Genomic DNA, 144,179 nt, shown 5'->3' on the forward strand with positions numbered 1-144,179 from the left:
GTGGTTGCCGCATCTCAAAGAAGATATATTGGAATTGGGAAAGGTACAGAGAAGGGCAACAAAAAATGATGAGGAGCATGGAACAGCTTCCATATGAGGTGAGATTAATAAGACTGGGACTTTTCAACTTGGAAAAGAGACGACTATACATATACAACTATATATACAATATAACTATACATATGTACTATACAACTTGGAAAAGAGACGACTATACATATACAACTATATATACAATATAACTATACATATGTACTATACAACTTGGAAAAGAGACGACTATACATATACAACTATATATACAATATAACTATACATATGTACTATACAACTTGGAAAAGAGATGACTATACAATATAACTATATATATACACACAATGATGGGGTCTAAATTAGTTGTTACCACTCAAGAAAGAGATCTTGGAGTCACTGTGGATAGTTCTCTGAAAACATCCACTCAATGTGCAGCGGCAGTCAAGAAAGTGAACAGAATGTTGGGAATCATCAAGAAAGGGATAGATAAGAAGACAGAAAATATCATATTGCCTCTATATAAATCCATGGTAAGCCCACACCTTGAATACTGCATGCAGATGTGGTCACCCCAGCTCAAAAAAAGATATATTGGAATTGGAAAAGGTTCAGAAAAGGGCAACAAAAATGATTAGGGGTATAGAACGGCTTCCGCATGAGGAGAGATTAATAAGACTGGGACTTTTCAGCTTGGAAAAAAGGCAACTAAGGGGGGATATGATAGAGGTCTATAAAATCATAACTGGTGTGGAGAAAGTAAATAAGGAAGTGTTATTTACTCCTTCTCATAATTCAAGAACAAGGGGCCACCAAATGAAATTAACAGGTAGCAGGTTTAAAATAAAAACAAGAAAGTATTTTTTCACGCAATGCACTCTCAACCTCTGGAACTCCTTGCCAGAGGGTGTTGTGAAGGCCAATACTATAACGGGGTTCAAAAGGGAGCTAGATAGATTCATGGAAGATAGGTCCATCAGCAGCTATTAGCCAGGATAGGCAGGAATCGTGTCCCTAGCCTCTGTTTGCCAGAAGTTGGGATTGGGTGACAGGGCATGGATCACTTGATGATAACCTGTCTGTTCATTCCCTTTGGAGGGGTTCAAAAAAGAACTAGAGAAATTCATGGAGGATATTAGCCAGGATGGGCATGGATGCAAAACCATGCTCTGAAGTGTCCCTAGCCTCTGTTTGCCAGAAGCTGGGAATGGGCGACAGGGGATGAATCACTTCCCTCTGGGGCACCTGGCATTGGCCACTGTCGGCAGACAGGATACTGGGCTAGATGGACCTTTGGTCTGACCCAGTATGGCCGTTCTTCTGTTCTTAGAAAGTGTGTGAGGGGCATTGAAGATCCAGATGGGGAATGTAGGAGAGGGAGCTGGGGGGGAAAGTCTGGGGGGATTTGAGCTGCATCAGGAATCACACAGGGGTGCACAGGATGGGGTGGAGCAGGATGGGGAGTGAGTCTGGGGTCCCAGCTCACAGTAATGTCCCGAGCTCCCCAAGTCCCACTGACAGCTGAGCTCTTCCTGCCCATTGAAGCCTGGAGAGACAGTGGGTGGTGGGTGAATTTGTTCCTCAAATAACTGACAGAGCCAAGCAAGGAGCAAAGAAATGTTTGCTTCAGTCAACAGGTCTCTGTTTCTGTTGCTCATTCTCTCTCTCCCCTTTGATAATGAGCAACAGGAAGAGAAGAAGAGGTTGAAACATGTGCTAAGTGGTGGCTAGGTTTGGATGACAAATTTAAAACCATCACAGCGCCCTCTAGTGTGACACTGACACTATCAGATTCTGACCTTTCACTGACACTTAACCGATACGTTTCCCTGAAGTACGTTGCTATGATTATTTCAATGGCCCCTACACCGATACCTGCTGCCCCTTCTGGCTGGTTCATTGCACTATTTGGAATCTGCATCTAAAATTACACCCTTCCTGGGAGCAAGATTCAGAACTGCCCAAGGAAACCCCATTGGGTTTCAAGTGCAGCACAGGCAGGGAGGTGAGGGGACAGCACAGGGGTCTCTGAGCTCCTCCTTTGTCACAGGGAGTGGGGTCTAGTGGGCTAGAGCAGGGGGGGGGGCTGAGAGTCAAAACTCCTAGGTTCTAAACCTGCTAATGTGAGGACAGTGGGGACCAGTGGTTAGAGCTCAGGGGTGGAGGCTGCGAGTCAGAATTCCTGGGCTTTATTCCTGGTTGGGGGGTAGGGGTGGGGACTAGTGGGTTAGAGCAGGAGGGGCTGGGAGCCAGGACTCCTGGGTTCTATTCCTCATTGTGTGGGGGGGGAGTGGGGCCTAGGCTAATGTGTTAGAGCGAGGGGGGCTGGGAGTCAAAGAGAAAACACCTCCCTTTTCAGCACAATGCACACTGAAGAAGCACAGGGCTTCTCATTCCTTAGGTTCTGGCACCATCATGTGGTCGTTTCATTTCACTTCTTATTGTTAAAAGTTTTGGGTACTTCGCGCAGAAACGTTATTTCCTGGGGAGAGACAGAGGAGTGGAAGCTGCATTGATTTAATCCTCCGAAAAATAGATAAGGATTAAAATATTCCCCAGACAGCTCAGTCCCAACCGTTCCCCCTCGCTGCTGCCAGTCAGTGCAGCTCAGTTCTGCCCACAGCCCCAAGAACTGCGGGGTGCAAGTCCTGGGCCTGATGTGAAGTGAATTTAGGGATGGTGTTTGATTGTTTTTCTCATTTTAAATGTACTTGATCATTTCCATGGCAAAAATATTTGTACGACACCGTGAGAAAAGGAAGAAACCGTGAAAATACCCATGGGAGAGAGGGGGGTTTCTGAGAGCTGGGGTAGAGACGGAGATTTTCATGAAAGGGGGAGAGGCCAAAGTAGGGCCTTTAGCTGGAGCAAAGGGGGAGATTTTTTGTGCAGTTCCATTTTATCCAGCCTCAGATCCTGTAGTCCCTAGTGACCCCCCAACATGGGACCTAGAACCGACCCACTGGCAAAGTCACCTGTGACTCCTGAGACAGCCTCACTGGTCTGGCCCCACTGTAAAACTGCAGAGCCCCCCCAGCACTCACTCTCCTCCTGGCAGCCAGAGTTCTCTGCAGAACTGCTGTGGTTGCTCTCCTGGGTGTCTGGTCAAGGACAGCTACCGGCTTCTCCTGAGAATGCAGCTGAGAAATGACTCGCCTTTCTCTAGACTGTCTCCTGTGGGCTCTGAGAGGCAGGCTGGGGCCTGTATGATAAAGTTTTCAGGGTCTTTCCCCACTCTGAACTCTAGGGTACAGATGTGGGGACCCGCAAGAAAGCCCCCTAAGCTTATTTCTACCAGCTTAGGTTAAAACCTGGTACGCTGCCACCACCAAGTGATTTAACAAGAAACAGGGAAAGGACCACTTGGAGTTCCTCTTTCCCCAAAATATCCCTCCAAGCCCTTACACCCCCTTTCCTGGGGAGGCTTGAGAATAATCTCCTAACCAATTGGTTACAAAGTGATCAAAGACCCAAACCCCTGGGTCTTTGGACAATGGAAAAATCAGTCAGGTTCTTAACAGAAGGATTTTATTAAAAAGGAAGGGTAAAAATCATCTCTGTAAAATCAGGATGGAAAATAACTTTTACAGGGTAATCAGATTCAAAGAGCCCAGAGGAACCCCCTCTAGCCTTGGTTTCAAAGTTACAACAAAACAGGGATAAACCTCCCTATAGCAAAGGGAACATTCACAAGTTGAGAAAACAAAGATAAACTAATACACGTTGCCTGGCTGTTACTTACAAGTTTGAAACGTGAGAGGCTTGTTCAGAAAGATTTGGAGAACATGGATTGATGTCTGGTCCCTCTTAGTCCCACGAGTGAACACCACCAAAAACAAAGAGCACAAACAAAAGCCTTTCTTCCCCCCCCCCCCCCAGATTTGAAAGTATCTTGTCCCCTTATTGGTCCTTTGGGTCAGGTTTCAGCCAGGTTACCTGAGCTTCTTAACCCTTTACAGGTAAAAGGATTTTGGTGCCTCTGGCCAGGAGGGATTTTATAGTATTGTATACAGGAGGGTTGTTACCCTTCCCTTTACAGTTATGACAAAAGTCCATGCAACATTCCCCTTTCATCCCAGCCCTGGGATGTCTCCAGTTTCCCACTGTCCCCTGGCTCCCACTGGCAACAGCAAATGAGGCAATTTCAGGCTTCTCCTCTCTCCCTTCCTGGAATCAAGTTCATGTTTTTACCACGTGTTAAAGGAGTGCGACCCCCCCGAGTCTGGATTAAGGTCACAAGTTCCCAATGTCTCCATGGAAGAGAATTTTTAAATTCCAGCTGTGTAGAGGGGCCATTTCCCACCTCTCTTTCACACACAAGCACATTTGCTTTGCACAGACACAGGAACAGCAAAGCAAAGTGTTAAATTCCATGGAACCTTTCTCTTCTGCAACAGAAACAAAGGACGAACCGAGAGGGCCTGGGCACATCCAGTCACTCCCCGGCTGCTTTATGCTGCTACTGTCATTTCATGGAATGCCTCTGGGATGGGGAAAGAGCTGAGTTCACTCCATGTTGAGGGGAAAAAAGGACCTTGAACCGCTGTGCCCAATATCATAAATTGTCTTCCATGGAGACACTGGGAACTTGTGACATTGATCCAGACTCGGGGGGTTCGGGCTGCTTTAACTCTTGTTATTTCTCCTTCTGCCGTGTGGCTGGAGCTCCCCCAGGGGAAAAATGGTGGTTGGCAGTCTCCCTATCAGCACCTCCCCCTCCCTCTACAACTAGATCCACCTCATTAACCACCGACACAGGCTAATCATGCTACAGATAGAAGGGAAACCGGGAGCGATTCTTTGCTGTCAGCCATGGAAACAGTGACCCAACTGCATTGCAGTGAATGTGCTGGGGAAAGCTGGACTTTACAGGCAGGTGGAACTACTAGATCCTAGAAACACCTGGAGCTCCCCACACCACTTCTACCACCAGGGTCAGGTGTTGAGCTGCTCACAGCGCCCTCCACCACCATGACCTTCCAGCAGGGGATTGCAGCACCCCCCACCCAATGCAGGGGAGAGGGCTGAGTGTATCTCTGCACCCTGAGTCCAGGGCATGCATTCTCTCTGCCCCACACACAGAATCTGGCCCTGCTGCAAAGTGACCCCTATGAACCAGCAACCTCCAGGAGCACACAACTGGCCCTCAGAGCAGGGAATGTGTCCCCCATGCTGCTGTTAGGCCTTTACAACATCCTCTGGCAAGGAGTTCCACAGGTTGTGTGAAGAAATACTTCCTTTGGTTTGTTTTAAACCTGCTGCCTATTCATTTCATTTGGTGACCCCTAATTCTTGTGTCATCAGGAGTAAATAACACTTCCTTATCTACTTTCTCCACACCAGTCATGCTTTTATAGACCTCTAGTGGTCTCTTTTCCAAGCTGCAAAGTCCCAGTCTAATTAATCTCTCCTCATATGGAAGCCGTTCCATACCCCTCATCTTTTTTGTTGCCCTTTTCTGAACCTTTTCCAATTCCAATACATCTTTTTTGAGATGGAGCAACCACATCTGCATGCAGTATTCAAGATGTGGGTGTCCCATGGATTTATATAGAGGCTTGTCCTAGATAGAGAGAAAAGACCAAAAAAAAAAAAAAAAAAAAAAGACAGTGGTCCCATGGAGGAGAACCTGGTTGGGAGTGGGGTGAAGGTTTCCTCTGGACAAAGGGAAGCTGAAATCCCTCAGTCATAGAATTTAAGCAATGCAAGCTTCAAACACTGTAGGGCTGAGGTGCATCAGCAGAAGGTTGGGCTGGAGGAACCTGGAGAGTACATTGGTCCGAAGCTACATTTCTGCTTGTTTGTTTTTTGGTAGGTTAAATGAATGCAGCCTCTGCTCTGGTCTCTCCCAGCTTAAGGGCCTAACGTTGCTTTGCACAATGATAAATATTGGAGCAGGATTGAAATGGAATGGAAGCAGCATAAGGCGGCAGAACCTAAGGAATAAAAAGCCTCCAGAGATTCTTCTGTGTGCCCTGACTCCGAACTTGAACTGTAATTCGACTCGTTTTGTGGCTGCAGCCGGTACAATATCAGGACAAAATCATTCCAGTGATTGTGACCCTAGGTTTCAGGAGGGTTTGATCTTTTTAAAATATAATTTTATCATGTTACACTTGTGTTTTTAAAGGTGGCTTCCCCAGCAATTCTAAATTGTTCTTCCCACAGCTGGGTGATGGTGGGCAGCAGGAGATCTCTCCAATCTGTGGGGGACTCTCTCTGAGCCCCACTGTTAGTTCTCCAGCCTTTCTCCCCTTAAACACACAGATGCCTTCCCCCCACACCTACCCATTAGCAATGTTACATAAGAACGGCCATCAAACCCAGTGTCCTGTCAGGACCAAGTATCCCTAGGCCATCCCGGACAGGTGTTTGTATAACCTCTTCTTAAAATCCTCCAATGAAGGAGATTCTGCAACTTCCCATTGAAGCCTCTGCCATGCAATTGACAATACTTGGCTTGTGGTTAAGGGCCTAGCTCTGACTCAGAAAATTTGGATTCAGTTCCCAGTTTGGCCCTATTATTCTCTGTGCAAACATGGACAAATTACATCACATCTTTGGTCCTCAGTTTCCCCATCTGTAAAAAGGACAGTTACCTGTTCCGTAGCTGGCATTCTTTGAGATGTGTTGCTCCTGTCTATTCCACAGTAGGTGTGCGTGCTCGCCATGTGCACCGGTGCTGGAAGTTTTTCCCTTAGCAGTACCCGTACTGGGGGAGCACCGCGGCGGCCCCTGGAGTGGTGCCTGTATATTGCGCTATAAGGGGAGCCATGGGCTCCCCCCACCCTTGGTTCCTTCTTGCCGAACAACTCGGACAGAGGGGAAGGAGGGTGGGGTGTGGAATAGACAGGAGCAACACATCTCGAAGAACGCCAGTTACGGAACAGGTAACGGTCCTTTCTTCTTCGAGTGCTTGCTCATGGGTATTCCACAGTAGGTGATTCCAAGCAATATCTGCTGGAGGTGGGTAGGAGTTCACGAAGGTTCAGGACGAAGTACCGCCCTGCCGAACCCGGCGTCATCCCTAGACTGGGAGACGATCGCGTAATGCGAAGTAAATGTGTGAACTGAGGCCCACGTGGCCGCCCTACAAATGTCCTGGATGGGGACATGGATGATGTAGGCAGCTGATGAGGCCTGAGCCCTCGTAGAGTGTGCCTTGACAATCGGTGGCGGGGGAATCCCTGCCAGATCATAGCACGTGCGTATGCACGAGGTGATCCAGCGGGAAAGCCGCTGGGTGGAGATAGGCTGCCCCTTAGCCCGCTTGGCCGAGGCAATAAAGAGTTGAGAGGATTTCCGGAACGGCTTAGTCTGATCCAGATAAAAAGCCAACGCCCTACGCACATCGAGCGTGTGGAGGCGGCATTCCTCGTTAGAGGAGTGGGGCTTGGGACAGAGCAAGGGGAGGAAGATGCTCTGCTCCATATGGAAGGTGGAGACCACCTTCAGGAGGGACGCCGGGTGTGGGCAGAGCTGGACTTTTTCTCTATGGAAAACTGTACAGGGGGGTTCTGAGGTCAAGGCCCTGAGCTCCGAGACACGTCGGGCCGACGTGATCGCCACGAGGAAGGCCACCTTCCACGAGAGGTGCGACCAGGAACACGTGGCCAGGGGTTCAAAGAGGGGGCCCGTGAGATGGGACAAGACCAGGTTGAGGTCCCATTGCGGCACGGGGGCCTAGCGTACGGGAACGAACAGTCAAGGCCCTTCAGGAAACGGGAGGTCATTGAGTGGGAGAAGACCGAGAGGCCTTGCACCGGCGGGTGAAAGGCCGATATGGCCACCAGGTGCACCCTGACCGAGGCAGGTGCCAGTCCCTGGGCCCTAAGGGATAAGAGGTAGTCCAGGATAAACTGGAGATGTGCCGGAGGGGGATACTCCCCGCTCCCTCGCCCACCTGGCAAACCTGGACCACTTCGCCACGTACGTCTGATGCATGGACGGTTTCCTGCTTTCCATCTGGAGCAAGGGAGGGGTCAGGGGTAAACTGCAAGCGCAGCAGGACTGGGGGGGGTAAACTGGATCCCCCCTGCCCCTGCCAACATAGAGCAGGCACCTACCTGGTTCTAGCCCATTCTCTTTGTCTCTCTCTGCACTGAGCTGCCCCTCCTCCCACAGCAGCAGGACAGGTTCTCTTCCAGCCCTCTGGGGTGGGTGTTGGGAGTGGGAGGAGCGGAGGCTAATGTGGTCCTATAACCAGACATTTAGTTTCCAGTCAGCACTGCTAACCGGACACTCAGGTCCCATTTTCTACTGGCGTTTCCAGTCTAAAACTGGATCCCTGGCAACAGGGCTGCCAGAAAAGCCTGAGTGGTGGAGAGGGGCAAGCAATCATTTTTAAAAGTAAGAGGGCTAAGCTTTAAGGGGAGGCAAGTGGTGGGGGGCTAGGGAGTGGAGAGGAGCTAGTGGGCAGGGCCATGTCTGCTGTACTGCCCAGGTAGGTTGGAGACTGTGGGGATCAGCTGACACAGTATCCAGGGCTGGTGCAAGGATGTTTTGCACCCTAGGCAAAACTTCCACCTTGAGCGCCCCCCCCTCCCGGGAGCATTGCTTATTATAAATTTTCAAAATGAACACAGTGGAGTCACATCTTACGCGGGGGTTAGGTTCTGAGGTCAGCGCGTAAGAGGAAAATCACGTATAGTGAAAATTACCATAAATTACAGTACACACAGCATACATAGTATACACTGTCTACACTAGAACAGGGGTCCTCAACCTACGGCACGTGTGCCAAAGGTGGCACGTGAGCTGATTTTTTTTTTTTTAATGGCAGGCTGCGGGTCCCGGCTGCTGCTGATCCTGCTGCTGGCCTGGGGTTCCCTTCATTCAGCTGCCAGCCGGGGTCCCAGCTGGCGACTCCGCTCCGCCTCCTGACATTCACCCAGGCCGGCAGGAGGCTGAGCAGGGCTGGCGGCCGGGACCCCGGCTGGCAGGAGCCGGCCCACTGACGGGCCTGCTCAGCCCGCTGCCGGCTGTGTGAACAGAACCCCAGGTCGGCAGCAGGCTCAGCGGCAGCCAGGACCCACAGCCTGTCATTAAAAAAAATTGGCTCGTGTGCCATCTTTGGCACGTGTGCCGTAGGTTGAGGACCCCTGTTCTAGTGTATACTGTGTATACTGTACTTTATGGTACTTTTCACTATGCGCAATTTTCCTCTTACATGGTGACTTTAGAACCTAACCCCCATGTAAAATGTGACTCCACTGTAGTGTAAAAAAAAATTGGGGGGCACCCCCCAAATCTTCTCTGACCCCACAGGAGAGAGCGGGGGTGGAGAAGAGTGGTCCAGGACCCCTTTCAACTGTGGGTCCGGCACCAGTGGCACCATTGTAAATCCGGTATTGGACCTGACTGAGGGGTTCCTGTTGTCTGTACCTGCAAGACCTGTCTTGGACTGTGTTCCTATCATCTAAATAAACCTTCTGCTTTACTGGCTGGCTGAGAGTCACGGTGAATCGCAGGAAGCCGGGGGTGCAGGGCCTTGTCTCCCCCAAACTCTGTGACAACTGGTGGTAGCGGTGGGATGTACTGCACCCCGTGGATAGCACTTCCTGCAGTAAGTGACTGGAGAGCAGTAAAACGAAGGGGGGATAACGAGGACCAGGTGTGCTGAAGGCTCAGAGAGAGATGGTTTCAGGGGGCGATTAACCCCTGGGAGTGTGTGACCAGCAAGAAGGACTTTTGCAGTAACAGGGTCCCCTGGGGATTGCAGCAAGTGGTCCCGGGGCGGAGGAGTCTGCAGCTTGACCCTGGCAGAGAGGGGGTGACCTTGACAAGGGTTGGCACACTAGGGGTTCTCCCTGGAAACCGTGGGGAGCTGAGAACACACAGGCCTGTGAGGCCACAACAACTTGGGAACAGTGAAGTGATGGCCTATCACATCTCCTTAAGGACATTGTAACCCTGTGCAAAAAGAGAGAGTTGCACATTGGAAAGTTCACCAAAGCACAGTTAATCGTGCAACTGGAGGATGATGACTGCTCTAAGGAGCAGATTCCTGACCCAGATGGAGGAGGATCTGGGAGCAGCTGGACCAGTAGCCAGGCATCCCCAAAACGCCTGTCCCCGACTAGATGGGGGTCTTCATGATTGGGTTCCCCATCAGGGGATCAGAGACAGATGGGATTGGAGCTGAGTCCGAGAGAGCAAGAGGACTGTGAGAGACAATGAGAGCCTGAGAAAAAGCTGCAGGAGACGCAGCAGCAGCATGGACTGGTGGTGGTGGAGCGGAGAGGCATAGGGGACTTCTCAGGGGTGAGTGGAGATAGACCCCGGGGTGCCAGTTCCGCAGGGAACCTCGATACTAAATTGCTGCCCCTGGTTAAGGGTGGGGGGATGTGGTTGCCCACCACACTGCCTTCGAGCAGGCTGGTGATTTGAACCAGGGAGATGCTGCAGAAAAGCCCAGTGTCTAGCTCCCTTGCTGGGTCCCAAGGCCATAGACGCCGTCAGCCAGATGGGTGGGGTAGTGGACAGGCTCCCACTCCTGACCCCAACCTATATGTCTGTGTGGAGTCTCCTGGGCTCAGGCCCCTCGGATTCCCAGTGGGAGCAGAAGGTGGTGGTCAATGGGGAGACATTCCTGGGATGGCGAAACCCTGGGACAGAGGGAACTGTTGTCAGGCCCCGGGTGGTGCAGCCGCAGATGCTGAGGGGCTGTGTGACCTGCGTGAAGGCCCCATGAAGCCCATTGCCCTGCCTATGGCCCAGATTCCTGTGCAGACACAGGAGGTGTTTGGCTGGCTGGTCGTTGGGGTTCTCCAGGATATCAGCTGTGAGACCCTGTTGGGGAGGGTGTCTCTTTGGGACAGGATCCAGGCCCTGCTCCTGTAACGGCCGAGGGTTTGAATTTGAATCCCGGGAACCAATCGGCTGAGACGGAAATGGTCAGTGAAAATGCAAATGACCTGGCTGGCAGGGGGGAGGAACTGCTAGGCTTAGGATACCTGCCTGTCTCTAACCAGACCCCTGGGACTGTGGGGGCTCACGCTGGCTCTGACCAGAGCAGAGAGCTCGCTGCCTGCCCCCACTGGGACAGCAAGGACAGCGCTGAACCAGGGGGGAGAAGAGACCCCAGCTGAGTGCGGGGGGGACACAGGCAGGGCAGGATGGCTGCCAGCCATGGAAGTGATTCTATGGCAGGGATGGGGGGCTCTGGATATAGCAAGGCGATCCGGTTGGGGAAGAAATGCATCCCGCTACCCAGGGGTGGGGGATCTGCCCTCCGCTGAGACAGACATGCTGCTGACCATCTTCAGCAAAGAAGGGGTCCCCAGTGAGGTCCTTACAGACCAGGGGTCAAATTTCGTGTCAGCCCGGCTTGTGGGAGAAATGTGGGGGTCTGTCCCTGGACCTCTGCATATCACCCTCAGTTCAACGGGCTGGTGAAGAGGATCAGAGATTGGCCCGTTCTCCAGACCAAGAAACAGGTCCAGGCCTTTATCGGGATGGCAGGGTGCTACGCGGGTTCATACCCCACTTTAGCTCCCTAGCTACTCCCATCACTGAGCTATGTAAGAAGGGGAAGCCAGACGTGGTGGTCTGGACTGAGCAGTGCCAGAGGGCTCTCTGTGCGCTGAAGGAGGCTCTAATCCAGGGCCTGGTAAATCTGATAAACCCAGACAGTGCCAAGCCCTTTATAAGGTTCACCGATGCCTCAGATGCAGGGCTGAGCCGTGGTGCTGATGCAGGTCGATGCTAAGGGGGAGAGACACCCCATTGGGTGCCCAAGCAAGAAGCTGCTGCCCTGGGAGCAGAACTACATGGCCATAAAGAAGAAATGCCTGGCCATGGGGCAGGCCCGTAAAAAGCTGCAGCCGTACCTATTTCGGCTGTGCTTTGCAGTGTATACTAACCCCTCTGCCCTGACGTGGCTGCATCCAATGAAAGGGGCTGATGCCGAGCGGGGGGTGACAGAGACACATGGTCAGAGGGTGGCCAAGGTCAAGATGGGGGTTCTTAACCAAGAGAGCTCAAATCACAGCCCTCCAAACTGGAGCGCTGGGAGAAGACCCGATCTCAGTTTGAACCCCAAGGGTTTTGGAAAAAGGGCACGGGCCGCTTAAACCTTCCCACATGCCACCAGCAAGTGCCATCAAGCACACCCGACCCAAGGAAGGGTATAAAACTGGAAGGGCCTGGTGTAACTCCCACCAAAGAATGGGAGAGATGATGGGACATCCATGGGAACGTTGGTGGGATCAAACTTCCCCAGGTCACTGGCTAAAGTGACCTCGCTCAGTTCAGTCTTGAAGGGGGGACAGATGTGACAAAGTGGGACTGTTCTTAATGTTTCCTCTGAATACTGTAGGGGTGCCTCAGTTTCCCCTATGCATTTCTTAAGTCTCTAGGTGGTGGGATAAGGGGGTGTGATTGTTGCAGAGCGGAGGGCCAGTGTACATAAATGGCCGACACTCTGTCTCCTGGCAACTGATGGCCTGGGCCCTTCCCCCCCTGCAAGGTGATAGCTAAAGGTGTTGGAGAACAAAGGAATCAGGTGACCTCCCGGCCCGGGAAAGGGACAAAGCCCAGAGGAGGAGGAGTGGAGAGTCTCAGTTTGGAGCTGGCTGGGAAAATGGAGGGGAGCCCAGACAGGGCTCTGGCCTCCCTGGGGTCCCCCAAGATGGACCTGACTGAGGGGTTCCTGTTGTCTGTACCTGCAAGACCTGTCTTGGATTGCGTTCCTGTAGTCTAATGATAGCTTTTGATACCATCTCACATGACCTGCTCAAACAAACTAGGGAACTATCGCTTAGAAGAACCTACTGTAAGGTGGGTGCATAACTGGTTGGAAAAGCATACTCAAAGAGCCATTATCAACGCTTCACAGTCAAACTGGAAGGGGAGATTAAGTGGGGTCCCACAGGAATCTGTCCAGGTCTACTCAATATCTTACTAAATGATTTGTATAATGTCATGGAGAATACACTTATAAATCTGCAGATGATACCACGCTGGGAGGGGTTGCAAGCACTTTAGAAGACAGGATTAGAATTCAAAATGATCTTGACAAACTGGTAAAATGGTCTGCAATAAATGCAATGAAATTCAGTAAGGACAAATGCAGAATACTACACTTAGGAAGGAATAATCAGTTGCACAAATACATAGTGGGAAATAACCGCCTAGGCAGGAGTACTGTAGAAATGGATCTGGCTGTTAGCATGAATCACAAACTAGACATGAATCACACGGCCCTTCCGGTTTTAATTTCAAACTTACTTCTCCGGGGAAGCTCAGCTCAGACACAGCATCTAGTTTGTCAATGAAATTCCTGGGCTTTATCCCCATTTATGCTATGACCCCTTCACACTGCTCTGGCAGTATATTGGGGACTTTAAGTGGGAGTAAATTACACCTGCACCCACTTCAAAGCATTGTACCACCACCAAAATGGTGTAAAGGGGGTTTAGTGTAAAGGAAAATTAAACCCCTTTTGGTTTTTTTGTCCTGTTTTGTATGTCATTTGATCATTAAGACAAAGAGATCGAGGTGGCCAAGATCAGTGTCAGAATGCAATGTATACTTAAAGACACATTTCAGAGTGGTAGCCATGTTAGTCTGTATCAGCAAAAACAATGAGGAGTCCTTGTGGCACCTTAGAGACTACATTTATTTGGGCATAAGCTTTCGTGGTCTAAAACCCACTTCATCAGATGCATGTGGTGGAAAATACATTAGGCAAGTATATATACACATGAAAAGACGGGAGTTGCCTTACCAAGTGGGGGGTCAGTGCTAACGAGACAATTCAATTAAAGTGGTGTGCCAACATTTTTATGGCTGACTTAGAACAATGCTTCCTCAGCTCTCGTCCCCTAACGCCCCTACTCTACTTGCACTACATGGATGACATCATCATCATCTGGACCCATGGAAAAGAAGCCCTTGAGGAATTCCACCAGGATTTCAACAATTTCCGCCACACCATCATCCTCAGCCTGGACCAGTCCACACAAGAGATCCACTTCCTGGACACTACAGTGCAAATAAGCGATGGTCACAAACACCACCCAATACCGGAAACCTACTGACCGCTATACTTACCTACATGCCTCCAGCTTTCATCCAGAGCACATCACACGATCCAAGCTCTAAGATACAACCGCATTTGCGCCAATCCCTCAGACCGAGACAAACACCTACAGAAACTGTATCAAGCATTCTTAAAACTACAATACCTACCTGCTGAAGTGAAGAAAGAGATTGACAGAACCAGAAGGGTACCCAGAAGTCACCTACTACAGGACAGGCCCAACAAAGAAAGTAACAGAACGCCACTAGCCGTCACCTTCAGCCCCCAACTAAAACCTCTCCAGCGCATCAACAAGGATCTACAACCTATCCTGAAGGATGATCCCTCACTCTCACAGACCTTGGGAGACAATCCAATCCTCGCTTACAGACAGCCCCCCAACCTGAAGCAAATACTCACCAGCAACTACACACCACACAACAAAAAACACGAACCCAGGAACCTATCCCTGCAACAAACCCTGTTGCCAACTTTGTCCACATAGCTATTCAAGGGACACCATCATAGGACCTAACCACATCAGCCACACCATCAAGGGCTCGTTCACCTGCACATCAACCGAGGTGATATATGCCATCATGTGTCAGCAATGCCCCTCTGCCATGTACATTGGCCAAACCGTAGAGTCTCTACACAAAAGAATAAATGGACACAAATCAGATGTCAAGAATTATAACATTCAAAACCCAGTCGGAGAGCACTTCAATCTCCCTGGACACTCAATAACAGACGTAAAAGTAGCAATTCTTCAACAAAAAAACTTCAAAAACAGACTCCAATGAAAAACTGCAGAACTGGAATTAATTTGCAAACTGCACACCATCAAATTAGGCCTGAATAAAGACTGGGAGTGGATGGGTCACTACAAAAACTAATTTCCCCCTACTGTTACTCACACCTTCTTGTCAACTGTTTGAAAAGGGCCACCCTGATTACCACTACAAAAGTGATTTTTCCTCCCTTGGTATCCTACTGTTGAGAATAGCCCACTTCCACTTTAATTGAATTGTCTTGTTAGAACTGACCCCCCACTTGGTAAGGCAACTCCCATCCTTTCATGTTCTGTGTATATATTCTGCCTACTGTATTTTCCACTCCATGCATCTGATGAAGTGGGTTTTAGCCCATGAAAGCTCATGCCCAAATAAATTTGTTAGTCTCTAAGGTGCCACAAGTACTCCTCGTTGTTTTTAAAGACCCATGTATACTTAAAGACACAGCAGCTCATTTTTACAAAAGCAAGAAATATGTTTCAAATGCGAGAAGTACAGTTTGTTACACGTATTTAATTGCTGATAGGAAGATGGAACAAGCAAGCTGGATTTCTAGTAACACCATGAAAGCACCAAAGAAATATTCACATTTCCACAGGTAAGTGAGGCACTCGGAGCCCTTTATCCGATAGATTCCTCATGGGAAGTTAGGGAGCACTGAAACACTTCTTCAAAAGCGTCCAGAAAAGGCTCAGTGATTTCATCAACTGACATGTCTCTGGAGTTCTTCGCTCAGCGAGGTGACACCCGTCCCTTCGAGTCCACAAGGAACAATGTGATCAAACCACGTAAGATCTGTGCAGCAGTTCAGCGCCAGCCCATGAGAGGTTATATGCCTTCCACAATGGACACCTGAAAAGCAAAACATACATGTCACCTCGTTCAGTGCTATGTACCACACACCACCCCTCCCCCAAAGCCATCTTAAATGTCAGATCCCAAGGCCAGAAGGGACCATCGTGATCATCTAGCCTGATCTGTATAACACAAGCTACAGAACTTCCCCCAAATAACCCCTAGAGCAGATCTTTCAGAAAAACATCCAATCCTGATTTAAAAATTACCAGTGATGGACAATCCGCTACAGCCCTTGGCAAGTTGTTCCAATGGTTAAATATCCCCTTCACACTAAGACTCCTATCCACCTTACCACATAAGTTGCCCAGCTGATGAGGCACCAATGCTGTAGTGCTCATCAGCAGCGAGGGCGCTGAGACCATAGCTGATCACGTTCACCAATACGGTCTCAATGTTTCCTTGTACTCCCCCACCATCTGTTATCTCATCTTACACTTCAACTGTAAGTTCTTTGGCGGCAGAGACCTGCCTGTCTGCACTGTATTTGTGACTGGGGTTCCCAGACTCTATTATAATACAAATCTAGCCCAGGGCACTGGGTTCATTGTTATTGCAGAGATATGCAGGCATGGTGTGCAGTCCCTCATGAGGAAGTGAAATTCTTGTAAATATCTGCTTGTTAACCGGGCAAATCCTGCCTATTAGCCGGATTGGCTCTGGTAGCGAATGTGGACAAAGGACAGCATGATGATGTGCATGTTCGCAGTCATACATAGTAGATCCCTGATTTTCCTGCTTTGCACTGCACAACAGGAGAGTGGGATTCTACACTACTGTACTGGGACCATTGTTTTTAGAGAATCATAGAGCTTTTCAGTAGCAGAAAATTTCCAGGAATTAAGGCCCACGTCCTGAAAGATTTACACATGTGCACAATTTTAGTCAGAGGAGTAATCCAATGAGATTACACACACGAGTAATGGTACACACGTGCAGAAATCTTTCCAGGACTGAGCCATAAAAATGTAGTTCCTAGTGATTTACAAGTAACCTCTAAGATTATTAGAATTGAGATTAGCGTGCGGGGGGGGGGATCTCTATTATTTCAGTATGTGGACTGCCTGTAGCCACACTCCATGTATAATCAGGTCACTCTACCTGCTATTTTCCATGGATCTTTCACACAGCAGCACATGAAAGGAGAAGCAGTTTAATAAAGGCTACGCTACGGCCTTGTCTCTGCTAGAAAAGGATCTGCCAGTGTAACTATACCAGCAAACCATCTTAGTGGAGGTGCCGTTTATACCAGGAAGAGTGCATTTGCTGGTATAATTTATATCAGCTCCCTAAATGAAATAAACAATATCAGCAAAAGCATGGTTTTCCTTGTATAACTGCATCTACATTTGTGCTTTTGCCACCACCATCAGGTCAGTTATGGGATGTGATTTTTTCCACGCTTGATAACGTAGCTACACTGGCAAAAATTTTAAGGGTAGATCAGGTCTATACTGTCAAAAACCTCTAGTGTGGACATATTTATATTGGTATAAAAGTGCTTATTGGATTTCCCTGACCAGGATAAACGATACCAGTATAAACACCGTTATAACTGTGTCTACACTACCGCTTTACTGGCATATCTACATTAGTAAAAATCACACCCCAAACCAACACAGCAATGCCAGTAAGACTCATTAGAGCAGGGGTCTCAAACACGAGGCCCGGGGGCCGCATGCGGCCCGTGGGGTTATTTTCTGCGGCCCGCGAGCTCCTCGCGGCCCCCCCCCCCCGCCCTCCCCCAGTGTTTACCTAGAGCAGCTCCGGCCCAACGTGCACTGGGGGCAGGGCAGGCTCCCTGCCTGCCCGCCCTGCCCCCACGCCGCTCCGGGAAGTGGATGGAACCTGGGGAAGGGGGGGCGCAGGGGTGTGTGTGGCTGTTGCTTCGGGCACCCCATTGGCCATGAATGGGGAACCGCGGCCAATGGGAGCTGCTGGGGGAAGTGCCCGAAGCAACAGCCACACACCCTTGCGCCCCTCCTTCCCCAAGTTCCATCTGCTTCCCGGAGTGATGCGGGGGCAGGGCAGGAAGGCAGGCACCCTGCCCTGCCCCCGGTGCGCGTCAAGCCGGAGCCCACCCCCCCTCACCCCTCCTGCAGCCGAACCCCCTGCCCTGAGCCCTCTGCCTCACCCTTCACCCTGATCCCCTGCCGCACCCCTCACCCCTCCTGCACCCCACACCCCAACTCCCTGCCCTGAGCCCCCGCCACACCCCTCGGGGCAGGGAGGGGGCAGAGATGGGGTGGGGTGGGGATTTCAGGGAAGGGGTTGGAATGGGTGCAGGAAAGAGGTGGGAAGAGGCGGGGCCTCGTGGAAGGGGTGGAGTGGGGGCGGGGCCGAGGGCGAGGTGTCAGTAAATGCGGCCCTCGGGCCAATGTACTAGTCCTCATGTGGCCCTCGTGGTCATTTGAGTTTGAGACCCTTGCATTAGAACAGACCAGGCAAAGCAGAAAAGCATGGCCTTGATCCTGCACTGAAAACCCCATGGGTGGATCCCTGCATCCGTGCTGAGCCCCACTGGAGTCTGTGCGGTTCATTGCAGCATCAGGGCTTGTGATCATAAAACCACGAACACTGGTGGGGCACTTGGGCAGGTGCAAAACCTGAAACTACTCTTAACTCACTCAAGGCCGCTCAGCCCCATCTCCTGCCAACTTCCCAGGAGCTCCCCAAGTCTCCACTTGTCCCCTGATCCTCTACCTCTCTGCTGCCCCCCATGACCTCCTCACCCCTCCTGCCTTCTCCTCAGGGACCCCCTGAGCCCCCACATCGCCCAACTGCTACCCCCATTTTCCCTGCACCCCTCTTCTTGCCTCCTCCCCAGGGACCCTGAGCCCCCTGTACCCCCCCCATGTTCCCCTCACGCCCTTCCTGCCGCGAGACCCGCCGAACCCCACACTTCTCCCAGCCCCCCGCCTTCCCCCGGATCCCAGCCCGGCCCGGCGCTCACCCACGGCGCAGAGCTTGCGGCCCCGCAGCCACACGCCGGTCTCCTATGATTACACAGTTCCTATTAGTATTTACTTCCCTAAAAACATTAAAGAGTTCTCTGTTCATATCCAGGCTAGATCCCGGTCTATAGCACACCCCAAGCACTATCCCAGGGGAGGCTCTAGTAGTTCTTTTACCCAATGTGAGTAATGCCCAGACAGACTCCGTCTTATCCATTCCATCACTTATTTCTTTACAGTTTACCTCATTATTGACATACAATGCTACTCCCCCACCTTTACCTTTGTTCTGGTCTTTCCTAAACAGCACATACCCTCCCATACCTGTACTCCAGTCATGACTACCATTCCACCACGTTTCAGTTATTCCCATGATATCCGGTTTAGTTTCTCAGACCAGGAGCTCCAATTCCTCCATTTTGTTACCTAGGCTTCTTGCATTCGTGTATAAACATCTTAATTTATGCCGTTTGGCCTCTCTCACATTCGTTATCCCATTTGGTATGGACACTGTACTGCTAGTATGACCTATTAGTCTAGTATCCATCTCCCCCCCCCCCCTTATGTCCAATCTCTTCCCCCCGGCTATATCCGTTCTTATCTCCTCATCCTCCCTCTCAATGTTATAATCTGGTGTGGAGATTAACTGGACATCTCCCAACCATCTCCCCCAAATTCCTAGTTTAAAGCTCTTTTGATGAGATGAGCCAGCCTCCCTCCCAGAAGTCTATGTCTGTTGAATGTAAAATGATTGTAAGTGAGGATGAAATGGATAAGTTTGGCAATGTGTTTGAGGTGGATATCTGAGAGTTGTTCATTGGTCTTGCAGATATTTGAGGCAGGCAGCAATGCAATCAGGGTTATAGATGTTGATGGATAGGAGGTGACATCCATGGTGACACGGACAGTGTTGTGAAGGAGGCTGTTAATGTTATGGAGCTTCTGGTGGAAGCTGGCGTGTCCTGGATAAAACCGGCCCTTTGTGTGGTGAACTGTTTGAGGATGTTTTTTTGTGAGTCCTGATATTCCTTCAGTACGAGTGTTGCAGCCAGATAAGATGGATCTGCCTGGTTTTCGTAATTTGCGTATCTTGGGAAGCATGTAATAGGTCCCTGGAGGGGAAAGGGTTCACGAACGGTGGGGCTGTAGAGATTCTCTTGGAGTGGTTTGGGGAAGGAAGGATTTGATGACATCCTTAAACTCCTGGGTGAATAGTAGTGTGCAATCTTCTTTGGTTTCTTTATCGTAGGTGATGTCAGAGTTGTCAGTTGGCCTTGTTGATGTAGGTCATTGAGGTTGAGAATTACAATAGCACCTCTTATCTACTGGCTTGATCACTATCTTGTGGTTGGATTTCATGGATTGTATAGCTATCCTCTCAGCAGTGGAGAGATTGTGGTGGATGCGATTTTAACTATTGCAGTCAATTTTTTTCCTGAAGCAATCAACGTAATGATCAAGTGTGTGGTTTCGTGCTCTGTGAGGAGTCCAGTCAGATGTTTCTTTTTTCTTATGACTATCAGTGGGGACGTGGTAGTTGTGGGTGATGTAGTCTTTGTTGTGAAAGAATTCTTCTAGTTCTCCACGTGAGTAGGATATCAGGTTCTGTGATGGAGCAGATGATCAGTCCCTTGGCGAGTACACAGAATGTGGTTCTAGTTAGGGGTTTTCTTGATAAGTTGATGATGATAGGGTGTCGCTTAACATCCATGTGGTGAGTCCTGGTTTCTCTCGGAGATGGTGTTCTGTGGGTTGTGGAGTTGTTGTAGTTGGTTTCCACCTTTTTGTTTGTGTTGGATGGCTGTCATCAGGTTTTTTGATATTTTGGGTTTCTTGCATGATCTCCAGGCAGGTTTCCTTGGTCATCCTTCCAGTGTGTGGGAAGCATGTAATGATTTCTTGTTTGAGGTAGTTCCTTCGGGAGATGTGAGGTACAGGAGATGGTTCCTCAGTTTTTTCTGAAGTCCTTCTGCAGAGCTGTTCCGCATATTTGAAGTTGTATGTAAGGATCAGAGGGTTATAGATGGTGACTCCTCTGGGGATGATGATTTGTTTCTTGCATTTACACAAGAATTCAAAGTCACTGGGAAGTTTGGTTTCATTTTTCTTCATGTTGTGGAAGAATTGTGATAAAGAGCATACATAATTTACATAATCTTGGAATGGATAAAGTGTTTTCCATGCATGTTGATTTCTAATTCCCTCTTTAATCTCATTCATGTGAGTATTATAACATATGTACAACATTCAATAAATCAGCCCTATTCATATATTCAGCTTTGAATCCAACATGTAACATGAATATAACACATAATGAAACCATCAATAAGTCCACATAACAAACCAAAATAAATAGTCATATGACATTATTGTAACCCTCACTTCACTGGTCTCCCACTTCCGTCCACTGTTTGATCTTTTCACTAACTGCGACATGCCTATAATTAGGCATCTGAAGAAGTGAGGTTCTTACCCACGAACGCTTATGCTCCCAATACTTCTGTTAGTCTTAAAGGTGCCACAGGACCCTTTGTTGCTTTTTACAGATTCAGACTAACACGGCTACCCCTCTGATACTTGACTAAATTCCTGATAAATTCCCCATATGAAGAGAAACATTCTAAGCCACACTTAAAATTCTAGTCTTTCAAATGGAATCAATCCTCATACCTCTTACTGCTGCAGCTGCTGGTCACCTGACCTCGCGTGTCATATCCAACAACGAAGCCTCTCTGCCTGAAGTCTGAAAACACCTCTCAAGGTATCTGCACATTCCCTGCAGCAAAACAGAAGCATGAAGAGTTAGGTCCATGATAGTGCACACAGCTCAAAGATTACTCGGTTTAGAATTCATTATGCCACAATAATGGGAATAAGACTTGCTTCACTAGAGCTGGGTTAATGATAAAAAATGAGCATGAATAAGCATTGGTTCAAATAGACAGAAAATCTGCTTTAATGGCGTTTGCAGGAAAAGTACATTTTTGTTCCTAGAGTGTTCACAGGAAGAGAAAGGTTGCAAATACCCATGAGAATCTAGTCAGGGAGCAGAAACAGATGACCAGACAGAACGGACAGAAAGTTAGGTAACAAATCCTCGAAGCAGCAAATACTTGAGATTAATCCACAGGATGAAACATGCTCAAACCATCTGTCAGATAACTGTAAATAATGAACCAATTCATAAAAGAAAAATCTGAATAATTCACACACACAAAAGGGCTACCTTTGTTATATAAGTAGTTCACTTAAGTCTTCGTGCTTGTGTTTAGAGCACAATCTACGGAACAGAATATGTACTAGCTCTCACTTCTTATCTAAAGTAAATTATCCTTTCAACACTGCACATTACTTTAGAAAATGTGACTCCGTATACAACAGTCTTTCATTACAAGTGAATTTACACACCTACCCCAATGGTGAAGCAGTTGTGTATTTAAACATAAGTATATTTAGTTCACCCTGTTTATCTTTAATAGGATATTTACTACTGATAATGCTAACATTAAAAATATGTCTAGCATGGCCTGAATATTCAGTTATTTACTATTTAGATATTAGAAGTTGTTTATGGCAATTGTTGCTATCTAGCAAATGTATCTAGGAGCACTGATGCATGCAGTAAGCACCATTTTGATCCCCAGTGGTGAGAGGCCCTCTCTTAAAATGAAAATGAAAAGCTGCCAATTCCAAAGTGTTTTCGATAATGTCACCATCTTATTGGATCTAGCTTGAACCAACTGCTTTTCTCAAAAAACTTCCAGTTCCCTTCAGACAGTGGAGGATATGGGAGATGGCACTGCCTGCACTAGAAGACAGAATGGTTACTTACCTTATAGTAACTGTGGTTCAAGAGGTCAGCTAAGATGCATCTCCAATTCTAAATGACTGATGAGCAGAGGCCCATTTGGAAGATGGGAGTGAGGAGTCCTGCTTGCCACTAACTGCCTTACAAAATTCAGGTATGTGGATGTTTCTAAAGCACACTTTAGTGGAATAAGCTTTGATACCAGCCATGTGATAGCAGCCTGAAATGCACTGTAATCCACTTAGGTTCAGATATTATCTCGGAAACTACTTGTCTCTTAGAAGTACAAGAAATGGCAACAACAAACAACAACAACAGACACGAAGTGTCTGAAGGGCTCTGTCCTATCACAGGCCTAAAAACAAACATTTAAAGTGGGGGAATTTCTTCTCCACTGGGGAGGAATGGGGTTTTGGAATGAAGACAGGTAGATTGGTTCAAATAAGTGTGACAAGTTCAAAAATAAATTTGGGATGAGGTCTCAACAACCACCTTATCTTTACGGAATATTGTGTGAAGGGTCAGCCATGACAGCTTGTAATTCGGTGGCGGCGGGTTAATTTGAAGGAACAGCAGTTGACTCCTGGAGAGAGGGAGAGAAGATTCTTTGGGTGGCTTCTGTGAGGAGAGGAAGCTCCACTAGGTTCTCTAAAGCGTAGAATGTCCCTTTCAGTGCAAGAACTAGCAAGGTTATTGACCATTGTTATGTCTAGTCAGGTTAAATAAATTTACTGTTTATCAAACCAAGCAGTTGGAAGTGTAGCCAGTTGGTGGGTTTTGGAAGGGAGTTGCAAGGGGGGTAGGGGCCCGGGCAGAGACAGATGCATCATGGAGGTGAATGCCTGGCTGCGAAGATGGTGTCGCCAGGAGGGCTTTGGCTTCCTAGACCACGGGATGCTATTCGAGGAAGGACTGCTAGGCAGAGATGGCGTTCACCTTTCGAGGAGAGGAAAGACCCTATTCGGACACAGACTGGCTAACCTAGTGAGGAGGGCTTTAAACTAGGTTTGACGGGGACAGGTGAGCAAAGCCCACAGGTAAGTGGGGAACATGGAGACTGGGGAGATGGGTCGGAAACGAGAGGGAGTGTGGGCTATATTGTCAGAGAGAGAGGAGGGTCAGGACAAAACTGTGAGGAAAGCTCAAACCAGTATCTTAGATGCCTATATACAAATGCGAGAAGTATGGGCAATAAGCAGGAAGAACTGGAAGTGCTAATAAATAAATACAACTATGACATTGTTGGCATCACTGAAACTTGGTGGGATAATACACATGATTGGAATGTTGGTGTGGATGGGTACAGCTTGCTCAGGAAGGATAGACAGGGGAAAAAGGGAGGAGGTGTTGCCTTATATATTAAAAATGTACACACTTGGACTGAGGTAGAGATGGACATAGGAGACGGAAGTGTTGAGAGTCTCTGGGTTAGGCTAAAAGGGGTAAAAAACAAGGGAGATGTCATGCTAGGAGTCTACTACAGGCCACCTAACCAGGTGGAAGAGGTGGATGAGGCTTTTTTTAAGCAACTAACAAAATCATCCAAAGCCCAAGATTTGGTGGTGATGGGGGACTTCAACTATCCGGATATATGTTGGGAAAATAACAGCGGGGCACAGACTATCCAACAAATTCTTGGACTGCATTGGAGACAACTTTTTATTTCAGAAGGTTGAAAAAGCTACTGGGAGGGAAGCTGTTCTAGACTTGATTTTAACAAATAGGGAGGAACTCGTTGAGAATTTGAAAGTAGAAGGCAGCCTGGGTGAAAGTGATCATGAAATCATAGAGTTTGCAATTCTAAGGAAGGGTAGAAGGGAGAACAGCAAAATAGAGACAATGGATTTCAGGAAGGCAGATTTTGGTAAGCTCAGAGAGCTGATAGGTAAGGTCCCATGGGAATCAAGACTGAGGAGAGTTGGCAGTTTTTCAAAGGGACACTATTAAGAGCCCAAAAGCAAGCTATTCCGCTGGTTAGGAAAGATAGAAAATGTGGCAAAAGACCACCTTGGCTTAACCACGAGATCTTGCATGATCTAAAAAATAAAAAGGAGTCATATAAAAAATGGAAACTGGGACAGATTACAAAGGATGAATATAGGCAAACAACACAGGAATGCAGGGGCAAGATGAGAAAGGCAAAGGCACAAAATGAGCTCAAACTAGCTATGGGAATAAAGGGAAACAAGAAGACTTTTTATCAATACATTAGAAGCAAGAGGAAGACCAAAGACAGGGTAGGCCCACTGCTTAGTGAAGAGGGAGAAACAGTAACAGGAAACTTGGAAATGGCGGAGATGCTTAATGACTTCTTTGTTTCGGTCTTCACCGAGAAGTCTGAAGGAATGCCTAACATAGTGAATGCTAATGGGAAGGGGGTAGGTTTAGCAGATAAAATAAAAAAAGAACAAGTTAAAAATCACTTAGAAAAGTTAGATGCCTGCAAGTCACCAGGACCTGATGAAATGCATCCTAGAATACTCAAGGAGCTAATAGAGGAGGAATCTGAGCCTCTAGCTATTATCTTTGGAAAATCATGGGAGACAGGAGAGATTCCAGAAGACTGGAAAAGGGCAAATATAGTGCCCATCTATAAAAAGGGAAATAAAAACAACCCAGGAAACTACAGACCAGTTAGTTTAACTTCTGTGCCAGGGAAGATAATGGAGCAAGTAATTAAGGAAATCATCTGCAAACACTTGGAAGGTGGTAAGGTGATAGGGAACAGCCAGCATGGATTTGTGAAGAACAAATCATGTCAAACCAATCTGATAGCTTTCTTTGATAGGATAACGAGCCTTGTGGATAAGGGTGAAGCTGTGGATGTGGTATACCTAGACTTTAGTAAGGCATTTGATACAGTCTCGCATGATATTCTTATCGATAAACTAGGCAAATACAATTTAGATGGGGCTACTATAGGGTGGGTGCATAACTGGCTGGATAACCGTACTCAGAGAGTTGTTATTAATGGTTCCCAATCCTGCTGGAAAGGCATAACAAGTGGGGTACCGCAGGGGTCTGTTTTGGGACCGGCGCTGTTCAATATCTTCATCAACGACTTAGATATTGGCATAGAAAGTACGCTTATTAAGTTTGCGGATGATACCAAACTAGGAGGGATTGCAACTGCTTTGGAGGACAGGGTCATAATTCAAAATGATCTGGACAAATTGGAGAAATGGGCTGAGGTAAACAGGATGAAGTTTAACAAAGACAAATGCAAAGTGCTCCACTTAGGAAGGAAAAATCAGTTTCACACATACAGAATGGGAAGAGACTGTCTAGGAAGGAGTATGGCAGAAAGGGATCTAGGGGTTATAGTGGACCACAAGCTAAACATGAGTCAACCGTGTGATGCTGTTGCAAAAAAGCAAACATGATTCTGGGATGTATTAACAGGTGTGTTGTGAGCAAGACACGAGAAGTCATTCTTCCGCTCTACTCTGCTCTGGTTAGGCCTCAGCTGGAGTATTGTGTCCAGTTCTGGGCACCGCATTTTAAAAAAGATGTGGAGAAATTGGAAAGGGTCCAGAGAAGAGCAACAAGAATGATTAAAGGTCTTTAGAACATGACCTATGAAGGAAGGCTGAAAGAATTGTGTTTGTTTAGTTTGGAAAAGAGAAGACTGAGAGGGGACATGATAGCAGTTTTCAGGTATTTAAAAGGGTGTCATAAGGAGAAGGGAGAAAACTTGTTCACCTTAGCCTCTAAGGATAGAACCAGAAGCAATGGGTTTAAACTGCAGCAAGGGAGGTCTAGGTTGGACATTAGGAAAAAGTTCCTAACTGTCAGGGTAGTTAAACACTGGAATAAATTGCCTAGGGAGGTTGTGGAATCTCCATCTCTGGAGATATTTAAGAGTAGGTTAGATAAATGTCTATCAGGGATGGTCTAGATGGTATTTGGTCCTGCCATGCGGGCAGGGGACTGGACTCGATGACCTCTCGAGGTCCCTTCCAGTCCTAGAATCTATGAAAACAGAATCGGGATAAGCAGCCAAGATAGGTACATATCCCGAGAAGACTAGAGAGGTTAAATGGCTGCATTAGTGATCCACAGACCCTGATAAATATGGTGAGCGCCCAGGAAGGGGCAGGTCACGACAAGAAGGTTTTATGTGTAGCCTCATGCCCTTTTGGGATGCAGGTCCTTGTATATGGATGTGGTCCAGGTATGCACTGCACCCTGTTCCTGATGCAGCTGTGACCAATGTCTTTGTAGGCAGTAGTGTGGAGAAGGGTACCAGCTGGTTTGACCGCCTGTTCGGTACTGACAAGCTGGGAGCCCAGAGTAGAACTGGCATGCTTATTTGATGTTTTGCAGTGTGATACATTGACTTTAGCCAGCCTTTAATGCACATAAATGAAGTCTGCTTAGTAATGTCACATTACTAACATGTGGCTCAGAAGTTTGTGGCAGGTTTTTTCTGTGGTGTCAATCATCTGGATAGAGCAAAATCTATACTTGGGAAAATATATTTTTGCTGATTTTGAATAGATTGATGTTTCTAAAAACTGATACGCAGAGAGATTTTTCATAGTTTACCATGTGGCTCAGCTGTCTGAATTCAGCCAATCATCCAGATATGGAAAACATGAATGTCATCTCTCCTTACATGTGCTGCCACAACAATTAGGCATTTTTTAAAAAAATTTACTGTGGAGAGACCAAATGGCAGCACTTCGTATTGGTAATGACTGGGCCCTGCTGTGAATTGTAGATGATCTACAATGGGTTGGATGGATTGAGATATGAAAGTGAGCGTCATGGAGGCAGAGAGCCACAAACCAGTCTTGAGTATGAAGAGAGCATATGGTGGAAAACATTACCATTCTGAATCACAAAACTGGATCAGACAAGGCTCCCCTTTCTTCTTTGGAATAAGGAGATCTCAAGAACATAAAACGTCCACTGAATTCCAAATAAGTTACCTCTCCTAGGGCTCCTAGAGGAATCAGAGAAGCCACTTTTAGTTTATTTTCATCAGAAGGGTCCATGAAGAGGGATAGGTAGGAGGCAACGATCAAACTGGATGGAATAGTCCTACGAGACAACTTTCAGCACTTTTACTGCAGACCAAGCCTGATGGAAGAAAGCAAGCCAATATCCAAAAGCTAGGATTTGGGGATTGCTTGTCTAATAGGTATCAAACCTGCAGTCTGAAAAGCAGATGAAAGTTAACCAGAAACTCAGAAAGATGGTTTCCTCCAAGAGAAGCTCTACTTCTTTCCAGGTGGGTATGCAGAAAACCATTGCTAAGGGTATGCAGGTGTCTTCTGTATAGATTGCCCTTGGTATTTAAAAGCTTGCAATTTGGGGTAGAGATGTAGATACCCAATGAGCAAAGTGTAGCCCTGGTGCCTTTTAAGAAATGTAACTTCATCCGTAGGTGCACACAAGGGTCCGTGCTCTTAAAGGGTTAGTCCTCAACTGTATTTTGCAGCTCCCAAGGGATTCCAGAGGTCTGTAACCATGATTCTCTGCACATAAGTCTCCACCATGATCAGGGATCTATGGCTGCCTGTACAGATGCTTTTGCCACAAGCTGGCCTTCAGCAAGGATGGCTTTTAACTTTGGATTCCTGAAGTTCAGCCAAGAAGGGGATACAGTTATCTGATTTAGGATAGGGTATTTTGTAAATAAGGCTTGATAACTGATGACCAAGTTGAGTGTTGCTGACAAATAAGCCTCTCTTTCAATGACAGCTGATTTCTTTGGGTGCTTGCACACTGGTCTTGTCCTGGACTGCAGAGACCTCTAGAGAATCCAGTGTTGGACAGATGCTCCAACCATTTTGTGGTATTTGATACTTCATTTCTGCTCTTAGTTGGTGGTGGTAAAGTTGCTGGTATCTGCCACAGGGGTCTAGGTTGGTTCTAAGATGCCCTCATTAATTCACAGTGTTATTCTTGAAGGAGTGGAAGAATACAGTATTTCAAAAAGCTCACAAGTTTTTGCTTCAATTACTGGGTCTCTATTTTGAGTGTCTCTGCAACATGAGGGTAGCAGCTTCATGGAATGCTCTAAAGTCATCAGAAGTCAGTGCAGGAGTTGAAGAAACTGGTCAGGAGAGGACAGCGATGGGTCTCTGGGAGAAGATTAAGGGTGTTGCTCAGGATGCTTTAGACTTGTCTGTTCCTCCAGCAGAAGGGGAGTGTGACCTCTATTTGCTGACATGGTAGGAGGGAGATTGCCTCCTGGCTGCTCTAGACTGAGATCCCCAGTATATGCCTATGGCTAAGGTGGAGCATTGTAGGGATAAAGCTGGTTCTGGTAAGGCTGACCAGGCCATTACCATGGCTAAGGCAGATGAGTCGAAGCTCTGGAGTGTCCCTGTATTTAGGCAGAGACCTTCCCTTGTGCTTTAGGATTGAAGAGAAGACTCCCTGCTAGACAGCAGAGAGAAGCTGTGTCCCTGGTGATGGAGATGAGCAATAAGCTTCCTCCAGAGGTGGTGCCAATCTTTGAGGTGACTTCTGTATCATAGTGCTGGAGAGGCAAGTGTAGTGTCATCGGTGCTAAGGGCGATGTCAGATACATGACAAACATCCTCTAACACTGAATTAGCCGGCACCATTAATGCTTCCATTGTCTGTACTGGTGACAGTACAATGTCTATGCAGGTGCCAATGGCTAACTGCCACTAGTATTGTCAAGTGTAGGCACCAAGTAACTTGTGCCTCTTCAATGGTGAGCTGGAGATAGAGCCAGCATCCTCTGCCCCTATTGAACAAGCGGGATTAGTGCTCTGTATCTCGGAGGAGAGCAAGGGTTTGAACTTCTTGTGGGAAGAATGGGAGGGGGATCAGTGCAAGGAGCCATATCTATCCGATGTTCAGATTTCCCTTGCCTCGGTGAGGTGGTGGTACTGGTCCTCTATGCTCGAGTGGCTGTTGGTACCAAGGTGGTCTTCAGAGGTCCCATATCAGGGCACAGAAGAGATCAGATCCATTTGGAGGTTGATCCTTGCTAGTGTCTCAATTCCCTTATTGATTGTTTGAGAAAGCATAGCTTAAGCTGAGTGTCCCAAGACTCTGCTGCTCGGTGTAACACGGTTCCTTTTTAACCAGGACAATCTGGCACATGGCTCTCACCAAGATAAAGACAGTTGCTGTGGCAGTCTGTAATAGGAATGAGTCCTTGGCAGAACAGACACTGTTTGAAACCAAAGGATTTTGAATGTACCATTTTAGGCCCAGACAGGGCCTGAGCTGAGGAAAAGTTTTAAATTTAAATCTTTTGTGGGGTTTTTTGGTAACTCAAATCAAAGAGGGAGCTATTTGAAGGGAATTAATCCCAATTTATGAGAGTAATTCTGCTAAGGGGTTTTGGGCGGACACAGCTTGTTCCATCTTACTACCACAGGTGATAAGAGAAGAGAGGGATAATTGCAGCTGCTCTGCCCTTAAAGTAACATTCATGGCCAGGCATGGCCCAATTGACACTGCTATTCACAGATCCCAATCTCGTGCACATAACGTGCAGGTGCACCTAGACTGGGATTCACACAAACACATATGCTAAGAAGAAAGTTATGGTCTTTCTGCATACTGATGGAATTGTAAGCCACCACATCTCAGAGTCACGCTCTGAAGCTTCACAAATGCTGAATAGAAGCAATGTCAAGATTGAGCCCCATTCAACTTCCGTAAAGGATTTTCACTTACCTGTGAAGGGGGTGATCATGACCCACTGGAAATTGTCAAAGAGAAATGAGCAAAGTTAATTTAAACCTGACTCCATCCACCCAAACGAGATCACATAAGCAGGTCAGCAGCACCACGTATTATTGCTTGCATTATATGAAAGTAGCTCCTACAGAACCCAACAGATGGGAAGATTAATGCAGAGACAATGTCTAACATTTATTTTAGTCAAACTCAGAGGTAAAATGCCCATCTTTGCATAACCGACACAATGATACATAATTTCCATTTCACACTTATAAATCCTGAGATCCTTGCCTATGCAGTCTTTGGACTGAAATTTTCCTTGAACTCTTCAAAAACCCTGATATGTTCAGGGTTCTGTATATCAGCTGCCCTCCCTCCCCCATGCAGAAACTGGCACAGCACAGATGCTGACAAGCTCAGGATAGTTCAGCCAGCACAAATTTCAGTCATGGGATTTCTGACAGGCTAGTTAACATGCTTATCTGATGCTCAGTATGTTCTGTTCACACAGCTTTTATCTTTCTCATGCTCTTGACTGCACTGTGAATTTATGTTCTCTCACAAAGGGGTTTCGTTTTTTAAATTGCTTTGGTTAAGAGACAATTGCATTCATCTATTTGAGTGCTGCCAACTCTTGTGATTATGATGACCCTCCACGTTCTGAGTTTTCTTAAAGCCCCAGCTCCTGGAGTCATGGGATTGTGAGAATCTCAGCTTCCATGCAAGTAACAATTTTAAAAAGTGAACCCTACATTTGCAAAAGCCCAGAAGGCAATTTTTTTCTTATTATTTTGGGGAATGGATTCATTTTTGAATGCTTGGGATTGACAGTGCTGCTACTCTATAGCAGTGGGAGAATATGTAATAGGCGATTTCTTGGCCACTAGGAGAAGTGGTGCAATTGCTCACTTCCATTTAGGTAATCTCTAAATTAACTGTTGCACTTAAGCCACGTCTACACTAGCAAGCTTACAGCGGCACAGCTGTACCAATGCAGCTGCGCCACTGTAAAATCGTTCGTGTAGCTGTTCTTTGCCGACGAGAAAGAGCTTTCCCATCACCATAATAAAACCACTTCCAAGAGTTTCAGTAACTATGTTGGCTGGAGAAGCTCTCCTGCCGACACAGCGCGATGCATGCTACCATTTAGACTGGTGAAACTTGTCGTTCAGGGCGGTGGTTTTTTCCTACACTCCTGAGTGATGTAAGTTTTGCTGACATAAGCGGTAGCCTCGACAAGGCCTAAATTCCCCTCCCTATCTTGCATGCCACCATTTATCCCTTTTGCTTCCTTCCACCCAGCAATGTCCAGCTCCAGCATCCTTAGGCCACGGCCAGCTTTCAAATCCTTCTTTGCACATACGGCAGAATGATGTGGGCCTATCACTAGCCTGGTATCTTGCATCCCCTCTCCTCTCTCCCACATCTGCCTCAGGCTATGTCTACACTGCCAAGTTTTTTCGCCAAAAGTTAGACCACTTTTATTAAACCGCTTTAATTAAACTGCTGTTGCATGCCCACACTGTGCTCCTTGTGTCGCTGGAGCCAGAGCTGTCCCTTGAGTAGGGCAAATCGGGGCAACCGCCCCGGGCCCTGCGTTTTGGGGGCCCCCGTGCTCTGATAAAATAGGAACTGTCCCAATATTTAGCCCTTTGTCCCACGTCCTGACCGATGTACAATCGGGACGCCATTTGTCCCAATATTCAGGTGAAGTGGGAGGGTTAGCGGGGTGAGGAGGTGAGTGGCAGGCAGGCAGGCGGAAGGGGAGTAAGGAGGGGGAGGGGTGGGCGGCCGGACGGCGAGGAGGAGAATGGCGGACTAGTGGAGTGCTGGACAGGTGGCGAGGAAACTAATGGGGAGGCGAGAGTCAGCCAGGCGGGTGAGGAGACGAGCGGCAGGCAGGTGTGCGGACAGCGAGGAGGAGAGCAGCAGGTGAGGAGGCAAGGAATGGCCCGGCAGCCGGCAAGGAGGCTGATTTGTCCGAGGCCCCACACCCCCCTAGGGACAGCCCTGGCTGGAGCGCATCCACACTAGCAGCTCTTGCAACGACAAAAAGCAGTGCACTGTGATCGCTATCCCACTGTGCAACTGGCTGCAGGGTGCTTTGGGAACGGTTGCAATGCCTCATGGGGCAGGTACAGCATCTCATGATGTAGGTTTCTCAATCCCATTGTTCCATGGGCATCCTACTAGATTGCCAGCCACTTTTTAACTGAAGTGCGGGAGGGGGGGGAGGAGGAAGAGAGTGTGTGATGGAGTGTGTGTGCATGAAGGGGAGAGACAGACAGTGTGTGCTGGGGGAGAGGGAGTGTGTTGGAATGTTGTGTCCACAGGCGCCGACTCTGTGGGTGCTCCGGGGCTGTCCTGCCCCGCCCCAGCTCACCTCCGCTCCACTTCCTCTCCTGAGCGTGCCGTGGCTCTGCTTCTCCCCCCCTCCCAGCGCGTCCCGCCTGGGAAACAGCTGATTCGCAGCAGCAAGCACTGGGAGGGGAGGGGGAACGCGGCATGCTTGGGGAAGAGACGGGCCCGGGATTTGGGGAAGGGGTTGTGATGGGGGCGGGACAGAGTGGGGCTAGGGGTGAGCACCCACCGGTGCCTGGAAAAGTTGGCGCCTATGGTTGTGTCCTAAGTTCAGACAACTGTCAAAAGCAAACTGTCCTGAGGCAGGGGGAAACCCCTGACACCAGCCCCTGGCTCCCTCTCTGGCTCTGCACAGCATGTCACACACACACACACACACACACACACACGCCTGCCTGCCTCTGTGTACGTACTGTGGCAGACAAGCAGGAACATTCCATGTTAAAGATTTGCTCTATGATTCCAGGAGCAGCACAGCACGCCAGCTGTCAGAAGGGAAGAGACACATGCCTGCAAGACTGCAGAGTTCAAAACAATGAGCAGCGCGGTCACTGCAGGCATTGTGGGACATCTCCAGAGGACAATGACAGTGATAAAAACAAACAAGGTGTTTACACCGGCACTTTGGAAATAAAACCTTTGCGCAAAAAGCCTGATCACTCTCATGGAGATGGTCTGATTACAGCGCTGCAACGCAGGAGTTTCGTCGCAAAAGGTGGCTTTGCAGCGCGTACACTTCTGCTGTTTCATTGCCAAAAGCTGCCTTCTAGCAAAAAAACTTGGCCGTGTAAACCAGGCCTTAGTCTTTGCAGAGTATGAGCTCTCTAGGGCAGAGAGCTCATCTCCGTCTGTGTTTGGAAAGTCCCTGGCACGGTTGGGTACTACCACAATCTAAATGATAACACTCTCCTCCAAAATGTGGCAGGTTTTTCATACTGCACCTACTTCTACAGACTAGAGATTCAACCTACAAGAACTGTTTACCTACTAAAACTTTTCATATGGAGCATATTCACTGTGTGGTAAAACAACAGTTGTTTTATATATTTCCAAGTCAGGTGGGAGTTTTACCTGCCACTTATGACATGTTACAATATCCACTATAAGGGAAGTCTTTTCACAACCTCATTTAAATATCATTTAGCCAGTAAGAGAGACCCCAAGTCTGAGATTTGAGTTGACTGAATCGCTCCCACCCTGTCAACATCTGTACTTTGTGCCAGTGCTACAGGAGAAAGCTGACAGGGAGAGCCCAGAGTATCACCGATATTTAAACTACAAGAATCATTTGAAATCCCATTCCCTTTTGGAACTTCTCTCTGCTTTCCATTCCCAGCATCCCCACTGACCGCTTTCAAACACTTCCATACTAATTACCATATATGGACCATTAACCATTTAGTTATGATACTACAGTTCTCAGTGTACCACAAAGTGGTGTGAGAGCAGAGACCACTGAGGCCCTTAGAGCACCAAAGCCATTTGATCATACATGAGGGCAGGTAGCTTTGGAAAATATCGATTTGCTGAATATCTAATGTTTATCCAGACATACACAGGCTAGACTTTCCTCCTACTCTGACGCAACCCCGATGTGACTCAGCATTTTGTGTTTCTGATATTAGTTTTAAAAGAGCAATAGTGTTTCTAGCACTGTTGGAAGAGTCTTTGGATGTAGATTTCAGTAACATACTAAATGTAATCATAATGCCTAGAAACTAATACTTGTTGCAGATTTATACTGCATTCCTGGGCCTAATTCAGAAAAGTGCTAAACATTCACAATCCCCCAAGAGCGAATAGTAGTGGATGCCGGGCACCTCTCTGGATCAGGCCTTTGTGTGATTGTATGACCTCCAGTTCAATCACAAAACCTCAGTGCCAAGGAGTACAGGGTATACTTAGAACAAAGACTTCAATGGAACCCTTAAAAGGAAACAAATTTAATTACACTAAAGGCCATTTAAAAGTACTGCTATGGGAATGAAGAAGTTAAAAAGTTTTAGTAAATCAGGATTACCCATTTAACATACTCCCATTATACCTTATCTCTAATGTACTGTAGTTAAAATCCCAAAGCAAAGAAGATTGAAAGTACTCCGCAAACAGAGATTAAATCAAAAGCCTTTCTGCTTCAGAAGTAAGTTTTAGCTGGCTCCTCGAGATCACAGTAGCATACCTAACCACAGAAAGTAAACAACCAAAAACAGTCTTTACAGAGTAAATACCAACCAGTTTGACTTTTAATAACCCACACACAAAACGTAATTCACACGATACAGCACTAGAAAGAGACTGATTCCCTAGTGCATAAAATGAAACTTTACACTTCCTGCCAAGACCGTTTATTCTGTCAGCCAATCCAAGCTCACTCACACTTTCAGCAGACCAAAACCCAAAGGCAGCTTGGGTGGAACTCTGCATGAACTCTGCGTGGACTCCTCCTGACGGTCGAAATGACAGACTGGACCTCTACATAGAGTGTTTCCGCAGACGTGCACAGGCTGAAATTGTGGACAAACAACATCACTTGTCCCATAACCTCAGCCGTACAGAACGCAATGCCATCCACAGCCTCAGAAACAACTCTGACATTATCATCAAAGGGGCTGACAAAGGAGGTGCTGTAGTCATAATGAACAGGTCAGATTATGAACAGGAGGCTGCCAGGCAACTCTCCAAGACCACATTCTACAGGCCACTATCCTCTGATCCCACTGAGGAATACCATAAGAAACTACACCATCTGCTCAAGAAACTCCCAGCTACAGTACGGGAACAAATCTACATGGACACACCTGCAGAACCCCGACCAGGGGTATTCTATCTGCTACCCAAGATCCATAAACCCAGAAACCCTGGACGCCCCATCATCTCAGGCATTGGCACTCTGACAGCAGGATTATCTGGCTATTTGGACTCTCTCCTCAGACCCTATGCTACCAGCACTCCCAGCTATCTTCGAGACACCACCGACTTCCTGAGGAAACTACAATGCATTGATGTTCTTCCTGAAAACACCATCCTAGCCACCATGGATGTAGAAGCACTTTACACCAATATTCCACATGAGGATGGACTACAAGCTGTCAGGAACAGTATCCCTGATGAGGCCACAGCAAGCCTGGTGGCTGAGCTTTGTGACTTTGTCCTCACCCACAACCACTTCAGATTTGGGGACAACTTATACCTTCAAGTCAGCGGCACTGCTATGGGTACTCGCATGGCCCCACAGTATGCCAACATTTTTATGGCTGACTTAGAACAACGCTTCCTCAGCTCTCGTCCCCTAATGCCCCTCCTCTACTTGCGCTATATTGATGACATCTTCATCATATGGACCCACGGAAAGGAGGCTCTTGAAGAATTCCACCTGGACTTCAACAATTTCCACCCCACCATCAACCTCAGCCTGGACCAGTCCACACAAGAGATCCACTTCCTGGACACTACAGTACAAATAATTGATGGTCACATAAACACCACCCTATACCGGAAACCTACTGACCGCTATACGTACCTACATGCCTCCAGCTTCCATCCAAGACACATCACACGATCCATTGTCTACAGCCAAGCCCTAAGATACAACCGAATTTGCTCCAACCCCTCAGACAGAGACAAACACCTACAAGATCTTTATCAAGCATTCGTAAAACTACAATACCCACCTGGGGAAGTGAGGAAACAGATTGACAGAGCAAGACGGGTACCCAGAAATCACCTACTGCAGGACAGGCCCAACAAGGACAATAACAGAACACCACTGGCCATCACATACAGCCCCCAGCTAAAACCTCTCCAGCGCATTATCCACGATCTACAACCTATCCTGGAAAATGATCCCTCACTCTCACAGACCTTGGGAGGCAGGCCAGTCCTCGCTTACAGACAACCCCCCAACCTGAAGCAAATACTCACCAGCAACTACACACCACACCACAGAAACACCAACCCAGGAACCTATCCCTGTAGCAAACCTCGTTGCCTACTCTGTCCCCATATCTACTCTGGCAACAGCATCAGAGGACCCAACCACATCAGCCACACCATCAGGGGCTCATTCACCTGCACATCCACTAATGTCATATATGCCATCATGTGCCAGCAATGCCCCTCTGCCATGTATATTGGCCAAACTGGACAGTCCCTCCGTAAAAGAATAAATGGACACAAATCGGACATCAGGAATGGTAACATACATAAGCCAGTAAGTGAACACTTCAATCTCCCTGGTCATTCTATTACAGATTTAAAAGTCACTATCATTGAACAAAAAAACTTCAGAAACAGACTTCAAAGAGAAACAGCAGAACTAAAATTCATTTGCAAATTCAACACCATTAATCTGGGCTTGAATAGGGACTGGGAGTGGCTGGCTCACTACAGAAGTAGCTTTTCCTCTCCTGGAATTGACACCTCCTCATCTATTATTGGGAGTGGACTACATCCACCCTGATTGAATTGGCCCTGTCAACACTGGTTCTCCACTTGTGAAGTAACTCCCTGCTCTCCATGTGTCAGTATATAATGCCTGCATCTGTAACTTTCACTCTATGCATCCGAAGAAGTGAGGTTTTTACTCACGAAAGCTTATGCCCAAATAAATCTGTTAGTCTTTAAGGTGCCACCAGACTCCTTGTTGTTTTTGTAGATACAGACTAACACGGCTACCCCCTGATAAAAGGCAGCATGCAGTTTTCAGGCCTTTGGAGCGTGAACAGCTCCAAACTCACCACCACACAGGTCAAAAAGTGAAGTGAGTAATTAACTTCCTTTGCATCAACAAGACATTCATTTAGCAAACAAGGCCACTAGACTTTTTTCCTTCAGAAGTTTCATCATCCCTATCACTACTGTAGCTAAACCAAGTGCCAACACGGATTCTGCTCTACAGAAGCTTTTATACTGCGCTCATTGCCATAGGATCTGAGCATCTTCCAATAAGTGTGTTAAGCAACATGACTATACATCTGTCATGTGGTTGTTCGCTCTTCCTCTCCCCAGAAGAAAGTGTGTGCAGTGGAGTGTTGTTTTGGTAGGAGTTTTTTTTTTTTTAATTAACCAAATATACCTTTTGCTATAGATTTACATTAGAGAAGGCAAGGTCAAGAAATGCACCTGGCACTTCACACAAAACGCTGTGCAGTTTGTGACTGTTCTTAGTTCCTGGGGGAGCTCATTTCCCAGTCTTGGGCCACTCCTGGAGACGATTCCGTCTCCCGCACAGATAATCTTTATACTCTTACGGTTGAGAATTCCGGTGTGCCAGAGGAAAGCAGTTGTCAACCATGGCCTTTGGCCTAGAGCTTTAGACAATCTTTTCAATGCCCTGGGCCCAGGCTGTGTAACACTTTCAAGGTTCAATGTCAAACAAATGTTAATGCAGAGTTAAGATTGCTTGGCAGTATATCGTCCTCTTGCAGAATACTGAAATGAGCAAAACTCAAACTTCTGAGAACCAAGAAATGCACAGTTAAGATTCAAAGGGAGCCCCGTTAATTTTGATAGGCCCAGGTTAGGATCCAATGGGGAAACAAATACTTGCACCTGAAGCTATAATCTGTCCAACCCTTTTAGAAATCTGATAGTTATGAGGTTGGAAAAAAAGTGCGCACTCACCCACTGGAGGGTGGAATGCTGCAATGGCTGCCAAATGTACTTTAATGGAACTAACTGTCAGGCCTTGATGTTTTAGGTGCAACAAGTAATCCAAAATGTGGTTAATGGAAGCATGCACTGGAGACACATTTCTCTGCTGAGATCCAATAGAGAAATGTTTCCATTTGGCCAGGTAAGCATGCCTAATTGAAGCTTTCTGCTGTTCAGAAGCACCTCCTCCATATCTTTCAAGCAAGTCATTTCTACTGGTGTTAGCCACAAAGCATTGCCGCTGTTAAGTGGAGGGTCTGCAGATCTCTTCCCTTGAATGTGTAAAACTGCTGCCATCCTTTTAAGCAGTTCTTAGTGAGCCTTGTCATCTTCTTGTGGTCAAGAAAAGTTCACCACCTCATCTGGTGATGAGGAACACAAACACACCAGGACACTGAGGCAATGGCTAGTCTGCCTCTTGTAGCGGAGGAGCTGTCTGAACATCTTCCAGTTGCTCAGTCCTGGTCAGAGAATGTTGTCTGCAGTGTAGATGATCTTTGATGAAGCCAGCTCAGACAAGTGAGGAGAAGTCCTAGCAGCAGGAGAGACACCCCACCGTGTCCAGAACAGCCACTGACATGGTGATGGAAAGTCCCATGGTTACACAGGCCATTGCCCCTTGAGATGTGCCCACTGCTGGGACATCCACAGACCCCACAGGGCTCTGATGCAGGGAAAGCTTCCCACCTGGTGTGGGACACAAGAGGACCCATTTCCAGATCCAACGAAGATGGCTCAATCATGCGATAATGGTGGAGCAGAACCCTGTGGACAGGAGACCAGTAAGCCAAACCCAGAAATGGTGGCAACAGGGATATTAACGGTGGCAAGCCCCTAGAATGTACAGGCCTCCTAGGCACCAGAAGTAGCATCAGTACTGTATGCTTTTGCAGAGGTGGTGTAGGGACCAGTTTCCAGTGAGGGCTGAAACCCTTCCTGAATCACAAGGGACACTGGTACCAAGAGGTTCCGTAATTCTCTAGCGGCGGTGTACCCTTCTGCTGTAGTCAATATCGAAATTGGATCTTGGGTCCGACACAGACACTTCAGGAATCGGCCTCAACAGATCTGGCACAGGTTCTGGGCTTGACAAACCCCCTTTTGCAGCAGAGGAGCATGCTGGAGAATGCTTCCCTTCAGGGTCCCTCTCAGAATTCTTGCTTTTAGATGGCCTGGGTACCGAAGGTCTTTCTGGACAACATACCATGTCCTTGGCAGATCTGGGTCTCTTCATCAGTTCTAGAGATACAGAACACAGTGCCAAGGCCTCTCAGGAGGTACACTCTGTTCAGATGGAGCTGCACTTGGAGCGCACTCTGAACCCAACAGCTCCAATGGAGGGCCAAGTGCTGCCTCCATAAGGAAATATTTAAGTCTCACAGCTCTATTTTTTTTTGAGTGAGGTTTAAAATGTCTGTAAAAGGTGATATTTCTCACTGATGTGAAACTCCCCCAACATTTTAGGAAGCTGGGGTGTGGGTCAGTGACCGGCACTGGCCTGGCACACAGCTAGCAGGATTTAAAACAGGAGGTTTAAAAACAAACAAAAGGAACTATTTCTTCACACAACACACAGTCAATCTGTGAAACTCTTTGCCAGAGGATGTTGTGAAGGCCAAGACTATAACAGGTGTGACAAAGTTCCTCCTCTATCTTGGTGGGTCCTGCGCTTATTGGTGGATTTTCTTGCCTCAGAGATTCACCATGTGGGTTGGGGAACAGCCCAGAGACCTTCCCCTCTGGAAGAACCCACAGTCCAGGTCAATTGGGAAGTTTGGGGGGAACCCGGGCCCGCCCTCTACTATGGGTTCCAGCCCAGGGTCCTGTGGACTGCAGCTGTCTATAGTGCCTCCTGTAACAGCTGCATGACAGCTACAACTCCCTGGGCTACTTCCCCATGGCCTCCTCCAAACACCTTCCTTATTCTCACCACAGGACCTTCCTCCTGGTGTCTGGTAACACTGGTGCTCCTCAGTCCTCCAGCAGCACACCCTCTCACTCTCAGCTCCTTGCTCCCAGCTCCTCACACTCTCGCCACAAACTGAAGTGAGCTCCTTTTTAAAGCCCAGGTGCCCTGATTAGCCTGCCTTAATTGATTCTAGAAGCTTCTTCTTAATTGGCTCCAGGTGTCCTAATTAGCCTGCCTGCCTTAACTGGTTCTAGCAGGTTCCTGATTACTCTAGTGCAGCCCCTGCTCTGGTCACTCAGGGAACAGAAAACTACTCATCCAGTGACCAGTATATTTGCCCTCTATCAGACTCCTGTACCCCACTGGTCTGGGTCTGTCACACCGGGTTCAAAAAAAGAACTAGATACATTCATGGAGGCTAGGTCCATCAATAGCTATTAGCCAAGATGAGCAGGGACGGTATAACTGGCCTCTGTTTGCCAGAATCTGGGAATGGGCAACAGGGGATGGATCACTTGAAGGTTACCTGTTCTGTCATTCCATCTGAAGAACCTGGCATTGGCCACTGTGGGAAGACAGGAACCTGTGTTAGATGGACCTATGGTCTGAAGTATGGCCATTTTTATGTTTTTATGACTTAAACCCCAGAGAGAGAGAGGTAGGTATGACTCTCTCTACCAGTTCCGGACCAGAAAATCAAATTTGGTCCAAAAGAGACCAAAAACTAAAACCTATCATTAACTATACACTGAACAAGAAACAGACTTTATTTTCCTCACTCTTTGCATAAACTGACAATAGCAAGACTTCCAATACCATCACTGATGGTAAGAAGAAACTGGGAGGGGTCAGGGGCAGCTCTGCCCTCTTATACCAGCATGCAGTGGCGTGCAGCAACAGAACACTCAAACCGCTTCAACCGGTATTAGGGAGGGGAAAAGTTCTCCAACAGCCATGCACGAATCTAAAGTGGAATGGACATGTGCAATCACTCAAAGAAGAATGTTTTTGTGTCATACAATATACCAGGGGTAGACAACCTATGGCAAGCGTGCCAAAGGCAGCACGCAAGCTCATTTTCAGTGGCACTCACACTGCCTGGGTCCTGGCCACCGGTCCCGGGGGCTCTGCATTTTAATTTAATTTTAAATTAAGCTTCTTAAACATTTTTAAAACCTTATTTACTTTACTTACAACATTAGTTTAGTTATATATTATAGACGTATAGAAAGAGACCTTCTAAAAAGGTTAAAGTGTATTACTGGCAGGCAAAACCTTAAATCAGAGTGAATAAATGAAGACTCTGCACACCACTTCTGAAAGGTTGCCGACCCCTGCAATACACATTTACTGGGTAGCCACACACCTGCCCATTTCCTGATTAATATTGTTCTGACTCTTAACAGCTTTCATATTGTCACTGTATTGATTATTCAAATGTTCAGCCAAATCAGAGAAAACTATTACACAGTTCCTGGACACACATTTCTGATGCTGTCCAAATCTGCTATCAGACATGGTTTGAGGTGTATACCAGGAATAAAAAAAAAAAAAAAAACAGATTATTTCCACCTGAGTGAATCACCATGAGGTCCAATAGATCACAACCTCTGAAGTCACCAGTTAGATGCTGCAGGGTGGGTAAAACATGATGCTAATGCAAGCCAACTCTCTTCACCCAGATCAGCCTGTAGCCAGCAATCCCCGTGCCATGGCGTACTTCTTGCTCTCCTGCAAACTTCTGCAACCTCATGATCCAGGAATCACCAAGAATCCACATGCTGCCAACCCAGGCAGCGCACATCCTTCTTTTCCCTCAGCGATCAACTTCCATGCTGTGTGTCTTTGGAAACACCACATTCATCTGTCCAGAGATCAGGAAGTAGCCAGGACACTACTACACCCAGAAGAGGCAAAAAGAAGGCAGGGGGAATTAAGGCAGAAGTTGACGCAGAGCCAAATACAGCAAAGGAGTGGGTCTGTTGGGGCAGCAATTTTTCCAGAGTCCCCCAGAGAATTAGCAGGTGCCATGCAAAACCTGAGATCAAAACTGACTGAGACCATTTTGACCTGCATCACAGCAACAGTTTGATCTCTACCTCGGCACAAAACCCCCCAAAACACACCAATTTTTTTTTGAAAAATGGCTATTTTCCCCTCCCAGGTTATATCTCTGGAAACCCTAGTTCAAGTGACCCCAAGTTTGAATCACCAACCCTACTCCGCACTCCCACGAGTCACAGGTAATTTCAAGTTTCAGAGTAGCTGCCGTGTTAGTCTGTATCCGCAAAAAGAACAGGAGTACTTGTGGCACCTTAGAGACTAACAAATTTATTAGAGCATAAGCTTTCGTGGACTACAGCCCACTTCTTCGGATGCATATAGAGTGAAACATATATTGAGGATATTATATATATATATATATATATATATATATATATATATATATATATATATATTATATACATACACACACACACACACACAGCATGAACAGGTGGGAGTTGTCTTACTAACTCTGAGAGGCCAATTAAGTAAGAGAAAAAAAACTTTTGAAGCGATAATCAAGCTAGCCCAGTACAGACAGTGTGATAAGAAGTGTGAGAATACTTACAAGGGGAGATAGATTCAATGTTTGTAATGGCTCAGCCATTCCCAGTCCTTATTCAATCCTGAGTTGATTGTATCTAGTTTGCATATCAATTCCAGCTCAGCAGTCTCTCGTTGGAGTCTGTTTCTGAAGTTTTTCTGTTGTAAAATAGCCACCCGCAGGTCTGTCATAGAATGACTAGACAGGTTAAAGTGTTCTCCCACTGGTTTTTGAGTTTTATGATTCCTGTCCATTAATTCTTTTGCGGAGAGACTGTCCGGTTTGGCCAATGTACATGGCAGAGGGGCATTGCTGGCACATGATGGCATATATCACATTGGTAGATGTGCAGGTGAACAAGCCCCTGATGGTATGGCTGATGTGATTAGGTCCTATGATGAGGTCACTTGAATAGATATGTGGACAGAGTTGGCATCGGGCTTTGTTACAAGGATAGGTTCCTGGGTCAGTGTTTTTGTTCAGTGATGTGTGGTTGCTGGTGAGTATTTGCTTTAGGTTGGGGGGTTGTCTCTAAGCGAGGACAGGTCTGTCTCCCAAGATCTGTGAGAGTAAAGGATCATCTTTGAGGATAGGATGTAGATCTCTGATGATGCGCTGGAGAGGTTTTAGTTGGGGGCTGAAGGTGACAGCTAGTGATGTTCTGTTATTTTCTTTGTTGGGCCTGTCTTGTAGGAGGTGACTTCTCGGTACTTGTCTGGCTCTGTCAATCTGTTTTTTCACTTCGGCAGGTGGGTATTGTAGTTTTAAGAATGCTTGATAGAGACAAGCATCTACAAGATCTCTATCTGAGGGATTGGAGCAAATGCGGTTATATCTTCGAACTTGGCTGTAGACAATGGATCGTGTGGTGTGTCCTGGATGGAAGCTGGAGGCATGTAGGTAAGTGTAGCGGTCGGTAGGTTTCCGGTATAGGGTGGTATTTATGTGACCATAAATATCTTGTAATTTCAAGAAACCCAATGCAAGCATGCAGATTTTAGAGCAGTCAGAAGTGTCCTTTAAAGAGGAAGTGAGGATGGGAAGGGCTCCTTTACACATCCACTGACAGTATAGGAGGGTCTGAAAGGTGTGAAGTGGCACATTCGTTTCAATGTGATGTTTTCAGCATGCAAACACCCCACAGAGATGAATATAATCTAAAACAATAGATCTGAGACATGTGAACTACTCCATGCATTTCAATGTGTGTTCCCATCCACCTCCTGCTTTACAGTTTGTGATATGCATGAAGTATGCATGTTCTCAGCTCCCCATCCAAAGGGGCAGGACTTTTCCAGATGCTGGCTCAAATGAGGGGCAGGGAGAGAACCTCAATGTTAAGGCTCCACAGGTCTGGTGCCTTGCACAGCTCTGGAACAGTCCCTGGGAGAAACCCTTTAGTGTGTTAACCCCTTAGCCTCACTGCCTCCTGGGTCCGAACTTCAGAGCCTTCAGCACCCATTTCACTCAGTGAGTCCACTCGAATTGGCCACCTCGGGGGAGACTTGCACATCCAAAGGAAGCAATGCACCCTCCAACCTCAGTGACTCAGATAGCATTGTAAAAATAGAAGGGTTTATTACATGTCTGGAACACAGCATAGAAAGTCCCACGAAGAGAGGGAAGAGCATCTTCGCCAGCAGGCTGGCTAACCTAGTGAGGAGGGCTTTAAACTAGGTTCACCGGGGGAAGGAGACCAAAGCCCTGAGGTAAGTGGGGAAATGGGATCCTGGGAGGAAGCACAAGCAGGAGAGCGCAACAGGGGAGGACTCCTGTCTCATGCTGAGAAAGAGGGACGATCGTTGAGTTATCTTAAGTGCCTATACACAAATGCAAGAAGCCTGGGAAACAAGCAGGGAGAACTGGAAGTCCTGACACAGTCAGGGAACTATGATGCAATTGGAATAACAGAGACTTGGTGGGATAACTCACATGACTGGAGTACTGTCATGGATGGATATAAACTGTTCAGGAAGGACAGGCAGGGCAGAAAAGGTGGGGGAGTTGCGTTGTATGTAAGAGAGGAGTATGACTGCTCAGAGCTCCGGTATGATACTGCAGAAAAACCTGAGAGTCTCTGGATAAAGTTGAGAAGTGTGATCAACAAGGGTGATGTCGTGGTTGGAGTCTGCTATAGACCACCAGACCAGGGGGACGAGGTGGACGAGGCTTTCTTCTGGCAACTAGCAGAAGTTGCTAGATCACAGGCCCTGGTTCTCATGGGAGACTTTAATCACCCTGATATCTGCTGGGAGAGCAATACAGCGGTGCACAGGCAATCCAGGAAATTTTTGGAAAGTGTAGGGGACAATTTCCTGGTGCAAGTGCTGGAGGAACCAACTAGGGGCAAAGCTTTTCTTGACCTGCTGCTCACAAACAGGGAAGAACTAGTAGGGGAAGCAAAAGTGGATGGGAACCTGGGAGGCAGTGACCATGAGATGGTCGAGTTCAGGATCCTGACACAAGGAAGAAAGGAGAGCAGCAGAATACGGACCCTGGACTTCAGAAAAGCAGACTTTGACTCCCTCAGGGAACAGATGGGCAGGATCCCCTGGGAGAATAACATGAAGGGCAAAGGGGTCCAGGAGAGCTGGCTGTATTTTAAAGAATCCTTATTGAGGTTGCAGGAACAAACCATCCCGATGTGTAGAAAGAATAGTAAATATGGCAGGCGACCAGCTTGGCTAAACAGTGTAATCCTTGCTGATCTTAAACGCAAAAAAGAGGCTTTTAAGGAGTGGAAGATTGGACAAATGACCAGGGAGGAGTATAAAAATATTGCTCAGGCGTGCAGGAGTGAAATCAGGAAGGCCAAATCACACTTGGAGTTGCAGTTAGCAAGAGATGTTAAGAGTAACAAGAAGGGTTTCTTCAGGTATGTTAGCAACAAGAAGAAAATCAAGGAAAGTGTGGGCCCCTTACTGAATGAGGGAGGCAACCTAGTGACCGAGGATGTGGAAAAAGCTAATGTACTCAATGATTTTTTTGCCTCTGTCTTCACGCACAAGGTCAGCTCCCAGATTGCTGCACTGGGCAGTACAGCATGGGGAGAAGGTGGCCAACCCTCTGTGGAGAAAGAAGTGGTTCGGGACTATTTAGAAAAACTGGACGTGCACAAGTCCATGGGGCCGGATGCGCTGCATCCGAGGGTGCTAAAGGAGTTGGCGGGTGAGATTGCAGAGCCATTAGCCATTATTTTTGAAAACTCATGGCGATCGGGGGAGGTCCCAGATGACTGGAAAAAGGCTAATGTAGTGCCCATCTTTAAAAAAGGGAAGGAGGAGGATCCGGGGAACTACAGGCCAGTCAGCCTCACCTCAGTCCCTGGAAAAATCATGGAGCAGGTCCTCAAGGAATCAATTATGAAACATTTAGAGGAGAGGAAAGTGATCAGGAACAGTCAGCATGGATTCACGAAGGGGAAGTCGTGCCTGACTAACCTAATTGCCTTCTATGATGAGATAACTGGCTCTGTGGATGAGGGGAAAGCAGTGGATGTGTTATTTCTTGACTTTAGCAAAGCTTTTGATACTGTCTCCCACAGTATTCTTGCCACCAAGTTAAAGAAGTATGGGCTGGATGAATGGACTGTAAGGTGGATAGAAAGCTGGCTAGATCGTCGGGCTCAACGGGTAGTGATCAATGGCTCCATGTCTAGTTGGCAGCCGGTTTCAAGTGGAGTGCCCCAAGGGTCGGTCCTGGGGCCGGTTTTGTTTAATATCTTTATTAATGATCTGGAGGATGGTGTGGACTGCACTCTCAGCAAGTTTGCAGATGACACTAAACTAGGAGGCGTGGTAGATACACTAGAGGGTAGGGATCGGATACAGAGGGACCTAGACAAATTAGAGGATTGGGCAGAAAAAAACCTGATGAGGTTCAACAAGGACAAGTGCAGAGTCCTGCACTTAGGACGGAAGAATCCCATGCACTGCTACAGACTAGGGACCGAATGGCTAGGTAGCAGTTCTGCTGAAAAGGACCTAGGGGTCACAGTGGACGAGAAGCTGGATATGAGTCAACAGTGTGCTCTTGTTGCCAAGAAAGCTAATGGCATTTTGGGCTGTATAAGTAGGGGTATTGCCAGCAGATCGAGGAACGTGATCATTCCCCTTTATTCGACATTGGTGAGGCCTCATATGGAATACTGTGTCCAGTTTTGGTCCCCACACTACAAGAAGGATGTGGAAAAATTGGAAAGAGTCCAGCGGAGGGCAACAAAAATGATTAGGGGTCTGGAGCACATGACTTATGAGGAGAGGCTGAGAGAACTGGGATTGTTTAGTCTCCAGAAGAGAAGAATGAGGGGGGATTTGATAGCAGCCTTCAACTACCTGAAGGGGGGTTCCAAAGAGGATGGAGCTCGGCTGTTCTCAGTGGTGGCAGATGACAGAACAAGGAGCAATGGTCTCAAGCTGCAGTGGGGGAGGTCCAGGTTGGATATCAGGAAAAACTATTTCACTAGGAGGGTGGTGAAACACTGGAATGCGTTACCTAGGGAGGTGGTGGAGTCTCCTTCCTTGGAGGTTTTTAAGGCCCGGCTTGACAAAGCCCTGGCTGGGATGATTTAGCTGGGAATTGGTCCTGCTTTGAGCAGGGGGTTGGACTAGATGACCTCTTGAGGTCCCTTCCAACTCTGATATTCTATGATTCTATGATTCTAAGTCCTTACTTAGCATCGAGAAAAGTAAAAGTTACAGCATAGTCCACCTGGGTCAGTCCTGCCCCTCCTCCTTTGTCCCCAGTCCAGAAGCTTCCAGCAGCCCACACTATATAACACCAAGGGTCTCTCCTCCATCCTTTGTTCCTCTTCCTGGTCTGAACAAGGTCACCTGGTTATCTACTTTAGCTCTCTGTCCCGCACCTGGATAAAACCAGCTGGCTTCCTGTGGGGGTTGGGGACAGTCCAGGGTCATTAGTTGCCAGGCACTACATGTCCAGCCATTGGAGTGGCCATATTCTGCTGAGACTCTGCCAGAGTAGAATCATAGAATATCAGGGTTGGAAGGGACCTCAAGAGGTCATCTAGTCCAACCCCCTGCTCAAAGCAGGACCAATTCCCAACTAAATCATCCCAGCCAGGGCTTTGTCAAGACGGGCCTTAAAAACCTCCAAGGAAGGAGACTCCACCACCTCCCTAGGTAACACATTCCAGTGCTTCACCACCCTCCTAGTGAAATAGTGTTTCCTAATATCCAACCTGGACCTCCCCCACTGCAACTTGAGACCATTGCTCCTTGTTCTGTCATTTGCCACCACTGAGAACAGCCGAGCTCCATCCTCTTTAGAACCCCCCTTCAGGTAGTTGAAGGCTGCTATCAAGTAAACAACTCTTCCCAGCACCTAGTTCAACATGCCGCACATAGGGGAAACTGAGGTATGCACAGTAATCATACAAAATATTAAGAAACATTCCCACTTCATCACACTCAGACCCTCTCAAAAGGGCAAGCGCCCCCCCCCCCCCCGCCCTCACCAGATTGCTGCTCACATGATGGGGGAGGAGGGGTATAGAAACCCTGAAAATAGAGAATATAGAAAATTCCTTCTCATTATTTACATCTTTCAAAGACTTGCAAACAAGAGCATTTTGGTTGCTCATGTAATGTCAGATGAGTCCCCTGAAGTTCACACAAAAAGCTTTAGCTCACTGGCAAAACTTCACTTTAGGTAATTACATCTGGCCTACCTAAGATGCCTTGGGCAGGTTTAGCTGGATGAGATTTTTACACTTCCTGTCCTTTTGCTGTTGCTGCGTACTGTTGAACAGTTGCCACATTCCACCCATGAGGCTGGATTTCAGCGATGGGTGACGCAATTCATATATATAGCGTCAAGTAAGCTTAAATGCATTGTGAATTTTGAAGATGAAAGGCATAATTTGAAGTGATCAAGATGATTACTATGAAAGTATAAACAAAAAGTCTGACTGTATAGTGGTACCCAAGTTACCTGTGTTGACTGGATCACTAAGGTCATTAATGTAGCAAAAGCTGCCCCCATGGCAGAACAAAGTCCAGCAGTCCCAAAGGTCAGCCTGCAACAGAGGCGATCCCGCAGCTCCTTGTTCATCCCATTCCGTACCAGGTTTTCAATCTGCGCTTTCGTTTTAGGGTTCTGCAAAAGAAAAACGAAGGTTCTGTTCCCACTGCTCAAGGAGGATCTGATGGAACAATTACTGCTGCAGTGCAGTTTGTGTTAAAATAATTCTCACTAAGTCACAGGATAGGAAGAAGTGGTCTCCGTATCCACAACCCAAGCTCTTTTAGAATAGAAGTTCTATGTTGGTGTAAGAAAGGATCACTCTTTGCTCTAACCTTTGTCACTTCTAACATGTTCTCTATTCAAACATATTTAATTATGCATAGGCTTGGAAGTACTAGATTTTTATTGGTAAATGTCAATTTCACCATATACACACAAATATTCCCATCTATAATAATCAAAATGTACATATAGGCAAAGAAAAACAAATGCTGCTTGAGAACTTGCTAGAATTTGAGTCAAGGCTCAAATTTACTTTGTATATTTTGACAAGTGATGTTGACTAGTTGTGTTTTAGCAGTTACAAAGCTTTAACTTTCTGAATCTCAACATCTACAGTGATTAATAATTATTCGCTGACATTCCTATTGTCTGAAATACCCCATAATTTCCTACCGCTGTGAAAAGTTATAGATTAAAGTCAGAAAAATGCTTAAAAAACAAACATTTTTATATTATCCATCAAACTGACAAAGTCAAATTCTGCCAAGTCTAATTATGCATGACTTATTAAGGAAGTGAATTGTACTCCAGAAGATGTTCCTTTCCAAAGTTAAGACCCAGAACCAGACAGCTTAGAGTAGTTTATATTTCAAAGAGTTGCAACAAAATTGCTTGTCAGCTGCACCAGGAATTGGGAATTTAAAAAGACTTATGAGTAAATTTTCAAAGCACCGTTAGTCAGTGGGAGTTGGGCTCCAAGGGTGCCTTTCAAAACACTACCCCCTACAGTATTAGGTAATCTTATTAGTTTCTAGTGGCTAACACTGAACCATTCCCTAGTGCTTTGTCCAGTTTAGCTTTAAGTTACTCAAGCAGAGGATATGCCGTGTTGTTGTAGCTGTGTTGGTCCCAGGATATTAGAGAGACAAAGTGGGTGAAATGATATTGTTCATTGGACCAACTTCTGATGGTGAGAGAGACAAGCAGAGGAGTCAAGCAACAATTGAGTCGGTGTCACAGTCAGGACATGTGTGGGATATTCAAGTTACATTCAGCCTCAGAAATGTGTTTGGATCTGTGAGTACCCACAGTAGTCAAAAAAAGGATAGGACAAGATTTGTTTTTATGTAGGGGGAACGTAAATATGAATGCACAAGCAGCTTCAGTGTCTCTAAGTAGTGACAAAATCACTACTGTCGTGTACCAATAATTTAATAAAATTTTAAAAAATATTTTAAAATATAAAACCCAGCATTCATGCAATGTGAAGACTGCACAGTTCATTATAAACTCTGGCAATGCAAAGCAGAAACTGCAGTTCCAACAGCAACTTTTATTGCTTGATTTGAAGCAAGGCTGAATTATATAAATTAGAGATTTATCCAGAAGAAAAGAGTGTGGTTCTCAAACTATTGTAGTGGTGACCCCTTTCACATAGCTAGCCTCTGAGTGTGACCCCCCCTTATAAATTAAGAACACTTGTTTACATATTTAACACCATTATAAATGCTGGAGGCAAAGCAGTGTTTGGGGTGGAGGCTGACAGCTCACGACCCCCCATGTAATAACCTCACGACCCCCAGTTTGAGAACCCCTGGTGTACACTGTATTTGCACTACATGGTACATATGAACCATTTACTATTCCTCTTTGGGGTAAAGTATTACTGCTCATTACAAAAGGCACATCTTTTTATGTCTTATGCTGCACAACAGCTGATTAACATTGAAGTTGGACCCTTTTTATTTCTAACTGTGCAACCTCAGCATGTTTTCTGCATTGATTTTCCTAGTGTTTTCTGGGGGAAGCTGGAAGTGTGGAAGCTGGTTTTAGAAGACATGTCTCCAACTTACAGGCTCACTACTCCATAGCTATTCCATTTGCAACCCTTACAAGTTCTGCTTTCTACTGCTGAATTCCACAAACCAATATGTGTGCACTTCCATATTTGTATTGCACTAGCATACATAGTATAGTCAAACGTGCGTGTGTAAACTTTATTTTTCTACTGCACAGATCCAACATTCAATTTTGAATGATTAAATCAAAACAGATTTTGTTCAACCTAAGCAATGGAAGTCATCCTCAATAAGCACAAAGTCCTTATCAACTTTTACGCTTCAGAGCTCAGCTGTTTCTTTTTACAACTGGGGAATGGGGGGTTAGAGTGAAGCATTCCTCAACAGTCAGACTGTCAAATGCAATTTGACTTTGGGTAGAGACCAGTATGGGAAGTTTACAAGAATGCTGCCAATTTAAATTCTCTAAAATAGACTTAAACAGCATGCTCCGATTTTGTCTCCAATTCCTTTTATAGCATATTTCTTCTCCCCTGTTTACATTTATGCAAATCTTTTCTGCAAGGGAGAAGTTTTGCAGAAGAACGATGAAACTGACTAGACAAAAAAAAATTGAGAATTTTTTTGCTAGCTTTTAAATTACAGTACTTTTAGGTGTGACCTGTCACTATAGTACGTACAACATTCAGACAAATGATCTTTCAAATCATGTCCCTTTAAGCCTACAATTAGAAAATTCTATATATAAAAAAAAGATGCAATTGAAACTAGTATGTAACTTTAGAGTCTAGCCACACACTTCTGCACGTGATTAACTTTACCAATGAGTAGTCCCACCAGACGTGAAGTGTTTGCAGAATTGGGCCCATAGCCATTATTTATATTCTAGTAGCATCCAGGGGCCCCAATAAGAATCAGGGTGCTATCTGAACATATAGGAAGAGGTGGTTCATACAATGAGGAGCTTACAAACTAGCTTAAAACAAGATGCAACAAGTGGGCATAAAAGAAAGGAATGAACTAGATAATCATAGGGGTATATGGTCACAGACTAACCATATGCACAATTTAATAGCTCCAAATCATTGTGCTGAGATATTTTGTGGGTTTTTTTTTAAATTCAGAGACCGAAAAAAATAAATAAGATTAGCATTCCTCACTGGCCATGTACCAAGTGAACTATAATAGACACAAACAGTACCCAGACAATTTAATATTTTTAAATAGGTCAGAAAATCCAGGTCAAAATTAGAGACTGTATGCAAATATTTGCCATTTATAATGTAAGACGGACAAGATGGGAGATCTCTGTGTAAGCTTGAAACTTCTCTCACAGAAGTTGGTCCAATTACCTCTCTCACCTTGTCTTTCTAGTGTGGGCACTGACGCTTAACCAGAAAAATGACTCGGAGGTCCTTGTATGTAACCATCATACAACTGAAGACAGCGTCAAACTCTCTCTCATGGTCAAAAGCCTCCAATCCATTGTCCAACCTGTTATTTGGAAAAATCCCATTTGATTGACAGTGAACTGACTCATCATTATGCTTGCCAACAAGTGGTCCATTATTGCAAAGATTCATGCTGATGATCAATAGGGCTATTGAACAATAATTGACATGCTCCTCATTGGAGTATACATTCTGAGAGGATATTTCCTTCAAAATACTTTCCTTCCATGACAGAAAAATCCAGTTAGATCTAAATAATTTAACTGGGCTTAGATATATTCCCTATCGGATTCCTCAAAACCAGTACAAATCTACCCCAGGAAAGCTAAAACTGCTTTTATTTGGTCAAGCTGTTTTTAAACTGCTGGCAGTACCTTTTTCTGCCTTTGCTAGGATTATTTGTATGGCAACTAACAATGTCTAGTTTGTTGCTTCTTTATTATGGAATTAGATTAGACCCAACTGCTGAAATGACTGGGGATATGAGTGAAATTAAATGCAGCGCATTTAACCAAGGACTCTATGGTATGTCTACACAGCTGCCGGGAGCCAGTCTCCACAGACTCACACTTGCAGGGCTTGGGCTAGTGTGCTAAAAATAGCTGTGTAGGCACTGCTTTGACATTTGGGCTCCCTAGGCTCCACAGGCCGAACCCGGACAGCCACACTGCTATTTGTAAGCATGCTAGTGGAAGCCCCACTAAAACAAGTCTATCCACGCAGGCTACAAGAATTGCTCCCAGAAGCTGTGTAGACACACCCTCCGAGGTCTATGTCAACTAGAATGATTTGCTTTTAATTTTATTGCAAGCCTGATTAAAAGTTGATTTTTTTTTTTAAAATGGCCTAGTCTCTAAGAGGCCAAGTATCCATGAGTTTTATCTGGATGCAGAGTCAATACGTGAATATCTATGGTAGCACACTTCTACAGAAACCACAAGAATACAGAAACAACTTCCTTTTAAATAAACAGTAGTTGGATGAAGTCAGCTGCCCAGCATGTTTTGCAACTAACTATTTTAAATTTAAGTTTGATTCAGTTGGGGTTGGTCCTGCTTTGAGCAGCAGGTTGGACTAACTGACCTCCTGAGGTCTCTTCCAACCCTAATCTTCTATGATTACAAGTGAATTTGATGACACAGAAGTAGGTTTGTTGTCTTGTTACTATGGAAGTCAGCAACAAAAACCTCTTTCTTAAAGAGGCATTAATTTGGAGTTATCAAGAGCATAATTTAAATACTGTACCTAATCTGCAGTTGTATCCTCACAGGCAGGCCCTTTTACCCACCTGGAGCCCTACTAGTTCAATGGACTCTAAAAGTGATCTGATGGCAGATCTGTTAGCTTTAGCCAATATAATTGTTACTCAAGAAGCTTTCTAGTTTGTGCACATTAGAGCAGGGTAACAGTAATGGAAGACTTACGTTACAGGATGATAGACCTTGATGGCAGGGGGAAGTTTGAAGAAATCTGCTACATCCTCTACATTCTCAAGTAGGCCACGCAACGTGCCTAAATAGCTTCATAGCAACATTGCGATTTGTGGTTCAGCACACCCAGTTAAAGAGCAACCTCTTGTTTCATTCTCCAGAATGAGGAAGCTCATGATTTTCACTGAGATAATCCACATAGTCTCAGAGACCAACTGTCACTTACTACACAAATTAGGTTTGACTCAATTTTATTTGTTTTTAAGCCAAGGTTTAAAGACAAACAAGTTATGCTTGCGCAATATTATCGCGGTGGTAGAACTGAAGTGAGGAAAGTCAAAGTTATGGTTCCAACTTCAACAATAACTCAGCTGCACTAAACACAAGTCATATGAATGGGTAAACTATACAAATGCAGGGCTACCAAGATTACCCAAAATGCTGCTTTCTGAAATAGGTCTCATAGGACATGACCTATAACATTGACCATTCCCTCTATTATCCAAAAATTAGATTCACTGTCCCCCACTGTATCAAACAATGGATGTTATATACATGTATGCAAGGGGACTAAATGATTGATGCTGTGGGAAGATATAAGATCCCAACCATAGCACTGAACACGAAAAAAACCCTTCAAGTAATTATATTGAGCTTAGCTGCCTTTAAGCATTTGATACACAGCATGTTTACTACAGAGCACCCATTCACCATGACTCTCACAGACAGCAACATCTTTCTCCAAAATTGATGTTCTGCCTGGAGCAGCTCTTCAGACAAAGCACTCTGACAACAAGAAGTAGTGTGGTATTAATTAACTGGAGACTTCCATTTTTATTAGTTGTCAACCAAGAGTACACTTTGTTAACGCTTGGTACAATTTTTAATAGGTATTTAGCAAAGTGACTTTTCCAGTTAAGACTGGATTTTTCCCCCTACCTACCTGAATTTAGAACAATTCAGAAAGATGTTCAAGGTCAGAAACATTAAATTCAAATTCAAGTGGATGCAGTGACCCAGGTACATTATACTTCAAACAAACTACAGGGAGGAGCCAGCCAGAGACTCCAGCTAGTAAAAGTGACCAAAGAAGGGACCCACAGACGCTGATATCATCAGAATTTTCTAGTTTTGACTGGACCTTCTCCACTCCGCGCTAACTGTCTATTTGTTCCAATGCTTCCCCTCCCCCCGTTTTCATCTCAGCCTTATACCGGCCTTTCCTGGCCTTCACTTCTCCCCTGCAACGCACATACACCATTTGTCCTTTAAAGTTATTCTATGCCCAAGGTAAATATGGATGGCCCCATTTTCAGAGCTGCTACAACTGACTTCAATGGGAGCTGCAGGTGCTTGGAACACCTTTAAAAACTTACGCCAAGAAGTTACTTCCTCGGTGAACCTTGATGTAAAATTTGGGCCCCTTTAACAGACTTTTAAAGAACGTCAATAAGGCATTCTGAATACACTTCAGCTGAAAAACTAGCTGCCCTATTTCCTTGACATTTCCCAAGACTTTCTTAAAGATTTCTCCCCACCTCCTGAGGTTTGGCATCAAAGACACTGAAGAAATACCATGGTTGGTGAATAGGGAAAATTCTTTGGGGTTGCCCCTTTCTCTCTCTCTCCCCCCCCCCCAGAGAAGAGTTTCAGTCACCTCTCCCCACAAGGTCATATGCTCTACAAGATCATCAGGATCTTGTCAGTGGTAGATTTCCTCTAGGTCACTAGGATATAGCAGGTTTCAGAGTAGCAGCCGTGTTAGTCTGTATCTGCAAAAAGAACAGGAGTACTTGTGGCACCTTAGAGACTAACAAATTTATTAGAGCATAAGCTTTCGTGGGCTACAGCCCACTTCATGGGATATAGCAGTATCTGAATTGGCATCTGTCCACTTCAGGGATAGTCCTTCAGTACACATTCTCTGGAATTCTTAATCACGATCAGTGTGCTTACAGTACATTTGGTACAGTCAAAATACATGTATGGATGAGGATTGGACAGTTTCAGCTTTGTTATCTATGTCAGACAAACTAAGAGAAGACAGAGTCACATTCATCCCCATCGTGGTATCTTGGACAGACTGCAGATAAAGTATTACATACACAGTGAAGGAAACAGGTGAATAAAATGGGTTAAAAGGAAAAAATAGGAAGGAGCCATGGTCAAAACAAAAAGAGCTCAATGAACACTACTAGAAGGGCAGTTCCAGTGCTGTGAAAGGGTGGAAGTCAGACTGGAAGTGATCCAAGTACAGTAGGTTATTTTGGGAGAAGTGGCTGGATAAAAATAACGGATGTGCTTCAGAGCCACCTATACTGAAGGTTCTACAAAGACGGTGTGAGTATCAGGAAATGCAGTACCGTACATCTATTTCTGATTTTTGGACAACAGGGTTAAATCCATCTCAGTTGTAAGTACACTGAAATCAGTAGGGCTGGTCCAAGGATGAATTCACACTAAGGAGCTTCTGGGCTTACCCCTGAATTCCATGAATAATGTTACATCAGTATTGGATTTCACCTGCCAACACTAGTCTCACCCTCTTTACCACCACCTTTCAGGATACCAGATAAATCACCAGAGACCAGAGAGTACTGAACTGTCAGGGCTCAGCCCTGCTGGGTGTAACATATACAAAGACCAGCTTCCAGTGGAGACAAGTTTAATACAGAGCCCATGGCTAGAAGGAGGTTCCATTTTGTCTAACTTAGGATGGCTGCGGTCAACACACCACGGTGAATCTCAGTATAAAATTTCAGCTAAACAGTTAGTGAGTCTAGCCACCATGTGTGATGCCTTAATAATTGCTGTTTAACTCTAGACACCAGTTGGCAGACAAGACCTGGCATAACTCTAACACTGGTTTTAACTGACCTCTGGTTAGTGCTCACTCAAGCTGTAGTATTGCAAAGCCTCCTTACGTGTGACGTTCCCCTGGTGTTATCCGGATTGGTGATCTGCTAGGTCACTCCAAACCTTGACTCTGGGGGCCAGCCTGACCCTGCTCTGCTGTGAGAACCCCACTCCTGGGCTGTTCACATACAGCCTCTGGCATGTAAACTGCTCCTTGGATTGTGCAACCAAATGACACTAGCCAATATCTCTGGTCCCAGACACAATCCTAGAAACCTTCGTCTTGCAGTGTCCAGTTATGCCCACTGGATGCTGCAAGCTTAGGAGAGTTTGTCAATTTAACAAAGAAATTGATATGTACCAGGCTTTTATCCCAAGGGGACTCTCTGACATGCTACAAACCAAACGCACTGCTTCAGGTAGAACAAACAGATTTATTAACTACAAAGATAAATTTTAAGTGATTACAAGTCAAAGCATAAGTTGGATTTGGTCAAATGAAATAAAGGCAAAACACATTCTAAGCTGATCTCAACACTTTCAGTGTTTCAGTGTTGAAAACTTAGATGCTTCTGACCACAGGCTGGCTGGTTGCCCTTCAGCCAGGCTTTCCCCTTTGATCAGCGCTTCAGTCGCTTGGTGGTGATGTCTGTAGATGGAGGTGGAAGAGAAGAAGAGCATGGCATACGTCTCTCCCTTTTATCATGTTCTTTCTTCCCTCTTGGCTCTGCCCCCCCACCCCCGAGAGTCAGGTGACCATTACCTCATCGCAGTCCCAAACTGACCAAGGAAAGGGCGGTGACTCACTTGAGAGTGCAACAGATCCTTTCTTGATACCTAGGCCAGTGTCCTTTGTTCCTATGAGGCTGGGCTGGGTTTGTCCCATACGTGCCCTGATAAGGTATGAACTGCCCCTCTGCTCTTGGAGAGTTTTTGTCTGGGCTTGTTTTAAGCTACGAGGACACATTTTCAGTCTCATAACTACATACATAACCTATAACATTACTATAACAATAATTACTATAACATTACAACAATGCTCAGTGCATCATGAGCTTTCCAAAGACACCCGACATGACAAACTTTGCATACCACAGTATCATATTATAAGGATGAACATGGGGGTGCAGGGTGTTCCCTCGAGGTACAGAATGTCAATGTATTCAAGAATTTGAGATATCTGGGTGTGCATGCAGTGCAGAGTACATTTTTAAATGTAAAAAAGAATTTTAATTTGCTGCAATTACATTGGCTCGTTTAAATGAACTATAGTGGCCCTCCCCTATCCTCCCCTGATGACATTAAGCTAGGCAATCTAAGCTCTCATTATTTCACTGATCACTGGTAAGAATTCTTTGCCTCCTCTGGCTGTCCATCCACTGTGGCCCCCACACTGGGATCAGTGGACAAGTCCCTTGAAAGGAGAGTTGAACGTTCTTGAAGGCTGAATCTTAATTTGATACGTGGAGGAGTCTCTGCAAGTGTTTTGGGTATAGAAAGGTATGTGATGGGGGGGTGGGGCGCAGATGCTATGGAAACCCTCAACTTGCTCGAATCCCTACAGTAGAACCTCGGCGTTACCGACACCGTGGGAATGGAGGTTGTCCGGAACTTTGAAATGTTTGTAACTCGGAATGAAGCTCCGGATCCAGCAGCTGACACTCCAGGCCATGCTTCAGCAGCAGCTGAGCTGCTCCCTACACAGCCCCTGCAGGAGTTTGCAAGCTTGTCCCCCTATCTACAGAGGTGTGTCTGAAAACAGCCCATCCCCCTCCCGGCAGGAGGTGGGGTGAAAGCAATGCAGACCCAGCGCTGCACCTGCTGCCTTGGACTGGCAACCCCAGTGTCTTGCTGTAAGTGGCTGCCCCGTGCGTGGGGGTGGGAGTGGGGTGGAGACAGATGGCCCAGATGTGCCTACCTTTAAGATGTAATACAGGTACAGTACAGTATTTGCTTTTTTTTTTGAAGCGGGGGAGGAGGGGTCCTCTGCTGCTGCCTGATTGGTTACTTACGGCTTCACTTGGTGTCCGGTTGCCCGGTCAGTCCGTAACTCTGGTGTTCGTATCTTTGAGGTTCTACTGTATTTAAAAGTCCAGTGACACGTTCTCTTCTATGAAATGAGATACTGTATAGAGTATGTTGGCAGGATGGCCAGAAGTCTACTTCAGGGGGGCCTTTTGCTTGAAGTATGGAAGTGTGCTTGCTTGTAGTTTATTATTTTAGTTATTTCAGAAAGTAGGTTGGGAGGGGGAATATTTTTTAAATCTTGCTTCTCCAGCCCTCTGCAAACAACACTGCAGGTAACAAGGGACAGTCAGGGCTGTTTGAGGTGCCCCATCCATTCAGAAACTCAGCATAAGGACAGCGTTGAGGCAGATGATCAAAGAGGCAAAGGATATGATGCTCAAGCACTCCTCCTCCCCCACATCTTTTGCTGGAGGAGGAGGACGGGGGCCCCCCCAACATGTTCATGTGTATGTATTAAGAGCCCTGTCCCACAAAACTCATTCAGCGGCAGCAAGCGGCAAAATCTGCTGCCATATCCCTTGGTACTACTCCCTCTTTTACATCAGCAGGGGACAAAGCTATCTGAAAAAAGTAAAGTATTTAGAGAAATATGCTGAAGGGAAAGTTGAAGTACAAAATGATCACAGAGCATTCTCACCCAGAGTGTCCTTGGATTAACAGGATATGGAGAGTCAGGGCAGAAAGAAGGTTGAAAACATTATTTAAATTAACTGTTCAAAATTCTGTTTCCTACTGTTGTAAACGTGGCTATAGTGACAACACAGGAAGCAGCTCTGTGGAGGAAGAAGATGAGACTCTGAAAAGGACACCTGCCCATTTACTTAGGGCAGAATTGCCCCATACATGAGAATAACCTCCATAAGCTATAGGAAACTGAGTTTGTACTTCCAGTTTTCACCTACTCATATGCCAGGGCAAGGAGAGGGCAGGACTGTCTTCCCTGAGAGTCTGGAATGGGGCTCAGTCCTTTAATCGACACATTTTATGAATGGCAGCAAGGAGGCTCAGTACCTGTGCACTGCCTCCTAGAGCTCACTACAGGAGCCATGCCACCACAGTGGCCCTTACTATTGCTAAACATCCACTCAGAAGTTGTGCCTCACATCGCACTGGGGAACGCCTAGTTTGCGATTACTAATTATATACGGTTTAATAGTTTATAAAGTTATATTGACTATAGCACCACCAATTTGTATGGTACTACCTAGAAAAGGTTCTACCCCCTGGAGTCTAGCATTTGCCCAAACAAAACTACAGATCATCAGACCCTTAGATTATAAAATACTTAAAGTAGAAAACTGGTCGCCTTACTTTTATAGCACTGTTCAGACTTCTTAGTTTATACAGTGTTGTAAGGATCCTTCTATTTTATGAGGCACCTTGCAAAGCTTTTTAGCCCTCAAATACAGAGGAGAGCCAGTTCAAGAGACAGAAATGAAAGTTCCTTCCAGGCATCTTGTAAAGAGAGCATGGAGTAATGAAGTCCTTTCAACACAGTTGAGCAGTGAACACCCTGAACTCGATGTGCTGGTGTAATTTTTGATAGTTATTTCTCTCAAGCTGGAAGAAAACAATAGTCACTGAAAATGTGCAGATGGTAAACAATGAAGAGGACAGGTCACTGATACAGAGTGATCTGGATTGCTTGGTAAACTGGGTGCAAGCAAACAGTGTTTTTAATATGGCTAAATATAAATGTGTACATCTAGAAACAGGGAGGGGGGGGGGAAGTGAGCCAAAAACTTACAGAATGGGGAATTCTATCCTGGGAAGCAGTGATTGTCCACCACAACCTCCAAATCATTTTTCAGTCAGCTGAACATGAGTTCCCACTGTGATGCTGTGGCCAAAAGAGCTAATACAATCCTGGGATGCACAAACAGGGGAATCTCAAGTAGGAGTAGAGAGGTTATTTTATCTCTATAGCTGGCAACAGTGCAACCACTCCTGGAATACGGTGTCCAGTTCTGATGCCCGCGATTCAAGAAGGATGTTGATACACTGGAGAGGGTTCAGAGACTTGATTAGAGACTATAAGAATCTACATGGGGAATAAATATTTAATAGAGGGCTCCTCAATCTATCAGAGAAAGGTATAACATGATCCAATGGCTAGAACAGGGGTCGGCAACCTTTCAGAAGTGGTGTGCCAAGTCTTCATTTATTCACTCTAATTTAAGGTTTCACGTGCCAGTAATACATTTAAACGATTTTAGAAGGTCTCTTTCTAGAAGTCTTTAATATATAACTAAACTACTGTTGTATGTAAAGTAAATAAGGTTTTTAAAATGTTTAAGAAGCTTCATTTAAAATTAAATTAAGAAGCAGAGCCCCCCGGACCGGTGGCAAGGACCAGGGCAGTGTGAGTGCCACTGAAAATCAGCTCGCGTTCCGCCTTTGGCACACTTGCCATAGGTTGCCTAGCCCTGGGCTAGAAGTTGAAGATCGATAAATACAGACTGGAAATAAGGCATACCTTTTAACGGCTGGAGCAGTTAACCACTGGAACAACTTACTAAGGATTGTGGTGGATTCTCCATCACTGATTATTTTAAAATCACAATTGGATGTTTTTCTAAAAGATCTGCACTAGAAATTATTTTGGGGAAGTTCTATGGTCTGTATTATACAGGAGGTCAGATTAGATGATTACAGTGGTCCATTCTGGCCTTGGAAATATATCAATCTATGAAAGCTGTAACCAAGGTCTGGTTTACCTAAAACTTCAGTCAGTCAATCTAGCTATATTGCTTAGGGGGGGTGAAAAATTCACACCCAAGAGACATAGTTAAGCCAACCTTAGTCATGGTGCAGACACTGCTAGGTTGATGGAAAAAATTCTTCCATCAACCTAACTACCACTTCTCAAGAGGTACTGGAGGGTACTCATTACTACCGCAATGGAAGGCGTTTTCCCATCGCTGTAGTAAATGTCTACACTACAGTAATACAGCAGCACAGCTGCGCCACTGCAGCATTTGTAGTGTAGACACAACCCAAGACTCAAAACTGACTCACCAACAATGCAGATTGATCTGCAATACAATTAATACACAGCTAGAAACACAATTAAGTCTTGTGATAATCAGACAGCCCAACTGTACATATACACTGGGTACAATATGGCTTAGACTAGAGAAGCGGTTCTTCAGAGTAGCTTAAGGCAGTGTCCTAAGCACAGGTTAAAAAAAGGCAACTGGAATCTGAAAGATTGAGTGAGCACCGCTGACATTTACCACACAAAGGTCAGCCAGTTGCTAGAGCTAGCACTGCCTGGCACGGCTCGGCTTCTGCTACACTTAAGAGAAACGCTGTAGAGAGGATTAAAATAATAGCCTAACATTTTTCTCCAATCAAAACAAATGATCCTTCATTAGACTGTTCAACCAATGGGAAATAAGCCCTGAACGGTAGAGAATAATGTAACGTTTAGTTTAAATGCACAAAAAGACGAATGCCACAGTGCGCGAGTTCTCTCAGCTGACTGTGCAGCAACAGCTAGTTCCCCTCGAAAGTGTGCCAACACCAATAATGCTGGTGCACCAAAAAGGAATTTCATCTAGTTTAGATTCATTTTTCCTATTTGAACTGGTTGCCGGGACAGAGCCAATTCTGGCCAAACGGCAGGTGTACCAAAGAAGAGGGTTTTACTTTTGAGCCAAAAGAGAATTTCATTTCATGCTAATTGAAAGACTCATTGCATATTACCATATTTTTGCTTGCTTAAGGTTCTGCAAGCCAGTCAACCCTAAGAAGCTGAAAGACGCTACATCATATAATACTATTTAGTTTTATCATAAAACTTTACAGCACACTAGGAAATGTACTATAGTACTGAGAGACTTTGGGAGTTCACCCTGACCAGTAAGAGGTTTTGTCCCACCTGCCCTCTAACTCTGGATGCCTCTGGGCTGCACAGCTTTGGCACAGAATCCTGACACAAGCAGCACGCTCACAGTACAATGGTTTCACCCCTGCTTCCACCAGACCAGCTACTCCTTGCAGGGTGACCCCAACACCTCCTCTGGTCCCAATTCTCCCCAAAACTGTCTCCCATGCAGCGTCCAGTCCCTCTGAGCTCTGAGTGCTCAGTAACACCAATTTCACTACCTCCAAAAAGCCAGTACACACACCAACCTGTTAACTCAGCTGGAGTTCTACACTCCACCCCAATACACAGCACTGAGATGATTTGCAGTAAAACTAAGAATAGGGTTATTAAAAAAAAATCTCTCTTAAATTTGTTTGTTAAAGTGCAAGTGATATGAAAGGATTATAAAGAAAATAATAGTATTTCTAGTGTCTAAAACTTAACTCTAGCAAGATACATCTTTGCCTAACCTAGTTTCTTATTCACATCAAGGGGTCAGCGTTCTCCAGCTGGATTAGCAGAACCCATCTTTCATAGGTCAAAGAAGGTAGCATTTTGCTTCTCTCACTTGGTAGATCCCCCAAAAGTCTTTCAAGCAGATCTTTATATCCCCAAAGTTTTTGTCTTCAAAGTCAGAAAGCCCTCCTGGAGGCTCAGCTTCCCATATCCACTAGGGAGCAGACACCACATTACTTTTGTAGTCTCCTGTGGCTTACAATGCAAATGATCTTCCTGCAATCTCCCAAGCAAGTGAACAGCCCATTGTTCCACTCCCTGGTCACACCTGGCTCGGTTTGCAATTGAGACAGAGGTTTTTGCCCTTCTCCTTTGTCTGTTTACAGTCTCCAAAACAGTATTAGAGCATCCAGAATTTCACACACAATGTTATTACATACATTTCCCAGTGATATCAACAACCAATGTGTTATTAGTTTTCAAATGATATATTACAAGACAACTTTTAAATGAATATCATGGCAACAGTGTGAGGTGCATTGAGCTGGTCAGACCAGCTGAGATTTACTGTTAAATACCAGAGAGCCCTTTGCTATCTGGCACTGGGATGCTCTTACAGTCACAAGTACATTCTGTAAAATTAATTAGGTTTTAGTATTGCAACTTAAACCATAGCCTGAATGCATATTTTACCAATACAAGTGTGCCATTCCCACAAAAGCGTGCTAAAACCAATAATGCTGGTGCACCAAAAAGGAATTATCCGATGTGTATTACATAGAAAGAAAAGCAGCCAAGAATTTCCAAAATGAATTCTAAATTTGTTAGGGTCTTGTTCAATAGCTAGGCGATTACTAGAATATTTTTTAATTTACCAGTTATGAGCCAAAAATTAGTAAATCCCAAAGCTTTCAATAGATGTTTATCATAGCCCTAGGGGGGTATGGGGCCCAGGACATAGAAACTCTGGGCCTATCTGCCAGGGGGTACTCCCACCCGGATCCACCCAAGGCCCCACCCCACCTCTTCCCCACCAGTTCTGCCCCCTCCCTCTAACACATTGCATCCTCGCTCCTCCACCCAGCACCTCCAGACACTGCAAAACAATTGATTAGCAGTAGGTGCTGGGAGTCAGGGAGGGGGAGGCGCTGATCGGTGGGGCGGACAGGAAGCACTGGGGAGAGGAGGAGGTTGGGGGGGACTCCTCCTCACCCCCACCCCTGCTCTCCTACCCCCCACCTCCTCCTCACAAAGCATGGGGCCCCTCAAAGCGCAGAGCCCGGGGCGGTCGCCCCAATTTGCCATCTCTAGGGACGGCTCTGGCTGGAAGGGACCTCAAGAGTTTATCTAATCCAGCCCCTTGCGCTGAGGCAGGGCCAAGTAAACCGTTCTACACCATCCCTGACAGGTGTTTGTCCAAGCTGTTCTTTAAAACCTCCAATGATGAGAATTCCACAGCCTCCCTTCATAACCTATTCCAGTGCTTAACTACCCTTATAATTACACAATTTTTCCTAATAGCTAATCTAAACCTCCCTTATCGCAGATTAAGCCTTCGTTCTTGTTCTGCCTTCAGTGGACATGAACAATCAATCACTGTCTTCTTTATAACATATTTGAAAACTTATCAAGTCCCCCCCTCAGCCTTCTTTTCTTGAGACTAAACATGCCCAGGTGGGTTTTTTTGTTTGTTTGTTTTTCAAACTTTCCTCATATGTCAGGTTTTCTAAACCTTTTACCATCTCTTCTGGGCTCTCTCTACTTTGTCCACATCTTTCTTGATGTCTGGCGCCCCAAACTGGACACACTACGCCAGCTGAGACCTCACCAATGCCTAACAGAGGGGGACCATTACCTCCCATAGCTTACATACAACACTCCTGTTACTACACTCCTGAATTCTATTAACCTTTTTTGCAACTGCATCATCATTGTTGGCTCATGTTCAGTTTCTGATCCACTATAGGTCCCAGATCCTTTTCTGCAGAACTACTACCTTGACAGTTATTCCCCATTTTGTAGTTGTGCATTTGATTTTTCCTTCCTATGTATAGTGCTTTGCGCTTGTCTTTAAGAGAATTGGTCTGAAATCAACAAGATGAAATTCAATAATTTGTCAAGGTCATTTTGAAGTCTGATCCTGTCCTTCAAAGTGCAGCTCCTCAGAGCTTAGTGTCATTTGCAACTGTTATAACCATAATCTCCGCTCCATTATTCAAGTCATTAATGAAAATACTGACCAGTACCAGACCCAGGACAGACCACCAGGGGAGCCCACTAGGTAAGTCCTATTAATAGACTACTCTGAATAGGATTCTTCAAAGAGTTATGTGCCCACCTTACAGTAATTTCATCTAGATCACATTTCCCCAGATTGCTTATGAGAACGTCATGTAGGAATATATCAAAAGCCTATTAAAAGCAAGATATATCACATCTATTGCTTTCTCTCATCCACTAGACCAGCATACTGTGGTTTAAAAATGGAAAGATTTGTTATATTAATGAGTCATCTACATCAATTTATCCAAAGGCAATTAAAGCTACGATTTTATGGTCAACATTACACATACCTTGAAGGTAAAAACCATTACACCATTGTACGCACAGCTGGCAACATTTTAACTCTAAGGACTTGTCTACACTTCAACTGCTACAGTGGCCCAGCTGCAGCTGTGCCGCTGTGGTGTGTCGGCATAGACACTATGCCAATGGGAGAGGTTCTCCAGTTGGGGGAGGTGGATTACTTATGCCAAGAGGTAGTAGCTAGGTCAACAGAAGAATTCTTCCATCGAATTAACTCTGTCTACATCAAGGGATAGGCCAGTGTAGCTATGTCTCTTAAGGATGTGGATTTGTCACACCCCTGAGAGATGTAGCTATGCCCATGTAAGTTCCCATTGTTGACTAGCCCTAAATCTTTTTCAGGGATCTCTGACTGCTATAAAATTCTGGCCTGGGATTGGAACTTTTCAAAATCTGGTTAGCCATGTTTAATTCCTTGTGCTCAATGTTGGCACCAGGGGGCACTACTACCCCTGAAATGGATCTTTAATGGCTCCCATTGGAGCAGATTACTGTCATAGCAATGAAAAAGGTCCACAATAATTATCTTGCATGCGCAGCAGTTTATTGAGAAGGAATTACACAAGTGGTAAAGGGTTACATTATGCACATAACTCCTCTGTTAAACATTAAGAGCTATACATTCCTCTTAGCGAGCCTCTCTTTCACAAACATACGCAAACAGGCCCTGCGCTAGCTTCACGCAATCCCTGCTTCGCAAACAGAGAAGGTGGTCACCCATTCTATGGACGGCTTCTTCTCTCCAGGTCTGGTCTCCTCAGCCCTCTGGTCTGTCTCGGATTCCCTGGAGGCAAGGCCTTGGCTGCCTGGAAAACCCTCTGGTCACAATCCTACTCAAGCCCATGGAGCAGAGTTTTGACTACTCTGTCTAGCAGTTTCTTCAAGCGTCAATTAAGGAATCCCCAACAGTAATTTAATTGGCTTGATTTTTATACTTTTTCCTCAAAGGATTCACATGTCTTAAAAGCATGCTCAATGGGAATGTGGTTATTAATTTTTACCTAATACTTTAGGAGAAGACTGCAGAGTGGTGTCAACTGAACATTACCCCACATTCACTCCCTGATGAATCATTCACTTTAGCCCCCTGCGTGAGGTCTTTCTACAGGGTCAAGATGCCCCAGTCAGCCCGTGCTCCACTCAAGATGTTCTACACGTGTTGTTTGTTTTCAAGCGGACATATCTGCTGACGCAAAGATCAGTATTCATCATACACACAGCATGGAGCCAGTCAGTTTCACTTCTGGCATCTGCCAGATGCTAAGGAAAGGATTATTCTCCCAGAATCCTCTTTCACAGTTCAGTCATGTCAAGCCATGTTCTCACCGTTCATTCAGTACCGTCACACCAGAATGGCACCATCTCAACACTCAATACTGTACTGTACACGATATTCAAAAAATATACATACAAATGTATTTTGTAAGAACAGAGTCTTACATTATTAATCCCTCACTACAGCTTGTGTTATTATAGCTTCACTGAGAAGTGGAGTGAGACCACCAGGTTTTTGTTGTTTTTTTAAAGAGATGTGTATTAAATAAATTCTACTGTGCTCAGTTTTTCAGGTGTGCAGTGGCTCACTTATAAAGGTTCAGTTCTTAGATCCATAAGACAAACAGGAACCAGCAATCAGCATACTCATTGAAAATTAAGATTTGTGTGGCATGGATTTAACACCGCAGACCACGAGTGCATGAAGTAAAGGAAAAAACTGACACACCCTATTTCAAAGACACTGTATTGTGCAGGAAAGCTTTCAGCATCACTGCACCATTATGCTTCCCACTGAGAGTAACTTTAGCACTGGCTGATAATGAATATAGGGCTCAGGAAAGATGTAGGGGATTAGTAAAACTATGTAGCATTCCATTATATTTCTGGGGTACAAATAAACCTTAACTCAGACTAGACACACAGCTGAGAGATGCTTGGATGAGAACCAAACCCTTTGTACAACAGACCTTTTTCTAGAACCACCTTTGTTAATTTATTTATTTTAAGTTAGAGAATAGCTTTTACTGAACTAACCAAAAGCATAGAGGATGTTGCTACTTAGAATCATGCTCTTCAGGCTACAGAAAACAAAGTATTATAGAAACAGACACAGGCATGAATTCAGACCAAATTCAATTAAAATAAAATAGAAGGGTCAGAAGAGAATAGTTAAAATAAATCAAAAACAGCTGTAGACTGACATGCCTCTTCTTGACAGCTGCCAGAATTACTATGACAGGAGGCTTTACTGAAACCCTTTAAGGTGAAAAAACCTAGGTTGTTTTGATATAAAATAGCAGTTGCTCCTCAATGATTTTTAAGTTTTCCTTGTTTTATAAAACAGATGCTCCAGGACGCTCTAGCATCCTTAAAGGCCCCAACAGAGCAACCTTCCTTCTGCTAAGGACTTGGATTCAGCTATTTGAAGAGTTTGTGCTGTTCAGTCGGTTGTCTAAACATTGTTGGGGATAAGGGGTCTTGTTCAAAGGCAGTGCAAATATGACACCCCCACAAGGCAAATAAGCATGCTGCCCTCAGCACTCCCACACCCTGCCTGGTCAGCAGAGATCAAATCCCTGCACAGGATCAAGTGTTCCCTTCCCAATGGGTTTTGTGCTCCATTCCCTCTGATAAGTAATTCTTTCTGTCCAGGTCTGCAGTTAGACTAAAGGTTTGGACTAATGGAGAAGCCACCTAGCATTCTATTACATAGTTATTTTAACCCTACTGTTAAGATTTGTTTCAAAACCTACTATGAGGTATATCAATCCAACAATATTTATCTATAAAAGCACAAACTAGTCATAAAAATTCCTACCATTTTCACCTTGTAGGTAGGTATTCTCAGTAAGCCCTCCAAACAAGATCTCAGAAAGATAAATAAAAAAATATTTTAAGAATATTCTTTGGAAACTGAAGGGAAATCCCATTTGGAAGAGAAGAGGAATAAGACTGAATTGTTGTTAGGTAGATATAATCAATAATAACATAAAAGCTACTGGGAACTGTTAGTCTTGAACCAACAAAACTACAGCAAAATGTAATACATTTATCTAACACCACACAGCACCACAGGAGCCAACAAAGATGATTTCCTCTCTAAGCAACACCAAGTTTGAATATTGTTCCTGCCAACATATTTACATTGACTTATATGCCAATGCCTCTGTCCTATAATCGTCTGCTTTCACTGCTGAACTGAACTAGCTGAACTTTTTTTCCCTCCCCCCTCTCCCCCCAAGAAGGCTCTCATCTCAAATTGTTTTCTAAACCAGATTTGAGCGTTTAATTGGACAAACCAGATAAGGTGTCTTAAACCCATTTTAACTAAACCTAATTTTAATTGAATTTAACATTCAATTCAGTTTGCATGGCACTTTCTAGTTCAAATGACGTTACTGGTCTTATCAGACACTGACAAAGATTTCATATTAAAGACAAAATAGTCGTTACAAGAGCAGGGATTCTGAGAGTAAAAGCAAAGCCAATAATTCAACCATTGTTAGACTCTACAAAGTTTTACCACTTCCAAAACAATTTTCAGGTCTACTGACATCAGGATCCTTTGCAAATTTCATCAGATTCTCTCCCCGAGGTCGGCAAATTGAGGATTCTGGCCTTTTACTCCACCTCACTGACTAAGCAATAGTGTTTTTAATAGCTCATTTCACGTGGACTCTGCTAAGGATGCTCAGAAAAATCTTCCAGCGTCAACTCTGGAAAAAGAAGCATTTTGCATCTGCACCAAATTTGCTACTTGACAGTGTGAAGAAGGCGGCAGAAGTTTCTTCTCAACAGACCATGATTAATTTCAGGTCTGATGTAAACAGAAGAGCGCAGGGGAATGAATTAGCACATGAAATGGAAAAAAAAAAGAAATCAAACATGGGGCAGGAGGATCAGTGACAGGATACAACCTTGTCCCTGGATTTGAAGAAGGTATTACAAAAAGAAATATGTGCATTACCTGAAAGTGTTCTCTATGTAGGAAGATATTAAATCCTCTGTACCCTCTACACATCCAGATTTTGTCCAGGGAAGTTAGAACATTTGCAGAAAGTATACTGCTCTCGACTGACATTCTGAAGCCCTATTCCAAGACTAATGATCAGGAGGAGCAGACTTACTGTTTTCATTCTTCAATACAAAATTACTTTTGCTTACGTTGTAGGTATTGTGGAACTAATTTTGAAGTGTGACTCTACAATTGACAGTAGACGTATAGATCCCTTCTCCCTCCTCACACACGTATCAGGTTTAAATGCCCACTTATGAACCCCCCCCACACACAAGCAGTCACATATTCCATGGCAAAACCACAGAACCCTGAGACATTCCACGGTTGGAAATTCTGTGACATCTTCAACTAGAGTAACAAATTAAGATTTTACTGAATATCAAATTGAATAGTACAATCAGAATATACCCTCAGTTGAATTCAGTTTTCTGTTACTCCATTTTTTAATTTTCAATGTGCTGCACAATTTGTACTGAAGACCAGGGCCAGCTCCAGGGTTTTGGCTGCCCCAAGCAGCCAAAACACCCCAAAAAAAAAAAAAAGCCGCGATCATGATCTGCGGCAGCAATTCGGCGGGAGGTCCTTTGCTCCCAGCGGGAGTGAGGGACCGTCCGCCGAATACCTGGACGTGCCGCCCCTCTCAGGAGCGGCTGCCCCAAGCACCTGCTTGAGAAGCTGGTGCCTGGAGCCGGCCCTGCTGAAGACAAATCGATGAAGTATAAAAATCAGGGGAAATCTGAAGGTTTTGGAAGCAGAGGAGACAGTTGGGACTTTTGGCACCTGAGAAGATGATCAGCAACATGATCAGCAGTGAAAGTTGCATTTTTAACTGCCATAATTAGGTTTCAAAACAAACACTAATTGAGATAATAGGACAGTTCACACCTCAGAACTATTGTTCCTATCTTTCTGCAAACACTGCATTAGATACACTGTTCGCATTTATCTTTTCTTCCCATCCATAAACGACTAGAAGCTTTTTGTTTTTTAAATAAATAAAAAAAGACTCATTCTAGAACACAATTCTACAATAAATTGCACAGCCACAGAATTTCAGAGTACGTAAATCCATGGCCACAGCCTATACAAAACTTACAATTCCTGCTATGAGGGTAGAGCCAATTCCTGCAATTATTGCAGGTCAATGGATGTTTTATTAATGTTTTCAAATGGAAGCAGGATCAGCCCCTAAAAATCCAATATGACTGGTATGGAAAGTATTTTATAAATGTTCCTGCGCGACAGGGAATTTAGAATTTTCTGTGACACAACTAATTAATCTCTAACATATAGTTTAAAGCATTATCACCCTGATAGTACCACTTACACCACACTCTGGATTTTTAAATTCTATTGTAGAAAAAAATCCAAAGACCTGTTTATTCTTTATTAATCATCTCAACTTACTAGCATTTGCACCTGCACAATAATACAAGACTTAAAGTTAGGTTTTTAGCCTATTGAAGTTTTGTTTAAAACTGCTTATCTCATGAATGCAAAATGCACTGTTCTTTTTGCTTCCTCAGCGAATGAAAACAAAATGACTTTGTGCATTTCCCAAAACTCATTGTTTTTGTCCCCATGGTCAGGATGACCCCCAGTGATTCCGTTCCTGGTGTGCTGACTTTAAGTTGTTTTCACATCCTCCTGTTGACACCATATACAAAACAGAGCTTCCAATGCTTAGTCTACATATGAATCAAGGCCGATAGCTGAATCTACATCCATTTGTCTGGCAAAACCTGTTTGCTCGCAGATTTTAAAGCTTTTTTTGAGTACATATACACAACTCAAATATCAGGCAGTTGCAGGTACATTAAAAACCTAAAATGATAACAGTCCAAAAGGCTGAGGGTTGTGTATTAATTAGGCTCCAAAAACTGGTTTTAAAATGGAGACAGCAAGTATCTGTTTACAATGACAATGCTATGGGATGAAAGCTTCGCAGAAGTAAATTAATCATGTATGTGCAAGGCATGTTTTGCTTTGGCATTTGGCCAAAGGAAAGCTATCATAATTAAGGAGTTTAAAAGCAAAAACAAGAAAACCATATATATAAAGATTCTAATTTAAAAAAATCTAATTCACTATATTGGTTTTTGATACTACATAGCTGCAATAGCAAAAAATCTTATCAAAATATTTTCCCATTAAAATTTAGTATTTAAAAAACCTGTTTCTAATGTTCTTCTATCTAGCATCATTTCAGGAGACAAGAACCAAAAATCCTGCACATTTTCCCTTCATGCTTTGTTCAAATACATTCATTCAATGAGATGTTTGTTGAATAAGGTCTGGTGTTTGGATTTTAAGATGTTGCACTTTGGGCTGCAGTTGCATGAGAATTCTGGAAATCAGGCACTAGCACAAAGTGAAACTGACCTAAAAGCAAGTGTAAACCAAGCGATTTTGACACTTTATTCCCACTGTCTACAATTAAAAGTGTAAACTTCATAAATTAGATGTTTTAAAAATTCATTATTAATCTTAGGTATTTAGTAACACCGGTCAGGAAGCTTTTTAAAAAGCAAACAATTTTCAACCTGACAATGTACCTAGGAATTACTTTGTGGAATTTCTATGCCCTGTGTAATACAGGAGGTCAGATTAGATGATCACAATGGTCCCATTTGGTTTAGCATTGATGAATCTCTACAAGAAAAATTATTAGCCAGATAATCCACAATATTGGATCCTGACTACATTCTAGAATTAAATTTTAGTGTTTTCTGAAAACTGGAATAGTTGTGCAGCCCTTTTGGTGCCTCATTCGATTTTTCAAATAGCATGCTACAACTCCAATCTCCATGTTTAATGTTGAAAGAATGTCGTAAGTCTATGTTTACATGTTCGTTTTCTAGATTCAGAAAGTCAAGACAAATAAAAAAAGTTACAATGGCCTCACATAATTCAGTGTAAATATACTTTAGGAACATGGATAATTACCAGTATATTGTTTTTAAACTCCTTTAATGTCAATACAAGGTATTCTTCACTTCTTGTCCCAAGCAGCTGTGCATGTGCTATTAAGCAGGTGCTAGGTTTCAGGTGACTACATTCAGTACTAGCCAAAATATTCTCTTTACAAAGAGTTCTTACAATCAATGACATTTATAAGAGCTTCGATATCCTAAAACGAGCCAAATCCTACAAAAGCTTATCACATGTATGCAATTTTGGCTTCAGCAGGAGACAGGTCTTTGCAGAATCAAGCCTAACAATGGAACTCTCATATCAAAACAAATTAATAAGCCATCTAGTCTGTTAGCAGGGACAACAGCCAATACTCAATGCTTCAGATGAAAGCATTCCAACGCCATAATGCATCTAATTACGTAATACCATTGGATACTCTGGCTCATTGACTCCAGCTGGTGGTGAGCTTGTGCCATGAAGTATTATAGCCTTTATTTTTTTTAGGCTAGACAGTAAGTGTAAATGCTATCCCTATTTATATAGATGCCTAATCCTTGTTAGTATTTACAACACTATATTCTACGGCAGCGTATTACTTTAGGTTAGTTACACATTGCATTAAAAATATGTTTGCCCATTTAAATTTTTTGCCTTTTTCATCAGTGGTTTGAGCATTGGCCTGCTAAACCCAGGGTTGTGAGTTCAATCCTTGAGGGGGCCACTTAGGGATCTGGGGCAAAATCAATACTTGGTCCTGCTAGTGAAGGCAGGGGGCTGGAGTCAATGACCTTCAAGGTCCCTTCCAGTTCTAGGAGACAGGATATCTCCATATTGAATGCCCCCCTCAGAACCTGTCAAATCACCACAAAGAGTTTCTTATGTTGTCCTTCTACACTAGGACCAGATTAATTCTCTCTGGGATTTATCTGAAAAGAGAAACCATTGAAGTGTTCGCTTCGCCACATAAAGCAATGCATTCAGTAATTTATCTGCCAATCAATGCATTTATTGCCAATCATCAACATCCCCCTTAATATCTTCTTATAGGCCGCCTTATGTGCTAAACAGATTACAACAGAACATAGTGTTTACTCCCATCTGTGATTCCAGGATCTTCATAGGCCACATTCCTCCCCCCATATATTTTTCAAATGACTGCTCTCACCCTTCTCCCTTGTTGCATGAGAGCTCAGCTCATCACCACCTGAGCAGTCGGACAACCTCATAAAAGGAGCATCAGTTACTGGGCCAGGGAGAAGGAGAACTGGAATGAGATGTCACCAGACCAGATCCGAAGAAGTTATGCATCCGAAGAAGTGGGCTGTAGTCCATGAAAGCTTATGCTCTAATAAATTTGTTAGTCTCTAAGGTGCCACAAGTACTCCTGTTCTTCTTTTTGCAGACCAGATCTGACACTTATTGGCAAAAAACAAGAGATGAGGAGGATAAACACATAACCAAGGGCAAAGCCAACTAATGCCAAATTAATGTGTCCTCAGAGGGAACAAAGACACCCACACCCATACCGAGTGGTCATGTTTGTTTGTTTTGTAAATGTCTCAAGACAGCAGTATCCAGTGGTGACTAAAATACACTTTTTTAAGGAACAGCAAAGTGCACCTTAGTGGGATAAAATCTGCAAAGGGTGGGGGAATGGATCCTTCCATCGGAGAGCTATCGGCCAATGCTGGGATAACCAGTGATCTGAGAACACGGCATGATGCCCTTTTGCGCAATCCAGTCACGCCAAAAGGCAGACACGCTGTGTCTAGCGCATAATAACTCTACCCCCTGCGGGCGGTCATACTCGGGTCTAATTCCGGGTGGCTGGGTTTAGTGCATGGCTAAGGGGGGGGGGTGGCGGGAATCTGTGGCTTTTGATTTACAGGGGGTCAGACGAGAAGATCTGGTGCTGCCTTCTGGCATGAAGCCCCCCCCCCCCCCCCAGCTCCCAGCCCCGCGCACCCGGCAGCCCGAGACACGCACACACACCCGGCAGCCCCCCCCCCAGACACGCACGCACACACACCCGGCAGCCCCCCCCCCAGACACGCACACACACACACCCGGCAGCCCCCCCCCCAGACACGCACACACACACACCCGGCAGCCCCCCCCCCAGACACGCACACACACACACCCGGCAGCCCCCCCCCCAGACACGCACACACACACACCCGGCAGCCCCCCCCCCCAGACACGCACACACACACACCCGGCAGCCCCCCCCCCCAGACACGCACACACACACACCCGGCAGCCCCCCCCCCCCAGACACGCACACACACACACCCGGCAGCCCCCCCCCCCAGACACGCACACACACACACCCGGCAGCCCCCCCCCCAGACACGCACACACACACACCCGGCAGCCCCCCCCCCAGACACGCACACACACACACCCGGCAGCCCCCCCCCCAGACACGCACACACACACACCCGGCAGCCCCCCCCCAGACACGCACACACACACACCCGGCAGCCCCCTCCCCAGACACGCACACACACACACCCGGCAGCCCCCTCCCCAGACACGCACACACACACACACACACCCGGCAGCCCCCCCCCAGACACGCACACACACACACACACACCCGGCAGCCCCCCCCCCAGACACGCACACACACACACACACACCCGGCAGCCCCCCCCCAGACACGCACACACACACACACACACCCGGCAGCCCCCCCCAGACACGCACACACACACACCCGGCAGCCCCCCCCAGACACACACACACCCGGCAGCCCCCTCCCCAGACACGCACACACACACACACACACCCGGCAGCCCCCCCCCAGACACGCACACACACACACACACACCCGGCAGCCCCCCCCCCAGACACGCACACACACACACACACACCCGGCAGCCCCCCCCCAGACACGCACACACACACACACACACCCGGCAGCCCCCCCCAGACACGCACACACACACACCCGGCAGCCCCCCCCAGACACACACACACCCGGCAGCCCCCCCCCAGACACGCACACACCCGGCAGCCCCCCCCCAGACACGCACACACCCGGCAGCCCCCCCCCAGACACGCACACACCCGGCAGCCCCCCCCCAGACACGCACACACCCGGCAGCCCCCCCCCAGACACGCACACACCCGGCAGCCCCCCCCCAGACACGCACACACCCGGCAGCCCCCCCCCAGACACGCACACACACACACCCGGCAGCCCCCCCCCCAGACACGCACACACACACACCCGGCAGCCCCCCCCCCAGACACGCACACACACACACCCGGCAGCCCCCCCCCAGACACGCACACACACACACCCGGCAGCCCCCTCCCCAGACACGCACACACACACACACACACCCGGCAGCCCCCCCCCAGACACGCACACACACACACACACACCCGGCAGCCCCCCCCCCAGACACGCACACACACACACACACACCCGGCAGCCCCCCCCCAGACACGCACACGCACACACACACACCCGGCAGCCCCCCCCAGACACGCACACACACACACCCGGCAGCCCCCCCCAGACACACACACACCCGGCAGCCCCCTCCCCAGACACGCACACACACACACACACACCCGGCAGCCCCCCCCCAGACACGCACACACACACACACACACCCGGCAGCCCCCCCCCCAGACACGCACACACACACACACACACCCGGCAGCCCCCCCCCAGACACGCACACACACACACACACACCCGGCAGCCCCCCCCAGACACGCACACACACACACCCGGCAGCCCCCCCCAGACACGCACACACCCGGCAGCCCCCCCCCAGACACGCACACACCCGGCAGCCCCCCCCCAGACACGCACACACCCGGCAGCCCCCCCCCAGACACGCACACACCCGGCAGCCCCCCCCCAGACACGCACACACCCGGCAGCCCCCCCCCAGACACGCACACACCCGGCAGCCCCCCCCCAGACACGCACACACCCGGCAGCCCCCCCCCAGACACGCACACACCCGGCAGCCCCCCCCCAGACACGCACACACCCGGCAGCCCCCCCCCAGACACGCACACACACGGCAGCCCCCCCCCAGACACGCACACACCCGGCAGCCCCCCCCCAGACACGCACACACCATGGCTCAGCCCCGGCCGCTCCCGGGCAGGGCACACGCACACAGACGCCCCCGCCCATCGGGTACCCACCTTGTCCCAGCTGAGCCATTGCCCGACCGCCCTGTCCAGCTGCGCGTCCCCGGGGCTGCGGGCGAAGAGCAGGTTGGAGTTGACATCCCCGTCCCCCATGGCGGCGGCGGCGGCGGATCGCACGAGCGGCGGACGCTGGGGAATCACCTGCCGGCGCCCAGCCCGGCCAAGGGCATCGCCGGGAAGGGGGGGCGCTGCTCGGGGCCTCAGCCGGGGACGAGGCGGCGGTGGCGCAGGGACAGGGACCCGGACCCCGGCGCGAGCCGGGCTCACGCGGCGGGCACTGCGGAGCGGGGGGTTGTGCGGGCGCGAGGACAGACCCCACCCAGTGCAGTCACCGGGCCTCACGCGCCCTCCCGCCGCCAGGCTGCGTCGCCTCAGGGTAACGGTCCCTCCTCTGCGCGCTCCGCGAGCCGAGCACTATCAACACCAGCCGGAGCCCCGCCCCTTCTCCGGCCCCGTCCCCAACAGTCGCCGCAGCCGCGTTCCAGGCCACGCCCACCCAGAGCCAGTGGCACCATCCCGGCACGCGCGCTCCTGGCCCCGCGCCCCGCCCGCCTCCGACTCCGGCCGGCGCTGCTGCGTGCCCGTCCCTGTACTGCCCCTCCCGCGGTGCCCCACGGGAAACGTAGTTCTCCCTCCCTTTGTGGGTCGAGATGTGGGAGGAGAATCGGGAGAGTAACGGACTCCAGTTCCCGGCAGTCCCTGCTCTCTCTCTCGGAGTTGGACGCCGCTAGTGTTTAGGCGGCTAGGGCTGACCCACTGTGGGTGTCCACCAAGTGTTCCCCTCTTGGTCAGAGACCATCTCACGCAGCCATGGCCCTCTCCGGCGCCCAGTGACGCCAATGGGAAACCCCACCTTGATGGCAGCAGGATGGAGCCTAGTGAATCCTAGACTATCAGGGTTGGAAGGGACCTCAGGAGGTCCAACCCCCTGCTCAGAGTACGACCAATCCCAACTAAATCAAGTGCACACACCAGCAGTGATGTGCAGCCACCTCTGGGGCAGGGAGCAGCTGCTGAGCACTAGCCAAGAGTTTAGGACAGGAAGTGCAGGTCACAGAGCAGCTGAGTGGGCTCAGCGCTTGGCAGGCAGGATTCCAAGAGCCCATCCCACTTAAGAAGGAAAGCAGAAGGGTTTGCCATAAGTAAAGCATAGCTGTTCTTCTCACAAGCATGCCCGCCCAGCAGGTGCCCTGAGCCTGGGTATCGAGGTGTGTGTCTGGGGGGGATATAATAGAGGTCTAGGAAATCACAAATGATGTTGAGAAAGTGAATAGGAAAGTTATTTACCCCTTGGCATAACACAAGAACCAGGGGTCACCCAATGAAGTTAATAGGCAGCAGGTTTAAAACTAACGTAAGGAAGTACTTCATACAATGCACAGTCCAAATGTGGAACTCATCGGGGGATGTTGTGAAAGCCGAAAGAATAGTGAATAGTGAATCAGGTTCAAAAAAGAATTTGATAAATTTCTGGAGAATAGAGCCTTCAATGGCTATTAGCCAAAATAGTCAGGGATGTAACCCCACGCTGTGGGTGTTCCTAAACCTTCAACTGTCAGAAGCTGGGACTGGACAATGGGTTGGATCACTTGATAAATTGCCCTGTTCTGTTCATTACTTTTGGACCATCCGGCACCAGCAACTGTTGGAAGACAGGATACAGGACCATGGGTGTGACCCAGTAGATCATTCTTATGTCCGGAAAAGCCACATCTATGAACAAAGAAAATCCTCTCCAGTTGCTTCATCATTCCTTCCTTTTATGTTGGCTCAGAACACTTAGGAGCCAGTTGCTAGTTAAGGAAAATGAGCATTTATTGCCAGTTACACTGTCATCTGTTCTACTTGCAAATCCCTAGAACAGCTCTGTGATCCAAATAGACTGTTCTCATCCGCCTCCCAGCAAGTGAGGAAAAAACCCTTCATCTAAGGAATAAACCCTTTGTTCAGCAGCATTGCCAGCTGTGCCTCAGCTGGAGTTAAACCACCACAAAAAGAAAAGTATAACTGATGTACCCTCCACCACCACCCCCCGCCCCCGCTCAGGTTGAATTATTTTTGTAAATTTGATGATTTTTAACCTAATCTTACAATTTTTGGAGTCAGACACATGGTTCTGAATGTTGGAGATTGGCAATACGATAAACTTGTAGAGCTGAATCAAGCTATGAGGGGAAAATGTAACAGTAAAGTCCATTGTCCAATGGGACAATTAACTGAGAAAGGCCAAGGAAGCAACATCCCTAGAGACAAACATGAACAGACTAATTGGTGTGAAAAGGTATGTACAGCCTGCCTGGGTAGTTGGGAAAGTAAAGGTTAATTGACTGTCTGTCCCAGAGCAGAATATACAGCTGCCAACACTCATTCACCAGGAATTGCCAAGGAGCAAAGCCACTGTAAAAAGAGTGTGTGTGACGTCTTGCTTTCTGTGGGTTTGGATCACTCTGGTACCAGGCACCCTATTGCTAGCTACTCTGATGAAAAGAGAGACTGGCCGGCTGAAAGGAGCCTTGTATGGATGTTCAGCACCTCTAAAGCTTCTCCTTCCACTTGGTGGCAAGTGGCTTGCATTTTCGCAATAGGAGGATGTGAGGTCTGGCCTTGTTGTCATGAAGCTAGGAGTGGCCATGGTGTGTAGTGTAATGACAGCTGCAAAGAGGTAGGTGACCATCGTTTAGGCCAAAAAAAGTTTTGTTTTAAAATGCAGAGAAAATAATATCTTTGAAACATGAAAGCTAACATATCATTTAAAATAATAAACTTCAGGATTTGCAAGTATATGATCTAGTGAAGAAGCGCTTACTGCTGTTCCTCAGTCAATGGGAATTTTATCATGACTTCAGTGGGACTACAATTAGGCCAAAAGGTAGCAGTATCATATAACTAACCATTCTGAATAGTGATGCATCATTTTTTAAGTTTTTAAAATGTATTTTACTTTTTGATAAGTGTAATACATATTAACAACACAGTGATACGGTCGTTAGTCAAAATTCAGTTGTACATGCAAAATCAGTTAGTGTAATCCAGGAAATCGTTATTATGGGCTGGATCCCTACATGATCTGGGGTAAATTGGGATAGCACCGTTGACTTTAATTAAGCTGCTCTGATTTACATTTACAGCTGAAAATCTGGTCCTGAATTTACTAGGTACTTTTTTTTTTTTATTCTGGCCAGTGTTTTCATTATAATCCCTCTGTATATTGTTTATTCCAGATTCTTTAAATCCTATTCAGTATTGGTCTCCCATAATGTTTCCATTTACTTCCCTTCCCATCTTCAGGTTTTCTTAGCAGTCAAGATCATGCAAGATAAGCACAGTGGGTCTCTTGAGAGATTACATGCCAGCAGAGTCAGCAGTACTGTACATACCCATGCCCTTGTTCTGCAGTGCTCCTTTTGTCTCATCATTATTTATTTAACCTGCGTGCCCCGTGCTCATTCTGTGCCTCTCAGTTTACACGGTAATGATACTGTGGTAACACAGTTCCTTTCTTTGTCTCTCTAACAGTAATGCGTTTCCAGAAACCCAGTGCAACCTTAAACCCAGACTGTAACAGCATCTCAGCCAAATGACTAGCATGCTGCAGAGAGGACTGATGTCACTTGGTTTCTGAATGAAGCTTCCAATCTGATCTGGGGAGGGTGCATCACAAACAAAAGGAAGAGGCAGGGCTAGATGGACCATTGGTCTGACCCAGTGGCCATTCTTATGCTCTCTGGAGTGGGGACGGTGGGGGTGGGGAACAGTTCCCGCCCCCTGAGGCTGTGGTAATTTGGTGGTCGTGTGGAACATGGGCATGGCCGAGGAGCTGGGGGACGGGGGGAGCTGTCTCTGGGGATCAGGGTTTGATGGACCAGTCCCCCCAGGCTTTGATAACGTGGTGATCGTGTGGAACTTGGGCACGGCTGAGGAGCTGGGGGGGAGGAGGGATGAGGGAAGCTGTCTCTGGGGGTCGGGGTGTAATGGACCTGTCCCCCTCCCCAGGCTGTGATAACGTGGTTGGTGATTGTGTGGAACGTGGGCACGGCTGAGGAACTGGGGGGGAGAGGAGGGGCTGTCTCTGGGGATCGGGGTGTGATGGACCAGTCCCCCCAGGCTGTGATAACGTGGTGATCGTGTGGAACGTGGGCACGGCCGAGGAGCTGTACCGCCTGGACAGCATGCACCCCGACCTCATCTACAACGTCAGCTGGAGCCACAACGGGAGCCTCTTCTGCTCCGCCTGCAAGGACAAGAGCGTGCGCATCATGGATCCCCGCCAAGGGGTGGTCGTGGCGGTACGGACCCCTCTGGGGCCCCCCGGTGTGGGCTGCAGATGGTGGGACACATCCACCCTGGACCCCGGATCCCCAGCTCCTACATGATGGCCCCGGGTTCTCCCCCGCCCTGGCAGCATTGCCTGGTGGTTCCCCTCCCCTCCTGTGCTCTGCAGACCCATTCTGTCCCCTGACTGAGTGTGGGGCCCAGAGGTGTTAGAAGCCTGATCTGGGGAGCGGGGAGTATTTAAAGGCACCAGCTGCTCCCATCAATGGGGCGTAAGTTTGTCACTGCCCCCTGGTGGTGGGGGTGAACCTGACTCCTTTACCCCAGTGGAGCTGAAGTTCCGGGGGGGGGTGGCCCCAGGTCCCTTCTTGCCATGCAACAGTTGGTTTGGGGGGGGGAGTGTGTCAGTCCATCCCTCACCCTGCTGTCCCCCTCCCTCCAGGAGAAGGAGCGTGCGCACGAGGGAGCGCGGCCCATGCGTGCCATCTTCCTGGCTGATGGCAAGATCTTCACCACAGGCTTCAGCCGCATGAGCGAGCGGCAGCTGGCGCTCTGGGACCCGGTGAGCTGGGGGCTTAATAGATACAGGGGACAGCGGTGCCCAGGAGGGGAAAGCAGTGGATGTGGTGTTCCTTGACTTTAGCAAAGCTTTTGATACGGTCTCCCACAGTATTCTTGCCGGCAAGTTAAAGAAGTATGGGCTGGATGAATGGACTATAAGGTGGATAGAAAGCTGGCTAGATAGTTGGACTCAACGGATAGTGATCAATAGCTCCATGTCTAGTTGGCAGCCAGTATCAAGCGGAGTGCCCCAAGGGTCGGTCCTGGGGCCGGTTTTGTTCAATATCTTCATTAATGATCTGGAGGATGGTATGGATTGCACTCTCAGTAAGTTTGCAGACGACACTAAACTGGGAGGAGTGATAGATAAGCTGGAGGGTAGGGATAGGATACAGAGGGACCTAGACAAATTAGAGGATTGGGCCAAAAGAAACCTGATTAGGTTCAACAAGGACAAGTGCAGAGTCCTGCACTTAGGACAGAAGAATCCCATGCACTGCTACAGACTAGGCACTAGGGACTGAATGACTAGGCAGCAGTTCTGCAGAAAAGGACCTAGGGGTCACAGTGGACAAGAAGCTAGATATGAGTCGACAGTGTGCCCTTGTTCCCAAGAAGGCTAACGGCATTTTGGGCTGTATAAGTAGGGGCATTGCCAGAAGATCGAGGGATGTAATCATTCCCCTCTATTTGACATTGGTGAGGCCTCATCTGTAGTACTGTGTCCAATTTTGGGCCCCACATTACAAGAAGGATGTGGAAAAATTGGAAAGAGTCCAGTGGAGAGCAACAAAAATGATTAGGGAGCTGGAGCACATGACTTAGGAGGAGCGGCTGAGGGAACTGGGATTGTTTAGTCTACGGAAGAGAAGAATGAGGGGGGATTTGATAGCTGCTTTCAACTACCTGAAAGGGGGTTCCAAAGAGGATGGATCTAGACTGTTCTCGTGGTAGCAGATGACAGAACAAGGAGTAATGGTCTCAAGTTGCAGTGGGGGAGGTTTAGGTTGGATATTAAGAGAAACTTTTTCACTAGGAGGGTGGTGAAGCACTGGAATGGGTTACTTAGGGAGGTGGTGGAATTCTCCTTCCTTAGAGGTTTTTAAGGTCAGGCTTGACAAAGCCCTGGCTGGGATAATTTAGTTGGGGATTGGTCCTGCTTTGAGCAGGGAGTTGGAATAGATGATCTCCTGAGGTCCCTTCCAACCCTGATATTCTAAGAAATGTGAAGGACTCTATAATAATGGGCAGAGGGATTAGGAAACAGCTTTAGAATTCTGCAGCTTAATTCTGATGGGCTATTGATGTCAGCCTAGCAAAGAACTAATCCTGCCCCCATACTGCAGCTAATGACAAAATACCCACTGACTTTGCTGAAAGCAGGATTGGGACCTAAATACACAGATCCACAGAATATATGAGGTCCTGTTTGAATCCACCAGTTAATATTCTGCCACCAGATTGCAAGGAAGGTTGGGATGATTTCCCGGCCTGTGAGTCAGTCGCATCTGCTTTCTAGATACTGGTAATCACCCTGCCAGAGAGGATGTCTCCTGACAGCTCATACCAATACGTCTCAGGAGAACTGGGGTTTTTTGCTTTTTGCTTAACACCGTGAGTTACATTCTGCTCTCGCGTAGAGACCTGCAACCCTGCCAGCAACAGAATGTGACCCTGACTCCTCAGGTTAAAGGAAGTTAGGATTCAGGATCTCCCTGCCTCCTAATCCTGTGCTCTAACCATTAGAGTAAATTGCATTTGATAGGTTAGTGTGACTGAGTATTTAATCTAGGCTTTAATCAGTGGCCGCATACGTGGACTAGAAGTATTTACAGGGAGCTAAATAGTGCAGTAGGCTAGTGTGCTAGCCTTTCACCTCTGGAGAGCTGAAAGAAGACTTGGTTTAGGTCACAAATGAGTCACACTCTTACTAGCAACGTAGTTCTTAATGGCCATTTTGTCCACATCACAAATACCACACAGTTCAGCATGAGGCCCAGTCTCTGCTGAAGAGGCCAAGGAGTGGAATGGCAGGGGGAGGGGTAATGTAGGTTATATGACTGAGGTGCATAGACAGAGCAAGGTGGGGATTCAGAGTTGGTTGTTACAGATCATGGCACAGTGATGTGGAAAGGTGACACAATACCTTTTTCCTTCCTGCTCCGTTTATCTTCTTCCCCTCACTCTTTGCACTGTGCCTTTTGTCAGACTGCCCCTGTGCACAGAGCAGTCTCCTTGGATTCATCTGACTAGAAATCTCTTTCCTTCTGCAAATTCCTCCTTAAAACCCAGCTCGCCACGTAATCCCTCCCATTTCCTTGTCATCACCAATAACCCTCACACCCTCCCTCACCTGAATTGTTGCCCAATGTCTTCCCCTCTCCCAGGGCAATCAGATGGGGTAGAGAGGCAGAAGCCACTCCCTCCTGGGATTCCCCGCAATCCCCCACTTATGGGAAGTGTTCTGGGTTCCATAGCGAGGCTCCTCTTTTTGTCGCTGGAGGAGATGAGGTAAAGGAGAAAAGAAACCACCCAGGTGGTAAGAGATTCACATAGAGGAGTGTATGAGGGGGCAGAGCTGCACCGCTGGAATAGTGGCAATGCATAATGTCTTGGAACCAAATACTTTCCCTCACTGCCCAAGTCAAGAGGGGCAAGAAAGGCCGCTGAGAAAGCACACTCAGCTTCAGCATAGCCACTCCATGCATCGACTCCCTGGGGAAGCCTGCTCCACTAAGTATCTTTGACAGCTTTAGATGCCAGAAGGAATGCTCTGTCAGGCATTTCCAGCGTCACTGGTTTCCCAGTGCAGGCTATTGCATGGACAAGCTTCTGGCAATATTACGCACCGCAGGGCGGGGGAGACACCACTTACATACAGGCATAGAAAGCTTAGTTTTCATCGTTATAATTTCCATCATGCATTTAGAAACACTTTGACAGCCCTGGTTGTGATGTGGCTTGACCAGATTAGTGCAAGATTGTGCCCTAGATTAGAGGGGGGTCAGAGGAAGGTGAGGAGAAGGACCAAGGGCCTGGAAAAACTCTCCTATGAAGACAGATTGAAAACACTGGGCTTGGTACCTTAAAAAGGAGACTACTATGAGTGGGCATGATAAAAGTCTATTAAACAATGAATGGCCTAGTGAAGGTAGATCAGGAACTCCTTTCCCCTATCTCCATAACACAAGGACAAGGGGACATTCAACGAAATTAAAAGATGGGAAATCTAAAGCTGATAAAAGGAAACACTTTTGCACACACTGTGTAATTAGACTCTGGAACTCCTTGGCACAGGAAGTCATTGAGGCCAAGAACTTAACAGGATTCAAAAAAGGATTGGACATTTATATGGATAACAAGAATAGCCAGAGTTATCTTGATTAATAATAATTTTTGGAGGGGATAGCAAACTTCACGATTCAGGGTTTAAAGCAATCTCTATTAGAGACCAAGACAAGGCCTAATATGGGTAGGGCCCTACCAAATTCACAGGCCATTATTGTCAATTTCATGGTCATAGGATTTTAAAAATCATAAATTTCATTATTTCAGCTATTTACATCTGAAATTTCATGGGATTATAATTGTACAGGTCCTGACCCCAAAAGGATTTGTTCGGGGGGGGGGAGGGGGCTTGCAAGGTTATTGTAGTGGGACTGTGGGACTGCTACTCTTATTTCTACACTGCTACTGGCAGCGGCGTTGCCTTCAGAGCTGGGCAGCTGGAGAGCAGCGGCTGCTGGCCACGAGCCTAGCTCTGAAGGCAGAGCTGCTGCCAGCAGCAGCACAGAAGAAAGTGTGGCAGGGTATGGTATTGCCAGCCTTACTTCTGTGCTGCTGCTGTCAGAGGCACGACCTTCAGAGCTGGGCACCTGGCCAACAGCTGCCGCTCTCCATCCATCCAGCTCTAGAGGCCACGCAGAAGCAAGGGTGGCAATACCACGACCCCTCTAAAATAACCTTGTGACCCCTCTGCAACTCCCTTTTTGGCAGGATCCCCAATTTGAGAAACGCTGGTCTTCCCCCATGGAAACTGTAGACAAGCTGCAGGAGTAGAAAGAGAATTCAGGCAGAAGTCCAGCAACAGAGTGGGGGCTATCCAGTTTATTGCACTCAATGCAGCATGTATGATTACCTGCCCTATGGCCGGTGGCATATGTGTGCATTTGGTGCAAGGAGCTCCTGGCCCTCAGAGACCGTGTACGGGCCTTGGAGACCAGAGTGGCTGAACTGGAGGAACTAAGGGAGACAGAGAAGTACATAGATGAGACTCTCCGGGACACAGTAGAACAGTCCCGTCCCTCCCCACCCCGGTCTGACAGCCTCTGTGCTGTTGAGGAAGATGAAAGTCTCAGGGAAGGAGAACGTTCAACTGGAGCAGAGGGAAACGATCCCTCCTTCCAGATGATGTCGTGATATCCTCTCGCACTGAGGATACCTCTCCAGGGAAGGGAACTTCAGTTATTAGGAAGAGACCGGTAATAGTAACGCAGGATTCGATCATTAGAAACATAGATAGCTGGGTTTGCGATGACCGGGAGAACCGCATGGTGACTTGCCTGCCTGATGCGAAGGTTGCGGATCTCTCGAGACATCTAGATAGACTTATGTGTAGTGCTGGGGAGGAGATGGTGGTCGTGGTACATGTAGGTACCAATGACATAGAGAAGAATAGGAGAGAGGTCCTGGAGGGCAAATTTAGGCTGCTAGTGTAAGAGACTGAAGTCCAGGACCTCCATGGTAGCATTCTCTGAAATGCTTTCAGTTCCATGTGCAGGGCCAGTTAGACAGGCAGAACTGCAGGGTCTCAATGCGTGGATGAGATGATGGTATAGGGAGGAGAGGTTTAGATTTATTAGGAACTGGGGAAACTTTTGGGAAAGGGGGAGCCAATATAGGAAGGATGGGTTCCACCTAAACCAAAATGAAACCAGATTGCTGGCACTTAGTTTAAAAACTGCTCTATGACCTTTTTAATTTTAAGGGCTGGGGAAAAGCTGACAGGTGTGGAGGAGCACCTGGTTCAGACAGAGACATTCCTTAGGGTAGGATCTATTAATGGAGATTCTCTATGTCTTAGTAAGGAGGAGAGGATGGAAGATGATAAAATACAGGTAGGATCTGATGAGAAACAGTCAATTGAAAAAGAGTCCCATTCAATGACATCATGTAATGGCAGACAGCTAAAAAATGACAGTTTTTTTAAAGTCCTTATATACAAATGCTAGAAGTCTAAATAATGGGGGGAGGGATAGCTCAGTGGTTTGAGCATTGGCCTGCTAAACCCAGCGTTGTGAGTTCATTCCTTGAGGGGGCCACTTAGGGATCTGCAGCAAAATCAGTACTTTGTTCTGCTAGTGAAGGCAGGGGGCTGGACTCGATGACCTTTCAAGGTCCCTTCCAGTTCTAGGAGATGGGATATCTCTATTAATTATTATTATAAGATGGGTGAACTAGAGTGCCTCGTGCATGAGGTTAGTGATATAACAGGCATCACAGAAACTTGGTGGAATAAGGATAATCAATGGGACACAGTAATGCCAGGATACAAAATATATCAGAAGGACAGAACAGGTCGTGCTGGTTAGGGTGTGGCACTATATATGAAAGGAAGCATAGTCAAATGAAGTAAAAAAAAAAATGAACCAAACTGTACCATAGAATCTCTTTTGGATAGAAATTCCATGCTCTAACAATAAGAATATAGCAGTAGGGATATATTACTGACCACCTGACCAGGATGGTGATCGTGACTGAAATGCTCAGGGAGATTAGAGAGGCTATAAAAATAAAAAAACTCAATAATAATGGGGAATTTCAACTATCCCATATTGACTGGGTACATGTCACCTCAGGACTGGATGCAGAGAGAAAGTTTCTTGACACTTTAAATGACTGCTTCTTGGAGCAGCTAGTCCTGGCACCCAGAAGAGGAGAGGCAATTCTTGATTTAGTCCTAAGTGGAGCACAGGACCTGGTCCAAGAGGTGAATATAGCTGGGACCTCTTGGTAATAGTGACCATAATATAATTAAATGTAACATCCCTTTGGTGGGGAAAATACCACAGCATCCCAACACGGTAGCATTTAATTTCAGAAAAGGGCACTACACAAAAATGAAGAAGTTAATTAAACAGAAATTAAAAGGTGCAGGGCCAAAAGTGAAATCACTGCAAGCTGCATGGAAACATTTTAAAGACACCATAATAGAGGCTCAATTTAAATGTATGCCCCAAATTAAAAAACATACTAAGAGAACCAAAGAAGTTCCACCGTGGCTAAACAACAAAGTAAAAGAAGCAGTGAGAGGCAACAAGACATCCTTTAAAAAGTGGAAGTTAAATCCTAGTGAGAAAAATAGAAAGACGCATAAACTCTGTCAAGTGAAGTGTCCAAATATAATTAGGAAGCCAAAAAAGAATTTGAAGAACAGCTAGACAAAGACTCAAAAAGTAATAGCAAAAAAAAAAATTTTTTTTAAGTACATCAGAAGCAGGAAGCCTGCTAAACAATCAGTGGGGCCACTGGACGATCGAGGTGCTAAAGGAGCACTCAAGGACGATAAGGCCATTGCGGAGAAACTAAATGAATTCTTTGCATCGGTCTTCACGGCTGAGGATGTGAGGGAGATTCCCAATCCTGAGCCATTCTTTTTAGGTGACAAATCTGAGGAACTGTCCCAGATTGAGGTGTCATTAGAGGAGGTTTTGGAACAAATTGATAAATTAAACAGTAATAAGTCACCAGGACCAGATGGTATTCACCCAAGAGTTCTGAAGGAACTCAAATGTGAATTTTCAGAACTACTAACTGTAGTCTGTAACCTAGCATTTAAATCAGCTTCTGTACCAGATGACTGGAGGATAGCTAATGGACGCCAATTTTTAAAAAGGGCTTCAGAGGTGATCCCGGCAATTAGAGGCCAGGAAGCCTGACTTCAGTACTTGGCAAACTGGTTGAAACTCTAGTAAAGAACAGAATTGTCAGACACACAGATGAACATAATTTGTTGGGGAAGAGTCAACATGATTTTGGAGTCTTTCCAGTTACTTCAATGGGCTTTGAATCAGGCCCTCCAGGGCTCTTACAGAGTAATTTACTACTTAATGTAGTAAATGAATGTGACAGATGTAGTAGAAGGTGGCATAATTGGGCTCTTTGTGAGGATAGGAGATGATGAAAGCCCTGATATGAGCAGAAAATGATACACAAGGAAAATACACATGAAACAGAAATAAAATAATAATAATGGGCCACATCTTCAGTTTCAATGGAGCAGAACTGATCTGAAGGTATGAGTCATAATCTCCTAGGCAAGAGCATGCCTTTTTTGCAGGTGTTTGTACATTGTCTGGTACATTGAGGGGGCTACTAGACATGTAATGTCAGACATACCCATATACCTGAGTGTTCTGCCTTTCCAGCCACACACAGCAGCTGTAAACTGGTTTAACCAGCCACTTGAGGGTTCTCCATGTGTAGGGGAACACTTGGGTCATGCAGATGGACCATGGTGGCTCCTAGTCCTATGGTTGGTGTACTGGAATAGGCTGCCTCACTAAGAACCACCCCCCCGCTGGGTGAACAGGCTGATCCTCCCACAGCGGGTTTGACAGACCCCAAGTTTGTTGACCTTCCAGGCACACTGCAAGCCCCATCTGTTTTCAATTGCAGACTTATTTGCTGGAAGTGATGGTGATCAGAGGAAAGGATCTTTATGGTGAGTGCAGATTTTATTGAGACATTTACTGGATTTTTAGATCAGTCCTTTAACGAACATTGGATCAATTTGTTATTTGCTACTTTAGCTAATGTGTTTCAGTTTTGTACTCTCAGAAGTCTGAGTGCCTTTGATCAACCTATATAAATAAACAAAAGGACAGGACGTTGGGATGAATTCATCGCAACAAAGGAAAAATGGATATTATTAATATTGTTCCACCATCTGTGTATCTGGCACTTTCTAGAGTTGGAGTGCTGATTTAAAGGGCCATCCAGACAAGCTGGCATCATAACCAGTTCATCCAAGACAAAGTATCAGCCAACATGAAGAAACATGAGGGCAGGCACCTCATGGATAATGGACATCGGCCTGGCAGACTTCAAAAAAACAGCAAGAATGCGTGGCAGGGAAAAGGATGAGAAGCAAGGGCCATGACTGATGAGAAATATTAATCTTGACCATTAACATGACTCCACCTGAGATCTGGAAGGATGGGTCTGAGCAAGGAGTTAAAAATATGAAACAATTGCACTAGCTAAGATCTGCACTCTCAGCCAAAGACAAATAAAACTGCGATGAGGAGACCAGTTGTGCCGCCCTTACTCACAGAGATAGTGTCGTACTAAACAAGTATCAGAGGGTAGCCGTTTTAGTCTGTATCCACAAAAACAATGAGGAGTCCGGTGGCACCTTAAAGACTAACAGATTTATTTTATTTTTAACCACAAAAGCTTATGCCCAAATAAATCTGTTAGTCTTTAAGGTGCCATCAGACTCCTCATTGTTTTTCTACTAAACAAGTTGTCTTGTTGAAACAAGTGGGACTCTGCATAGTGAGGTACAATCCAGAGACTCCATGATGTCTTCTAGGGACTCTGCAGTTGCTATTGATTTTACATGAAAGCTACTCAGATACTATGGTGATGGGCAGTAGTGTAAAACCAATAGTTAGCTAGATAATCAGCGTGAGTGAGGGTTACACAATTAGACCATAGTTAAGGCCAAACTTTCCTTACAGCGGATGCTGGAAACTTCTGGTGGAAAATGAAAGATCAGATTTAAAACCAAACAATTGGCCTGAAGACCAGCTAGGATTTTCACTACTAAGCTCCCTCCTGAATCGCCCCTCTGATATACGGCCTGTATTGCCATATATCTCCAGAGATGTGTGGAGGGTCTTCTATATTTTCAAGGAAAACCCAGCTATATAGAAATGCTTAACACTGAGTCCATTAACTTATCAGTTATATCAAAGATGAATAGAGCTGTTTATGTTTGTATGCGGCACTCATACAGCACACATGCATCTGTTATATAATAAATATTATACAAAGATACAATCTAGTATTGCAATAACTTTGCTTGATGTCCTGTGTTGTTTTCTCTCTGTCTTTTGTAATAATGATCTTATTTAGTTCTATGTGATATCTGTTTTTATAGAAGCTGTGATGGGATGTGTAACGTTCCCATGGTGTTATCTGGACCGGTGATTTGCTAGATCACTCCAATCCTCAACTCTGGGAACCAGCTTTACCCTGCTTTGCTGTGAGAACCCCCACTCCTGGACTGTTCACGCACAACATCTAGCATGTAACCTGCTCCCAACTACATGAGTGAGCACTTTTAGCAAGCTGCTGCTTGGATCGTGCAACCGAATGACACTAGCCAATATCTCCAGCCCCAGACCCAACCCTAGGAACCTCTGTCTTGCAATTTCCAGTTATGCCCACTGGACGCTGCAAGCTTATATGAGTCATCAATTTAACAAAGAAATTGATATGTACCAGGTGTGACAAAGTTCCTCCTCTATCTTGGTGGGTCCTGCGCTTATTGGTGGATTTTCTTGTCTCAGAGATTCACCATTGAGTTGGGGAACAGCCCAGAGACCTTCCCCTCTGGAAGAACCCACAGTCCAGATCAATTGGGAGGTTTGGGGGGAACCCAGGCCCGCCCTCTACTCTGGGTTCTAGCCCAGGGCCCTGTGGACTGCAGCTATCTATAGTGCCTCCTGTAACAGCTGCATGACCGCTACAACTCCCTGGGCTACTTCCCCATGGCCTCTTCCAAACACCTTCCTTATTCTCACCACAGGACCTTCCTCCTGGTGTCTGATAACACTTGTGCTCCTCAGTCCTCCAGCAGCACACCCTCTCACTCTCAGCTCCTTGCGCCTCTTGCTCCCAGCTCCTCACACTCACACCACAAACTGGATTTGCCCAGTGGATATTGCCAGGTTCTCTTACGGAAGTTCTGCATAAAGATAACCTTCACTATTGGGCTGCGTCATTATAGTTCAGTTCAGCTTTTTGGGATGACCCAGGGACCTGCTGCCTCTCAGAGATTAATGACTTAAGCAGATGTTTCTTCTACTTGGATGGTATCATTGTGTACACCATCCAGCTGGATGGAGCATCCGCAATGTCTATGAGCAGCATAGGAATGTCGACAGTTAGAACCAATGAGGCCACCATCATCAGGGGAAGTTCTGAGTGGCAGTTGGGCCCAGGGTTTTGCAGGTATTTATGTGCCTAACTCTTTGACTGAGTAAAGGTCAGAGTAAAGGTTAATCCATACTGGTTAACCACCTGCTCATAGGGAAAAGCAGGAATTTATGCCCCATTTTAGACAAAACCTTAACCTTAACTGGAGTCACCACCAGGCACCTCCATAATACTTTATGTCGCTTATATGGTTAACAACCCTTGGTCCTTCCTTTATTACCTGCCCGTGTTCATGGCAACAATGACATAAGTGCTGCAGTGTGACCTCACTATGCTGTGATTTGAACACTGGCTCAGTTGGCCCTCAGTGTCAGTTGCTTTTACTTGGACAGAAGGAGAGGCTGGGTATTGTGCTGGCTAAAGTCGATTTCAGATCCAAGATCTAATCTATTACTGAGGGGAAAAAAGTAAGTGGGCTTTCTTACTCCCCATGGCTGTCCTACCTCTGACCAACAGAGACCCACTTTGCTTAAATTCTGTTTGAAAAGGGTCACCAAATTAAATTTGTTTTTTTGGCCCAGAACCTCAAAGGTATTTAGGCACTTAACTCCCACTGAAATCCATGGGAGTTAGGAGCCTAACTCCCTGACTGAGTAAAGGTCAGAGTAAAGGTTAATCCATACTGGTTAACCACCTGCTCATAGGGAAAAGCAGGAATTTATGCCCCATTTTAGACAAAACCTTAACCTTAACTGGAGTCGCCACCAGGCACCTCCATAATACTTTATGTCGCTTATATGGTTAACAACCCTTGGTCCTTCCTTTATTACCCGCCCGTGTTCATGGCAACAGTGACATAAGTGCTGCAGTGTGACCTCACTATGCTGTGATTTGAACACTGGCTCAGTTGGCCCTCAGTGTCAGTTGCTTTTACTTGGACAGAAGGAGAGGCTGGGTATTGTGCTGGCTAAAGTCGATTTCAGATCCAAGATCTAATCTATTACTGAGGGGAAAAAAGTAAGTGGGCTTTCTTACTCCCCATGGCTGTCCTACCTCTGACCAACAGAGACCCACTTTGCTTAAATTCTGTTTGAAAAGGGTCACCAAATTAAATTCGTTCTTTTGGCCCAGAACCTCAAAGGCATTTAGGCACTTAACTCCCACTGAAATCCATGGGAGTTAGGAGCCTAAATACCTTTGAGAATCTCTCATTTTATGTCTCTCTCGCTCTGGCATGAAAAGGGCCATCCTAACAGAATCCAGGAGGGAATCCAGCTGTCTGATCAGGGGCTACTTGTGCCCTACCTCTCTCTTACACTCAATTCTTTAGTTCAGCTGTAAAAATTGTGGCAGATAGGGAATAACTCCAGAGTTGATAAGGCTGCATGTTAAGGTTATATTTCATTAACCCAGCAGGGACTTCCGGAGATCACTGAGATCCCTAGAAAGACTTGCCCCCTCTGGGAGTCTTTTCCGCTGATCCCTCTCTGGGACCCTGTTCTGGGATCTCACACAGGGTCCTTGTCCCTGAAGTGGAGAATGAAAGGAAATGGGTTTTGTTCCAGGCCTCCATTCATCTGTAGACGAGCTCCATACGCACAGACCCCAGAGGACACAATCAGGGGAGTCGCCCACTAACTTCAATGGGCTTGGATCAGGCCCAGATATAGGCCCAATAAAAAGATGGCTCCTGCTGTCCCTGCAGCAGAGTGTGGAAAGGAGAGGCTCTTTGCTGTGGCATTATTTCCTCCAGGTGCAGAATGGACAGTAGGGGATTTCCACTTCAGTTCCTGGAGATTTACGGAAGCTGCTCCCCATTCTGTGGCCTCACCCTCACAGCTGGCATGAGAGGCAGCAATTGGGCTCGAGACATGGCCCTTAAAATCTGCCTTCAAGTTGATTCTCCATAATTCTCCATCTTGGATGAAGAATAACATTTCCTTTCCCCACTATGGCAGATCATTTTGGTTTTGCGCTGCCCATTTCAATGTTTAAAATTTTCCAGGATTAGGAAGGAATGAGGAGATACATATACATGCTCTTTAATGCTTTTGGGGGTGCAATTCTCCCCCGGGCTGAGGGTCAGCAAAAAGTCATGTACCTCTTACATCCCACTAAAATCCAGAGCCTTGGAGAGTGCAATGAAATTTTGCAATGAATGTGAAGAGCTGTAATTTTTCCTGCTGTCTCCAGTGGAGCACAAGCAGCGGCGGCTCCAGGCACCAGCGCTCCAAGTGCGTACCTGGGGCGGCAAGCCGTGGGGAGTGCCCTGCCGGTCGCTGCAAGGGCGGTAGTCAGGCTGCCTTCGGCGATGAGCCTGTGGGAGGTCTGCCGGTCCCGTGGATTCAGCGGTAATTCGGCGGCGGGTACGCCGAATCTGCGGGACCGACGGACCTCCCGCAGGTGCACCGCCGAAGGCAGCCTGCCTGCCGTGCTTGGGGCGGCAAGAAAGCTAGAGCCTCCCCTGAGCGCAAGCATGTAGATTAAAATTTAAATCTTTGACAGAGGATTTAAGTAATATTGGAGCACAATGTGATATTTTGAATACAGCTAAACTTTGTGTTGCCCACTAGACTAAGAAGTATATTGTGATATTGATTGATGACCATCAAGCCTGTAATCTTAGCTTTGTGAACTTCTTTCTCCATCTTTGTTCATAGCTCAAGTATTGGAGGAAACCAATGATTGTGAAATTAGTTAAGAGTCCCAACTTCTAAAGCAAGTAAACTTTGGGCTTAAAATGTGTTGGGTTTTATGGGCCAGATCTTCAGCTGCTATAAATCGACAGCTCCATTGACTTGAATGAAGTATTCTTATTTCTGATTGTGATACATATATATTTGTTTGGATTTTTAGGTGCTTTATAATTCCACTCTTGGTGCCGTCATTGTGTCAGATTAGTTTTGTCACCTCTTTTCTCTTTACAAACATTAACTAAGTAACCTTCCTCATCCCTTGGAGGTACAGAAGGGTCAGTATCATCCCTTTTTGGTACATGGGGAAACTGAGGCACGGGGTGGGGACGTGAGTTGCCCAGCATCACACAGTGAGTGAGTGGCAAAGCCAGGATGAAAAATCTATTTCTGGTTTCCAGTCCCATACTCAAACCATTAAACCACACTGCTTATCCTTTGCATAGTTTTGAGTATATTTATTGACTTTATTAAAACAACAAAGTTCCAAAAGGAACCCCCAAACCTTTGCTAATATACAATTGAGTCGAGGATTTATTTCTGTATTTAAAAGAACTAGATTCATTACAGCTGAGCATTTACATGCTAAAAAGGAAGGCAATTCTCAACTGAGGTTCTGGCACCAACCTTTAATCTGGCCCCAGCTACTTCTCATTTTGTAGAATCACAGAACTGTGGGGCTGGACGGCTCCTCAAGAAATCATCAAGTCCAGCCCCCTACGCTGAGGCAGGACCAAGCAGGGTGCGATTCCCTGCTTGAGGAGACATCCCTGCGCTAGCTGTCATCAAGCTAGCGTGTTAAATAGCAGCGTGGCTGCGACAGTTCAGGCAGTGGCTTGGGCTAGCCGCCGGAGTACGTACTCATAGGGTCCGGGTGGGGTTGTACTCGGTGTGGCTAGCCCCTCTCACCGCTGCCCATGCTATCCTTGCTACAGTGCTATTTTAGCAAGCCAGTGCGAATATGTGTATGCGAGCTGGGTATCACACCCCCAGCTGCAAGTGTAGAGATACACTTGGTGGGGCGATTGGCAGGGGTTGCAGGGTCCCAGGCCCTGATTCTCAGAGGTATTTAAGCTCCTAACTGCCATTGATTTCCATGGACGTTAGGAAACTCCAAACCTTTGAGGATCTGGGCCCCAGTTCTCGGGCTCTGCTGTCTGTGGCTCACATTTTTAGCCGGAGGACGACGCACACATTCTCACTAGCTTCAGGCTGGAAATTGTCCCGCAGACAATAAGATCGACTGAAACAAAACTGGCCACCCTTCCTGACTTGTTGCAGAATGGACGTGCACAGCTTGCCAAGGGAGGAGAAGGAGGAGGACGCGGCTGCTGAGGGCACGTCCACCTTGGGAAGAGAGGAACATTCCAGTGGGAGTCAGCGTGAGCCGGAGCTGGCTCGAGAAGATACTCAAGATGGCCCAACCAAGGTCGTTCCTAAGCAGAGTGGGCCCATCCTAAGGTGTCTAAAGCGAATCTGCCAAAAAGCGAAGAGAGGCAAGACGCGATATCCCCGAACTGTCACTACAGGTAAAAGGAAAGGCTAAGGATGCGCTAAGGGGTGGGAATGAAGGGAGGTAAACTCAGTCTCAACCCCCATGTGTTCAAAGATTTGCAGTGATCCCAAAGGCTCTTGGGTTTGTGTTCCACTTAGGGGAAACTGAAGACAAGGCACAAAGAGTGGGGGGGAAAAACATGGAAAAAGTGGAGGAGGGGAGAACAAATAGATGTGGCCGCATGGCTTTGCTAGTGGGTGGACGGCGCTCTTCCATGGCTGAGTCTGCATGCAGCTCGAGGGCAGCCCTCTGTTCTGCACGGGGGGCAGAGATCACTGCTGGAGCTTGGCAAATAAATAATGAGCTAGCAGTAATCAGTCCCAGTACTAAGCATCCCGGAATCTCCCAGAGACTGGAATGACAGGAGACAGTGTTCCTGAATCAGGACCAGTTTGGTAAATGCTGGATCTCCGTGAGGTCCTTCCATCCCCAGTGTGAACACAATACTTACAAGCCCTGATACAAACACTAGACCCGGGTGACGGTCAGACCCCTGTATTTCTAAGGCTCTCCAGCACTGGTGGAAGTGATGATGCCCCCAGAGCCTGTATTTCTCTGGGAACCTCTGGCTGCTGGAAGAGGAAGGGCAGTTTCTATTTCTCTCCACCACACACTGCTCTCCCTTCTCTTTCTTACCCTTGTAGTGAAGTCATTGCTTGGAGCAGGCAGAACAATACAACCCTAGGGATGACTGACTAGCCCAATACCTAGGTTGGAATGAGAGCCCTATTTCTGGATCCTAGAGCCTGGTTCTCATTACACTAAGGCCTCTTTCCACTGCTCTGGCAGGTACATCTCTCTCAGGAACCATAAGGAGGAATGGGGAGGGAGTAAAATGGGGCCTAGGTGTGGCCACGCCTCTGCACCCAGAAGTGTGCAAAGGAGACACCCCCACACACACTCTGGGCCCAGCTGGTGCCTCTCCACAATAGGACCCTGCTCATGGAGAGCACGTAGGCATTACTGTAATAAAAATCTTAAATAACAGCTAGAGACTTACATTGTTTCTAAATGAAAGCTTAGATGCTGCAGAACAAAAAGGCATTAGAAAAAAGAAGCCAATATGCCAGGCCACCGCGGCCCATCCCACGCTGAGCCCTGGTTTAGTCCAGTCTAGTTTTAAATGTCTTTAGCCAACGTTTCTCAAACAGTGGGTCTTGACCCCAGATGATTCCACAGAGCAATCAAAGGAGTCAGGAGCCATTGAAAATTGTATTATAACCTAAAGCAAAAATAATCTTGCTCCCCCACTCCCTGCACACCTTTACCCTTCAAGGTCAAATATTCTTGGCCAACCTCTCACAACACACGTGCAGGTGAATTCTGTAGGGCTAACGTTGTTAGCAATGACACATTTCTAACTCTTATAGTGAGTGTAAAGGTGAAATTCTTTGACTTTGAATAAGTGGCCAACCTGAAAACCACAGACTTAAGCAATGGGGCTTCCACCACTTCCCTTGGGAGGATGTTATCCTGGCTGTTCCATCCATCACGAGCTCCTAGCTGCTTTCCCATGCTGCTGACGGCGGCAAAGCAGGATATGTGAACTGAATCCTAATTGCAAGAGCATCAGCCAGTCCTATTCAGCCATATTTGGCTGGCTAATGTTCATGCTATCAGACAAATCTATTATTTGGTTGGCCCTATACAGTACAGCGAGTCCTGGTATTTCTTTGGGTCTGTGTTCATTCAAGTCCAATCGGAGAGCACAAGATATTTATTGTGTAATGAATCAATAACATTTATCCAAGAAATAAAGGGGGTAGAGGATGTGACTGGAGTCAGGAGAACTATCTTCTATTCCCAGCATTGCCAGTGACCTGCTGTTTGACTGAGCCAGTCACTTCACCTCCCTGTGCCATGGTTTCTCCAGCCATAAAAATGGTGGTAATAATACCGGCCCACCTTTAAAAGCCATTTGGAGATCCTCCACTGAAAAACTCCATAGAAGTGCAAAGGAGCCTCATTCTGGGTCTCTCTTATTTTGTTTTTGTTTTTTAAGGAATCCCCAATTTGATTCTGATTTTGATCACACCAATCTCTCTTGCTTTGAGAGTCAGTGGCTTATTTCACCAGCATCACAGTTTCCTTCACTTCTCCCCTGCTCAAGCAGGATATAGATGTCTAGCCCTATTCAAAACAAGCGGTGGGAATCAAACCAATCAAGCCAACAAACAAAAGATAACCCTACCCAGAGCAGAGATATCTTACCCCAAAAAGGGAGATGTGCCAGTGACGCCAAGCTTTCCACTAGGAACTTCGCTATTGCTCATTGATTTTAGCTGGAAGGAGCCCAGATACCACGGTGATGGGCAGCAGTATACAACCCCAAGACAGACAGACCGGGTCCTTTCTTTGGTTTAAATGAACTGTCTTTTGGGCACCAATCAGTCCATGAATGACACCTCAGAGCGCGTTCGTTCCCCTTTAACCAGCAATGGTAGTAATTTCTTTCTTTCTGTCATTCCTTCTTTCTTATTAGTCCCAGATATCTCGTGCATGGAGACTATATGGGAGGCGGATGAAAGTGGACGTGAGCAGCATGGCTGTGCTATGGAGGGAGCCATGCTCTTGCTGGAATCATGGAGAAACACTGTTGACTACTTCAATAGTAACAAAGAGGTATAAACCTTCTCCATCTAATCTGTAAACTAGTGTCCCCTCACGCTGTCCGTCCCACCTGACCCAGCCTGGGACATCCCAGAAGGTTTATCACATAGGGTCTGACTTCTCTTCAAACCCTTTGCCTACAGCACTCAACCTTTCTTCTTTCACTTACTCCAGACAATCCAGCCTCTGGATGCTTTTCTCCTATTTTACAGATTAGGTGCCTTCTCCAGATACATCCCACAAACTCTTTGGTGATCTCATGCCCCGTTTGTTGGTGGTATCCTTGATTTGCAGGGATTTCCCACCACTCTGTGCTAGTTTCAGTAGATTCTTGCCCGGCTACTCCCCTGCCTCACACTATCCGTTGGACTCAAGGACGAGACATTTGCACCCAAGGTCTCCCCTGGCGACTGCTCCTCTCTCGGGGCTGGTCTACACTGGGGGGGATTGATCTAAGATACGCAACTTCAGCTACGAGAATAGCATAGCTGAAGTCGACATATCTTAGATCGATTTACCTCGGGTCCTCACAGCGCGGGATCGACGGCCGCGGCTCCCCTGTCGACTCCGCTTCCGCCTCTCACTCTGGTGGAATTCCGGAGTCGACAGGGAGCGCGTTCGGGGATCGATTTATCGCGTCTAGACGAGACACGATAAATCGATCCTCGATAGATCGATTACTACCCGCCGATCCGGCAGGTAGTGAAGACGTACCCTTAGACCTTCACTGACAAAACAAATGGGTCCAGCTTTGTCGCTTATACACATGGTGTCAAGGCTGAATCCCTACTCTGGCACTTCGAGTGCAGAAGGTGGAGGCTGGCAAGGATTTAAAAAATCAATACTTGCCACTCCAGGCTTGTATTACACTCCCAAGGTTACAGCTTTTCTCTGACCTTGTCTTGGTAAACGCTGCCACCACCCAAATGCAAAAAAACCCCTTGGACCCAGGAAGGAGCACTTGGGAATTCTTCCCTGTGGGGTATCCTCAAGCCTTTTCAAATCCCCCCCTACCCCCCCCCCGGGAAGAGCTGAGAAAGAAAACAAAGGAAATCTGCTGTTGCCACCAGCTAATTAAACAACATGCACAAACCTCTTAGGACACCAAAAATCCAATTCTGTTCTTAAAAAAGGTAAATTTTGTTAAAAACAAAAAGGAAAAAGTACATCTGGAACTTAGGCTTTTTGCTAGATCTTAAAAGAAAACAATTACAAAAATTAAGCATCAAGATAGCTTTCTTGAGGTTCAGCTTCAAGGTTACAAGCAAAACAAAAGTATCTGGGGTTAGCACAGAGGAGATCCACAAGCCAAAATAAAGAAATAAACCTGATCGCGTCTAGTTAAACATTCCCTGTCCAATGATTTTTCTCGGTATGGAAGATGAATTTTCATACCTGGTTCCAGCCTTACACAGAATTGCTGCTCCGTGTCCCGTCTCCAGAGAACAGACACAGACAAAGAGAAGTTTGTTCCCCATTTTAAAAAGTTTTAGCCCTCCCATTGGATCTTTTGGTCAGGTGCCCACTCCTTTTCCTTTAGCTGGGGAACTTTGTTAACCCTTTACAGGTAAAGCAAGCAGAGAACAGCCACCAAGAGGGACTTTATAGCTAACTGGCTGGCTGGGTGTTCATAAAAGGGAGCCCCCCCCTTCATTTATTACACATGGTCACGCTACATGGCTACTTGTCCTACAGAAAACAGGCCCTGTGTGGAGTCCTCCACATGGAGTCCCTTTGCTGTTCTGCTTGTTCTCCTTGATCCAACCCTTCTCTGAACAAGTAGCTCACACAGTCAGGTCCTACACAAGCCAACATTCTGCTGGAAGCCATCAGAACCCTTCTTAGACTGTCAATTCTTGGGAGCTGGGCCTGTGTCTTCCTTTGTTTGCAGACAGAGCCCAGTATATTGTAGGTGCTGCCCGGATACATCATCATCCTCAACTCACCACGATTTCTGGTCCTGACTATTCATTGCTCTGCAACATTGTTAATTTATCTACCAGGTGTTCTGTGTGGAGGGGTTTTGAATGAAGGTAGAATATTCTACCCGATGATGTTCTCTATCTAAATCCCTTTCACCCTGATATATATTTTTTCTCATTTTGGTTTAGGATTTCATTATGAAAAAATGTTTCTTAAGACTCTTGTTTGTTCTCAGCAAGAGCATCGACTGGCATAACATGCCTGACTTTTTTATTCACAACTTTGCATCAGACACTGCCGGAGCCATAGTGGTGAGTAAATAATATACACAGGGTCCGTGTTGTTGGTTGGAAAAGATGGATGAACTGTGGAGAATACTTAGCTGCTAAACCCACGCTAGGGTCCTTGGAATCTGGAGAGTTGTAAAGAACTTTGTTGTATACACTGAAGCAATTATTTCAGTGTGTAAAATTGAGGTCAGTGCTGATTGACTGGAAATATTAGTGTGAATGGACAGAGAGAGGATGCTAGTTGGTGGGAAGTAGGAGATGAGTGGACAGAGATGGATGAGGAAATGAGTGAGTGAATTTGTGGCTGGGTAGAAATGGATGAGATCCCTTTGGACAACACCACTGGCTGAGTAGCTTCATGATCTGGGAGCTCTTCAATCAGAAAGGAAGATCCTGGGTTTTGGCTGGGCTCCTTGTTACTTTTGGAATATCTGATGTTCTTTTAGCTGGGGATTTATTGGAGACTCCGGAGAAGCCTGTGGCTAATTTAGCCTTTTTTGAGGCCTCCAGAGTTAGCTGTGATGCCAGGGCTTTGTATAACCTTCTCAATGAATGTGTGAGGGAGTAGGACTGATGCTGGGAGCACTTGTGTCTCATTTACTATGTTTGCCCCTTTGTGACTTACAGGAGATGATTAAGAAAGAACTCTGGGACTCTCTCTCCAGTACCATACGGCTCCAGGCCATGGCCATCATTATCGAACTGAGGTAACGTGACTTCTCATTTAACTGCCCAGCCTTCACACCTGGCTTCTCACTCCATGCTCGGTGGGACCAGAGTTGCCAATAGCAGTCCCTCACTTGGTGCCTTTTTCTCCTTAGATGCTGAGGACTCTTTGGGGAGGAGCTGGGGGACTATTGCATGGCTGACTGATGATTTTCTACCCAGTAACATTGTAATCCTCTTTACTCCACATGTGATTCAAAGCCAAGAGTCTCTGCAGACATTTTGAGATGATTTTCTTTCTGGAGGTGTCAGCTGAGTCATTTCCTTCACTCACTTCTGTAGCATTTCTGAGTCAGATTTACTATTCGGGTCACCAATCCCTGCCCTCCCGTGCTTTTCCTGTATTCTGTTAATCTTTGCCAGTGTCTTACTCTTCTACATTGTTACTGTTCACATGATCTTGTTCTCTTGTATAGTCCAGATGTCTCTTAGTCTCATGCTCCTTCAGCATAACCCTCAGGTCATGTCCTCACCATCTGATGCCTCCGTTACGCTTCAGCACCTCAAAGTCCAATCCAAGGCTTCTTCCTTTTACCAGCAAAAAGCATGTGGTGAAGGCCATGGGCTCCCACCAGAGAAGGGTCCTGCTGAGAACATTCCTCAAGAGCGTGTTTTCCCTGCCACTTCTAACGACATTGCAGGCGCAAGGAGTAATCAGGGGTACAAGCGCCCAGGACACAAAGGTAACTCAAGAATGGCTTCCTGTTACTTACTTTGGGCCCATATTGGTGATATGTGACTACACTGTCAGCGAAATTTCTCATGGAACGCCATTGTGGAGTATCAGTTGGGGACTTTAGCCCCGGTGACGTGGCCCTGATCATTCGTCCCATGCATACAGCAAGTAGCTGCCACATTCCCAATTATGAAAATGATCCATCCCTTTTCAATTTACTAGGGAACTACTGGGGATCCCAATCTGGGTGGTGAAGCTAAAATGAGGCATGTGGAATGAGGAAAATGTACTTAGTGCTTGCCCCAGAAATGGGGCTGGCTATTGTTCGATCACTGACCAGGTATTTCTGGTGTGTGGCACCTCCCACAGCTAGGTCCTCTTGCATGAAGGGGCTGAATAAAGTTGGGGTCCTGCGGCACTTGATACAGCCAAATTTTCAGCCTGAACTTTACTTTAGTCCCTACTTTTGACCTGCAATTACTTGCAGTTACACCTTAGCTCACGTGGGCACCTGAAATACCTGATTTCACACCTAAATCCAGTACTTTGGCATCGAAGTGATCAACTTGACAGGTGAAAAGACCAGTAGGAGCAAAGCTGCTCCTGCAAATTGTGGGTGTAAATATGGTGGCAAATCTTTAAACATCTGACCCGTACTGTCAGAGTTACTAAGGCTTTCAGTGCCTGTGCTTTTTAATTCTGAAAAGCCATTTATGGCCCTAAAGTTGAGGGGAGAGAAATTACAGACACTGGACCAAATTCACTACCAAAGTCAATAGAATTTAGAACACTTAATTTGCCTCACATCCCGCATGCTAACGTATGCTCTCTCTAACCAAATCATTGGAGTGAATAGTATCTAAGACCCAGAGGAGTAAAGGGCAAAGACACAGGGCCGGCGCAACCCATTAGGTGGTCGCCTAGGGCGCTACAATTTGGAGGGTGGGGACCACAGCGGTATTTCGGTGGCGGGACCTTCCACCACCTCTGTGGGGGTGGCATTTCGGGGCGGGACCTTCCGCCGCCTAGGGCAGCAGAAAAGCTGGCGGCACTCCTGCAAAGACAAGGTGATATATTTATTAAAGTGATATTTATTTCTAATGTTAAATAATCTCATTTCAGTGTAGGACTTTCTTTTGCTATAACATTTTCCTTACTCTCTGATAAGGGCTTTGCTGCATGTTATCTTCCCAAGGGAGGCATTGATGAATTCATTACATCAGGTTTGGGGGATGATTTGGAAGATCAATTATGAGAAAAGGGTCATTTATACTGCAGATGTCTTTCTGTTATCAGTTTCCTTTGGTTTATAATGGAAATGAGGCAGGGATATAACGATGCATCTGGCTTTCTGGGTGATTGTCAAGAGCACAGCTTTGAATCACGGCAGGCCAATATCAGTTGAAACATGAGGCTAGTTTTCTCGAGATTCCTGAAGGATTCACTGCCCAGAACAAAGCTAAATACGGTTTCTCTTGCGCTCAGGGCACCCACATTATTGAATAAGTGAAGTAGCTAATTATTTAGCAACTATTTTGCACAAGAAGTATGGGCCAGACCCTTCGCTGGTATGAATCCGTGTAGCTTCACGCCCGCTGATGGAGCTATGTCAATATGCACTCATTGAGGATCTGGCCTTATTTTTATAGACCTTGTCTTAGGACAAGGTCTGAACTATAAATTCTATTGGTTTATGACTTGGAAGCCAGAAAGGACCATTAGATCATCTAACCCAGGGGTGGCCAACCTGAGCCTGAGAAGGAGCCAGAATTTACCAATGTACATTGCTGAAGATCCACAGTAATATGTCAGCAGCCCCCCATCAGCCTCCCGCCCCCACTCCCAGCCCCTCCCGCCCTCTGGCAGCCCCGCTGATCAGCGCCTCCCCCTCCCTCTCCGCACGTCCCCATCAGCTGTTTCGTGGCGTGCAGGAGGCTCTGGAGGGGAGGAGCGATGGCACGGCAGGCTCAGGGGGTGAGGCGGGAAGGGGTGGAGTGGGGGCAGAGCCTGTGGCAGAGTCGGGTTGAGCAGTAAGCACCAGTAGCGTAGCTAGGGTGGAAGCGGGGCAGCGGCCGCTCCCCCACCGAGCACAAGTGGCGCCTTTTTCATTTTACTCACCCGGGAGCAGGAAAAAAAAGGCGTCAACTGCTGCAGCGCTTTTACTGCGGCGCTTTTACTGACGGGTCTTGGCAGTACTTCGGCGGCGGGACCTTCACTAGCTCCGGGTGTCTTCGGCGGCACTGAAGCTTCATCGCCGAAATGACGCTGAAGACCCGCAGAGTGAGTGAAGGTCCCGCCGCTGAGGTGTCGCCAAAGACCCGCAGAGCGAGTGAAGGTCCCGCCGCCGAGGTGCCGCCGAGGTGCCGAAGACCCAGAGCGCCGCCCTGTCAGTAAAAGCGCCGCAGCGGGTGGCACCTTTTTTTTCCCACTGCCCCTGTTCCCTCCACCTGGCTACGCCCCTGATGAGCACCCCCGGGCACATTGGAACGTTGGCGCCTGTAGCTCCAGTCCTGGAGTCGGTGCCTATACAAGGAGCCGCATATTAACTTCTGAAGCGCCACATATGGCTCCGGAGCCACAGGTTGGCCACCCCTGATCTAGCCTGATTTCTTGTATAATACAGGCCAAAGAATTTCACCCTGTGATTCTTGCCTCAAGCCCATAAGATAAATTATTTGTACAATCCACAGCTTTGTGGCGCTGAGCATAACGGTTCCCCCTCCTTTCAGGACCTCTTCATTGGAACATTGCAGACCCTCAACGAGATGCTCCAGAGTCTGATTTTAGAAAATCCAGTTCCGGCTGAGCTAGAGAGGATCTTGCAGGTAAACAGGGTCTGGAGATGCCGGTTGGAGGATGGTAAGGTAGGGAAGAGGAACAGGAAAATCTTGTTAAGAGCTTGTGAGGGAAAGAAGAGTTAAGGAAAGAACGGAGTGCCCCATCTCCACAGGGTTCTCCTATTAGGGCATATGTGACAAGGTTCATGTAGCACAGGGGAGTCTTCTATTTCCATCTGTGAGGTCTGACAATCTCCTCCATTGTTACCCTCAGTTTCTTTCCTGTCTCCTGGTGGCCCTTACATCACAGTGTCCTTTCCAAGTGAGGACGTTATTCCCTTTACTGCCCATCATTGCCACTCCTGATGCAATTGGAGGGGTCGCTGCCAGGACTCTAGTCCCCCGTGAGGGCTGGCACCTGGCCTCCACAGAACTCCCAGCTCCAGCTGTCCCACAGTGAGAACCAATGGGTGCAATGGCAACCAAGACTGCCGCTAACTACAGAGCATGAGGGCTGGCCCAAAGTCTGCAATCATGAAAGGATAGAAGTTTTCCTCCAGCTGCTCTTATTTTGCTGAATGAAATGCTGGATTGTGTGGCTTGTCCAGAGAAGACTTGGCCCTTCCTTTCCTTACATAGGACCCAATCCTGCATCCATTAAAGGCTCGATCCAATGCTCATTGAAATCAAATGGGGACCTTTCCGTTGACTTCAATGGGCATTGGATCGGTCCTTAGATCAATGTCAAAACTTTCATTGACTTCAGCGGGTGTGTGACTGGGCCCTCAGAGAGAAATGCACTTTGCTTTCGTTCGAAGAGAAGAATTCCATGTGTATTTTGAGTCTGCACAAAGCAGACGCAGCCTGTATCTGTAAGAGTGAGATGATTCAGCCAGAATAAAGATTATCCTTTGGGGATCACTTGTATACACCCATTCCCCCTGTTATTTTTAACCTCTCTTGTTTTTCTTGCAGCTCATGGACTCCTGGATGCAGTCCAGGAAAGATTGCCTGCGGGAGAGGGCTGTATGGAGCAGCATACTGCTCCTAAACTTCGTGGCCACAGAAGTCAAACTGGATGTGAGTAACTCTTGACTTCTAGTGATCTGATTGCAAACTAGACCTACAGGGCACTCTCCCACGCCAGAGAAACTTCCTGCTTAGAAGTATGTTGATGGGCCCCACAATGCAATGCTCCCTAATAGGCGGAGGAAAAACCGATCTCGTTGCTCGTCCATCATCCTGACTGAGATGGGTTGGCGTCTGATACACTTGGAAAATAAATCCAGTGCCCTGGAAGAATAGGCCACCTCTTTCCAATGCAGGAAAGGCAGCTAACAAGGGGCACAGGAAGAACGGGGTTTTCTATGGTTGGATCTAATGAATTTCAGAGAAAAGAGATTTCAAAATCCTAGAGACTGAAGACATTTCATCCCCAGCTGGTTCCCTGTTTGCCTCCATTCCTCTTCCTAGTACCATGGGATACTTTCCTCTTGTGGAGCTGCAGGAAGAGGCCTCTCCATTCCAGCCCACCTCAGCCGTTACAGATCATTATGATCCTGATCTTGCTCCCACTGACGTCTGTGGCAAAACTCCAGTGGACGTCTGTGGTGCGGGATCGAGCCCTATATTCTTCTTCTGGCTCCCAAGCCTCTTCTGAAGAGGGAGAGCTGAGGATCACGCCCCATTATAGAAAGGGACTGTGTGGATATAGACTCCTTGCCTAGGAGACACAGCCCGCTTTCCCTGCAGTGGTAATGGATTCCTCCTCTCCTCTTTTGTACAATTAGGAAGCGTCTCCATTCACCAGGCTCGGACACCTGGTTGCAGTGCTGGGGATCCGCTGTGGGGATCCCGTCAAGGCGATTGGCTCAAAGGCAGCAGAGGCTGTTCATTACCTCGTCTCTATTGCGTGGCGCCAAAAGAGTAAGAGAAGCACTGATGAGCATCTGAATCCCCCTCCTGGGAGCTAAATGCTAGAGACTTTCCTCAGGCAAAGCTCCCGTTCAGGATAGTGCCTGAGTAAGAAGTAGAGCATCTGGCTCGGTATTTATTCCTTACGTTCCTTTGAACAGAGTGCTGGTTTTTTTGTGGATCTAGAAACAAGCGTCTGATAGTCATCCCGTAATTCTAGCCCTGAGTTTCAAAGAAAGGAAAGGGGAGGGGGGGAATACAGAGAAAGGCAACACACGTTATCGCAAACTGAGACTGGTAGAGCTCATTCCGTCAGTGGGAATGGGAAGGGTCAGTAGGACACGATGATAGGGGATTAAACGCCATCAAACCAATTAGATCAGTTCGAGATGCCTGTACCCCGAACGCCCCAGAACTTTGATGGCTGTTGGAAATCTGGATCCAAATCTGGGGCTCGATTCATGACTGTGTTAATCCACTTCTATGCCACTGAAGTGTTTTGGCTAGATTCCAGTCACCACTTGATAGAGCCACTTTACTCTGGGGGTCAAGGCCCTGATCCAGCACAACATTTACGCACATCTGTAACTTTCATCAGGCGAGTAGTCCCACGGAAATCCCTGGGATTATTCATCTGCTTAGAATAATGTACGTGTTTAAATGCTTTCCTGGATCAGGGCCAAACAAAGGGGGATGAGAGCAGAAGCCAGGAAGCAGAATGGAAAGTTAAGAGTGTTATTAACATGTATTTCAGTTGCACAGTTGGACAGAAAGAATGTGGAATGGACTGACCAGAGGAACGAGGAATTTCTGGCTGCTTGGAGCCCCACTGTGGTTTGCAACAGCCCCTCCAAGATCGCAGAGGTAATCACATCCTGGCACTAATGACCATTCTACATTGGTGTCAGTACAATACAGTATCGCACAGCTCCAAACTACTTCCTGTCCCTGGATCACCCATCTCTATTGTGTATGGCTTACCCAAGAATTACAGCTCCTGCCCTTACTCATGGCTAGAAATGACATGCTCAGAAAGAAACAAGATGGGTGAGGTCCAATTTTTTTATTGGATCAACTTCTGTGGGTGAAAGAGACAAACTTTTGAGCCATACAAAGCTCTTCTTCAGACAGAGACAGAAGAGCTCTGTGTAGCTCAAAAGCTGGTCTCTCTCACTACCAGAAGTTGGGTCAATAAAAGATATAACCTCACCCACCTTGTGTCTCTAATATCCTGAGACCGACACGGCTACAACAGTGAAGACAACAAATGCTCATAAAGAGTGATCTACTCTCTAGCAAGTGGTTCTCAATCTTTCCAGACTATTGTACCTCTTTCAGGAGACACTGATTTCAGTCCCAGGTGGCGGGGTTCGGGCTTCAGCTTGAGCCCCGGGCGGTGGTAAGGTGGCCAGGAGCCCGGTTTTCGACCAGAAAATCTGGTTGAAAAGGGGATCTGACAGTGTCCGGTCAGATCTACTGACTGGACACCCAAAGTCCAGTTACTGCGGGTGAGGGAGGTGGGGAGGTGCCAGGTCATCACCCGCACCAGCCCCTACTCAACCGGGGCCGCCACCTACTCACATCAGGCGGCTGCAGCTCCCAGCAGGCAAATTGCTCCTGACCTGGGCGGGGAAGAGGGGAAGAGCAGTGAGCAACAGTGGAAGGGGAGAAGAGGACCAAATGGGGGGCAGGGCCTCGGGGGGAAGAGGCAGGGCAGAAGTGGTCCAGCACTCCTGCATGAGTGTCCAGTTTTAAAATATTACAAAGTTGGCAAACCTAGGCAGTGTGCTTGGCTTGGACTTCAGCTTCTGCATGTATCTTAGATTTGCGGGGGCCCTGCTTGCCACCCCCAATGGCGACCCTAAACTTGTGACCCCCCTAAACCCATCCCATGACCCCCCTGGGGGTTGCCACCCCCAGATTGAGAAACACTGATATAGTAGATAGAGCAGTATAAACAAGTCTTTGTCTGTATGAAATGTTAGTTTGGACTAACTTTGCTAGTGCTTTTTATGTAGCCTGTTGTAAAACTAAGCAAATATCTAGATGAGTTGATGTACCCCCTGTACCCCCAGGGGCGGCAAGTTATATGGGCCCATGGTGCCCAGGCTTGAGAAAATTCAGGGCCCAGGGGACCCAGCTCCACCAATGTTCGGGGCCGGGTCTCTCTCCCAGCCCCACCTGTCGCCCCCACGCACCTCCCCCGGCCCCGGCTGCCACCCCCGCGCACCTCCCCCAAGCGCCCCTGCCTTCCCTGGGCAGCGGGCGGCTGCCCCCTGCAGCTCCGCACTGTGCTCCCTCGCCAGCCGCTGCCGCAGCCGGCTACAAGGAAGCGGCGCCGGGGGCAGGCTGAGGTGGCTGCTGTGCCTGCGGAGGGAGGAGGGGAGGAGCGCATGGCAGCCCTCCCCCCCCCCCCCGCCCCCCGGCAGGAGACTGCGAGTCGACTCGGGGGAGGGGAGGGGGAGGCTTATCCTGGCTGGACCTCCTGAGCAGCAGCCTGGGGGGGCTTGGATGAGTGTCGTGTTGGGGGTCGGTGAGGAGGCCCCCCCTTCCTCTCCCCCAGAGCTCGCTGCTGCCAGCAGGGAGAGGGCTGGGGGGAGTCCTCCTCTCTGGCCCCCTGCCCCAGCCCAGGGTCAGCTTGCCTGCTGCACCCCAAACTCCTCATCCTTGGACCAGCCACACGCCCCCTCCCACACCCAAACCCTCAATCCCAGCCCAGAGCCTGCACCCAGCACCCAAACTCCATCTCAGAGCCTGCACCCCTCCTGCACCCAAACTTCCTCCCAGAGCCTGCACCCCAAACCCCCTCCTGCACTGACTCCCTCCCAGAGCCTGCACCCAAACTTCCTCCCAGAGCCTGCACCCAAACCCCCTCCCGCACCCAGACTCCCTCGCAGAGCCCGCAGCCCCTCCTGCACCCCAGTCCCCTGCCTCAACCCAGAGCCTGCACCCAGCACCCAAACTCCATCTCAGAGCCTGCACCCCTCCTGCACCCAAACTTCCTCCCAGAGCCTGCACCCCAAACCCCCTCCCGCACCCAGACTCCCTCCCAGAGCCTTAGGCAGGTGTAGGGGGAGGCGGGACTTGGACCCATTCTGGGCAATGCCAAAAATTATACAAACCTGCCGCACCTGTGTGTACCCCCAGGGGTATGCGTATCCCTGATTGAGAACCACTGCTCTAGCAGATGGGTTCCCAACCTGGGGGGCACAGCCACCCTGCCCTTTCCTTATTGCCAAATGGGACAGGGTCTTGGCTAGTTTGGAAGGGGACTCTGGGAGGGTCCTAGTACAGGAAAGGGAGTGTCCATATGGGGAAGGTTGAACGCCTAATGCTCTAGTATTTTGGGTTGTTAGAAGCTGTCACAATGAGGTCTATACTATATAGGCTTGATCTAAAACCTATTGAAGCCAATGGAAGTCTTTCCATTGATTTCAATGGTCTTTGGGTCAGGCTGCAAGCTAGGAAGTATGGTGATGGTGTCGTAATCAGGACTTGGGTGCTGTATTTCTGCTGGGATGTGTTGTAGGAGGGTATCACATGCAGTCACAGTCAAAGACCGAGTACTGTAACAGTCATTACTAATATTACTACATGGATCCCGCAACTGCTGATCTTTTAATGGTGACCCTTGCACCTCGGATGCCACTAAATGCACATCCTGACGTGCACGGCAGCACTCCTAGGTTGGCCACTGTAATGGTTTAACTAATCCTCTTGCCTCACTGTGAGTGATATGGTTTCGCAGCAGAAGCCTCATCAGCCACTTGGGCCCTGTAATAGAAAGGAGTAAAACAGAGCCCCTGAGAAGCTGGAGAGGACCTGCAACCCCCAGACAGGGCTTTCTCTGGGCTCCAGTAGTTATCAGCCCCCCGTGGAATCAGGCCGAGGCCTTTTGTAAATTACACTTTTCCCTGTATGCTTCAGCTCTTTGGAGTCTATTTCAACCCAAGAGAGAGGACAGATTTCATTCTGACTGTTATGGATGGCCTGACGAATCACTGCAACAATAACTGCCAGCCAACTGCAGAGGGATTGCTGTCTGCCATGGTGAACAGCGGTGGGACTAAGGTGGAGAAGGTATGGGGCGCTGCTGCTGAGATGGACAGAAACTAGAATTCCCAGTGCTGGGAACAGTCATACATTCAGAGAGTGTAAGGCCAGAAGGAACCATCAGATCTTCTAGTCTGATTCCTGTATATTGGAAAACATAATCCCAACTATACGTACAAACGGAGGGGGTCTAAATCAGCTGTTACCACTCAAGGGTGGAGTCATCATGGACAATTCTCTGAAAACATCCACTCAGTGTGCAATGGCAGTCAAAAAGGCTACCAGAATGTTAGGAAGCATTAGGAAAGGGATAGATAATAAGACAGAAAATATCATATTGCCTCTGTATAAATCCATGGGATGCCCACACCTATAAATTCATGAATGGTGTGGAGAAAGTAAATAGGGAAGTTTTATTTATCCTTTCAGACACAGACACAGACACAGACAAACCTGGGTTAATACAAACCTAAGGAAATATTTCTTCACACAACACAACTCGTAACTCATTGCCAGGGGATGTCATGAAGGCCAAAAGTATAACTAGGTTCAAAAAAGAATTAGAGAAGTTCCTGGAGGACAGGTCCATCAATGGCTGTTAGCCAAGGTGGTCAGGGGTGCAACACCATGCACAGGGTGTCCCTACGCCTTCTGATTGAAACTGGGACTGGGTGACAGGGGATGGATCACTCGATAAATTGCCCTCTTCTGTTCATTTCTTCTGAAGCATCTGGCACCAGCAGAAGACAGGATACTGGGCTAGATGGACAATTGGTCTGACCCAGTATGGCCATTCTTATGTTACCCCTGTATTGTGCCTAGATAGGACTCATCTCCTTTGAGCCATTGATATGTGGTCTTTGCGACAATGCACCTTGTAAGGCTCTGAAATGAGCCCTGCCAATAGTATAGGAAATTGTGACTTTTAGGCAAAACCTAGAGGCTAACTCTGATTCTCCAGGGATGCTGAGGTTCCCTCTTGCCCCAGCTGCAGGATGGGATGAGAGTCTTGTCCCGTCTCATCTGGTTCCCTCTCTCTCAGGCAGCAGACCTTGTGGCTGGGGTTTGCAGCCGGTTGGATTCAGTCCAGCAGCCCAGCTCCAGGACCCTGATGAAGAAGTTAGTGGCCCTGCTGGCTGGCGAGGCGGAGCATCTGGACACAGTGATCTCATGCCTTCTGGACTACTCCTTCCCTACAGACAGGTACGAAATGCCTCCACTCTTCAGGCCTCGCGTGATCCTTTGAGGCCCTATATGAGAACCTCACCACTGAGGACATTGTTTGGTCTTACTAGTGCAAAGTATAAAGCACTGACTGTTGAGGACTGAATCTCCCCCCTCTACATGGGGCAAATTACCTACCCTCTCCTCCTGATGGCTCTTCTCTTTTCAGCCACAAACCACAGCGAGCGAAATCCGCCTGTCAGAGATTCCTCTCCCCTATTCCCTGAATGTGTCTCCCCATGTGCAAGGCAGGAGCTCTCATTCCCAGTCCCCCTCTCCCGGCCCCTGGGACTTGTTAGAGATCTGCCTGTGGGAGGGGTTCTCAAAAGCACAGTCCCCCGCACCTACGGTCAGTGCTCATGGATCCTGGAGTAGGGGGTGGATTTAAGTCTGTGTTCTTGAGTTCACTATCCCTTTGCTACTCCGGCTCGCAAGCGCAGAGCTCATTCCGCCCTTCTCCTTCATCTGAACGTACAGATAGTGAGCCTAGGTGGAACGTTTGCTGTCTGAAGCACATTTGTGTTTGGGCAGGAAAAGTTGAGCAACAGTGATTACACAAAGCGTGGTTTTATGATGGATGATCCCAAGCGGTGAGTTCCAAAAACAATCCATATCAGCAGGGCCGGCTCCAGGCACCAGCAAAACAAGCAGGTGCTTGGGGCGGCACATTTCTAGGGGCGGCATTCTGGAACCGGCCATCATAGGTGCTGACTCCGGAGCATGGGGAAAAAGTACCCCGCCACCCCAGCTCGCCTCCCCAGCTCGCCTCCGCTCCACCTCCACCTGCTTCCCTGAGCGCGCCGCCGCCGCTCCGCTTCTCCCCCCTCCCTCCCAGGCTTGCTGCGCGCGAAACAGCTGTTTCGCTCAGCAAGTCTGGGAGGGAGGAGAAGCCGAGCAGCAGGGCACTCGGGGGAGGCAGCAGTGGTGGAGCAGAGGTGAGCTGGAGTGGGGAGCGGTTCCTCTACCCCCCCGTTACTTCCTGCCCCCCCCACCCTAGCTCACCTCCGCTCCGCCTGCTCCCCTGAATGCGCCGCCGCTCTGCTTCTCCCCCCTCCCTCCCAGGCTTACTGCGCACTCGGGGGAGGTGGCGGTGGTGGAGTGGAGGTGAGCTGGAGAGGGGAGGAGTTCCTCTACCCCCCGTTACTTCCTGCGCCCCCCGACCCTAGCTCACCTCCGCCTCGCCTGCTCCCCTGAATGCGCCGCTGCTCCGCTTCTCCCCCCTCCTTCACCTGAGAGGAAGGGGGGAGAAGCAGAGCGGCAGCGCCCCCGGGGGTGCAGGCGGAGCGGAGATGAGCTGGGGCAGGAGGTCGCGGGGGCCCCCAGGAAGCAATGGCGGGGGAAATGTGGCACGCCCGGGGGAGGAGGCGGGGCTGGGGATTTGGAGAAGGGGTTTGGAAGGGGTGGAGTTGAGCCGGGGCCGGGGGAGGGGGGCATGAAAAAAAAAGTGGGGGCAGCCAAAATTTTTTTTGCTTGGGGTGGCAAAAATCCTAGAGCCAGCCCTGCATATCAGAGGACTCCACTGAAACTCTCCCTCACACAGTTGTTGGCTGAGCGCTGCGGAGATCTGAGCCACGCTGCTGCATGCCCGCTCCCTTTTTTTTAAAGGGAATTTAATGCTGGTGAAAGGTGCCCCATTTACACCCTTGGACAATGAAGATCTCAGCTGCAGCCCAGGAAGTGACGATGAAGCTTCTGCCACACTGCCCCTAACAACACTCTGAGCTCATAGCTGGAGGGGCTGCCGACTAGGCAAGAAAGGCTCATTCAGCCTCCATGTCCCGTTCAATCCCTGAACCTACCAACAAGGGCCAAGTATGGTGGTTGACTCTGTAATGTGGACAGCGTGCACTGGGCATTGGTCCGAGACCCTTAGTTCATTTCATATAGGACATCTGCTGCCAGAGAAGCTGTATTAGCCATTAGCCATCAGCCTCTCGGTATTAGCCATCAGCCAGTAACAGGTCGTGACCAATTGAGGCCAGATTCACACTGGCAGCCTTGAGCTGAAATGCTCCATATCCTGTGCCAGTGATTCTCAATCTGAGGTCCATGGAGTCCGTGTTCATGCTCCACATTGAATTGCACAAGCTCTGGGGACTGGACTGCTGGGCAGGGCGTTGTCTCCACAGGAGGATTTCTCTTACAAAGAGGTTACATTGGTGAAGAGGTTTAATAGCTTTTCTCCTAAGCCATCCAGTCCCTCATGTTGCCGTAATTCTGAATTTCTAGCAATTCGGCCGAGCTGTGGCAGTTCCTATCTGCTGACCCGGCCCTCGGAGGACAGGTGATGGAGAACCTGGTTGTGAAGCTGCAGAGTCACCACAGCTCTGAGCACCAAGCCTCTCACACGTCTGCTGCCGTAAGTCCCTGTTCGAACATCCATAGCCCCATACAGTTAAATCTATCCTATGTCTCGGTCACAGGGCACACTCACCGCCAAGGCGCCTCCTCATGCCAGGACATGATGTTGCAGGGCTTATTCCACACTGGTGTCCCCTTGTCCAGCCTCCTGGTTCTGCAACACTCCGCAGGTTCCATGGTCTGGCCCTCTGGCCACGTCACCTCTTCCAGGGTTAACAGAAAAGTCCAATATGGGAAAACCCAACATGTAGTGGCCTCTGTGCCAGGCCCTCAGCCCCCATCTGAGCCTCATCATTCTTGGTCTCTTAGTCCTGAGGTCGGTACTTTGCCTCTTGCTGGGGAACCCAGACCTGACCTCTGCTCTGGGTTCCAGCCCACGGACCCCATGAGAGGCTGCTAAGGACTGTTCCTTCAATCCCTCACCACTTCCCTGAGCTGCTCCTCCCTTTTCCCTGCTTGTTAGCAACTCCCAGGGGTCTGCAGCTTCTGCGTTTCCCGCCCTGGATTTGTGGCTCCTTGTGGCTTCTTCCCACCCAACTTCTGAGGAGCTTCCTCAAAGCTGTTCCCAGCCTCCCTGACAGCAGCTGGGCTGTGTTTCAAACAGTCCTTCTGGTTTCCCTCCATAAGGCAGGATTCCCCACCCCCTAGCCTTCCTCCTGGAGGTGGCATTTACTTCAGGCAGTCCCTCCACCTCTCCTGCAGGCAGGACTCCCCCAGTCTCCTCCTTTATGCTGGGTTGTAAGTTAGCCAACTGTGGGGCCTTAGCCAGATTCTCCTGGTGGCCCTTTTCCCCCAGTCAGTCCTCAGGCTCAGAGGGTTCAGGCATAGGTGCTGGAACTGGGGGAACGCGGGTGCTGTAGCACCCCCTGGCTTGAAGCAGTTTCCATCATATACAGGGTTTACAGTTTGTCTCAATGGCTCTCAGCACCTCCACTACACAACGTGTTCCAGCACCCCTGGGTTCAGCCTTCTCCTGCTGGTGTTTTCTCTGCTACCGTTTCCCCGAAAATAAGACATCCTCCGAAAATAAGGCCTACTTACAGTTTTGCCTCTCGTTGTAATATAAGGCATCCCCCCGATAATAAGACCTCCCCGATAATAAGGCATCCACCGATAATAAGGCATTTTTCATTTCTGAAAAATAAGACATCCCCTGAAAATAAGACCTAGCGCATCTTTGGGAGCAAAAATTAATATAAGACACTGTCTTATTTTCGGGGAAACAGGGTAGGAGGGAGGAGGCAGAATGTATGCTGATCCCCTTCCTAAAGCTCATCCCAATTCACTGGGAGAGAGGGGAGTCCTGGCCCTCCCATTTTGCAAGGCTCCTGGTCCCAGGTCCTTACAGAAACATAACAGGAGTTCCTCCTGAACACGACTTATTCCTTGGACCACTTCTTCCCTACCAGTATTTCCCAGCTCCTTACGTATATCAGACATCTCAAAATCTGACAGGGCCACGCCACGTGACAAGGGTGGGCTGACCCCTAGCACCGCTACCTTTACAGGAACAGACTATCCCCTCCGTTTTGGGGCTACTCCATAATGTCCTGACAAACCCTTGGGGGAGGGTTCCATTCATCGCATCCATGTTGGAGCTCTGAGAAACCCCTGTGACGCTGTCTGCCCTGGTGCAGCTCAGGATAGGGTTGCAGGCTAATTCACTCAGATGCTAATAGAAATCAAAGGAGTGTCAAAAGCTATTGTAGTGTAATCAGTCAGTTCGCCTGTGTGTTTGTTTAGTTCAAAGGAAAAGTTAAAGGAAACACTTATCTTTATAACCTGTTGTTTGCTATTGTATTGTGTATATCCCTGTAATTAGTTAACCCTAGATCAAAAGTGTGCGTTGGTGTTAAAAGATGAGAATGAACTTGATGTGTAAAGTTTATGAAAACTAATGAAGGATTCTTGTTTGCTATTCCATTATATTGGCATCGTGTATATCCCTGTAATTAAATTACCCATCAAACACCATTGGAGACTTGGAAATGTAAATGAAGAAGACTGCTAACTTCAAAGCAAGGGCTACTGTGTTTGACAATGGGAATTCACAGACTAAGTCTGAATTTCCTACTCATCAAAACCCACTTGGGTAAAGACACTGTTCAGATTGGTTTCTGGAAAAGCTATAAAATAGATGTCAAGGAATGATTCTGTATCTCTGACTGTTTGGACTCTTACAGGGAAGATGCCAAATGCAAAATGGAGATCCCCAGAAACATCTGGGTTCCTGAAAAGACTTTTAGGAAACCAAGAGATTACTACATCTCTGCTATCATTTGGGATTTACAAATTTTGACTCACCTGTTAATGTATTTTACCTGCTTTAACCTCTCAATAACTCTCATTTATTTTTCCTAGCTAATAAATCTTTAGTTAGTTTACTAGAGAATTGGCTGCCAGTGTTGTTTTTGGTGTGAGATCCAGAGTACCAATTGACCTAGGGTAAGTGACTCACCCTTTGGGGTTGGAAATAACCTGATGTGGTGTGATTTTTGGTTTTAATAACTTTTAATCACAAAGTTCAGTTTGTCTGGGTGGCAAGGAATGTCTAAGGGGACTGTCTGTGGTAAGACTGTCCTTGGTAAAACTGGTACTGTAATCCAGGAATGCACAATTGTTACTGGCTTTGTGAAATCCAATTATAGAATATACTACTAGTTTGGGGTGCCTGCCCTGTTTTATGACAGTCTGATCTAAGATTGGCACTCACAGTTGTGAACCACTCCAGAGAGCGTGACAATTGGCGTAGTCAGCACAGGAGTCACATGCCACAGGTCAATTGGGCCTAAAGATCATAACCCAACACTATTTAAAGTTTAAATTGGATATGGAGAGTTTTAAGGGTTAAAGATGAGTTACAATGGGTGAATCACAATCCTATGAGAGTCTTGACTCAAAAGAACTTGAAGAAGTATGTAAAGAAAGGGGGCTATCTGTTAAGAAGAAAGCCGCAGAACACGAACTGAGAGATTTGCTCATGGACTTTGACCAAAAAGCAGGGTCTCAGCCCCCCTATACCCCAGATGCAGAAGAAAAGGCCCCTCTGAGGCACTTGGAAGCCAAGAAACAATGCAAGCATGAAGGAATGACGGTGGAAGTCCAAATGAGGGAGAAGAAAGATGCCGAGGAAGCTGATGAAAGAGCCACTCTTCTCTTCATTAATTTATTCTCTCCCATTCTTAGTCCCATGAGGCATTACCCCCACCCCAAGCATGCTGTCTCTGCAGCCCCTGCAGGTCAGGAAGCTCTGCGAGATCCGAAATCAAAGCTAGGTCCCCTGTGTGGCAATGCAGCCTAGTGTCACCAGACTCCACAAGGCAAAGCCTTCAACCTGCCAGTGCCCGGCTTCCCCCGCCCTGCTGCTCGGGGCAGTTTAACTTGGTTTGTTTCTCCATGAATCAGGGGAGTTCATAGCACATAAGCAGGAAGTCCTGAGAACTGACGCAGGAAGGAGTAGGATTTCCAAGTAAGCTTGTGTCTGTCTTGTTCCCTCTTCAGGCCACATGCGCCCTCTATGAGATGATCTCGGTGAGCAAGTCCAGAGATGCCACAACCCGCCTCTATCCTCAGCTGCTAATGGCTCTTCTTGTCGAAATCCATTTCAGTCTGGGACAGAGCATACCAGGGAATAAAGTCTCTGGAAGGGAAAGCAGCCGGCAGAGCCTCCACACCAGGTACTGCGCCTCCTGGAAAGTCAACGGTCTAATTACATGGACAGTCATAGAGAAGTCATAGTTCTCTTCTCCAGCTCTCATGTGGCCGCTGCAGGTTTTCCATAACTCTCTAATTCTGAGGGAGTTAGCAGGCAGGGCTTAGGTTGCAAGGGTGTCTCTCAGTGGTAAATGACATACCGACCAATGCCCTGCAGAGGAAGTAGAAAGACTATCCCAGCATCTATGGGGAGAAATTAGTGGGAGCCAATTTGCCAGTGTGTCAAAGGAATGTGGGTCCGACACTAAAGGGCTGAAGTTCTCCTGTTCTGTGACATTGACATGCCCTAGTGCTGATGTGCAATTGTCTGTAGGATTTGCTCAGAACTCTTTCTCTTTCTTCATATTATTAAATTGTATTACTATAGTGCCTAGGAACCCCAGTCACGAACCTATGCCTTCCTAAGCTCTATTTAAACCACTGGTGTGTCTTTCCACACACAAGTGAATCCGTCACTCCCTGACAGACCTACCGTGAGGGGGCTCCTGGCACTCAGTCACGCTGGTGTGTTGTTTGAATCTAGCTCTGCAGTGGAGGCTATAAAGATGCTGCTTCTCTGTGTTGGCTGCCGTTCCGAGCTGACTGTTATGGAGAAGGAGCAAGGCTGGATCCTCCTACAAAGCCCCCAAGATCACCTCCGTGGGGTGAGCCTGCTGGCCAGGTAATACACAAGCGTTTTCCATGCAGTCAGTCCTGCTAGTGGGGGCAATTCCAGAATGAAACAGTCCTCACTTCTGGGCTGCCATGTGGCCCCAAGCTGACCCCTCACCCCCTTGTTGCAGAATGTGCTTCTTCCCTTACTAACAAAGGTATTTCTGCTTTGTGTCACAGAGCCACGGTGCACTATGCTTGCCCTGAGACCACAAGGATGCTGCTGGACCTAGTGATCCCGCTCCTCGACAGAGGTGATAAGAAACACAGGCTGATCATGATGGCCTTCTTTGTAGAAGTAAGTTTCATTAGCTGATGAGAGCAATTGGGTCTTGTGTCCTAGATTAGTGAGCAACTCCTCAAATCAAGCCTTTGAGACTCATTATTGCGCTACATAAACGATGAGCTTTATTGGTCATGTCCACATTGCCAGGTGTCCATGCAGCACTGACTAGGCTCCCCCAGTCCTGTCCCAGCACGCTCAGTGTAAAATCTGAGATGGATCCTTTAGGGGATCATTGGTTGCTCCAAAGTTGTAATCAGGAGCCTGATGGGAATATCCAAGAAACTAAGGTTCTGTAGAACAGCATCAGCCTGGACTCTCCCGAAGGGCAGCTGGGTCTCCTGTCGGCATCAGCCTTTCTGCAGGTCCATGAAAGGTTCCTCCCTGCAAAGTCACTAAGGAAAAGCAAAGAGGGGCATTGAGAGTGGGTATGGAGGAGAGAGGATCATGGTAAAAGCTCCCCCAGATGCAGGATCAGTAGCTCTGAATGTGGTGAGCAATCTTTAACCTTCTCTATTGGATGGGTTAGTTAGAGGCACATCACCAGGAATGAGGTGGCTCTATAGTCCATCGCTAGGTTGTCCTCCCCATTTCCACGGTTTCTGTCTGGCTAGTTCCTATTGACAGTTTTCAGGGATTGTCTCCTCATCTAACTCATTAAGGGATGGGGTTTAATTCTCTCCTCACCAGGAGTCCAATCCTGGGCCCGTTGAGATCAATGGCAAAACTTCCACTGACTTTAGTGGGGTCAGGATTTCAACTCAGGGGTTTGATTTCTCAGTCCCAACTTTCGCGTTATCTCGGAGAGGCTTGTTCTGCTCACAGGGTCACCACGAGGGGTTCGGCAGCTCTTGGCAAACCCCCAGATGCACAAGAGTCCGCCATACAAATGGTCACTGAACATTTTGTTGCCCTACATGTTCTCCTGGAGGGTAGAGCAGCTCTGCTAACGCCTATGGCTGAGTCTAGTGCTAACGGCCAGTCAGAGCCCCAGGAAGTCAGTGGGAGGACTGGGTGTCACACACAAAGTGGGGCTGATGTATAGCAATGGACGGTACAACATGTAGGATATGATGCCTCTCCACAGAACCGACACACAAAGTTTTCCGGTAAGCACCCAGCTGCTGATTCACTCTGTGTTGTTTTCAGCTTCTGCGTTACAAAGAGGCCAAGAAGCTCCCACATCCAGACACTTTGGACCGTCTCGAGGAGTGGACAAAACACCCCAGCCCAGTTTTCCGTTCACTTGGTCTAAGAGGACTTGGCATCCTGGCAACCCAACCAAGGAAGGTGAGAGCCCAAGCTTGGTTAACTGGGAATATTTTTAGGAGCGTATCAAAAGGAGCAACTAGAATGGAAACTGTGTACCAGCCTTAACTATGGAGATTGCTGCCAGCATCTGCTATAATAATAATGAGTAGCACGTAGAAAAGAGAGAAAAGCCCCGAAGCAAACCACAGCTTTGCCCACCCTACACCAGAATGACCCGGGACAGGGTTAGGATTCACTGATTGCCTCGTCAGGCATCCCCATCGATCCTAAAGCACCACGCCTCCGACTGTGGAGACGGAGCTTCTCTCTGACTTGGTGCCACGGGGTAGAATAAACGCAGCCCTGGCACTGTGGCTTGTACTCACTGGAGGGCTGGGAGATCTGATGAGCCCCCCCCCGTGTGTGTGTGTGTGTAGGTGGAACAAGTCAAGGCCCTGCTGCCTGCCATCCTTTGGGGCTCGGATGAGAAGGATGATGGGAGTATTCTGGAGGCCATCTCAGCTGTTCAGAACCTTCTGCAGAGCCTGGATGGGAGTGAGCGCACCAGCGTGGCCAGGAAGCTAATCCCCTTACTCGATGCTGTAAGTCAGGGGCTCTTGACCTGCCCATCCCCAGCCAGGCAGTGTTGTGACTCTGGAGTCGTAGTGGTGGCATATCTGACCTGATCAGTTCCGAGCCATTGCCTGGGCCTCAGGCATTGGTGACATCTTGGTCTCTCGTGTTCTTTGTGTGTGGCATGCAACCGTTTGGTCTCCTGAGGACTGATATGCTTTAATCTAATTCAAGTTAACATGCTCAATGTAGTGGTCGTGGGGTGAAATGTAATGTCCTGTGCTTTGGAGTCTAGATGAATGAATGGCCCTTAAATGCTATGAAACTATGAAAGTGTTGAACCCATTAAAGAAACCCTCCAAAGAGCCCTTCACTGTGGATGGAGTCAGCACTTACAGGAGGCCTCCAGGGAAATTTAGGAACCACTGTCCTAACCTGTGTTGTCTGCCCCTCCACCCAAACCTTTCTGCAAATGGGTGGGCAGACCATGGAGTTATTAGTCAGACTGGCCCCTATCTGTGGTTTGCATTGTGCCGAGCTCACCCTGTAAGGAGAGTGTGAAGCTCCCTCGGTGAGATCCCCTCATGGTTGTGTGTCTATCACAGGTGAGACCCCAGGTGCGCTCTGCTGCCATCGTGCTCTTTACAAAGTTGCTTAACACAGTGACGAGGAGGCAGAAGCCCCTGCTGCAGGAGGAAGTGACCCGCAGCCTGGTCCCACTGCTCCTTCACTTACAGGACGAGGACCCTGACGTGGGCAAGGTGAGTCCCGCTGCCATGTGCTCCCTGGTGCAGCAGGCCCTGACTGCTCCAGCTCTCCTGCTAGGTCTGTCTCCAGAGCCGCCTCCCAAAAGTGAAAAATCTCAGCCCTACCTGCTTACCCAAGCAAGTTCCCTGGCCTTCAATGGACACACAAGTGGAGATGTTTTATGGCTCCCAGCAGCCACTTCCTAAGTCACTGAACTGCAGCCACCATGAAGATCAAACTCCAGGAGCCTCCACTAATAGGAACAAAGAGACACCAAGGGTCAGCAGGATACCATGTGACCCCCACATTCCTTTCCCTCGTTGATCATTTCAGCTGGCTTTTCACTGCAGAGTGACCACAGATTCCAGCTCTTCTCATGATGCAAACTCTCCTTGTCCCATTTTGTGTTGCAGAGGTGTCAGAAAGCCTTGGCTGGGTGTTTTCAGCTCCTGGGATGGTCTTGTCCTAAGCAGATTAACAGCAAGAAGGCTTGGCACACCCATCCCCAGGTGGTGGACAAGATCTGCCAGCACTCTGTAAGTGAACAATCAGCTTCTCGTGAGTGCTGCTTCTAGATGTGGGACCGGAAACGTGTTCCCTCACTCACTGCTCTGATTGCATGTCTAGTACTAGCATAGTGCACTCTGGCTTCCTCTTAGAAGCACCCAGCTCCCCCACTCCTCCCAGTGCCTGTCAGATCTGAACAGCCAGACCTGGCCAGGAGTTCAGTACGGAGGTGAAAGCTCAGAACATAAAGAATCAGTTGATGGCAAAAATGCCTTCTGAATCCTGCAGGAAACTGGATGTCCCCATTTTTCACCTTACCCCAGCCCATTGGCCACTTCTGCACCGTATTTCCTATGCTCTGCACCCTCTCTAATGTCCTCCCCAGATGAAGCCCATACAACCGGGCTTCAGTGTTCTCTAGTGCCAGGCTCCAGCCCTGCAGTGCCAGCAGCTCAGACACCAGCAATGTGTCTGGTGACACTTTGAAATGGTCATTTAATGACTGCCTGGCATGTAGATGGTCGCCCCCAGGATACATGGAGATGGGAGCTGCATTCTTCCCACCCCTCCAAGCCAAGCAGATGAAATCTCTCTTCTCCTCACCCTGCGGCCCCAGCAACAAGAAGCTTCTTTGGTTTCTATTCCTAGGTGCTGAAGCTCAAGAACGTATCTGACATCTTGCTCCAATGTCTGGATCACCTCCAAAGCCCCCAGGCTCCAATACGACGGGCAGCAGCCATCTTTATCGGTAACCACTACTTTTCTTAAGCAACTTCTATCTGAGAGGTTGTCCCGTGTTCTGCTTGGAGGGCACTAGCAGCAAGAATTAACCCCCTGGGATCCTAATGTCTAGGTTTCCTGCCCTTGAGGCAGTTGGGCTGGGGATTATATCAAAAGGCCTGGAGCAAATTACAACCCTACCCTCCAGCTCCACCCACTGGAATCCCTGTGGGACTGCAGCAATACCATAGCCATTGGCAATCAGGCTCTCTGTATCTTCCAAGACATGAGCCTCTTTGTCTTGGAGCTTGTGGACTTGTCTGATTATCCCAGGGATCACTTGAAAGCTGTTTTGCTTGTTGGAAAGACTGACATTTTTTAAAAGGTAGCCCCAGGGGAGGTGAAAACTCCTGCAAGATTCATTTCCATTGTACGTTCCAGGTTGCACTGTTCAAAGCTCCGAGCCCGCCATGGTCAGGCAAGAGAAGGAGCTGATACTTCAGTGTAAGTAGTTGCCACATGGCTGTGTTTGCATATGGAAGGAGAGCTCATGCTTCTTGTAGGATATCAGGGTTGGAAGGGACCTCAGGAGATCATTTAATCCAACCCCCTGCTCAAAGCAGGACCAATCCCCAGATAGTGTTTGTTTGTTTTTTAAACCCCAGTTCCCTAAATGGCCCCCTCAAGGATTGAACTCACAACCCTGGGTTTAGCAGGTCAATGCTCGAACCACTGAGCTATCCCTCCCACTTGTGAACCAGTCTAGGAAAAAGTGCAACTCCCCCGCCATGCTGCTGCATTGAGTTCAATTTAGACGTGGCCAGAGGTAGCTGTTGAGAGAGCCTGGACATCAGTCCCAGCTTTGTTTTCTCTGATGTCAGGCGTCACTTCCATCTCCAGGTGCCAGAAGGTTTTACAAGGAGAAAGTAAATGCCAGGCAGGGTGAGAGGCCCTGGCATGTGTCATGGAAACGGTGCTAAGGAGGTGGATGCCCCAGAATGCAGTGGAAGATGGTGCTGCCAAGGGCAGATGTCACTGAGGACTTAAGGGGTTATCAGATGGCGATGACACTGATAGCCCTGGTGGGTCCAGAGCATCTGGGAGGAGTTAGTTGCTGTGGAAGATCAGGGGTGGCTCCAGGCACCAGCGCAGCAAGTGCGTACCTGGGACGGCAAGCCACGGGGGGGCGGCATGCCAGTCGCCATGAGGGCGGCAGTCAAGCAGCCTTCAGCAGCATGCCTGCGGGAGGACCGCCGGTCCCGCAGCTTCGGCGGCAATTCGGCGGCAGGTACGCTGAAGGTGCGGGACCAGCAGATCACCAACAGAAACGCCGCTGAATCCGCGTGACCAGCGGACCGCCCGCAGGCATGCCACCAAAGGCCGCCTGACTGCCGTGCTTGGGGTGGCAAAAAACATAGAGCCGCCCCTGTGGAAGATACAGAGGCCCATGGTGCAGGTGCTAGGGCATGCTAATACGATATGTGTTTTGACCTGAGCTTCCTCTCTCTGTCTCAGCTCTCAGTGGCCTGCAGCAAGATCCGGATTCCTCCGTCCGTGTCAGTGTCTCACGGGCCATTCAGCAAGTTCGGGATGGTGGCAGAAACCAGTCACGTCAGACCCTAGGAGCTAGATTCAGGAACCTGCTCTGCTGCTTGACTGGTCAGGAGGAGAGGGAAAATGCTCCTGACAGAGATCTCTTGGGTGGCCCGGACCCTTCCCAAAGCCACCGATGGGACTCAGGAGGGCCCTGAGTTCCCACAGAGAAGTTGGTGACTGGAGGAGGTCAGCTGAGCCACCACTCCAGCCCCGAAGCCAGTGCCTGCATGATTCTGTGGTAATTACCTGCATTGTTCCCCATGAGATGTAGGCAACTGGGGATGAGTTTAAGTGACCCCAGTACTCAGCAGAATGACGGCTACTGGCTCCAGCTAAACAAAAAGGTGACAAGACTGTTAGTGTAAAACCAAGGGCATTTGCTCTCACGTCTCTGTCTTCCTTCCATAATGGGACGAGTTGCAAGATAGCTGGTTCATTACATCCCTTTCTTCTGATTAGCCTCTGATCTCTGATACATTCTTTGTGACCTTGTAGGAAGAGATGGAATCTGTGCATTAGCCCTCTCATGCTATGGAGCCACAAGAAGGTTTGACAGCAGAAGTAGATGCAGTGTGGGCGAATCTACGAGGGACTAACAGGTTCATGCCATATGGTATGTTCGCTAGCTGATCTGCAAACTTGTGCTTTGGTCCCCTCATCCTTCTCCAGGTATTTATCCAGCTCCTCTCCATCCTCTCTCGTTCTATGCAATCCAGCCCAAATAGGGATAATTCTCCTTCACCAGCTTCTTATCTTACATAAATTGACCTTTCTCTAGACACGTATCCTACATGATAGCTAAGTTCAAAGTTGTCTGTGAAGAGTTACAGAGGGATCTCCCCAAACTGGATGACTGGGCAACAAAATGGCAGATGAAATTCAATGTTGATAAGTAGAAAGTAACGCAGCTTCCATGTACAACTGAGGGAATTCTGCACCAAAAAATTAAAAATTCTGTAAAATTCTGCATATTGTATTTGTCAAAATAACACAATATAATCACACCATTTTCCATTATTTGCTGACACATTTTTTTAATAAATTACCAAAATAATTAGGGATGTCGATTAATCGCAATTAAGTCACGCGATTACCTGAAACAAATTAATTGCGATTAAAATAATTAATCATGATTAATCACAGTTTTAATCGCACTGTTAAGCAACAGAATACCAATTGAAATTTAGTAAATATTTTGAATAAATGAAATTAATAGGCAGTAAGTTTAAAACAAACGTAAGGCAGTACATCTTCACACAACGCACAGTCAACCTGTGGAACTTGTTGCCAGGGGATGTTGTGAAGGTCAAAGGTATAATTGGGTTCAAAAACCACTAGATACATTCATGGAAGATAGCCACTGATGAATCTGTTAGCTAAGATGGTCAGGCACACAACCCTATGCTCTGGGTGTCTGTAGCAAGGTGCTGCAGGACCCTGTTGGCTCCTAACCCTGTTGGGCTGATAAAGTCACTTCAGTAACCTCTGGTGCAGTTTATTTACACGTTGTGCTCTCACCACCTTTTCACCATACAAGTAGCCCTTTACCTACAGGCAGGAGGGAGGGGAGAGCTACCTCCCTGCTTCCACTTCCTGCCTTTTCCCTTTCTTCCTGCTCCTCTCCTGGCTTCCTTCCCCTGAGGCTTTTATACAGCCCCAGCCTAATTAGGCAGCAGCTGTCTCTACTTCCCCAATTAGGGCCAGGTGGTCTAATCAGCTCCAATTCATCTCCCTTAATTGGAACCGGAGTGACCGAGGGCTGGCTCAGCAGCTCCTGCTCAGCTCCCTGTCACAGTGTCCCTCAAGCTGGGACTGGATGACGGGGATGGATCACTTGATAAATTGCCCTGTTCTGTTCATTCCTTCTGAAGCATCTGGCACTGGCCACTGTCAGAAGATGGAATGCTGGGCTAGATGGACCACTGGTCTGATCCAATATGGCTGTTCGTATGATCCAGGCCTCTAGTTCCCCTTGGACAGTTAAATAAAACCCTTCATCTCTCCATCCATTGACATTATATAATCTCACTTTTCTTTAGACACTTGGGCCAGCACTTTCAAACATGGATGTCAAAAATTAGGTACCTAAATCCATACTTCTTCTTCAACGCTTAGCCGAACGGTCGGCCGTAGCAATTGTTCACCATTGATCCGTTCCTGTACTTGACGGGCCGAGGGCCCAACGTCGGAATAGACTTGAGGCACCCATGTAATAGGGGGCCTGCCTTTGGGCTGCCTGCACCCCTTGATTGGTGGAATTGTCTCTCGGATGTTAGGAGACACTCAAAGAACGGCGTTGGCCGGAACGTCTTGTGGCATACTCGCGACATGTCTGAAAAGCATAAGACGCCATCTGCAGACAATGGCCCCAGTAGTCTGTAGACCGGAGTGACCATAAACATCTGCTTTACAAATGAAGTCGTTCCACTCTATGCCCAATATACAACGTTGGCATTTTATGTGGAAAGCCTCCAGCTTTGCCCACTCTGAGTGGCGCAGTCCCAATGTTTCGCAACCGTACAGCAGTACAGAGAGGATACAGCTCGATTAGATCCTGAACTTGGTTGTCGTGCCGAGATGATGTTGATTCCGTATTCATTGTAAACGACCCATGGCAGAGGCTGCAATGCCACACTCAGGCACCTAAATAAATGGCCTGACCTTTCTCAAATGCTGAATACCAAGAACTTCTCACTCGAATCTGCCGAAGCCGTGGCTGTTCAGCTCCTCTGAAAATCAATCCACTCGTTTAGATGCCTGAATATGAATGTTAGTGCCAGACTTTGGATAGATAGATAGATAGTATAAGCTATTCTTTCTACCATCTGCCGTACGGATTTGCTCTGTAGAGCTTGCTGTCCCTGTTACTCATGGGTATTTATGTTCCAGAGCCCCACATGAGAGAGAGAAGGATTTCAGGCCCAAGGCCCAAGTGGGGCAGGAAGAAGCACACGCTCACCTCAGTTGCCTTCTTTGCTGAGGTAAGTTTTGTTGACTTGTTGAACCGAGATTGCAGAGCGTTGTTCAGTCCCATATTCTCACAACTGGCAGTGCCCCATATGTATGTCTGGGGCACCTTGCAACCTCATTTCTCTCACATCTCTGTCTTCCTTCCATAACAGGATGAGTTGCAAGACAGCTGGTTCATTACATCAGCCACGGCATTATTGACCTTTTCCCTTTCTACTGATTAGCCTCCGATCTCTGATACATTCTTTGTGACCTTGTAGGAAGAGATGGAATCTGTGCATTAGCCCTCTCATGCTATGGAGCTACGAGAAGGTTTGACAGCAGAAGTAGATGCAGTGTGGACTAATCTACGAGGGACTAACAGGTTCATGCCATATAGCAGGCCTGCACAACATACGGCCCGCGGTGGCGTGCCTGCCCGCCGACAGGAGCCAGCAATGCGGGCAGCTGAGTCCAGCTCAATCAGAGCTGCGGTGGCGGGGCTTTCAGGCGCCCCCCCCGACCCAATGCCGGTGCCGGCGCAAGGATATTTTTGCGCCCTCGCGCGCTGCTGGCCCCCCCCGCCTCAAGCAGGACACGGGCACGGAGCCCTCGCGCGCTGCCGGCCACACACACACCCCCCGCCCCAAGCGGGACACGGGGATGGAGCCCTCACGCGCCGCCGTGCCTCCAGCCCCCGCCGGCCCCAAGCGGGACACGGGGATGGAGCCCTCGCGCGCTGCCGCGCCTCCACCCACCGCCGGCCCCAAGCGGGACACGGGGATGGAGCCCTCGCACGCTGCCGCGCCTCCACCTCCCCCCACCCCAAGCGGGACACGGGGATGGAGCCCTCGCGCGCCGCTGCGCCTCCCCCCCCACCCCAAGCGGGACACGAGGATGGAGCCCTCGCACGCCGCCGCGCCTCCACCTACCCCGGCCCCAAGCGGGACATGTTGTCCCACAAACTTATACAGGATCGTTTTAGAGGTCAAGGCAAAGATGCCACATTTATTATTAATCTGTAACTATTAGCAAATACCTCAATGCTTATACACATACAGTCACACACACAAAAACAACAAGAAGTCTGTTGGCACCTTAAAGACTAACAGATTTATTTGGGCATAAGCTTTCGTGAGTAAAAACCTCACTTCTTCAGATGCATAGAGTGAAAGTTACAGATGCAGGCATTATATACTGACCCATGGAGAGCAGGGAGTTACTTCACAAGTGGAGAACCAGTGTTGACAGGGCCAATTCAATCAGGGTGGATGTAGTCCACTCCCAATAATAGATGAGGAGGTGTCAATTCCAGGAGAGGAAAAGCTTGCTTCTGTAGTGAGCGAGCCACTCCCAGTTCCTATTCAAGACCAGATTAATGGTGTTGAATTTGCAAATGAATTTTAGTTCTGCTGTTTCTCTTTGAAGTCTGTTTCTGAAGTTTTTTTGTTCAATGATAGTGACTTTTAAATCTGTAATAGAATGACCAGGGAGATTGAAGTGTTCACTTACTGGCTTGTGTATGTTACCATTCCTGAACACACACACACACACACCAAAATGTTCTGCAGCTGCTGGATAGTTACCAGTCCTGATTGTAGTTTGAGTTCTCAGCTTGGGATCGTAGCTCGTGACAGCTAACTGGCCAGGAAAGCTGAGCACGAGGGGGAGCCGGGTCTCTGTCGGGCGCGCACCGATGCTCCTTGATGTTGATAGCAGAACATTACCCAAAGTCTCTCATCTCACCCTTCCTTTTTTATAGGAGTTTTGGATTCAAAGTCTCTAGGTCTCGCTGTGTCACGCCGCCTCTGGGTTTGACTTGATCACCCGTCAATTGCAGGCGTGACTGTCAGCCTGGGACCTGGCTTTGATCTTCCTTCTGTTGTTTCTTTTTAAGGTGGATGCTTCTTGCTTGAGTTAGGGCTGTTGTCTAGTTCTTCAGCCGTTGGTATTTGAACTTTATCTCATCAGGACGGGCTGGTGCTGGAGGTTGATTCTATCACCCATACATCCCTCATTCACACATCTTAACTAGACTAATACAATTACAGCAGGGTTTGCAAAAATGAAGGTTGCAGCAAGCCCTTACAAAATGGAGTAAGCGTTTTAAAATGGGGTTTGAATTACAATATGGCACAGAAGTTACAATGTAGGCAAAATGGCAAGTGTAATGAAAGTTACAATGTAGGCAACAGAAGTTACAATGGTACAGTGGATAACTTAAAAACAATCTCATTCAAATTGGTTCTACAGACACGGGGATGGAGCCCTCGCGCACCGCCGCGCCTCCACCTCCCCCCACCCCAAGCGGGACACGGGGATGGAGCCCACGCGCGCCTCCACCCGCCCCCGCCCCAAGCGGGACACGGGGATGGAGCCCACGCGCGCCACCACCCGCCCCCGCCCCTAGCGGGACATGGGGATGGAGCCCTCATGCGCCGCCGTGCCTCCACCGCCCCCCCGCCCCCAAGCGGGACACGGAGCCCGCGCGCGCCGCCGTCCCTACCCACTGCCCCAAGCGGGACACAGGCACGGAGCCCTCGCCCCCGCCCCAGCAGGACACAGGGCTCTGCCACCACCCCCGTCCTGAGCGCTTTTTGGCCCAACCCCCCGGGACTCCTGCCCCATCCAACCCCCCGCGTTCCTTGATGCACCCCCCAGGACCCCTGCCCCATCCACCCCCTTCCCTGTCCCCTGACTGCCCTCCGCCGCCCCATCCAACTCCTCTCCTGATTCCCCATCCAACCACCCCTTCTCCCTGTCCCCTGACCACCCTTGGAACCCCTGCCCCTGACTGCCTCCCACCGCCCCATCCAACCCCTGCTCCTTCCTGACTGCCCCCCGGGACCCTTGCCCCCATTCAATCCCCGTGTTCCCTGCCATCTGACTGCCCCGACCCCTATCCAGCCCCCCACCACCACCCTGAACTCCCCTGCCCTCTATCCAGCACCCCCTCCCTGCTCCCTTACCGCGCTGCCTGGAGGTGGCTGGCGGTGCTACAGCCGCGCCGCTCGGCTGGAGCCGGGCCACGCTGCCATCGTGCAGTGCCTGGAGCACTGGGTCAGTCTGAGCTTGCAGCCCCCCCGCTTCCCGCCAATCAGCTGTTCGCGCAGGAAGCCTGGGAGGGCTGAGAAGCAAGCGGTGGCTTCACGCTCAGGCCCAGGGAGGCGGAGCGGAGGTGAGCTGGGGTGGGGAGCGGTTCCCCTGCGCGCCCCTCCCCCCGGGTTACCTGCTGTGGCGCAGACGGCTCCCCCCACCCCAGCTCACCTCCGCTCCGTCTCCGCCTCCCTGGGCTTGAGCGCGAAGCCGCCGCTTGCTTCTCTGCCCTCCCAGGCTTCCCGCTCGAACAGCTGATTCGCGGGAAGCGGGGGGGAGGGGGAGAAGCGGGGCGGAGTGTTCAGAGGCGGAGGCGGAGCGGAGGTGAGCTGGGGCCGGGGAGCGGGGCGGAGAGCTGGAGCACCCATGGGGTCGACTCCTAAGGCGCCACTTTTGGATAATGTGCTCAGGGGGAGCAGCCGCTCCCTCTGCTCCCCTCCAGCTACGGTCCTGGTCACTTCAACTAACCGGTTGTTAAATTTAGAAGCCCTTTTAGAACCGGTTGTCCCGCGCAGGACAATTGGTTCTAGAAGGGCTTCTAAATTTAACAACCGGTTCCCGCGAACCGGCTCCCGCTCACCACTGGAGACTCCCCTTGCCGCTCTCACCCTAGGAGCCAGAGACCTCCCAGCAGGGCTGGTGAGTGCGGCCAGGGAAGGGGGAAGGGTGTGGTGGAGTGAGTGTCTGGGAGGTGTGCGGGGGGTGCTGGGCTGTGAGGGTGTGGAGGGCGCTGGGCAGTTGGGGAGGTTTGTGTGTTTTGGGGTGCTAGGCAGTGGGGGCCTGTTGGGGGGTGCTGGACAGTGAGGGAGATCTCATAGACTCATAGACTCTAAGGTCAGAAGGGACCATTATGATCATCTAGTCTGACCTCCCGCATGATGCGGGCCACAAAACCTGACCCACCCACTCCTGGAAGAATTCTCACCCTTGACTTAGCTGTTGAACTCCCCAAATCATTATTTAAAGACTTCAAGTCGCTGAGAATCCTCCAGCAAGTGACCCCTGCCCCGTGCTGCGGAGGAAGGCGAAAAACCTCCAGGGCCTCTGCAAATCTACCCTGGAGGAAAATTCCTTCCCGATCCCAAATATGGCGATCAGCTGAACCCCGAGCATTCAGGCAAGATTCTCTAGCCAGACCACCTGGAAAAGTTCTCTGTAGTAACTTTTAATATCCCATCATTAACCATTGTTATTGACCTATTGACTAAAATCACTGTATCCCATCAAACCATCCCCTCCATAAACTTATCAAGCTTAATCTTAAAGCCAGAGAGGTCTTTCGCCCCCTCTGTTTCCCTTAGAAGGCTGTTCCAAAACTTCTCCCCTCTGATGGTTAGAAACCTTCGTCTAATTTCAAGCCTAAGCTTCCCAACGGCCAGTTTATATCCATTCGTTCTAGTGTCCACATTAGTACTGAGCTGAAATAATTCCTCTCCCTCCCTGCTATTTATCCCTCTGATATATTTAAAGAGAGCAATCATATCCCCCCTCAGCCTTCTTTTGGTTAAGGTAAACAAACCGAGCTCCTCGAGTCTCCTTTCATACGGCAGATTTTCCATTCCTTGGATCATCCTAGTGGCCCTTCTCTGTACCCGTTCCAGTTTGATTTCATCCTTTTTAAACATGGGAGACCAGAACTGCACACAGTACTCCAAATGAGGTCTCACCAGTGCCTTGTATAACGGAACCAGCACCTCCTTATCCCTACTAGAAATACCTCGCCTAATGCATCCCAAGACCACATTAGCTTTTTTCACGGCCACGTCACATTGCCGACTCATAGTCATCCTGCGATCAACCAGGACTCCGAGGTCCTTTTCTCCTCTTCCGTTACATCCAACTGATGTATCCCCAGCTTATAACTATAATTCTTGTTAGTTATCCCTAAATACATAACCTTACACTTCTCACTATTAAATTTCATCTTATTACTATTACTTCAGTTTACAAGGTCATCCAAATCTCCCTGCAGGATATCCCGATCCTTCTCCGAATTGGCAATACCTCCCAACTTTGTGTCATCCGCAAACTTTATCAGCCCACTCCTACATTTGGTTCCGAGGTCAGTAATGAATAGACTAAATAAAATCGAACCCAAAACCGAACCTTGAGGAACTCCACTGGTAACCTCCCTCCAACTGACAGTTCACCTTTTAGTACGACCTGCTGCAGTCTCCCTTTAACCAGTTCCTTATCCACCTCTGGATTTTCATATCGATCCCCATCTTTTCCAATTTAACCAATAATTCCTCATGCGGTACCGTATCAAATGCTTTACTGAAATCGAGGTATATTAGATCCACCGCATTTCCTTTATCTAAAAAATCGGTTACTTTCTCAAAGAAGGAGATCAGGTTGGTTTGGCACGATCTACCTTTCGTAAAACCGTGTTGTAATTTGTCCCAATTGGCATTGACCTCAAGGTCCTTAACTACTTTCTCCTTCAAAATTTTTTCCAAGACCTTGCATATTACAGATGTTAGACTAACAGGCCTGTAGTTACCTGGGTCACTTTTTTTCCCCTTCTTGAAAATAGGAACCAGATTAGCTATTCTCCAGTCAAACGGTACCACCCCCGAGTTTATGGATTCATTAAAAATTATCGCTAACGGGCTTGCAATTTCCCGCGCCAGTTCTTTTAATACTCTCGGATGAAGATCATCCAGTCCGCCCGATTTAGTCCCGTTAAGCTGTTCGAGTTTGGCTTCTACCTCGGATACGGTAATGTCAATCCCCACTCCTTTATTCCCATCCGTCTCGCTTCTACTATTCCTCAGCCTTTTATTAGCCTCATTAAATACCGATGCAAAATATTCATTTAAATATTGTGCCATGCCTAGTTTATCCTTAATCTCCACTCCATCTACAGTCTTAAGCGGTCCCACTTCTTCTTTCTTTGTTTTCTTCCTATTTATATGGCTATAAAAGCTCTTACTATTGGTTTTAATTCCCCTCACAAGGTCCAACTCTACTCGGCTTTTGGCTTTTCTCACTCCATCTCTACATGCTCTGACCTCAATAAGGTAGGTTTCTTTGCTGATCCCCCCACCTCTTCCACTCCCTCTACGCTTCCTGTTTTTTCTTAATGACCCCTCTGAGATACTTGCTCATCCAGCTCGGTCTAAATCTCCTGTCTATGAACCGTTTTCCCTTTCTTGGGATACACGCCTCTGACAGCTCCTGCAACTTCAACTTGAAATAATCCCAGGCGCCTTCCGCCTTTAGATCCTTAAATATGTTAGTCCAATCCACTTCCCTAACCAGTCTCCTTAATTTATTAAAGTTAGCCCTTTTGAAATCATAAACCTTAGTCTCCGATTTAATTCTGTTAATCTTTCCATTTAGTTTAAATGGAATTAGCTCATGATCACTTGATCCAAGGTTGTCCCCTACAACCATTTCCTCAACGAGGTCCTCACTACTCACCAGCACCAAATCTAAAATGGCATCCCCCCTCGTCGGTTCAGCAACTACTTGATGAAGGAATTCATCAGCTATTACGTCTTGGAAAATCTGAGCCCTATTATTTTTACTAGCATTTGTTCCCCAATCTATATCTGGGAAGTTAAAGTCTCCCATGATTACACAGTTCCTATTAGTATTTACTTCCCTAAAAATGTTAATGAGTTCTCTGTCCATATCCAGGCTAGATCCCGGCGGTCTATAGCACACGCCAAGCACTATCCCAGGGGAGGCTCTAGTAGTTCTTTTACCCAATGTGAGTAATGCCCAGACAGACTCCCTCTTATCCATTCCATCGCTTATTATTTCTTTACAGTTTACCTTATTATTGACATACAATGCTACTCCCCCACCTTTACCTTTGATCCGGTCTTTCCTAAACAGCACATACCCTTCCATACCTGTACTCCAGTCATGACTACTGTTCCACCACGTTTCAGTTATTCCTACGATATCCAGTTTCATTTCTCGGTCCAGGAGCTCCAATTCCTCCATTTTGTTACCTAGGCTTCTCGCATTGGTGTATAAACATCTTAATTTATGCCTTTTGGCCTCTCTCACATTCATTCTCCCATTTGATATGGACACCGTACTGCTAGTATGACCCATTAGTCTGGTATCCACCCCCCCTCCTCCATATGTCCAATCTCTTCCCCCTGGCTGTATCTGTTCTTATCTCATTGTCCTCCCTCTCAATGTTATAATCTGGTGTGGAGATTAACTGGACATCTCCCAACCGTCTCCCCCAAATTCCTAGTTTAGAGCTCTTTTGATGAGATGAGCCAGCCTCCCTCCCAGAAGTCTATTTCCTTCCCTACTCAGGTGAAGTCCGTTCCGTGAGAACAGTTTTCTGTCCCCGAAAGCCTCCCAGTGGCCATACATCCCAAAGCCCTCTTTATAGCACCACTCCCAACTATTTATCATCACAATCCTTTCACCCCTTTACTGCCCTTCTCTAGGAACAGGCAGAATCCCACTGAAGATGATCTGAGCCTCGAATTCCTTAAGCGTCTGGCATAATCTCCCTTGATTCTCTCTAGCGAGAACCTAGCCGTGTCATTTGTTCCTACGTGAAGGATGATCAAGGGGTTCTTACCTGCTCCTTTTAGGATCCTTTTCAGCCGCAAGTCCACATCCCGTATCTTAGCGCCCGGGAGACAGCACACCCTTCTGTTCTCTGGGTTCGCCCTGGTTACAGGCCTGTCCAACCTCCTCAGTAAGGAGTCCCCAATCACGTACACCTGCCTTTGCCTGGTGGCAGTGCGATCTATTAATCTATCCCCTGTTCCTTCTAGTTGCAATCCCTGTCCATTCCTATTTTCCCTTATAGTCCCCCTTACGTCATCCTGTATCCTCCCAGGGCCCAGAATTGGTGCTGTCTCCATCAACTCCTCCCCTCTTTCTATGGGACTAGCTGCTCGTCTCTTTTTCCTCACTCTGCCCCCTTCAGTTACCACCTGCTGCACCCCTTCCTCATTCTCCAAACACCCAAACCTGTTCCTGAGCTCTATTTCTCCTTCACTGGCCCTCCTTTTCCTTTGCCTGCTTCTCACAGTCACATGCTTCCACTGCCCTTGTTCTCCCCCCGGCATTCCCCCCTCACAGGTCTTAGCCCCTGCTACCACCTGTACCCCTGAGCATTCCCCTTCAACCCCCACTTGCCTTTGCTCCATCAGGTGCTCGAACCCCCTTCTAAACTCTATCAGGGTATCTACCTGCATCTCCAAGCCTTGGATCTTTCCTTCCAGCAGTTCTATTAGGCGGCATTTCATGCACACATACCTCTGTTCAGGTACCGCTGCTAGGACCATGTACATACCGCAGCTGCCGCATGCAATCATCTGCATTGTGTCACCTGCAGCTTGGCTCATGGCTTCTGTTGCCTGGGCCCGCCTGCTTAGCTGTGCCCTCTGCACCTGGGGAAACACAGCACACAGGGCACCACGCCCTCCTGCCTCCCCTTCCACCTCCTCCAATGGAACTCCCACTCAAACTCCCCTGTTAGCAGCCCTGTTTGCTGCCTCCTGTGCCGCTGCTCGCAGCTGTTGCCGCTGCCTGGCCGGGTGGCCGCTTTTATAGGCCCTCTCCTCAGCCAAGCTCCGCCCCCAATCAGGGCTCAGCTGCCTGCCCAGCACGCTGCCCCTACAGGCCTCTACACATACAAGCAATACAAAGACAGACACAAATACAGGTACCTTCTCCTCCAATGGAACTCCCACTCAAAGATCTGTGTGTGTCAGGGCACTGGGGGTCTGTGTGGGGCATTGTTTAGTTGTGGTGGTGGGGCTGTGGGGAAGGGCACTGGGAGGGAGGGAGGAGAAATCTGTGTGTATTGGGAAACTAGCGAGTGGGGGGTTCTATGTGGGGTGCTGATGTGTATTAAGAGTTACCAGCTGGATTGAGGACTGATAGATTTGGACAGAGTTTATATTGAATGGGCAAATGAAAAAGATCGCAAGGAAAAACAGTAAGGTTAGTTTAGCAGTCTTTGACATTTCGACCAATAAAGAAATTAAAATGCATTTGTAATTACATATCTTATTCTTGGCTGATAATCATTTATTGATATTTTTTAGGAAAATTTTCAATTTAAAACACAAACTTTTGTTTTTCTTTTTTTACTTATGATGTCTCTATCTGAAAACCCATATAAATTGACACAAATTGCAAATTAAAACTTTTTAAATGTATAAGCGTTTTACTCACTTGGGCGCATTTGCCTCATGGCACACAAATTTGAACTCTGCTTCAAAAATTTGCACAGAAGAAATGTTTCTTTTACCTTAATTATACTATCTTAGGAGCCCGCTATAACATAGTACCAAGGTTCAATACAAAGTCATATAAAAGTTATACAAAAATGCATAATGCAGAGATTTATCTACAACTGCATTGATTGACTGCTGTGTGCAGTAATATAGTGACCCCTGGACCTACAGGCTTCCACACACCGTCAGTGCCTTGCTAGTGTGCCATGCGCCGTGAGATATCTCTTCTCTTTGTGTGTGACTGTGAGTGTTTCCCTTGTGTGTGAATTTATTCAACAAAATCTTGAGCTTCATAATGGATACCATGAGTGAAAAGAAAAAGAGAAAAATAGAATCAGAGCACAGAGTTTTCAACACTGAATGGACGAATAAATACTTATGTACTATTTCCAAAGACAAAATACTGTGCCTCGTGTGTCGCGAAACATTAGCCGTTCCGAAAGAATACTACCTTCGGTGGCACTTTGAAACTAAGCATCCCAATCTCACCAAATTGAGCCCAAATGAAAAAATAATTAAAGCAGCCAGTTTAGCGAAAAACCTTAGTAGAGAACAGCAAATTTTCAAGGCACTGACGGTGTGTGGAAGCCTGTAGGTACTGCACACAGCAGTCAATCAATGCAGTTGTAGATAAATCTCTGCATTATGCATTTTTGTATAACTTTTATATGACTTTGTATTGAACCTTGGTACTATGTTATAGCGGGCTCCTAAGATAGTATAATTAAGGTAAAAGAAACATTTCTTCTGTGCAAATTTTTGAAGCAGAGTTCAAATTTGTGTGCCATGAGGCAAATGCGTCCAAGTGAGTAAAACGCTTATACATTTAAAAAGTTTTAATTTGCAATTTGTGTTAATTTATATGGGTTTTCAGATAGAGACATCATAAGTAAAAAACGAAAAACAAAAGTTTGTGTTTTAAATTGAAAATTTTCCTAAAAAATATCAATAAATGATTATCAGCCAAGAATAAGATATGTAATTACAAATGCATTTTAATTTCTTTATTGGTCGAAATGTCAAAGACTGCTAAACTAACCTTACTGTTTTTCCCTGCGATCTTTTTCATTTGCCCATTCAATATAAACTCTGTCCAAATCTATCAGTCCTCAATCCAGCTGGTAACTCTTAATACACATCAGTACCCCACATCATATCAGCACATCTTAATACACATCAGCACCCCACTCGCTAGTTTCCCAATACACACAGATTTCTCCTCCCTCCCTCCCAGTGCCCTTCCCCACAGCCCCACCACCACAACTAAACAATGTCCCACACAGACCCCCAGTGCCCTGACACACACAGATCTCCCTCACTGTCCAGCACCCCCCAACAGGCCCCCACTGCCTAGCACCCCAAAACACACAAACCTCCCCAACTGCCCAGCGCCCTCAACACCCTCACAGCCCAGCACCCCCCGCACACCTCCCAGACACTCACTCCACCACACCCTTCCCTGGCCGCACTCACCAGCCCTGCTGGGAGGTCTCTGGCTCCTAGGGTGAGAGCGGCAAGGGGAGTCTCCAGTGGTGAGCGGGAGCCGGTTCGCGGGAACCGGTTGTTAAATTTAGAAGCCCTTTTAGAACCAGTTGTCCTGCGCGGGACCGGTTCTAAAAGGGCTTCTAAATTTAACAACCGGTAAGTTGAAGTGACCAGGACCGTAGCTGGGGGGAGCAGAGGGAGCGGCTGCTCCCCCTGAGCACATTATCCAAAAGTGGCGCCTTAGGAGCCGACCCCATGGGTGCTCCAGCTCTCTGCCCCGCTCCCCGGCCCCAGCTCACCTCCGCTCCGCCTCCGCCTCTGAACACTCCACCCCGCTTCTCCCCCTCCCCCCCGCTTCCCGCGAATCAGCTGTTCGAGCGGGAAGCCTGGGAGGGCAGAGAAGCAAGCGGCGGCTTCGTGCTCAAACCCAGGGAGGCGGAGACGGAGCGGAGGTGAGCTGGGGTGGGGGGAGCCATCTGCGCCACAGCAGGTAACCCGGGGGGAGGGGCGCGCCGGGGAACCGCTCCCCACCCCAGCTCACCTCCGCTCCACCTCCCTGGGCCTGAGCGTGAAGCCACCGCTTGCTTCTCAGCCCTCCCAGGCTTCCTGCACGAACAGCTGATTGGCGGGAAGCGGGGGGGCTGCAAGCTCAGACTGACCCGGTGCTCCAGGCACTGCGCGGTGGCAGCATGGCCTGGCTCCAGCCAAGCGGAGTGGCTGTAGCGCCGCCAGCCACCTCCAGGCAGCGCGGTAAGGGAGCAGGGAGGGGGTGCTGGATAGAGGGCAGGGGAGTTCAGGGTGGTGGTGGGGGGCTGGATAGGTGTCGGGGCAGTCAGATGACAGGGAACAGGGGGATTGAATGGGGCAAGGGTCCTGGGGGGCAGTCAGGAAAGAGCAGGGGTTGGATGGGGCGGTGGGAGGCAGTCAGGGGCAGGGGTTCCAAGGGTGGTCAGGGGACAGGGAGAAGGGGTGGTTGGATGGGGAATCAGGAGAGGAGTTGGATGGGGCGGCGGAGGGCAGTCAGGGGACAGGGAAGGGGGTGGATGGGGCAGGGGTCCCGGGGGGGGCATCAAGGAATGCGGGGGGTTGGATGGGGCAGGAGTCCCGGGGGCAGGGGGTGGGCCAAAAAGCGCTCAGGACGGGGGCGGTGGCTGAGCCCTGTGTCCCGCTGGGGGGGGGGGCGAGGCAAGGGATCTGTGCCTGTGTCCCGCTTGGGGCAGTGGGGAGGGGCAGCGGCGCGCGCGGGCTCCGTGTCCCCCTTGGGGCCGGGGGGGGCAGCGCGTGGAGGCACGGCGGCGCGCGAGGGCTCCATCCCTGTGTCCCACCTTGCTGGCTCCTGTCGGTGGGCAGGCACGCCACCAGGAGCTGCCCCAGGAAGCGCCACCACGCCAGCCTCGGGACTTTGTGTGCGTGGGGTTTAGAATCCCCCCGCGGGCCGCACAGTGAGCCCCCACGGGCCGCATGCGGCCCACGGGCCATATGTTGTGCAGGCCTGGTCGTGTGGCATACTCTCCACATGTCTGAAAAGCATAAGACGCCATCTGCAGACAATGGCCCCAGTAATCTGTAGACCGGAGCGACCATAAACATCTGCTTTACAAATGAAGTTGTTCCACTCTATGCCCAATATACAACGTTGGCATTTTATGTGGAAAGCCTCCAGCTTTGCCCACTCTGAGTGGCGCAGTCCCAATGTTTCGCAACCGTACAGCAGTACAGAGAGGATACAGCTCGATTAGATCCTGAACTTGGTTGTCGTGCCGAGATGATGTTGATTCCGTATTCATTGTAAACGACCCAGGACAGAGGCTGCAAAGCCACACTCAGGCACCTAAATAAATGGCCTGACCTTTCTCAAATGCTGAATACCAAGAACTTCTCACTCGAATCTGCCGAAGCCGTGGCTGTTCAGCTCCTCTGAAAATCAATCCACTCGTTTAGATGCCTGAATATGAATGTTAGTGCCAGACTTTGGACAGTGACATAGGAAGATATTGGCCTGAGCCTATGCATGGACTTTCATCCTACAATCCAGCCCCTCAACAGATACATCCCAGCTTCTGACTGTGAGCCATTCAGCTACAATGGGGAGGCCTAGATGCTGTAAGTGAATTAACATGTAATGATAGATAGACAGATAGATAGATAGTATAAGCTATTCTTTCTACCATCTGCCGTACGGATTTGCTCTGTAGAGTTTGCTGTCCCTGTTACTCATGGGTATTTATGTTCCAGAGCCCCACATGAGAGAGGGAAGGATTTCAGGCCCAAGGCCCAAGTGGAGCAGGAAGAAGCACACGCTCACCTCAGTTGCCTTCTTTGCTGAGGTAAGTTTTGTTGACTTGTTGAACCGAGATTGCAGAGCGTTGTTCAGTCCCATATTCTCACAACTGGCAGTGCCCCATATGTATGTCTGGGGCACCTTGCATTCTCATTTCTTGACCTGTAAGTGGGGTGGTCTGGGGTTTATGTAAAAGGCAGGGATTGTGTTGAAACCATAATCATCCAGATACTTCTGAGGAAATCCCTCTGGAACAGTGGAAATAGCGTAGCATTCGGCCATCAGTCCCTCGGTAATTTCCCATTTGTGACTGCGTTTGATTTTCCGTGAGACGTCTTGAAAACTGCTCTCTTTGTTGAGAGGCTGAACCTCTGAAAGTTCGCCCTGGAGAATGTAAGCATTGACAGGAGAGCCGTTGTGTTGATTCCCTAGGGCGCACTGTCCAGCACGCCGGCAGACAGACCCAGATTAGAATCTTATAGAATCATAGAATATCAGAGTTGGAAGGGACCTCAAGAGGTCATCTAGTCCAACCCCCTGCTCAAAGCAGGGCCAATTCCCAGCTAAATCATCCCAGCCAGGGCTTTGTCAAGCCGGGCCTTAAAAACCTCCAAGGAAGGAGACTCCACCACCTCCCTAGGTAACACATTCCAGTGTTTCACCACCCTCCTAGTGAAATAGTTTTTCCTGATATCCAACCTGGACCTCCCCCACTGCAACTTGAGACCATTGCTCCTTGTTCTGTCATCTGCCACCACTGAGAACAGCCGAGCTCCATCCTCTTTGGAACCCCCCTTCAGGTAGTTGAAGGCTGCTATCAAATCCCCCCTCATTCTTCTCTTCTGGAGACTAAACAATCCCAGTTCCGTCAGCCTCTCCTCATAAGTCATGTGCTCCAGACCCCTAATCATTTTTGTTGCCCTCCACTGGACTCTTTCCAATTTTTCCACATCCTTCTTGTAGTGTGGGGCCCAAAACTGGACACAGTATTCCAGATGAGGCCTCACCAATGTCGAATAAAGAGGAACGATCACGTTCCTCGATCTGCTGGCAATGCCCCTACTTATACAGCCCAAAATGCCGTTAGCCTTCTTGGCAACAAGAGCACACTGTTGACTCATATCCAGCTTCTCGTCCACTGTGACCCCTAGGTCCTTTTCTGCAGAACTGCTACCTAGCCATTCGGTCCCTAGTCTGTAGCAGTGCATGGGATTCTTCCGTCCTAAGTGCAGGACTCTGCACTTGTCCTTGTTGAACCTCATCAGGTTTTTTTCAGCCCAATCCTCTAATTTGTCTAGGTCCCCTGTATCCGAAGGCCGGGACTTGGTACGTGAACGTAAGTAATATCCTTAGGTTAGTGCAGTGAGGAAGCAGAGGTCCCAGGGTGTGGGTCAAGGAGATGGCAATGGGGACGCAGAGGCCCTGTCATAGCACCAGTGGGGTCTAATTTGTACTGTATGCTTTGGTCATCCACTGTGTGATAATCCTCTTCTGTAATGGGTGCCATCGGCCTGTTGTAATGGCTCCAACACCACCCTCCTCCCAGCCTCAGGAGAGGGAGGCGTTCCCAAGGGAGAGGGGCATGGCTGCGGCATCCCCGAGGCTTCTCTGCTTTATGCTGAGGGCTAGCCCAGTGGCCAGATGGCCTCCAAGTTGGTGGGGGTGGTGCACAAAAGCGGCTTTCAGGCACATTCCCACGCAGCTGCCAGGATCTGCACTGAGCCTAGGATCTGCAGAACCATCTCACAGGCTGGGCCTCAAGGCTGGCAGGTTGGCAGATGCTGCACTGAGCAGCAGAGTTACTCTGTGTCCTGAGTCAGGAAGCTTTTCTGCTGCTTCGCTGATCAGAGGAGCCTGGTAGTTAAATGAGGCAGGAAGATACACCTGGTTAATGCAAAGACACAGATGGAGCCCTGGAAGCCCGTATTTCCTGGTGTTTAGTCAAAGAAGATCAGGCCTGGGCAATATGACTTGACAGTCCTCAGCAAGGACTCATCAGAGAGACCCTCAGATGTAGAGAGGGAGGAGGTGCGGGATATTGGGTACAAACTCCCCAGATCCAGTTCCTTAGTCCGGGATCTGAGTGAGGGTGAGACCAGCCCGTCAGTCAAAGGAAATAGTGTAGCTGGGCTGTGTGCACTGCACACTGGGCTCCCAACTGCAGGATTTGACTAGTAGCCTTTTAAAAAAGAAAAGTTTTGAGGTGCAGAAGGACAAGGAAAAATGTGACACCCTGTCCCAGACCCTGAGCTATTTCTGTGGTCCAGGAGTCCCTTTACGAACACAGCAGCCATCTCCATACAGCAGCTAACAAAAAAAAAAGCTTCCATGATCCTTAAATCCTGACCCTGTCCCTCTTCCATCCTGCACTGTCCTTTATTACACAAAGGCCTCGTCTACACTTACGTCCGCACGTAGGGTGTGTGTAGCTACACGTGAAAGGCTGTGGTAGGGAGGGCAGCCAGGCTCAGCTCGGGGAGCTGCCGGTGCCATTCCGCACTGCCTCCCCCCACCAGAGCCTTTCCCCACTGGAATCTTTCACTGCCGTGGGGAAAGACTCCGGCAGCGGGGAAGGGGCAGGACTCTACCCTACTAAATATAGCAGCGTAGACACGGGAAGCCCTGCACGGGCATGTAGGGTGCATAGCCATAGGGTTCAAGCGTCCCTTTACTTGCCTTAGCCAGGCCTCACCATCTACACTGCTGTTACACCCGTGCTAGCAGGGTCGAAATAGCCCCAAGTGTAGACCTACCCAACGCAACCACCTCTGTTCCTGGACTCCTAATTGACTGCGCTTGAAGAGGCTTGGGGATTGCAAAGGAAGGCAGGGTCCAAGTTAACACCCTAGCCCAGCAGCAGCCCCTCTGGTGGGAATTTGTCCTGGGCTCACTGCAAGGAACCAGTTCCCCCTTAGTTAGGACTTTGTATTGTTCTTCCAAAAAAGTAAGGCAGAAACTAGTCATGTAAGCCACTCACCACAGGGTGGCGCTGATGCTCTGCCTCCCCTACGTTTTTCTCCTCTTAGGTCCCTTTGCAGCGAATCAGATTATGGCCGGTCTCTATGCCCATTGATGGAGTCTGAGTAGCAGGACATGGGCTGTTATGTGTTTGAATGATTAATCCTTCCTCTTCCTATTCCAGGCCAGAAGGGCTGAGGTGCTGTTTCCCGAGGAGCTGTTCCAGGACTAGCGAGGTAAGCACAGACACGGGCCGTGCACTACAGCTCTAGGTACACCCAGGAGCGCCGCCAGCGTTTTTGCCGCCCTAGGTGGCGGAAGGTCCCGCCCCCGAAATGCCGCCCCCAACAGGCGGCAGAAGGTCCCGCCCCCGAATTACCGACGACAACGGGGGCAGCCGAAGATCCGGCCGCCGCGGTCGCCGTCCCCCAAACGTTAGCGCCCAGGGCAACCGCCTAGGTTGCCTAATGGGTTGTGCTGGCCCTGGGTACACCCCTGTAACCCTTGAGGGGCAGGAAATGTGGTCCTTTCAGGTGGAAACGATGGTCGTTTTAATATGAGTGTAGAGTGTTTAGATGCAAGCTGGATGGATAGAAACAGAGAGTTTGGAAGATCAATATGTAGCTGAAGATCATTGTTTTTACTGTGTTTTTTCCCCCTCTCTAGGAGCCTTTCCAAGCGTCACAGAAGTACGGGCCAGAGTTAACATGGCATAGAGTTGTTTGTTGCATAATAAAGCTGCTGCTGATTTCCAAGTGTGTGCGGCCAACTTTCCTCACTGTGCACTAGGCTGCGTGTAGCCATGTGACTGAGATGTCGGCCTTCTCTTTTCTGGGCACTGCACCTTTAATAGTAGAGGAATCGTGCTGGCTGCAAGCATCCTGTC

The 144,179-nt window shown here is 47.8% G+C and overlaps 2 protein-coding genes across 2 annotated transcripts; one reads left to right on the plus strand and one right to left on the minus strand.

The window, feature by feature from the left end:
• Positions 1 to 15,340: 15,340 nt before the first annotated feature.
• On the minus strand, positions 15,341 to 76,842 carry LOC128849118 (glucose 1,6-bisphosphate synthase-like). The gene is made up of 4 exons (XM_054049474.1): positions 76,445 to 76,842; positions 48,606 to 48,770; positions 21,327 to 21,432; positions 15,341 to 15,699 (listed from the first exon to the last, which is right to left on the minus strand). Exons 1-3 carry the CDS (start codon positions 76,541 to 76,543, stop codon positions 21,349 to 21,351), a joined length of 348 nt encoding a protein of 115 aa, XP_053905449.1. The 5' UTR covers positions 76,544 to 76,842; the 3' UTR covers positions 15,341 to 15,699; positions 21,327 to 21,348.
• Positions 76,843 to 79,537: 2,695 nt separating this feature from the next.
• Positions 79,538 to 101,349, plus strand: LOC128823347 (coronin-1B-like). Its single transcript, XM_054005588.1, has 5 exons — positions 79,538 to 79,919; positions 80,555 to 80,736; positions 81,165 to 81,284; positions 101,149 to 101,228; positions 101,343 to 101,349. The coding sequence occupies exons 1-5, from the start codon at positions 79,760 to 79,762 to the stop codon at positions 101,347 to 101,349; spliced, it is 549 nt and encodes a 182-aa protein (XP_053861563.1). The 5' UTR covers positions 79,538 to 79,759.
• The last annotated feature ends 42,830 nt before the right edge of the window (positions 101,350 to 144,179 follow it).

The sequence above is a fragment of the Malaclemys terrapin genome, chromosome 15 (assembly GCF_027887155.1).
Source record: "Malaclemys terrapin pileata isolate rMalTer1 chromosome 15, rMalTer1.hap1, whole genome shotgun sequence".
NCBI lineage: Eukaryota > Metazoa > Chordata > Testudines > Emydidae > Malaclemys > Malaclemys terrapin.

What these genes read in the sequence shown, in the direction of transcription:
- LOC128849118 (XM_054049474.1), bottom strand. Translation starts at nt 76,543, where the DNA reads ATGGGGGACGGGGATGTCAACTCCAACCTGCTCTTCGCCCGCAGCCCC. An exon ending in AATGGCTCAGCTGGGACAAG is followed by an intron (nt 48,771 to 76,444) that starts GTGGGTACCCGA and finishes TTTCTTTTGCAG; the next exon opens with AACCCTAAAACGAAAGCGCA. An exon ending in TAGTGATCCAGTCAACACAG is followed by an intron (nt 21,433 to 48,605) that starts GTAACTTGGGTA and finishes GTTTTGCTGCAG; the next exon opens with GGAATGTGCAGATACCTTGA.
- LOC128823347 (XM_054005588.1), top strand. Translation starts at nt 79,760, where the DNA reads ATGCAAGATAAGCACAGTGGGTCTCTTGAGAGATTACATGCCAGCAGA. An exon ending in TGTGCCTCTCAGTTTACACG is followed by an intron (nt 79,920 to 80,554) that starts GTAATGATACTG and finishes CAGTCCCCCCAG; the next exon opens with GCTGTGATAACGTGGTGATC. An exon ending in AGCTGGCGCTCTGGGACCCG is followed by an intron (nt 81,285 to 101,148) that starts GTGAGCTGGGGG and finishes TGTGACTTACAG; the next exon opens with GAGATGATTAAGAAAGAACT.